The 140,819-nt window shown below is 39.4% G+C and overlaps 11 protein-coding genes and 2 long non-coding RNA genes across 15 annotated transcripts in view; 7 read left to right on the top strand and 6 right to left on the bottom strand.

The window, feature by feature from the left end:
* LOC103468068 (rhamnose-binding lectin-like) overlaps positions 1-16,995 on the bottom strand; it is a 24,236-nt gene extending 7,241 nt beyond the window's left edge. The window contains exons 1-13 of the mRNA XM_081608528.1: positions 16,986-16,995; positions 15,807-15,868; positions 5,727-5,780; positions 5,491-5,518; positions 5,286-5,354; positions 5,067-5,196; positions 4,851-4,955; positions 1,801-1,882; positions 1,511-1,564; positions 1,262-1,280; positions 1,004-1,066; positions 784-916; positions 566-679 (exon numbers count right to left, since the gene is read on the bottom strand). Of these exons, the coding sequence (XP_081464654.1) occupies positions 566-679; positions 784-916; positions 1,004-1,066; positions 1,262-1,280; positions 1,511-1,564; positions 1,801-1,882; positions 4,851-4,955; positions 5,067-5,196; positions 5,286-5,354; positions 5,491-5,518; positions 5,727-5,780; positions 15,807-15,868; positions 16,986-16,995 (923 nt within the window). The remainder of the gene's footprint in view (positions 1-565; positions 680-783; positions 917-1,003; positions 1,067-1,261; positions 1,281-1,510; positions 1,565-1,800; positions 1,883-4,850; positions 4,956-5,066; positions 5,197-5,285; positions 5,355-5,490; positions 5,519-5,726; positions 5,781-15,806; positions 15,869-16,985) is intronic.
* On the bottom strand, positions 9,632-12,437 carry LOC145552327 (uncharacterized). The gene is made up of 5 exons (XR_014088336.1): positions 12,410-12,437; positions 11,620-11,682; positions 11,400-11,532; positions 11,192-11,295; positions 9,632-9,968 (listed from the first exon to the last, which is right to left on the bottom strand). It is a non-coding gene; the product is annotated as an uncharacterized LOC145552327 (long non-coding RNA).
* Positions 16,996-19,963: 2,968 nt separating the features above from the next.
* Positions 19,964-21,969, bottom strand: LOC103468109 (L-rhamnose-binding lectin SML-like). The gene is made up of 7 exons (XM_081609428.1): positions 21,858-21,969; positions 21,575-21,628; positions 21,337-21,364; positions 21,132-21,200; positions 20,917-21,046; positions 20,701-20,805; positions 19,964-20,188 (listed from the first exon to the last, which is right to left on the bottom strand). The coding sequence occupies exons 1-7, from the start codon at positions 21,873-21,875 to the stop codon at positions 20,179-20,181; spliced, it is 414 nt and encodes a 137-aa protein (XP_081465554.1). The 5' UTR covers positions 21,876-21,969; the 3' UTR covers positions 19,964-20,178.
* Positions 21,970-26,459: 4,490 nt separating this feature from the next.
* LOC145552326 (L-rhamnose-binding lectin SML-like) lies at positions 26,460-28,478 on the bottom strand. The gene is made up of 7 exons (XM_081609430.1): positions 28,371-28,478; positions 28,081-28,134; positions 27,825-27,849; positions 27,556-27,618; positions 27,336-27,468; positions 27,128-27,231; positions 26,460-26,684 (listed from the first exon to the last, which is right to left on the bottom strand). Exons 2-7 carry the CDS (start codon positions 28,132-28,134, stop codon positions 26,677-26,679), a joined length of 387 nt encoding a protein of 128 aa, XP_081465556.1. The 5' UTR covers positions 28,371-28,478; the 3' UTR covers positions 26,460-26,676.
* Positions 28,479-37,132: 8,654 nt separating this feature from the next.
* Positions 37,133-39,632, top strand: LOC103468067 (D-galactoside-specific lectin-like). Of its 2 annotated transcripts, none has more exons than XM_081609429.1 (7): positions 37,133-37,584; positions 37,802-37,855; positions 38,060-38,087; positions 38,225-38,293; positions 38,383-38,512; positions 38,624-38,727; positions 39,408-39,632. In XM_081609429.1, the coding sequence occupies exons 1-7, from the start codon at positions 37,570-37,572 to the stop codon at positions 39,416-39,418; spliced, it is 411 nt and encodes a 136-aa protein (XP_081465555.1). In that variant the 5' UTR covers positions 37,133-37,569; the 3' UTR covers positions 39,419-39,632. The 2 variants fall into 2 exon arrangements, with proteins under 2 accessions (XP_081465555.1, XP_008413130.1); XM_008414908.2 differs by having other exon boundaries at positions 38,380-38,512.
* Positions 39,633-44,827: 5,195 nt separating this feature from the next.
* On the top strand, positions 44,828-47,363 carry LOC103468066 (L-rhamnose-binding lectin SML-like). The gene is made up of 7 exons (XM_008414907.2): positions 44,828-44,932; positions 45,169-45,222; positions 45,453-45,471; positions 45,667-45,729; positions 45,817-45,949; positions 46,051-46,154; positions 47,157-47,363. Exons 2-7 carry the CDS (start codon positions 45,169-45,171, stop codon positions 47,180-47,182), a joined length of 399 nt encoding a protein of 132 aa, XP_008413129.2. The 5' UTR covers positions 44,828-44,932; the 3' UTR covers positions 47,183-47,363.
* Positions 47,364-58,801: 11,438 nt separating this feature from the next.
* On the bottom strand, positions 58,802-59,599 carry LOC145552328 (uncharacterized). Its single transcript, XR_014088337.1, has 2 exons — positions 58,947-59,599; positions 58,802-58,873 (listed from the first exon to the last, which is right to left on the bottom strand). It is a non-coding gene; the product is annotated as an uncharacterized LOC145552328 (long non-coding RNA).
* Positions 59,600-61,974: 2,375 nt separating this feature from the next.
* On the bottom strand, positions 61,975-64,641 carry LOC103468069 (galactose-specific lectin nattectin-like). The gene is made up of 6 exons (XM_008414913.3): positions 64,471-64,641; positions 63,992-64,013; positions 63,437-63,516; positions 62,814-62,948; positions 62,443-62,554; positions 61,975-62,276 (listed from the first exon to the last, which is right to left on the bottom strand). The coding sequence occupies exons 1-6, from the start codon at positions 64,528-64,530 to the stop codon at positions 62,212-62,214; spliced, it is 474 nt and encodes a 157-aa protein (XP_008413135.1). The 5' UTR covers positions 64,531-64,641; the 3' UTR covers positions 61,975-62,211.
* Positions 64,642-69,798: 5,157 nt separating this feature from the next.
* Positions 69,799-75,199, top strand: LOC103468070 (L-rhamnose-binding lectin CSL2-like). Its single transcript, XM_008414914.2, has 10 exons — positions 69,799-69,916; positions 70,071-70,136; positions 70,331-70,346; positions 71,767-71,838; positions 72,831-72,966; positions 74,020-74,129; positions 74,210-74,254; positions 74,341-74,473; positions 74,555-74,658; positions 74,955-75,199. The coding sequence occupies exons 2-10, from the start codon at positions 70,071-70,073 to the stop codon at positions 74,978-74,980; spliced, it is 708 nt and encodes a 235-aa protein (XP_008413136.1). The 5' UTR covers positions 69,799-69,916; the 3' UTR covers positions 74,981-75,199.
* A 1,427-nt stretch (positions 75,200-76,626) lies between these two features.
* On the top strand, positions 76,627-91,291 carry clcn6 (chloride channel 6). Of its 2 annotated transcripts, XM_008414915.3 has the most exons (22): positions 76,627-76,744; positions 77,137-77,196; positions 77,712-77,777; positions 77,900-78,032; positions 78,109-78,215; positions 78,394-78,520; positions 79,226-79,293; positions 79,529-79,587; positions 79,658-79,790; positions 80,449-80,562; positions 81,224-81,390; positions 81,463-81,574; positions 81,673-81,802; positions 82,079-82,232; positions 82,735-82,891; positions 84,325-84,431; positions 84,596-84,782; positions 85,335-85,495; positions 86,543-86,699; positions 86,773-86,880; positions 86,952-87,077; positions 87,160-91,291. In XM_008414915.3, the coding sequence occupies exons 1-22, from the start codon at positions 76,670-76,672 to the stop codon at positions 87,238-87,240; spliced, it is 2,589 nt and encodes an 862-aa protein (XP_008413137.1). In that variant the 5' UTR covers positions 76,627-76,669; the 3' UTR covers positions 87,241-91,291. The 2 variants fall into 2 exon arrangements, with proteins under 2 accessions (XP_008413137.1, XP_008413138.1); XM_008414916.3 differs by lacking the exon at positions 76,627-76,744 and having other exon boundaries at positions 77,178-77,196; positions 77,904-78,032.
* A 2,031-nt stretch (positions 91,292-93,322) lies between these two features.
* LOC103468110 (lectin-like) lies at positions 93,323-102,370 on the top strand. Its single transcript, XM_008414960.2, has 5 exons — positions 93,323-93,522; positions 96,434-96,644; positions 98,030-98,365; positions 99,164-99,264; positions 99,394-102,370. The coding sequence occupies exons 1-5, from the start codon at positions 93,505-93,507 to the stop codon at positions 99,505-99,507; spliced, it is 780 nt and encodes a 259-aa protein (XP_008413182.2). The 5' UTR covers positions 93,323-93,504; the 3' UTR covers positions 99,508-102,370.
* Positions 102,371-102,960: 590 nt separating this feature from the next.
* LOC103468072 (lithostathine-1-like) lies at positions 102,961-106,747 on the top strand. Its single transcript, XM_008414917.3, has 4 exons — positions 102,961-103,222; positions 104,016-104,348; positions 104,451-104,551; positions 106,331-106,747. The coding sequence occupies exons 1-4, from the start codon at positions 103,150-103,152 to the stop codon at positions 106,430-106,432; spliced, it is 609 nt and encodes a 202-aa protein (XP_008413139.2). The 5' UTR covers positions 102,961-103,149; the 3' UTR covers positions 106,433-106,747.
* Positions 106,748-114,073: 7,326 nt separating this feature from the next.
* On the top strand, positions 114,074-119,225 carry LOC103468111 (ladderlectin-like). The gene is made up of 6 exons (XM_081608526.1): positions 114,074-114,090; positions 115,130-115,139; positions 115,375-115,500; positions 117,368-117,502; positions 118,213-118,324; positions 119,006-119,225. Exons 1-6 carry the CDS (start codon positions 114,074-114,076, stop codon positions 119,074-119,076), a joined length of 471 nt encoding a protein of 156 aa, XP_081464652.1. The 3' UTR covers positions 119,077-119,225.
* The last annotated feature ends 21,594 nt before the right edge of the window (positions 119,226-140,819 follow it).

Raw genomic sequence — 140,819 nt, 5'->3', positions numbered from 1 at the left:
TGTACTTCTATGTACTTGTTTTGTTAAGTGCAGTTGGTTTACATGCTTTTTGAAGTATTGATAACTAATTAGATTTTAAAGTGTAGATGCTGATGGCTATTGGAAGAAGAGATCTCTTGTAGCAGTCTGTATTTCAGTGAGTCAGGAGAAGCCTCTGACCAAGACAGTCTCATGAAGAGGACAGTCAGGGTTGTCCAAACCTGAAGAAATAATGTGTTTTATTCTGTTATGATGAATTTTTATCTTTTAAACAAAAAATGAAACAAAGGAAGCAAAAGCACAATAAACAAATATGTAAATAAAAATAAAAACAGAATTTAGTACAGAGTACTTTTTAAAGTTTAAAGAAAAAAATAATTATTTTATATTTAATTAATTTTCCAATTTAATATCCTGCATTTGTTAATCAGGCTAAATAATGAATAAAACTGCTACTGATGGCTTTTTGCTTAGAAAAGGCAAAACATTAAAATAAGCAGAAAAACATCCATAAAGTTGCTGTTTGTGCTGCACCAAGTTTTTAAAGCTGTTCCTGTTTGTAGACAGATTTTAGTGAAGTGAGAGCCTGAACTCACCGTAACAAAGATATTCCACCGCCAGGTACTTGAAGGTTCCATAGCAGGGATTTCCAAACACATAGTTACTGGCTCTGACTTTACACCACTGTTTCCCGTTGCATCTGTGGATTCAGACCAAAGTCGGTCATTTTCCTTTCTTAGACCTCCTCATTCACTCATTCACAACCAGTTTGATAAACTTTCAGGAAACACTGAAGCTCTGTACCTCTCACCAACTTCCTCTCTGTCTGTGTAGCATTCAGTGTTCTCTAGCTGGTAGGCAGGTCTCCCAGCGCTGCAGGTCTTCCAGTCCCAGCGTCCGTATGTAGCACTGGTCACATAGATGGCCTGACCTTTTGCTGCCAGAGCGAGGAGGAAATGTTGGAAACCTGAATGTATTCATGGTGTAATGCTCCAGAACCGACCAGTGAAACCAGTGACCTTACCACAGTGGAGTCGAGCCACTGCTCCCTCACATGCCACAAGGGATTTTCCCTCTGGGAGGTCTGCTGCACATGAGACATTCAGATCATATTAATATCAAGTCCAGGCACCATGATCTAAAGATATATTCATGTTTAACAGTTTTAGATCCAATAAATGATGAACGTTCAGCATCAGCCTTCATGCCCAGCTTGTCTTCATACTAAAACCTGCAGCGCCACCTTGTGAACTCAAAACACCAGAAAGATTAGAGCACAAACCTTCTGATGAACTTTTTCCCTGTTAATCAAAAGAAACAGACATAAACAATAATTACATACAAAAAACGTTTTTGTCTTAAAAGATTTTAGAGCTGATTGAAAATAAAGTTATCGTTTATCTGCTGTTCACACAGACACATATCAGTGTTTCACTGCCTGTTTCACAAAATAAAGAGATAAAAACACTAAAAGTAGATTTTTAACAACTGATTTTCTAAACAGCAAACAGAAGAGAAGGATTTCACTCACATTTACTTTAAGGACGAATCCACAAAGGAGCAAAGTAAAAAGAACAAATTTCATCTGTATGAAGATAAGAAACATTCAGTTACTCTGAGATATGACTGAAAATATTACATGATTTTCTAGATTTTCAACAAGCTGCTGAACCAAATAATACATTTCATCCTTCAATGTGAACATGATGGAAACAAGTTTTCATGTTTCAGAGAATCAGGACCAGATTTGATCATAAAATATATTAGAAGAACAGAATTGTAGGCAGGTTTTCCTTTTGGGTTTGTTGAGTCAAATCTTACCTTGTTGTGATGAAGAATCAAAGCAGCAGCAGAAACCAGATTGACTGGAAGCAGTATGCCTTCAACCAGGGAATGGAGGGTTTATATCCTTTCACTGATGATCTGACAGAGGAATAAAATGTGTTTATCCAGGCAACAATTCATCCTGTTGAGGTTTTCAGACCAGAAGTCCAGGCTGGTGATGGTGAGGCAAGGATGTGTCAGATTTTATCAGATTATGGAAATATTTCAGTGCTGTGCTTGGATGACTCAAGTAATTGTAAAAATGTGCTTTAAAATGGTATAAATTCAACAGTATGAATTTAGTTTTAATGCCCATGTTTTTGATTCAGTTTCACTAGCAACACTCAGGATAAAGTGCAGCCAAACTTAGATGCAGATCACTGGTAGGGTCCAGATGCATTCTGGGAAACAACAAGCATAGAGCTAGTTTGGTCTCTTCACATGTCAGAGGTCAGATATCCAGCTAGAAGCTGGTTATCTATTGTGCAGCAATGTGCAGTTATTGTTATCCAGTTGGTTCCATGGTTATCAGCCGTTGTGATGATGTAGAGAACTCTCTGTTTGGATCAGTTGTTCCTGAACGTCTGTTTTCTCCATCAGGACAGTTCGAGATGAGGAACGAGGATGAAGAGGGAGAGTAATTGAACAAGTAGTTGATGGATGAGATGTAGCACCGCAGAGACTGCAAGAAAGATAGTTGCTGTTGAAACATTGCAAATTGTGTGTAATACAAAAAAACAAAATTTTATTTCAATTGTTGACTGTTTTCTAGGACTGCATTTTTTTTAAAAAACGTAATGCAAGCGCTCTAGAACTATTTTGTTTTCTGAAATGTGCTGGAACTTGACGAAATGACTTGATGATTACGCAAATGAAGGTTCTTAATAAATCGAGAAAATTATGAACAACATCTTATTCATGAGACCGGGTCGAGAAAGCAGAGCATCTTTGGTCAGAGGTTTCTTCTGATTCTGTGTAGAACAAATTGCTGCGGAAGATTTTTTTTTTCCTGGCAACAGTCATCCACATTATGGCAAAATGAAGGTTAAACGGAAGAAGGATGCTATGTTGTGTTATTGCATAAAAGGGACAGAAAGGGGAGCTCTGATTGTGTAAATTAAATAGATGTTTGTGAAGCTTGGGAGGGTAGGGTACAATGGTACAGACAAGATCTTAAGGCTTAAGCTCAAACAGAGAGGATGCGGGCAGGTATTGTAAAACAACCTGGCTCCCAATAGGGGAGCTGTCGGTACGAGTGGAAGTCCGGAATCGGTGCAAGTGGAGGTGAAAATGACATCACTAGAGACACCGGAGGAGGAAGCGGAGGCCCGGGATGTTTGAACTTCAGTGGTGTTGCCGTTAATCGTTGAGTTTCTCAGGAGGAACGCTGAGATGTGGATATGTCGGTGGCAGTTGGCTGAGAGACTCTGGAAGTACGCAGTGATCCGGGGGGAGCCTGACGCCCCGATGGAGGTCTATGAGCCGTCGTTGGGATGACGTCACCAGAGATGTTTGAGGAGGAAACAGACGTTGTTGTCTGAGCGGCTGAGAGGGATTCTTTCTCGTGTAGAGAGCGTTGAAAGGAAAGCGACAAACCGGAAGCTGAGGCCTTGACGAGTTGAGACGCCTGCGGCGGATGTGTTGGTGTCGTTTGGCTGAGGACCGGGAGGCGGCAGTGGCCTGAAAGAACGAGCCTGAAAGCTGACGCCTCTAAGCGGTCTATGGCCATGGGATTGGAATATTGTTGGAGGTGGAGGATGAACCTCGGATGGACGCCAATGAGGTGCGAGATGACGTTCGAGAATCAAAGACGACAGAGCGGTGTTTGTGACTAGGAGCTTGACTAATCACTGGAAGGGGCAGCAGATGGAGTGTTGAAAATCATCGTCTGAATCCGAATGGTAGGGCTGAATAGGCACGTCGCATTCTGTGGCGAGTTGAATTTAAAGATTTGTAATCGTAGCAAGAATCACTGATCTGACGGTTGACAAAAACATAACAGATTGAGATGAGTGGGTGAGCAGAGTATTAATAGGTCGGCTGGAAAATTAGAGGTGTGGTTTGGGCGTGGCCCAGTTCCCAAACTAAAGTTAACACATTAACTCCACTTGAGAAAGTTTTCATCCCCATCAGGCTGTTTGTAGTGAACAAAGGCAAACTGAGCAAAATGTAAATGCAAGTCAAGTTTATTGAGGAAAAGTTGAAATAAAATCAAAAAGGATGAAGATTGGAGAAACTGAAAGACACTGAAAAGAGATGAAGCTGCACATCAGTGGATCACAACGTCTGTAGATGTTACTGATTATGATGCATTTCATCCTCACACAGCAGATCTGATGGTCGCTTCAGACAGTTTCAAATAAAACTGAAACCATGGAAATATTAACAATATAATTTCAGTAGAATGCATTTTAGACATCAAATATCACCAGTTCTAAACCTGCAACAAGGCCTCTCAAGAGTCGGTGCTGGTTTACTGACTTTGGTTAAAAATTAAATGTATTCTTTCTAAATAAATGCAGAAAGACCCAGGCTACGATTCCAACCCAGGACCTTGTTGCTGCAAGGCATTAGTGCTACTGACTGTGTTACTGAGCTGGACTGGAACATTAAAGCTGATGAGGGAAAAGTTTTAACCAGACTAGACAAAACCTGCTCCACAGGATCGCCATGGCAACCAAATTCCAAGTCCTGATATATTATTATGTGATGCTAACTTTGACAAAAAAGAACTGGAGGAAGCAAAAAATGAATAAACAAATAAATAAGTAAATAATATAAATAATACACAAGAAATGAGTGAATACAAAAAAAAAACGGAATCTGACGTATGAAAAAACAGTAAATTATTTCAGTCAATTAATTTGCCAATTGAATATCTGGGTTTGTTAATCAGGTTAAAAACATTGCAAATTAAGCAGCTACTGATTAAGTTTACTTAACAAAAAGGAAATTAAAATCACCTGAATAAAACAAATGTGACAATAATGCTTTTCAATGTTCTTGAATTTTAAAAAGATTTTAGGGAAGTTAGACCATAAACTCACTTTTGACAACGATAAAACAAGTCCAGGTACTTGTAGGTCCCGACACAGGGATCTTCGAACACAGAGCTACTGACTAAGACAGAGCACTCTGATTTCCCATGGCAGCTGTAGATTTACAACAAAGTCAGTTTCCTAGAAATTGTGATTTGACATTTCTTAGATTTATTAATTCATGTCGGGTTTGAAAAACCTTTAGGAAAGACTGAAGCTCTGTACCTCTCATACACCGACTCTGTATTCATAGCACAATCAGTATTCTTTGTATGGCTGTCAGGTATCCCATCGGAGCAAGTCGTCTGGTCGCTGCGTCCATATGTAGCACTGATCATAAATATTACCCCTTTTTCTATTGGAAGACAGAAGAGGAAATGTTAGAAATCTGAATGTATGCCTGGTGTAATGGTCCAGAACAACCAGTAAAACCAGTGACCTTACCACACTGGATGTGACTGACTGATCCCTCACATGTCACAAGGAATGAGAAACCTGGGAATGACCTGTGTTCTGTCATATGAGAGATTCAGATCATATTAATATCAAGACACGGAAAAGTTCAGCTATCCATGATCTAAAGCTAAATGTATGTTTCATTATTGTAGATTCAATAATCTTGTCTCCATGCTAAAACCTGCAACTCTACCTATTGGTTTTTGTAAAACACGTCCTGCCTGTTAAAAACAAACAAGAAACAAAATTAATCACAAATGGAAACGACAGAGGATTTTTACTTCAAGCTTCTTGGAGCTGAAAGCATCAAATTAAAATCTGGTTAACAACTGAATTACAAGAAAACTATAATTGCTAAATAAAACCAATAAAATAATGTTTTAACAACAGATATTCAAACCACAAAGAGAAGAGAAGGTTTTCACTCACATTGATTTCCAGGATGAATCCACAAAAGAACAAAGTAAAAAGGACGAATTTCATCTGTAAGAAAATAGGAAACATTCAGTTACTCTGAGATATGACTGAGAAAAACTCAATGATTTTCTGAAATATTTTCAACAATCTGCTGAACTAAATGGCACATTTTAATGAATAAATATGAACATAAAAGCTTTCAGTAAGATACTATTCCTTTTTGTAAGTTTAAACCTTACTAAATCAAAAAATTTAACTTTAGGTTGACATTTTCCAGTTTTAAGTCAAATCTTACCTTGTGATGAAGAATAAAAGCAGCAGCAGCAGCAGCAGCAGGACTCACTGGAAGCAGTGTGCCTTCAACCAGGGAATGGAGGCTTTATAAACCTTCACTGATGATCTGACAGAGGAACAAAATATCTTTAGTCCTTCAACAATTCAGCCTGTGGAGATTTTCTGACCAGAAGTTCAGGTTGGTGATGGGTGTGTCACACCTGAAGCCATTTCTCCTCATTCCTGGTGATAAATCACTGATCATCCCTTCATAGCCATCAGCCAAGCTAGCAGGTCACTCCAGATTGAAATATTGGGATGGAAAAACCTAGTTAGGTTTTAGATACTGACTGCAGCAGCCAGGTGGGATTTTCTGTTAACGAAGATTCTTAGCCTTGATGTGGACCGTGATTCTGTCAGCCGTCTCCATCTGCTCTCTAGTTTTATACAGGAATCATAAACCATTAATGTCTTTATCTGCTCTATGAAATCCCAGTTATTTTACTCTTGGTTTAATTCAATATTTAAAACCTTACTAATATCTCAGGAAACATGATGGAGCTAACGATTGCTTCTGAATTTGCTTTCTCTGTTTTGTCAGACTGTGGACAAATTTAGTATCATGCAAAGGTTATCCCAGTAAATACAAATTACTGTTTTAAATGATGAATTAATTTCAATCCTATCTATTCATTTTGTTGAAATATAGCTTTATTTATCATACCTTGATGTAAATACATTTAGGAAGAGAGAAGAAATAAATCTTTGATATTTCAGTCTGGAAATGGTCACCAAGTTGTTTCTCATACCTTGGGATTCTGGAAAAGCACAGAGAGAATAGTTATCTGTAAATGTGATGTGGATGTTTCTGCACCAGAGTCTGTGCTGCTTTGTCTGGGACTGGACTTTCATCTTTATATTTATGATTATTTATGTTGAGTGAGATCCCCATAAGCAATATGGGTACAGTTTGGAGGGGGGGGAGTGATGACATGCTACTGATCCCCACAAGCATAAGAAGCAGGCTATAAACTACAAAAGGATTAATATTTAGGCATAAATATCTTTATGTGGATGGTGTGATTTCTAATGATAAAAGCTCCTTCTCAAAGACAAAATGTTTAATACAAACCTTTTAGAAAAATACATCATGAGTTTTGTTTAGCAACATCAAAAAATCCATCCAAAAATAGGATACATTATGTTACTCTGCGATATGACTGAGAAAATCTCAATGATCTGCTAAACTAAATGGCACATTTTAATGAATAAATATGAACATAAAAGCTTTTAGTAAAGTTTAAACATACTAATTCTTTTTTTGCATGTTTTATTCTTACTATATCAAAAACGGCAACTATAGTTTGCAACTAACAAGACTCACTCACAACAGAGTCTTTTCTTGACTTCAGAAAATAGATTGAAATACCCAGATTAGTTTGTCCTCTGGAATTTTTCTTATCTTAATCATGCAACAGCCCAGGAGCAAACTGTGGAGAAAAAGAGGCCTGGGAGTTCCTGACAGACAGGCCAGTGTGTGTTTGTGTTTTCAGTGTACTTGTTTTTATGACATCATGGGGACTTCAATCTGTTTACACAGTCACGTCATGGGGACCTCCTCCCTCATGGGGACCTAAAAGTTGGTCCGCATAAGGACGGTGGATTTAAATGACTGTATAAGCCATTTTAAAGGTACTGGTGAAGTTTCAGCAATGGCCAATATCACATATTTTTCAACCACTTTTGTGTTATGGTGTGTGACCCGATACTGCCCACTTAAATTTTCAGATTGGTACTGCACCTCATTGTAATTCCCACATTTTTCCAAGTATGGTTGGGTACCACCCACTTCCTGGTTCCCAAAAAGAAGGTTATGGCAAGAACTTGAAATTATTTGGTTTAAAAGACAATGTCAACTTAAAAGATAAAATCCACAATGCAAACTGAAAACACAAAAAGCACAATCCTGAGTTATTGCCTTTAGCAAAACTAACAAGTGAGTCTTTTCTTGACTTTTCAGAAATAACATTTAAGTAGCCAGATTAGTTTGTCCTGTGGAGTTTTTCTTATCTTAATCATGCAACAGCCCAGGAGCGAACTGTGGAGAAAAAGAGGCCTGGGAGTTCCTGATAGACAGGCCAGTGTGTGTTTGTGTTTTCAGTGTACTTGTTTTTATGACATCATGGGGACTTCAATCTGTTTACACAGTCACGTCATGGGGACCTCCTCCCTCATGGGGACCTAAAAGTTGGTCCGCATGAGGACGGTGGATTTAAATGACTGTATAAGCCATTTTAAAGGTACTGGTGAAGTTTCAGCAATGGCCAATATCACATATTTTTCAGTCACTTTTGTGTTATGGTGTGTGACCCGATACTGCCCACTTAAATTTTCAGATTGGTACTGCACCTCATTGTAATTCCCACATTTTTCCAAGTATGGTTGGGTACCACCCACTTCCTGGTTCCCAAAAAGAAGGTTATGGCAAGAACTTGAAATTATTTGGTTTAAAAGACAATGTCAACTTAAAAGATAAAATCCACAATGCAAACTGAAAACACAAAAAGCACAATCCTGAGTTATTGCCTTTAGCAAAACTAACAAGTGAGTATTCTCTTGACTTTTCAGAAATAACATTTAAATAGCCAGATTAGTTTGTCCTGTAGAGTTTTTCTTATCTTAATCATGCAACAGCCCAGGAGCGAACTGTGGAGAGAAAGAGTTCTGGAAGTTCCTGACAAACCGGCCTGTGTGTGTGTGTGGGTGTGCGTGTGTGAGTGTGTTTTATGTTATATGGGAATTTAAATATAAAACTACTATCAGAGTTTTTGGGCCTTCTGGTGGTCTGTTCCCAATCAATCAATCAATCAATCAATCAATCAATCAATCAATCAATCAATCAATCAATCAATCAATCAAAGTTTATTTGTAAAACCTATTTTTAAAATAGCTGTCCAAAGTGCTTTATATCATAAAAACAGCTGTTTTGCAATATTCTGGAAGTTTGTTCCAAATTTGTGGTGCATAGAAGCTGAATGCTTCTCCATGTTTGCTTCTGGTTCTGGATGTAGAGCAGAACCAGAACCAGAACCTGAGAGGTCTGGAAGGTTGATCCATCAGCAGCAGATCTTTGATCCGTTCAGTAATTTATAAACAATCAACAGTAGATGAAAGTCTGTTCTCTCAGTGAAGGAATGTAGAGCTGGGTGGTGTAGAACTGGGTGACGTAGAGCTGGGTGATGTAGAACTGGGTTAGGTAGAGTTGGAAGATGTAGAACTGGCTGGTGTAGAACTAGTCATTAATATCCCCTTCTAGATGTGATGGCCATATTGTATTTCTCCCAGTTCCACTTGATCGTGGCCCCAGTGACCTCTACATAATCTGCTTGGTAAATTCTCATTTGACCATCTAAGAGCCACTCAGCTATGGGAACATTCAGTTTGTATTTACCAGAGTCTCATTGAAGGTGAAATAACAAAATGGAATTCACGGATGTATTTGTTACTAACTACAAACACTGACAAGGGTTGCTTGCTAACAGTTTGGGGTTTGCCAGCAGAGTTCAGTTACCAGCCCAGCTCCTGTGAACTGAGAGGAATACATTGATAATCTTAAAAACTAGATTATTTAATGTAAGGCCATGTACATGTTCTTCTTTGTGCTTTTTGTTTTATTTTGAGTGAAGCAGTTTATAAAGAGAAGCAGTTGGAGATAAAGGCTATCTTTAAGGTTGATATAACAGGAAGGAAAATAAAGACATTTTCAAACTATAATCTGAGTTATTACTTTATTTATCACTTTTAATTGTAATTCAAGTTATTTTCTGCTAGATTCTTGAGGAAGCTAAGATCCTTCCAGGTTTGCAGCAAGATGCTGCAGAACTTCTCTCAGTCTGTTGGAGCAGCAGCATCAGAGCCTTCATCAGCCTTCTGATGAAGAAGGAGACGTCTGCTTCTATTTTGGGCGTGACTGGGGAACCTCTGGACATGATGATGATGATGATGATGATGATGCAGATAATGATAAAAATGATGATGCACAAAGAATTATTCATAAAATCAAGAAAACTATGGACGACCCTGACATCCTTTTCAGACTATCTTAGGAAGAGTGTCTTCAGTCAGAGGCTTCTTCAGATTTGCTGTAATACAGACTGCTACAAGAGATCGTTCTGGTCAACAGCCATCAGGATCAACAAGAACTGAAGAATTTGAATTAATGACTTTCAGCAACATTTCATTTCCCCTTGAGAACAATAAAGTATTTTTGGATTTGAAGTCAGAAGATTGGAACCTGTTGTTGATTCATTCATAGATATGTGAGGCATGTGGCTCTTGATTAAATGCTTGATGGGTTGAGCTGCTTTCACTCATCTATAAGTGTTCTCTACAAAGGATGCACCAATTGGTGCATCTTAAAATACACTGCTCAAAAAAATAAAGGGAACACTTGACACAATATAACTCCAAGTAAATCAAACTTCTGTGAAATCAAATTGTCCACTTAGGAAGCAACACTAATTGACCCAACGAGGGTCCCCGTTGTCAATCAGTGTTGCTTGATTGTGTTTGATTTCACAGAAGTTTGATTTACTTGGAGTTATATTGTGTTGTTTAAGTGTTCCCTTTATTTCTTTGAGCAGAATATATTCTTCTATGTACTTGTATTGTTAAGTGCAGTCGGTTTACATGCTTTTTGAAGTATTGATAACTAATTAGATTTTACAGTGTAGATGCTGATGGCTTTTGGAAGAAGAGATCTCTTGTAGCAGTCTGTATTTCAGCGAGTCTGGAGAAGCCTCTGACCAAGACAGTCTCATGAATAGGACAGTCAGGGTTTTCCAAACCTGAAGAAATTATATTATTTTTGTTGTGATGATTTTTATCTTTAAAACAATCAAAGGAAGCAAAAGCACAATAAACAAATAAATAAATAAAAATAAAAACTGAATTTAGTACAGAGTACTTTTAAAAGTTTAAAGAAAACCCTTTTTTTATATTTAATTTTCCAGTTTAATATCCTGGGTTTGTTAATCAGGGTAAATAATGAATAAAGCTGCTACTGATGGCTTTTTGCTTAGAAAAGGCAAAACATTAAAATAAGCAGAAAAAACATCCATAAAGTTGCTGTTTGTGCTCCACCAAGTTTTTAAAGCTGTTCCTGTTTGTAGACAGATTTTAGTGAAGTGAGAGTCTGAACTCACCGTAACAAAGATATTCCACCGCCAGGTACTTGAAGGTTCCATAGCAGGGATTTCCAAACACATAGTTACTGGCTCTGACTTTACACCACTGTTTCCCGTTGCATCTGTGGATTCAGATCAAAGTCGATCATTTTCCTTTCTTAGACCTCCTCATTCACTCATTCTCATTCAGTTTGATAAACCTTCAGGAAATACTGAAGCTCTGTACCTCTCACCAACTTCCTCTCTGTCTGTGTAGCATTCAGTGTTCTCTAGCTGGTAGGCAGGTCTCCCAGCGCTGCAGGTCTTCCAGTCCCAGCGTCCGTATGTAGCACTGGTCACATAGATGGCCTGACCTTTTGCTGCCAGAGCGAGGAGGAAATGTTGGAAACCTGAATGTATTCATGGTGTAATGCTCCAGAACCGACCAGTGAAACCAGTGACCTTACCACAGTGGAGTCGAGCCACTGCTCCCTCACATGCCACGAGGGATTTTTTTACTGGGAGGTTTGCTGCATATGAAACATTCAGATCATATTAATCTCAAGACACAGAAAAGTCCAGACACCATGATCTAAAGATATATTCATGTTTAACAGTTTTAGATCCAATAAATAATGAACGTTCAGCATCAGCCTTCATGCCGAGCTTGTCTTTATACTAAAACCTGCAGCGCCACCTTGTGAACTCAAAACACCAGAAAGATTAGAGCACAAACTTTCTGATTAACTTTTTCCCTGTTAATCAAAAGAAACAGATATAAACAGTAATTGCATACAAAAAACTTTTTTAGAACTGATTGAAAATAAAGTTATCGTTTATCTGCTGTTCACACAGACACATTTCAGTGTTTCACTGCCTGTTTCACAAAATAAAGAGATAAAAACACTAAAAGTAGATTTTTAACAACTGATTTTCTAAACAGCAAACAGAAGAGGATTTCACTCACATTTACTTTAAGGATGAATCCACAAAGAAACAAAGAAAAAAGAACACATTTCATATGTATGAAGATAAGAAGCATTCAGTTACACTGAGATATGACTGAAAATATTACATGATTTTCTAGATTTTCAACAAGCTGCTGAACCAAATAATACATTTCATCCATCAATGTGAACATGATGGAAACAAGTTTTCATGTTTCAGAGAATCAGGACCAGATTTGATCATAAAATATATTAGAAGAACAGAATTGTAGGCAGGTTTTCCTTTTGGGTTTGTTGAGTCAAATCTTACCTTGTTGTGATGAACAATCAAAGCAGCAGCAGAAACCAGATTGACTGGAAGCAGTGTGCCTTCAACCAGGGAATGGAGGGTTTATATCCCTTCACTGGTGATCTGACAGAGGAACAAAATGTGTTTATCCAGGCAACAATTCATCCTGTTGAGGTTTTCAGACCAGAAGTCCAGGCTGGTGATGGTGAGGCAGGGATGTGTCAGGTTTTATCAGATTATGGAAATATTTCAGTGCTGTGCTTGGATGACTCAAGTAATTGTAAAAATGTGCTTTAAAATTGTATAAATTCAACAGTATGAATTTAGTTTTAGTGCCCATGTTTTTAATTCAGTTTCACTAGCAACACTCAGGATAAAGTGCAGCCAAACTTAGAAGCAGATCACTGGTAGTGGCCAGATGCATTCTGGGAAACAACAAGCATAGAGCTAGTTTGGTCTCTTCACATGTCAGAGGTCAGATATCCAGCTAGAAACTGGTTATCAATTGTGCAGCAATGTGCAGTTATTGTTGTCCAGTTGGTTCCATGGTTATCAGCCGTTGTGATGATGTGGAGAACTCTCTGTTTGGATCAGTTGTTCTTGAACGTCTCCTGTTTTCTCCATCAGGACAGTGCCAATGTGCGACAGTGTTCTGGGTGCAATGTACTGTTGAAATGTACATCAGTACTTTATTGATGTTCTCAGTCAGCTAAACTGTCTTGCATTACTTCCTTCAAGGAACAGGCCACTTCTGAATTTGAAGAGAATTTCATGCAGAAAAGTGTGAAAATTAAATGAGACAAATTTTCCAAATACAAATCATACTATGGTCAAATAAATAATATAGTTTATATGGTTCATTTAAACTTGGAATTCCCCTTAGATAAAGTTAGATAAGGCTGAAATATGGTTATGTTCAGACATGTTGCTGGACAAGATAAATGTGAATTTGACTCTTGCCAAACTTTGCAGAATGATTAAGGCTGACATGTCCCACTATTGGGAGCAATTTAGTCAGGATTGTCAAAAGATTGAGAAAGATACAGGTAATTGTGTTACGTACAAACTTGTGAAAAAACCCAGAGTGAGGCAGATGAAGATATGGCCATTCATGATGTGTATGAAATGTTGAGAACAATTCAAAGAAGCATTCAAAAAAAATCACAGCTCATTTGAATGAGAGTGTGATGTTTTAGGAATTTTTTAAAGTTTGGATGTCAGATGAAGCATTTTTCCATTTTTGTAAATAAGCCCCACAAACGTCAGCCAACCATGACCATATTAAATATGGAAGGTAAAACTTATGGGGTGAAAGGAGTTTGTCAAAGTTTTGTTCCCATCAGGCTGTTTATAGCGACCAAAGGCAAACTGAGCAAAATGTAAATGCAAGTCAAGTTTATTCAAGAAAAGTTGAAATAAAAGCAAAAAGGATAAAGATTGGAGACAAAAACAAAGAAAATGCTAAGAAAACTGAAAGACACTGAAGAGAGATGAAGCTGGATCACAACGTCTGTAGATGTTACTGATTATGATGCATTCCATCCTCAGTACATCTGATCTGATGGTCGCTTCAGGGCCGAATATGTGGAGATGGATCTGGAAAATATTAACATAATTTCAGCAGAATGCATTTTAGACATCAGAAAGTAAAATATAACCAGTTGTGAACCTGCAACAAGGCCTCTGGAGAGTCAGTGCTGGTTTTCTGACTTTGGTTAAAAAATTAAATGTATTCTTTCTAAATAAATGCAGAAAGACCCAGGCTAGGATTCCAACCCAGGACCTTGTTGCTGCAAGGCATTAGTGCTACTGACTGTGTTACTGAGCTGGACTGGAACATTAAAGCTGATGAGGGAAAAGTTTTAACCAGACTGCAGAGTTTGGACAAAACCTGCTCCACAGGATTGCCTTGGCAACCAAACTCCAAGTCCTGATATTTTATTATGTGATGTTAACTTTGACAAAAAGAACTAGAGGAATTTAAAAAAACAATAAATAAATAAATAAATAAAATGAGTGAATACATAAAAAACAGAATCTAAAGCATGAAAAAACAGTAAATTATTTCAGTCAATTAATTTGCCAGTTGAATATCTGGGTTTGTTAATCAGATTAAAAACATGGTAAATTAAGCTGCTACTGATTAAGTTTCCTTAAAATAAAGGAAATTAAATTCACCTGAATAAAATCAATGTGACATTAATGCTTTTCAATGTTCTTGAATTTTAGAAAGATTTTAGGGAAGTTGTACCATAAACTCACTTTTGACAACGATAATTCACGTCCAGGTACTTGTAGATCCCGACACAGGGATCTCCGAACACAGAGCTACTGGCTAAGACAGAGCACGCCGATTTGCCATGGCAGCTGTAAATTTACATCAAAGTCAGTTTCCTCAAAATTGTGATTTGGCATTTCTTGGATTTATTAATTCATGTCCGGTTTGAAAAGTCTTTAATAAAGACTGAAGCTCTATACCTCCGAAACACCAAATTTGCCCTCGTAGCACAATTAGTTTTCCTTCTCTCATTGTAAGGTACCCCATCAGAGCAAGTCTTCCGGTCGCTGCGACCATATTTAGCACTGATCACATATATTACCCCTCTTTCTGTTGGAAGAAGAATAAATGTTAGAAATCTGAATGTATGCCTGGTGTAATGGTCCAGACAGACCAGTAAAACCAGTGACCTTACCACACTGGATGTGACTGACTGACCCCTCACATGTCACAAGGAATGAGTAACCTGGGAATGACCTAGGTTCTGTCATATGAGAGATTCAGATCATATTAATATCAAGACACGGAAAAGTTCAGCTATCCATGATCTAAAGCTAAATGTATGTTTCATTATTGTAGATTCAATAATCTTGTCTTCATGCTAAAACCAGCAACTCTACCTATTGGTTGTTGTAAACCACGTCCTGCCTGTTAAAAAACAAACAAGAAAATTTTTTTTATCACAATTGGAAACGACAGAGGAATTTTACTTCAATCTTCTTGGAGCTGAAAGCATCAAATTAAAATCTGGTTAACAACTGAATGACAAGAATACTATAATTGCTAAATAAAACCAGTAAAATAATGTTTTTAACAACAGATATTCAAACCACAAAAAGAGAAGGTTTTCACTCACATTGATTTCCAGGATGAATCCACAAAGGAACAAAGTAAAAAGGATGAATGTCATCTGTATGAAAATAGGAAACATTCAGTTATTCTGAGATATGACTGAGAAAAACTCAATGATTTTCTGAAATATTTTCAACAATCTGCTGAACTAAATGGCACATTTTAATGAATAAATATGAACATAAACGCTTTCAGTAAGATACTATTTTGTTTTTGTAAGTTTAAATCTTAGTAAATCAGAAAATGTAACTATAGGTTGACATTTTCCAGTTTTCAGTCAAATCTTACCTTGTTGTGATGAAGCATCAAAGCAGCAGCAGCAGCAGCAGGACTCACTGGAAGCAGTGTGCCTTCAACCAGGGAATGGAGGCGTTATAAACCTTCACTGATGATCTGACAGAGGAACAAAATGTCTTTAGTCCTTCAACAATTCAGCCTGTGGAGATTTTCTGACCAGAAGTTCAGGTTGGTGATGGTGTGTCACACCTGAAGCCATTTCTCCTCCTTTCTGGTGATAAATCACTGATCATCCCTTCATAGCCATCAGCCAAGCTAGCAGGTCACTCCAGATTGAAATATTGGGATGGAAAAACCTGGTTGGGTTTTAGATACTGACTGCAGCAGCCAGGTGGGATTTTCTGTTAACAAAGATTCTTGGCCTTGATGTGGACCGTGATTCTGTCAGCCGTCTCCATCTGCTCTCTGGTTTTATACAGGAATCATAAACCATTAATGTCTTTATCTGCTCTATGAAATCCCAGTTATTTTACTCTTGGATTAGTTCAATATTTAAAACCTTACTAATATCTCTGGAAACACGATGGAGCTAACGATTCTTTCTGAATTTGCGTTTTCTCTGTTCTGTCAGATTGTGGATAAATTTTGGTGTCATGCAAAGTTGATCCCAGTAAATACAAAATGCTGTTTTAAATGATGAATTAATTTCAACATATCTATACATTTTGTTGAAATATAGGTTTATTTATCAATCCTTGATGTAAATACATTTAGGAAGAGAGAAGAAATAAATCTTTGATATTTAAGTCTGGAAATTATCACCAAGTCGTTTCTCAGGCCTTGGGATTCTGGAAAAGTACAGAGAGAATAGTTATCTGTAAATGTGTTGTGGATGTTTCTGCACCAGAGTTTGTGCTGCTTTGTCTGGAATTGAAGGTTCATGTTTATGATAATTTATGTTGAGTGAGATTCCCATAAGCATCAGCAATATGCAATAAACTGCCAAAAGGATGAAGATTTAGGCATAAATATCTGGTGTAGATGGTGTGATATCTAATGATAAGAGCTCCATCTCAAAGATGAAATGTTTAAAGCAAGCTTTAGAAAAATAAAGCATCAGTTTTGTTTAGCAACAGGATAAGGAAACAGCAAAAGGTTAAATAAGCTCCAATCATCAGAAATGTGAAGAAGTATCTTCAGGATTGACCTCCTTCTGACCCTGACCCTTACCTTTACTCATTGTGGTCACAAATAAAGTGGAACTGGCCGTTCTGCACGTTATTTTAAAGATTCCTTGGAGTTTTTCTTCAACTACTTGACCTCCTCAGTGAAGGAGCTCAAATAGTCTTGAACAATGCAAAGCCATTTACGCATTCCTCCATCAACACAAGAAGCACAATCCTGAGTTATTGCCTTTAGCAAAAATAACAAGTGTCTTTTCTTGACTTTTCAGAAATAAGATTGAAATACCCAGATTAGTTTGTCCTCTGCAGTTTTTCTTATATTAGTCATGCAACAGCCCAGGAGCGAAATGTGGAGAGAAAGAGGCCTGGGAGTCCCTGACAGACCGACCTGTGTGTGTGTGTGTGTGTGTACGTATATATATATATCCATCCATCCATTTTCTTTCACCCTTGTCCCTCAGTGGGGTCGGGAGGGTTGCTGGTGCCCATCTCCAGCTAACGTTCCGGGCGATGTGTGTGTGGGTGTGTGTGTGTGTGTTTGTTTGTAATAACTAGTGGGGACGGTTTTCATGACACATACTACGTTGTGGGGACAAATTGCTCCTTGTGGGGACCGAAGCCTGGACCCCACAAGGGGAAACCCTCTTTTTGGGTCAGGGGTCAGATTTAGGGCTAAGGTATGAATTGAGTTTTGGGTAGGGTTAGGTATGTGATGGTTAGGGTCAGGAAAAGGGTAAAGGTAAAATTTAGGCTGTAGAAATGAATGAAAGTCAAAGGAAAGTGCCCACTAAGATAGCCACGCAAACACGTGTGTGTGTGTGTGTTTTATGTTATATAGGAATCTAAATATAGAATGACTATCAACGTTTTGGGCCTTCTGGTGGGCTATTGTCAATCAATCAATCAATCAATCAGTGGTGGCTTGTGGTGATATCTGAAGTTTATTTATTTATTTTACTGTTTACGTGTATTATAGAGATAGCTTGGACACACACATGGACATATTTAATGATTGTTGCCTGTGATGTTATATCACCCGAAGTGAGGGACCGTTGAGAATAAATAATTCTGTGTTTTCCTGCTATCTCTTTTAGCTAGATGCAAAGCTAAAGCTAAAGAAAATTACATGTCAGGAAACGTCCTCAAAGCTAGGGTTAAACAGTAAGACATACTAGGGATCACCCTCTTTAGGGCGTAGCTTAGAAGAAGCTAAAAAAGGAGTGGAAAAATTTTGTTTGATGCCATTTTGTCCTGCTAACTCCTAAAGGTAGCATAAGAAATGGACCAGCTGTATATTGGTGTTATAAATGGAATTCATAAATTCAACTCACTGACTCTTCTTCGAACTCATACATCAAGAACTTAGCATGGAGAAGGATAAATTATCCACAACACAAGCATTGCCTTGTTATTCACACTGCAATGCATTCTGGTTAAATGACATCTAAATGTTCAACTGTGCCAGCTCCATCCAGCCAAAACAGTAACGTCTTTAAGCCTCTTCAAATTGAAATCGATAGGAAAGCAGAAATCACAAGAGGTGATGAAGATGAGGAGAACCAAACAGAGGAAGAGGACCGAGTTGGCTGTAGGAGCTGCTGGTGTTTTGATGCTGCTGCTGCTTATTTTAGATTCATAAATGTAATCTAAAATAAGCAGACTGTGCAATCCAATAACCAGTTCTGTAGCTCTGTGACCGGTAACATCTGTAAAGATCCGGTCTTTGGTCCGGTGTCAGACAGGAGGTTTCAGATTCAGCACCTGTGGAAGTAGCAATAGTGCAGCTATCATTTGAAAAGAGCTTCCAATGTTCCCAGCGTTTTTCTGTCTCTCGCCGGTGGCAGCGGGGTTTGGGTGCTTTGTGGATAAAAACTGTCAGCACAAAAGTTATTTTTAGCTAGTTAAGGTAACAGTCATCTGTTGAAACCTTAGTCAGTTTTGCTCATACAAATGACTCAGAGTCTTCTGGAGAGAAATGCACAAGTATGTAGGTCCTTCGGAAATTGTCCTGTGGTTCTTTTTCACTACGCTCTTTTTTTCATGTGGGAAGCAATCAACACTCACCACAGGCAACAGTGACACAGTGTGACATTATCTAGAATTACACCAGTCAAATGCAATTTGATAACTCAGGTAAAGTTAGCCTTCCAATGTTTACTATGTAGATTCAGTACATAATGGACAATTAAGTGTCATGAACCCATCAGGTGAAAAAACGGCGACCTCCATGGGTCAAAAATATAACAGAAGATGTACATTTTTGAACCACTTCAAAAATTTGCTTAATTTTTTAAGTAGTTGTGAGTTTTGGTGCATCACAAACAGCATTTATTTTAGTTAATAGGAAATTAAGAATATATTTAGGCCAACATGTTCAGCTAGTCTTGGATTCCTTTAAACCTGGATCCAGCGTCTCAGTCGGACTTCCCAAGGCAAATGACAGATAAGCGGTGGTTAATTTAACGGTAGCAAACAACGTCAGATGTCTTTAATTTTAGGAAGCTTATACGTTTTCAGGCTTTGTGACACTGTAGATTTCTGTCAGTGTTGTAGCCAGAGAGGATGCATGTGTCCAAGTCAACAAGAGTGAAACAAACACTGAGTGCTGAGTTTAAATGACTTTCATGTTGTGCTGAAAACAGACAGCAACATATTTTTACTTTGTTTCTGCTTTCAGCTGCAGAGAGTATCTGGCAGTGAACAACTGAATGAACACCAGTCTTCAACCCTTGACTTGGATGACCATGATCATGTTCATGACTTTCCATTTTTTGTGATGTAACATTGCTGTGACTCCAATAAAACTCCCTAAAGGTATCGCTTCTGGTTGGTGGCCAACTTGGTCTGATCCAGATGACAGCAGGCAGAGTTCTCACAGACATTCAACCAACTTCCTCCACCAGTTCCTTCCTGTTCAGACTGAAAACAGTTTCTAAACTGCATTCATAGTTTGGAAGGAGTTTGTCAAAGTTGTCGTCCCCATCAGGCAGTTTATAGCAAACAAAGGCAAACTGAGCAAAATGTAAATGCAAGTCAGGTTTATTCAAGAAAAGTTGAAATAAAAGCAAAAAGGATGAAGATTGGAGACAAAAAACAAAGAAAATTCTCAGAAAACTGAAGACACTGAAGAGAGATGAAGCTGCACATGAGTGGATCACAACGTCTGTAGATGTTACTGATTATGATGCATTTCATCCTCAGTGCAGCAGATCTGATGGTCGCTTCAGGGCCGATTATTTTCAAAGGCGTCTGGAAAATATTAACATAATTTCAGCAGAATGCATTTTAGACATCAGAAAGCAAAATATTACCAGTTCTAAACCTGCAACAAGGCCTCTGGAGAGTCAAGTCTGGTTTTCTGAATTTGGTTAAAAATTTTAATGTATTCCTTCTAAATAAATGCAGAAAGTCCAAGGCTAGGATTCCAACCCAGGACTTTGTTGCCGCAAGGCATTAGTGCTACTGACTGTGTTACTGAGCTGGACTGGAACATTAAAGCTGATGAGGGGAAAGTTTTAACCAGACTAGACAAAACCTGCTCCATAGGATCGCCATGGCAACCAAACTCCAAGTCCTGATATTTATTATGTGATGCTAACTTTGACAAAAAAGAACTAGAGGAAGCAAAAAATGAACAAACAAATAAGCAAACAAACAAATAAATAAATAAATAAATAATAAACAAAAAAACAAGAACAACATGTGACAATGTTGTTCTTGAATTTTAGAAAGATTTTAGGAAAGTTAGACCATAAACTCACCTTTGACAACGATAATTCACCTCCAGGTACTTGTAAGTCCCGATACAGGGATCTCCGAACACAGAGCTACTGACTAAGATAGAGCACTCTGATTTGCCATGGCAGCTGTAGATTTACAACAAAGTCAATTTCCTAGAAATTGCGATTTGTCAATTCTTGGATTTATTAATTCATGTCCAGTTTGAGAAACCTTTAGGAAAGACGGAAAGTCTGTACCTCCGAAAAACATAATTTGCCCTCGTAGAACAATTAGTTCTCCTTCTCTGGTCGTCAGTTATCCCAGTGGAGCAAGTCCTCCGGTCTCTGCGTCCATATTTAGCACTGCTCACATATATTACCCCGTTTTCTGTTGGAAGAGGTAGAAATGTTGGAAATCTGAATGTATTTATGGTGTAATGGTCCAGAACAACCAGTAAAACCAGTGACCTTACCACACTGGATGTGACTGATTGATCCCTCACATGTCACAAGGGATGAGTAACCTGGGAACCACCTAGGTTCTGTCATATGAGAGATTCAGATCATATTAATATCAAGACACGGAAAAGTTCAGCTATCCATGATCTAAAGCTAAATTTATGTTTCATTATTGTAGATTCAATAATCTTGTCTTCATGCTAAAACCAGCAACTCTACCTATTGGTTGCTGTAAACCACGCCCTGCCTGTTAAAAAACAAACAAGAAAAAAAAATTAAACACAAATGGAAACGACAGAGGATTTTTACTTCAAGCTTCTTGGAGCTGAAAGCATCAAATTAAAATCTGGTTAACAACTGAATGACAGGAAAACTATAATTGCTCAATAAAACCAGTAAAATAATGTTTTAACAACAGATATTCAAACCACAAAGAGAAGAGAAGGTTTTCACTCACATTGATTTCCAGGATGAATCCACAAAGGAACAAAGTAAAAAGGATGAATTTCATCTGTAAGAAAATAGGAAACGTTCAGTTGTTCTGAGATATGACTGAGAAAAACTCAATGATTTTCTGAAATATTTTCAACAATCTGCTGAACTAAATGGCACATTTTAATGAATAAATATGAACATAAATGGTTTCAGTAAGATACTATTCCATTTTGAAAGTTTAAACCTTACTAAATCAAAAAATTTAACTATAGGTTGACATTTTCCAGTTTTCAGTCAAATCTTACCTTGTTGTGATGAAGCATCAAAGCAGCAGCAGCAGCAGCAGGACTCACTGGAAGCAGTGTGCCTTCAACCAGGGAATGGAGGCTTTATAAACCTTCACTGATGATCTGACAGAGGAACAAAATATCTTTAGTCCTTCAACAATTCAGCCTGTGGAGTTTTTCTGACCAGAAGTTCAGGTTGGTGATGGTGTGTCACACCTGAAGCCATTTCTCCTCATTCCTGGTGATAAATCACTGATCATCCCTTCATAGCCATCAGCCAAGCTAGCAGGTCACTCCAGATTGAAATATTGGGATGGAAAAACCTGGTTGGGTTTTAGATACTGACTGCAGCAGCCAGGTGGGATTTTCTGTTAACGAAGATTCTTGGCCTTGATGTGGACCGTGATTCTGTCAGCCGTCTCCATCTGCTCTCTGGTTTTATACAGGAATCATAAACCATTAATGTCTTTATCTGCTCTATGAAATCCCAGTTATTTTACTCTTGGATTAGTTCAATATTTAAAACCTTACTAATATCTCTGGAAACATATGGAGCTAACGATTTCTTCTGAATTTGCTTTTTCTCTGTTCTGTCAGATTGTGGATAAATTTTAGTGTCATGCAAAGGTTATCCCAGTAAATACAAAATGCTGTTTTAAATGATGAATTAATTTCAATCCTATCTATACATTTTGTTGAAATATATGTTTATTTATCATTCCTTGATATAAATATATTTAGGAAGAGAGAAGAATTAAATCTTTGATATTTCAGTCTGGAAATTATCACCAAGTCGTTTCTCAGGCCTTGGGATTCTGGAAAAGTACAGAGAGAATAGTTATCTGTAAATGTGATGTGGATGTTTCTGCACCAGAGTTTGTGCTGCTTTGTCTGGAATTGAAGGATCATGTTTATGATCATTTATGTTGAGTAAGGTCCCCATAAGCATCAGCAGTATGCAATAAACTGCCAAAAGGATGAAGATTTAGGCATAAATATCTGGTGTAGATGGTGTGATATCTAATGATAAGAGCTCCTTCTCAAAGATGAAATGTTTAAAGCAAACTTTAGAAAAATAAAGCATCAGTCTTATTTAGCAACAGGATAAGGAAACAGCAAAAGGTTAAATAAGCTCTAATCATCAGAAATGTGAAGAAGTATCTTCAGGATTGACCTCCTTCTGACCCTGACCCTTACCTTTACTCATTGTGGTCACAAGTAAAGTGGAACTGGCCGTTCTGCATGTTATTTTAAAGATTCCTTGGAGTTTTTCTTCAACTACTTGAGCTCCTCAGTGAAGGAGCTCAAATAGTCTTGAACAATGCAAAGCCATTTACACATTCCTCAATCAACACAAGAAGCACAATCCTGAGTTATTGCCTTTAGCAAAAATAACAAGTGTCTTTTCTTGACTTTTCAGAAATAAGATTGAAATACCCAGATTAGTTTGTCCTCTGCAGTTTTTCTTATATTAGTCATGCAACAGCCCAGGAGCGAAATGTGGAGAGAAAGAGGCCTGGGAGTCCCTGACAGACCGACCTGTGTGTGTACGTATATATATATATATACACACACATGTATGTGTGTGTGTGTGTGTTTGTTTGTAATAACTAGTGGGGACAATTTTCCTGACACATACTACGTTGTGGGGACGAATTGCTCCTTGTGGGGACCGAAGCCTGGACCCCACAAGGGGAAACCCTGTTTTTGGGTCAGGGGTCAGATTTAGGGCTAAGGTATGAATTGAGTTTTGGATAGGGTTATGTATGTGATGGTTAGGGTCAGGAAAATGGTAAAGGTAAAATTTAGGCTGTAGAAATGAATGAAAGTCAAAGGAAAGTGCCCACTAAGATAGCCACGCAAACACGTGTGTGTGTGTGTGTGTTTTATGTTATATAGGAATCTAAATATAGAATGACTATCAACGTTTTGGGCCTTCTGGTGGGCTATTGTCAGTCAATCAATCAATCAATCAATCAATCAATCAATCAATCAATCAATCAATCAGTGGTGGCTTGTGGTGATATCTGAAGTTTATTTATTTATTTTACTGTTTACGTGTATTATAGAGATAGCTTGGACACACACATGGACATATTTAATGATTGTTGCCTGTGATGTTATATCACCCGAAGTGAGGGACCGTTGAGAATAAATAATTCTGTGTTTTCCTGCTATCTCTTTTTGCTAGATGCAAAGCTAAAGCTAAAGAAAATGACATGTTAGGAAACGTCCTCAAAGCTAGGGTTAAACAGTAAGACATACTAGGGATCACCCTCTTTAGGGCGTAGCTTAGATAGAAGCTAAAAAAGGAGTGGAAAAGTGTGTGTGTATGTGTGTGTGCGCACCTGTTCTTGTTTTTATCACATCATGGGGACTTTAATCTGTTTACACAGTCATGTCATGGGGACCTCCTCCCTTATGGGTAACTAAAAGTTGGTGCCCATAAGGATGATGGTTTTAAATGACAGTATAAGCTATTTTAAAGGTGCTGGGTAAGTTTCAGCAATGGCCCATATCACATTTTTTTCTGTCACTTTTGTGTTAGGGTGTGTGATCCGGGTGTGTTTGGAGAAGTCTGATTTTCATGAAATTGGCTTCCAGCTACAATGCCAGCTACATGTCCGCCTCATCTCAGTCTTCATGCAATTGCTGTAGAAGATGGTTTGGGAACATTTGAGCCTCCAGCAGACAACCCCGGGGGTCATCAAGGCCAGTCAAGTGACCAGTGAGTTGGTGATGATCAGCCTGGATCTGGTGAAGACCTGGCTGTTGGTGTTGAGCATGGAGATGACGAAGAACTTTATCCAGTCCATCCTCACGTCTGTGATAGAGGATGCAGAGGATCAAGGACCAGCAGCCGGTCTGTGGGTCCAAAGCCCTGACATGTGATGAAATTACATGTTAGGAAATGCCCTCAAAGCTAGGGTTAGACTGTAAGACATACTAGGGATCGCCCTCTTTAGGGTGTAGCTTAGATAGAGGCTAAAAAATGGAAAACTTTTGTTTGATGCCATTTTGTCCTGCTAACTCCTAAAGGAAGCATGAGAAATGGACCAGCTGTTAATAAATGGAATTCATAAATTAAACTCACTGACTCTTCTTCGAACTCATACATCAAGAACTTAGCATGGAGAAGGATAAATTTTCCACAGCACAAGCATTGCCTTGTTATTCACACTGCAATGCATTCTGGGTAAATGACATCTAAATGTTCAACTGTGCCAGCTACATCCAGCCAAAACAGTAACGTCTTTAAGCCTCTTCAAATTGAAATCGATAGGAAAGCAGAAATCACAAGAGGTGATGAAGATGAGGAGAACCAAACAGAGGAAGAGGACCGAGTTGGCTGTAGGAGCTGCTGGTGTTTTGATGCTGCTGCTGCTTATTTTAGATTCACAAATGTAATCTAAAATAAGCAGACTGTGCAATCCAATAACCAGTTCTGTAGCTCTGTGACCGGTAACATCTGTAAAGATCCGGTCTTTGGTCCGGTGTCAGACAGGAGGTTTCACAATCAGCACCTGTGGAAGTAGCAATAGTGCTGTTATCATTTGAAAAGAGCTTCCAACGTTCCTAGCGTTTTTCTGTCTCTCGCCAGTGGCAGTGGGGTTTGGGTGCTTTGTGGATAAAAACTGTCAGCACAAAATTTATTTTTAGCTAGTTAAGGTAACAGTCATCTGTTGAAACCTTAGTCAGTTTTGCTCATACAAATGACTCAGTCTTCTGGAGACAAATGCACAAGTAGGTCCTTTGGAAATTGTCCTGTGGTTCTTTTTCACTACGCTCTTTTTTCATGTTGGAAGCAATCAACACTCACCACAGGCAACAGTGACACAGTGTGACATTATCTAGAATTACACCAGTCAAACGCAATATGATAACTCAGGTAAAGTTAGCCTTCCAATGTTTACTCTGTAGATTCGGTACGTAATAGACCGAATCTACAGTCCAATCTGCAGGTGGGTTCATGACACCTGCTGTCATGAACCCAGCAGGTGAAAAACGGCGACCTCCATGGGTCAAAAATATAACAGAAGATGTAGATTTTTGAATAACTTAAAACATTTGCTTTATTTTTTAAGTAGTTATGAGTTTTGGTGTATCACAAACAGCATTTGTTTTAGTTAATAGGAAATTAAGAATATATTTAGGCCAACATGTTCAGCTAGTCCTGGATTCTTTTATACCTGGATCTGCTGAGTTTATATGACTTTCATGTTGTGCTGAAAACAGACAACAACATATTCTTGCTTTGTTTCTGCTTTGAGCTGCAGAGAGGATCTGGCATTGAACAACTGAATGAACACCAGTCTTCAACTGGTGACTTGGAAGACCATGATCATGTTCATGACTTTCCATTTTTTGTGATGTAACATTGCTGTGACTCCAATAAAACTCCCTGAAGGTATCTCGTCTGGTTGGCGGCCATCTTGGTCTGATCCAGATGAGTGCAGGCAGCATTCTCACAGACATTCAACCAACTTCTTCCACCAGTTCCTTCCTGTTCAAATTGGAAACAGTTTTTAAACTGCATGCCTTCATAGTTTGGATAATTTTTTTTATCCTGATCAGTGTTTGTAGTGAACAAATCCAGAAAAAGTCAGATGGAGCAACATGTAGATGCAAGTCAAGTTTATTCAGGAAAACATGACATGAAAGCAACACGAATGAAGATTTAAAAAAAAAATAAAGAAAAAAAAACAAACTAAATCAATGGTTGAGAAAGTGAAAGAAACTGAAGAGGAATTGTATGTAAATCGGAGGACCACAGTGTCTGTGGATGTTACTGATTATGATGCATTTCAACCACAGCACAGGAGATTTGATGGTCGTTTCATTGAACTGCATAAAGAAAACAACAATGAAAATATTAATAATATATTTTAGCTGAATAAATTGAAGACACCTTGAAGAAAAATATCATCAGTTCTAATCATGAAATAAGTATTCTGTAGGAACAGAAACAAAGAAAGAAGTAAAAAATACAATAAAATAAAAATAAATACAAATAAAAACATCTAGCACATCTGACAGATTACTACATCTTAAGAAATTACTATTTTGTTTATATTTAATTAATTAGCCAATCAGATATTCTGAGTTTGTTAATTAAGTTAAAAAAACAGAATAAATAAGCTTCTTCTCAATGCTTTTTGTTTAGATTTGTTCAGTTAAAGTAGATCATTAGAGAAAACATCCATAAAGTTGCTGTTTGTGCTGCACCAAGTTTTTAAAGCTGTTCCTGTTTGTAGACAGATTTTAGTGAAGTGAGAGCCTGAACTCACCGTAACAAAGATATTCCACCGCCAGGTACTTGTGGGTTCCATAGCAGGGATTTCCAAACACATAGTTACTGGCTCTGACTTTACACCACTGTTTCCCGTTGCATCTGTGGATTCAGACCAAAGTCGATCATTTTCCTTTCTTAGACCTCCTCATTCACTCATTCACATCCAGTTCGATAAACTTTCAGGAAACACTGAAGCTCTGTACCTCTCACCAACTTCCTCTCTGTCTGTGTAGCATTCAGTGTTCTCTAGCTGGTAGGCAGGTCTCCCAGCGCTGCAGGTCTTCCAGTCCCAGCGTCCGTATGTAGCACTGATCACATAGATGGCCTGACCTTTTGCTGCCAGAGCGAGGAGGAAATGTTGGAAACCTGAATGTATTCATGGTGTAATGCTCCAGAACCGACCAGTGAAACCAGTGACCTTACCACAGTGGAGTCGAGCCACTGCTCCCTCACATGCCACGAGGGATTTTTCCACTGGGAGGTCTGCTGCATATGAGACATTCAGATCATATTAATATCAGGACACAGAAAAGTCCAGACACCATGATCTAAAGATACATTCATGTTTAACAGTTTTAGATCCAATAAATAATGAACGTTCAGCATCAGCCTTCATGCCCAGCTTGTCTTCACACTAAAACCTGCAGCGCCACCTTGTGAACTCAAAACACCAGAAAGATTAGAGCACAAACCTTCTGATTCTGATGAACTTTTTCCCTGTTAATCAAAAGAAACAGACATAAACAATAATTACTTACAAAAAACTTTTTTGTCTTCAAAGATTTTAGAGCTGATTGAAAAATAAAGTTATTGTTTATCTGCTGTTCACACAGACACATTTCAGTGTTTCACTGCCTGTTTCACAAAATAAAGAGATAAAAACACTAAAAGTAGATTTTTAACAACTGATTTTCTAAACAGCAAACAGAAGAGAAGGATTTCACTCACATTTACTTTTAGGACGAATCCACAAAGGAACAAAGTAAAAAGAACAAATTTCATCTGTATGAAGATAAGAAACATTCAGTTACTCTGAGATATGACTGAAAATATTACATAATTTTCTAGATTTTCAACAAGCTGCTGAACCAAATAATACATTTCATCCATCAATGTGAACATGATGGAAACAAGTTTTCATGTTTCAGAGAATCAGGACCAGATTTGATCATAAAATATATTAGAAGAACAGAATTGTAGGCAGGTTTTCCTTTTGGGTTTGTTGAGTCAAATCTTACCTTGTTGTGATGAAGAATCAAAGCAGCAGCAGAAACCAGATTGACTGGAAGCAGTGTGCTTTCAACCAGGGAAAGGAGGGTTTATATCCCTTCACTGATGATCTGACAGAGGAACAAAATGTGTTTATCCAGGCAACAATTCATCCTGTTGAGGTTTTCAGACCAGAAGTCCAGGCTGGTGATGGTGAGGCAGAGATGTGTCAGGTTTTATCAGATTATGGAAATATTTCAGTGCTGTGCTTAGATGATTCAAGTAACTGTAAAAATGTGCTTTAAAACTTTAAAATGATATAAATGTTATGCCCTATATGCATGGTGTGCAAATATAAAAGTATTATTTTAATTTCTCTTGTTTTTGATTCAGTTTCACTCGCAACACTCAGGGTTTAGTGCAGCCAAACTGAAGAAGAGAGAATATTATCCACATAGAAACTGTTTGACAACATGAAGTAGGCTAAGGGTGTCATAAAGCTACAGATCATGGTTATTTGGTGGGGTGTCGTTTGGATCCGCACCAGTGTTGGGCTCCAGGAGGAATTCGAAATAAATCAATACTGGATGTGATGGTTAGTAAATAAACTTTAGTTGACGTAATGGTGCATAAATATTCAACTGGATGTTGCTATAGACAGGAAAACATTTCAGTATTGATTTCATTTTTCAGTTCTGCCATACTTTTTAATTATCGGCAGAGGCATTTTAACGTTGGGGCCAGATGCATTCTGGGATACGACAAATGTAAAACTAGTCTGGTCTCTTTCCATGTCAGATTTCAGATATCCAGGCAGGAGTTTATCTGTTTGTTGTGCAGCAGTGTGCAGTTGTTGTTGTCCAGTTGGTTCCATGGTTGTCAGCCGTTGTGATGATGTAGAGAACTCTCTGTTTGGATCAGCTGTTCTTGAACGTCTCCTTTTTTCTCCATCCGGACAGTGCTGAGTGTGTTCTGTTGGTCCTGCTGACTGTGGCCTGGTTTGAAGAGATGATTACTCTGCAGTACATGTTGTTTTAAGCCATTCATTAATCAAAAGCAGTCTTTATATCTATTCTCCATATTGAACAGAAGCAGTCCATCGATAATTAGATTTTGAGTTTCATGATTTTGTTCAGTCTTGTTCAAAATTTATGACTGTTTTCATCCCCGTCAGACTGTTCAGACTGTTTGTAGTGAACAAAGGCAAACTGAGCAAAATGGAAAGGCAAGTCAAGTTTATTGAGGAAAGTTTAAATAAAAGAAAAAAGGATGAAGATTGGAGAAGAAAAACAAATAAAATGATAAGAAAACTGAAAGACACTGAAGAGAGATGAAGCTGCACATGAGTGGATCACAACGTCTGTAGATGTTACTGATTATGATGCATTTCATCCTCACACAGCAGATCTGATGGTTGCATCAGTCAGCTGCAATAACAATGAAAATATTAATATAATTTCAGCAGAATGCATTTTAGACATCAGAAAGTATCACCAGTTCTAAACCTGCAACAGGCGTCTGAAGAGTCAGTGCTTGTTTTCTAACTTTGGTTAAAAAATTAAATGTATTCTTTCTAAATAAATGCAGAAAGACCCAGTGTAGGATTCCAACCCAGAACCTTGTTGCTGCAAGGCATTAGTGCTACTGACTGTGTTACTGAGCTGGACTGGAACATTAAAGCTGATGAGGGAAAAGTTTTAACCAGACTACAGAGTTTGGACAAAACCTGCTCCACAGGATTGCCATGGCAACCAAACTCCAAGTCCTGATATTTTATTATATGATGCTAACTTTAACAAAAAAGAACTAGAGGAAGCAAAAAACGAATAAACAAATAAATCAGTAAATAAATAAATCTGTAAATAATGTAAATAAAAAAGAAAATATGACTGAAAAAAAATAAAATTGAAATCTGACACATGGTGGATTTTTCAACCCTTGAAAAAAACACTAAATTTTTTCAGTTCATTAATTTGCCAATATAATAGCTGAGTTTTTTAATCAGGTTACAAACCTGGTAAATAAAGCTGCTACTGATGGTGTTTTCTTAAGATAACAGTAATTAAAATCACCTGAATGAAACAAATATGACATTAATGCTTTTCAATGTTCTTAAATTTTAGAAAGATTTTAGTGAACTTAAACCATAAACTCACATTGGCAAACATATTTCACCTCCAGGTACTTGAAGGTCCCGACACAGGGATCTCCTAACACAGAGCTACTGACGAAGAATGGGCACTCTGATTCCCCGTCGCATCTGTGGATTCAGATCCAGGTCAGTTTCCTAGAAATTGTGACTTGACATTTTTGGGATTTATTAATTTATATACAGTTTGAAAAGCCTTTAGGAAAGGCTGAAGCTCTGTACCTCAGAAACACTAAATCTGCACTCATAGCACAATCAGTATTCTTTGTCTGGTAGTCGGGTATCCCTTCGGAGCAAGTCGTCCGGTCGCTGCGTCCATATTTAGCACTGATCACGGATATATACTATATACTGACCTAGGTTCTGTTTTATGATAAATTTACATCATGTTACTATTAAGACCTTATTCCATTGGCTATTCATGATCTAATGCAAAATGTATATTTCATATTTTTATATTCAATAATCTGGTCTTCATACTAAAACCTGCAACACTAACTTTTCAGTTTTTGTAAACCACGTCCTGCCTGTTAAAAAACAAACCAGAAACAAAATTAATCACACACAATCACAATGAAATGACACATTGCGAAATGTGTCATTTCACAAATGGAAATGACAGAGTATTTTTACTTCAAGCTTCTTGGAGCTGAAAACATCAAATTAAAATCTGGTTAACAACTGAATGACAGGAAAACTATAATTGCTCAATAAAACCAGTAAAATAATGCTTTTAACAACAGATATTCAAACCACAAAGAGAAGAGAAGGTTTTCACTCACATTGATTTCCAGGATGAATCCACAAAGGAACAAAGTAAAAAGGATGAATTTCATCTGTAAGAAAATAGGAAACATTCAGTTACTCTGAGATATGACTGAGAAAAACTCAATGATTTTCTGAAATATTTTCAACAATCTGCTGAACTAAACGGCACATTCTAATTGATAAATATGAACATAAAAGCTTTCAGTAAGATACTATTCCATTTTTGAAGGTTTAAATCTTACTATATCAAACAATGTAACTATAGGTTGACATTTTCCAGTTTTCAGTCAAATCTTACCTTGTTGTGATAAAGAATCAAAGCAGCAGCAGATGCAGGACTCACTGGAAGCAGTGTGCCTTCAACAAGTGAATGGAGGCTTTATAAACCTTCACTGATGATCTGACAGAGGAACAAAATGTCTTTAGTCCTTCAACAATTCAGCCTGTGGAGTTTTTCTGACCTGAAGTTCAGGTTGGTGATGGTGTGTCACACCTGAAGCCATTTCTCCTCATTCCTGGTGATAAATCACTGATCATCTCTTCATGGCCCCCAGCCCAGTGTTGGAAATATTAATTTAATTATGCTAGATTTAATGATGTTTACCCTTAGCGCATGTTGAAATATTAGACTGATCCTGATTATTTTGAGTAGGCCTCAGTTTAGGTAAGTTTTTGACTCATGAGAAAAATAAAGCATCACTTTTGCTTAGCAGCAGTATAAAATCCAACTGGTTTTTCCAAACTAACACTTTAAACCTGACATTAACATTCTGACTTCTGGAAAACAGAAAAAAGGTTAAATAAGCTCTAATAATCAGAAATGTGAAGAAGTATCTTCAGGATTGACCTCCTTCTGACCCCGACCCTTCCCCTTACTCATCCTGGTCACAAGTAAAGTGGACCTGGCTGTTCTGCACGTTATTTTAAAGATTCCTTGGAGTTTTTCTTCAACTACTTGAGCTCCTCAGTGGAGGAAAGGCTCTTGAACAATGCAAAGCCATTTACACATTCCTCCATCAACACAAGAAACACAATCCCGAGTTATTGCCTTTAGCAAAAATAACAAGTGTCTTTTCTTGACTTTTCAGAAATAAGATTGAAATACCCAGATTAGTTTGTCATCTGGAGTTTTTATCTTAATCATGCAACAACCCAGGAGCAAAATGTGGAGAGAAAAAGGCCTGGGAGTTTCTGACGGACCGGCCTGTGAGTGTGTGTGTGCGCACCTGTTCTTGTTTTTATCACATCTTGGGGACTTTAATCTGTTTACACAGTCACGTCATGGGGACCTCCTCCCTTATGGGTAACTAAAAGTTGGTGCCCATAAGGATGATGGTTTTAAATGACAGTATAAGCTATTTTAAAGGTGCTGGGTAAGTTTCAGCAATGGCCCATATCACATTTTTTTCTGTCACTTTTGTGTTAGGGTGTGTGATCCGGGTGTGTGTTTGGAAGTCTGATTTTCATGAAATTGGCTTCCAGCTACAATGCCAGCTACATGTCTGCCTCATCTCAGTCTTCATGCAATTGCTGTAGAAGATGGTTTGGGAACATTTGAGCCTCAAGCAGGCCACCCCGGGGGTCATCAAGGCCAGTCAAGTGACCAGTGTGTTGGTGATGATCAGCCTGGATCTGGTGAAGACCTGGCTGTCGGTGTTGAGCATGGAGATGACGAAGAACTTTATCCAGTCCATCCTCACGTCTGTGATAGAGGATGCAGAGGATCAAGGACCAGCAGCCGGTCTGTGGGTCCGAAGCCCTGACATGTGATGAAATTACATGTTAGGAAATGCCCTCAAAGCTAGGGTTAGACTGTAAGACATACTAGGGATCGCCCTCTTTAGGGTGTAGCTTAGATAGAGGCTAAAAAATGGAAAACTTTTGTTTGATGCCATTTTGTCCTGCTAACTCCTAAAGGAAGCATGAGAAATGGACCAGCTGTTAATAAATGGAATTCATAAATTCAACTCACTGACTCTTCTTCGATCTCATACATCAAAAACTTAGCATGGAGAAGGATAAATTATCCACAACACAAACATTGCCTTGTTATTCACACTGCAATGCATTCTGGGTAAATGATATCTAAATGTTCAACTGCGCCAGCTCCGTCCAGCCAAAACAGCAATGAGTAACGTCTTTAAGCCTCTTCAAATTGAAATCGATAGGAAAGCAGAAATTACCATAGGTGATGAAGATGAGGATAACCAAACAGAGGAAGAGGACCAAGTTGACTGTAGGAGCTGCTGGTGTTTTGCAGCTGCTGCCTATTTTAGATTCATATAAAACAATGAATGACATTGTTTTATCTGGTTGGACTGTGCATTCCAATAAGCAGTTCTGTAGCTCTGTGACCAATAACATCTGTTAAGATCTGTTAAGATCCGGTCTTCTGTCTGGTTTCAGAGAGGAGGTTTCACATTCAGTACCTGCGGCAGCAGCAATAGTGCTGTTATCATTTGAAAAGAGCTTCCAATGCTCTCAGCGTTTGTTGCTCTCTCGCCAGTGCTATAGATTAATTGGTGGCTAAATTAACTGGTGGCGGCATCAGGGAGAAACAAATGTTTCTGTGGGCGTGGCTTTTTAGGGCCCCTTTACCGGACCAGAAAATAAACAATGCGGTGAGCTTAAAGAACTTCAAATCTTTACAAAAATGCTTCCTGATTCCATAAGACAACCATTAAGATCTCGGGAAGAACTCATTAGAAAGACTTTTATTGGTCTAAATATATCTAATATGTTGCCCTTTTTAAAAAAAATCATCTTCAAAACATGTAAATTACACAGAACTTGTCCTGACTTATGTGTTGCTTCAGAGGTTGAAACTCGTCAAAGGAAGATTGAAATAGATCATGACCAGATCTCACAGCAAAGATTACTCCATGAAAGCCGACATAAATGTTGAAGAGCAATTGGATTAAAAATAAAATGTTTAAAAAGATCGACTGGCTGTGCGGTTTTTACATCTCCCTCATATTGTATATTTCAAATAGATATCCACAGAAACAATAGTGAAAACTTTTTAAATACTGCTTCTGTAACATACTTTATTTCTTAATGTAACTGGGTCTATATTAATAATTGTATATTTACACAAAATGTGTTCTTTCATCTATTTCTCTGCCTCTACTTGACTGTTCTTGTGTTCCTCTGTCTCTACTATAAGGGGTTTTGTCCTCCAACTCCACCTTACTTTCTTCTTCTTTTGTTCAGGGTCCTCCAGGATTATTATAACTACTTAATTAATTATTAATAATTAATATTAAGTTATTAATTTCCTCTTCCCTTTTGTTATTTGTTCCACTGGGGAGAGGCAAGTTTTATAATCCATTGCAATTCTTTCAATTATATTGTTCAAATGTATATTTTTCCTTCTGTATTAAATAAGTGTTTGGATATTTTCATTTGAGTTACTATTGCACCTTCATAATATCTGATGCATGCTAACACTGTCATTTTGTATGGATCAAGTTGGAGAAAAGGAGCACATGCCAGGTGCTAATGCTAATATCTCCTGATTGACAGATTAAATAAACGGAGACCACCTCCAAACCCAGACTCGGTGTCTTGTGGTTTGTCTGATCACCATATAACACACACAAAGCAGAAGTCTACCGGTCACACTAGCTCATTTACATAAGACCTGGCTACCACAGATTCATGTGGCAGTGTCATTTCTTCATTATTGTTGATATTTTTCTCATAATTTAACCATCTTTATTCTTTTCATCAAGTGACCCTAATACTCAACCATAAGAGGCATCGCTGAAAAAACAATTGTCTTATAAACTTTTACATCAGAAACGGGTTAAAATCTTCACTCAAACTGAGATTCTGAAAGTGTCACCAGTTAATCCACGTCTGCTTCTTTAAGAGCAAGGTGTCTCTCAGCTCTTGTCATAGTTTAGTGGTGAAAACAGCGCTCTCGGAACTCAGCAACCGCTGGTACGAGTTCACATTATTGTCTGTTTCAGTTTTTGGACCAGTTTATATTATTGTCTACAAAATAAATAATAATATTCACTTGCTGCCAACATTTTGGAGGTAATATTGTTTACCAGGTTTTCCAGACAAACTTTAACTGTAAGAATATTGTCAGATTACCAAGTTGCACAGCTTTACTTCTGCAGCCGAGTGAAGTCTTAAAGTGCAAACGAAATAATGTGGCTTCCATTAAATGAGCAATGAATTAGTTTGCATGATATCACAACTGTTTACATTTATTGATATGTTTGCAGAGCATGACAGTCAACATAAGACTGAAAAGACATAAAATAATCATCATTACTCCAACAATGCTGTACAATGTAGTACAAATTCGGACTGTTTAATACAGTCTCCTCCTGAAGTGGGGTATATTTTAGTGATCTTTCAATATATTCTTAAATATTCCTTTATATAGAAGGAATTGTGTTTTGAATAGCTCTTAGAGAATTTAGAGACATTTTTATATCCATTTATTTATGTTTGTCACATTTTGATCAGGAAACAACAAAGCCACCCAATTTTTTACAAACATCTTCGTTGAGGACTCCATTTGGCTGTCACTAGTTAATCTTAATGCGGCTCGTTCTGTTTTTAAGTTTATTTTCCCTCGTCAATAGTCTGCAAACTGTTCCCCAGTAGAGAACACCCAGACAAATATTGTAGATGTGGCTCATAATCTGTTGGTGGTATCTGACAGTAATGTAGGAACGTTTATTATTATAATTTTGGCTTGTCAGTTTGGATATCACCACCAACAACAACATTGGCTGTTAATGTTGTGTAATATCATTTAGATGAGATTTTATTGTAGTACAACTTAACGACATTATTTAACATTCCTCTCTTTTTGGACACGTAAACACCACAAGCAACACCATCAGGTATGTGATTTAAATGTTATTAAATATGATGACACCAACCTCATTGTTTAGCAACACTCTCTGTGATTAGTGTCGCCAAAAAAGAAAAAAGCTCAGAAACAGTGCAGTTGCATTGCGGGATCTGAGCCACAAATACATGCTAGGCTAGATTTGAAGAGTTCACACGATTCTTGTCACAGATTCTTACCTCCTAAAACTTCTAGATTTGGTAGTTTCAAACTGTGCAGTTAATATACAAAACTAGAAACAAACTATTCCCAGAAAATATTCAAAAATTGTGTACTGATAGAGAGGGGGGCTATGACTATAGAGAAAACTTCACATGTTCCAACATCGATGAAAAGAATGTGCATCTCGGTCATTGGAGGGAAATTTTGGAATAAACTCACCAAAGAGTTGAAGCAAACTCCAAGCATGAAGTATTTTAAGAAAGGCCTCAAAATAGTTGTTCAAATGTACAGGGATGATGAGTCTGACTGGGAATTACAGCTCTGTTTATGACTTGGGCAATTGGGTGTAAGTTTATGTGTTTGTATAAATGGGTATACATTATGTACATAACCACATAGATGTGTGTATATATGTATATGTACAGTATGTGCGTATGTATTATTTTCATCTGGTTGAGGAAATATATTTTTTCTTTTAGAAGGTGAAATGGGAATTTATGTTATGAAATAAAGAATGGTAAAGGGGATTGATTATATAAGTTAAACTTCATCATACTCCTTCTCAGACTCAGTCAACAAACAAGTGGTGTATTTACATGTATATTTTGTAGCAAGGTATTGTATTTAAAACCTTGCTACCTTGCTATAAAAGTCTTTGTTATTATGTTTTGCTAGTGAAATGTCTGTCTGAAATAAACATTATCATATATTAGGATCTCATATTTTGCAAATTCAGAAGGAATCGTTAGCTCCAACATGTTTCCTGAGATATTAGTCAGGTTTTAAATATTGAACTAATCCAACAGTAAAATAACTGGGATTTCTTAGAACAGATAAAGACATTAATGGTTTATGATTCCTGTATAAAACCAGAGAGCAGATGGAGACGGCTGACAGAATCACGGTCCACATCAAGGCCAAGAATCTTTGTTAACAGAAAATCCCACCTGGCTGCTGCAGTCAGTATCTAAAACCCAACTAGGTTTTTCCATCCCAACATTTCAGTCTGGTGTGACCTGCTAGCTTGGCTGATGGCTATGAAGGGATGATCAGTGATTTATCACCAGGAATGAGGAGAAATGGCTTCAGGTGTGACACACCCATCACCAACCTGAACTTCTGGTCAGAAAAACTCCACAGGCTGCATTGTTGAAGGACTAAAGACATTTTGATCCTTTGTCAGATCATCAGTGAAGGTATATAAAGCTTCCATTCCCTGGTTGAAGGCACACTGCTTCCAGTGAGTCCGGCTGCTGCTGCTGCTGCTGCTTTGATGCTTCATCACAAGGTAAGATTTGACTGAAAACTGGAAAATATCAACCTATAGTATACATATAGTTATAGTAAGGTTTAAACTTAAAAAAACAAAATAGTATCTTACTGAAAGCTTTTATATTCATATTTATTAATTAAAAAGTGCCAGATTGTTGAAAATATTTCAGAAAATCATTGAGTTTTTCTTAGTCATATCACAGAATAACTGAATGTTTCCTATTTTCATACAGATGAAATTAATCCTTTTTACTTTGTTCCTTTGTGGATTCATCCTGGAAATCAATGTGAGTGAAAACCTTCTCTTCTCTTTGTGGTTTGAATATCTGTTGTTAAAACATTATTTTATTGGTTTTATTTAGCAATTATAGTTTTCTTGTCATTCAGTTGTTAACCAGATTTTAATTTGATGCTTTCAGCTCCAAGAAACTTAAAAATTCTTTGTCGTTTCCATTTGTGATTAATTTTGTTTCTTGTTTGTTTTTTAACAGGCAGGACGTGGTTTACAAAAACTGAAAGGTTAGTGTTCCAGGTTTTAGCATGAAGAGAAGATTATTGAATCTAATATTATGAAATATACATTTAGCTTTAGATCATGGATAGTTGAACTTTTCAGTGTCTTTATATTAATATGATCTGAATCTCTCATATGACAGAACCTTGGCAGTTCCCAATAAAATCTCTTCGGGTGGCATGTGAGGAATCAGTGGTTCAAATAGAGTGTGGTAAAGTCACTGGTTTTACTGGTTGTACTGGACCATTACACCATAAATACATTCAGTTTTCCAATATTTCTTCTTCTGTCTTCCAGAAGAAAATGAGATTATATTTGTGATCAATGCTAAATATGGACGCAGCGATCAGACGACGTGCTCCGATGGGATACCTGAGGACCAGACGACAAATTCTGCTTGTGTTTCAAGGGCAGATTTAGTGTTTCAGAGGTACAGAGCTTCAATCTTTCCTAAAGGCTTTTCAAACCGGATATGAATTAATAAATCCAAGAATTGCCAAATCACTGTTTCTAGAAAACTCACTTTGATCTGAGTCCACAGATGCAACGGCAAATCGGAGTGCTCTGTCTTAGCCAGTAGCTCTGTGTTCGGAGATCCCTGTGCAGGGACCTACAAGTACCTGGAGGTGCTATATCTTTGCTTCAGTGAGTTTATAGTCTAACTTCACTAAAATATTTTTAAAATTCAAGACCAACATTGAAAACCATTAATGTCACATTTGTTTTATTCAGGTGAATTTAATTTTCTTTATCTTAAGGAAACTTAATCAGTAGCAGCTTAATTTACCAGATTTTTAACCTGATTAACAAACCCAGATATTCAACTGGCAAATTAATTGACTGAAATAATTTACTGTTTTTTCATGCTTCAGATTCCGTTTTTTTGTGTGTTTTCAGTCATTTTTTATTTTTTTATTTATTTATTTATTGTTTTTTAAATTCCTCTAGTTCTTTTTGTCAAAGTTAACATCACATAATAAAATATCAGGACCTGGAGTTTGGTTACCATGGCGATCCTGTGGAGCAGGTTTTGTCCCAACTCTGCAGTCTGGTTAAAACTTTTCCCTCATCAGCTTTAATGTTCCAGTCCAGCTCAGTAACACAGTCAGTAGCACTAATGCCTTGCAGCAACAAGGTCCTGGGTTGGAATCCTAGACTGGGACTTTCTGTATTTATTTAGAAAGAAAACATTTAATTTTTTAACCAAAATCAGAAAACCAGACTTGACTCTCCAGAGGCCTTGTTGCAGGTTTAGAACTGGTGATATTTTACTTTCTGATGTATAAAATGCATTCTACTGAAATTATATTGTTAATATTTTCCAGAGCCGTTTTAAAATAATTGACCCTGAAGCGACCATCAGATCTGCTGTGTGAGGATGAAATGCATCATAATCAGTAACATCTCCAGACGTTGTGATCCACTCATGTGCAGCTTCATCTCTCTTCAGTGTCTTTCAGTTTTCTTATCATTTTATTTGTTTTTCTTTTCCAATTTTCATCCTTTTTTCTTTAATTTCAACTTTCCTCAATAAACTTGACTTGCCTTTACATTTTGCTCAGTTTGCCTTTGTTCACTACAAACAGCCTGATGGGGATGAAAACTTTGACAAACTCCTTCCAAACTGTGAAGACAGTTAAACTGTTTCCAGTCTGAACAGGAAGGAACTGGTGGAGGAAGTTGGTTGAATGTCTGTGAGAACTCTGCCTGCTGTCATCTGGATCAGTTCAAGATGGCCGCCAACTAGGGTTGCCATCCGTCCTGTAAAATGCGGACTTGTCCCGCAACTTGTGGATTTTTTTTTACCTTCACAATTTTATTTTAACAATGAATTAAAAATTATACAGAAGCACTTTTAGCTGCCTTATTGAGATAGGATCACACTTTCCATCTGCTAGATCAGGATCTGCAACATGGATCACTGGAAACACAAGTGGCCCTTTGGCTCACTGATGAAATATTGCTCAAATGATGAAATATTGCTCTGTTTTTTTGTTTCATTATTTTTTAAGTGTTGCCAAGGAAAAACACTGACTATTCTGGCCTTTGTGGTAAATTTAGTCTAGAACCAGCCTCCAAACCAAACTCCTCACTTGTATAATAAATATTTTAGTAATATTCTTTACAATTCCAGAATTTTCACATAACTTTTATCCTTTTGGAGCCCTGCCTTAGGACACATTTTGATTATTAAACTAGGTGTTATGATCAGTTACTCAGTACTTGAGCAGTTTACCAAATATATTTTACACTTGCTTAATTAAACATGTTTAAGGTCGCATATGACCCAGAGAGCATGAATGATTGCTCTCTGGGTCACATTTTTAAAGGTTTTGTTGGTTATAGTTGCCTTTATTTGGAAGTAGTTTGACAGGAAAGTGGGTAATGAGAGAGGGGGAAGACATGCGGCCTACGACCACCGCCACGATGACGAAGGCCGCAATATGTAGGTTGTGCTTTGCGCCTGCGCCATAACAGCGCCCCCTCTGGATCATTTTTAAACACTTAAAACACTGCCATAAATATTCCCACCCCATGAGAGCAGGGTGACACGCAGTGGTGGGCAGAGGTCGCGTTAACGGAATATTTTCGGTATTTGACCGATTATTTTTTTAAACGACGGAAAAATGTAAAGCCCGTCGGTCATTTGACAGATTACAATACACACCATTGACTGGTGCACATCCGCACATATTACAGACTTTACGCAAAGAGTTCATGCAGAGGGAACTAAAATCAATTAATAAAAATAATCCTTTATGAATATAATCTCACGGACTCTGAACTAAATGGGTCTTTCTGACCGGGAGCTGAAGAGTTACGGACCAGACGCCTTGGAGCGTCTGGTTCTGAAGCGCATTACAAACCTTTGGTAGAAATGGCGCGTTAAATTTCAGTCTCCATTACATACAGAACAGAGAAAACTAAAGAGAACTCAATGTTGTGTTAATCCATTTATAGTCTAAACAGAGGAGCCAGCAGTTTATTTTGAGAAAATAAATAAAAGTGCAGACATTAATTAGACCGTAACATGCGCAGTCCGCTGCACAACCAGTGCGGACGCGTCTCCGCTGCAAAGAATTAAACTTAACTCACCCTGTGGTTTTAACCCTCCTGAGAGAGAGAAACGCTCAGACGCGCGGCAGACATAACATCTGTCCATTTCGGGGAAGTGAAACCACGCAAAAAAATAAATAATTAAAATAAATAATAATAATAAAGACAGATCCAACTGACCGATGAACAGGGCCGGTCCAAGGCATAAGCAAACTAAGCAGCCGCTTAGGGCCCCAAGGCCACCAAGGGGCCCTCTCAGTGGAGCTAATTTATTTATTTATTTATAGCAATAATATATGTCATTATAATATCAAAAACACACAATTTCACTATGAAGTGTTTTGTTTTCCCAATAATATATATTTGAAAATGTATGTAGAAATTATTATTTTATTGATAAAAATAAAGATAATTGCTCTAGGGGACCCCTGGTGGCCGCGGTAGGTACCGCAGCTTCGCCAGTAACATGAGCTGCTGTGCAAATGTGCAGAGCATCCAAACGTCCGAAGCTCCGGTAAGAAGTTAAGTTAGCAAAACAACATCTCAAAAAAGGACTTATCCTTCAGGGAGGGAGAAAAGAAAGAGGAAGAATAAAAAAAGCCAAGATAAAGGTTTGTTTTAATGTGCGTTGGTAATGTAATGTAAAGATTAGTGAAGCTGCTAATAGAAAATTAGCTTGATAGCAATCTGGAACGATCCTAGGGTCTTTGTGTTTGTGTGAAACTGAGTTTAAACTTTAAATGAGTTGATTCTCATGGTGGCTCTGTATAATTCTGAGGTATTTTTGGCTTCATAACGCCGAGTTTAATAAAGTTTGATAACAATAATTACAACTTCTCAATGTTTGACATTGTCTAGCAAAATGCTTCTACATCAGGCTACATGGCTGCTACATCGATGAGCTGCTCTGTGCTGTAATTGGGGTTTGTTGTTTGCTGCTGAGCAGAAGCATTTTGTGTCTAAACCAAACATTTTTCTAAGTTATGTGAAACTTCTGTTAAAATCATTTGAAGAATCAGAATCAGTCCAGTACCTGTACCGGTCCACATTCTCAGGGGAGAAAGACTCACCTGGTATAAATAAAATGTTTAGCTATTGGAGTAACTCTAAAGAGAAATTAATTTAATCAAAGAATGTCATGAATATGTGTGTATGGCTGCACCGATTGCAGTTTTCTGGCCGATTCCTGGTTACCAATCTTTAAAAAAACCTGACCTGCCGATTTAGATTTTTACTGATATGCTTTTTTTTTGTCTGAAATGTTGCTAAATATAGCAAGAAAGTCATTGAGTTGGTAACAGTGGGGTGAATATTATTAACTGTAAACGTTCAGACCTGACCTGGTGGGTCGGTCTGTCAGTCAAGCCTCTCACTGCAGAGCAGAAGAAAACAGAGGCTGATTTATAAACCTTTGCTGAGGAAGATAAGATTAGGGGGCTTCATGTGTAAATATCGGCCAATCACGATCCCCAAAAATTAAGGAAATCGGCGCCCAGAATTCAACCGGTTGATAAATCAGTTGGCCAATAAATGTATCCTACATTATACATGCATATAATGTAAATAGCCAGAAATGCAATAAGTTTATAGCAGGTGTGTGAAGGATCTAATGATCGGACTGCTGATTGCATACAGTCCACATTGTTAGCAGAAATTGAGGGCCCAGAAACTAAATTTCGCTTAGGGCCCCATGGAGATTTGGGCCGGCCCAATTTCTCTGATGGGAACCAGGAGGAATTTTTTTGAGGCTGTGAGTTTAGACATCAGCAGGTGAAGTGATGTAATTTAAGTGGAGTCGTTTAATTTAATAAATTTAATAAGTAATTGGGACTACAGTCAGTGATTTTTGTCACTACGGAAAAAAAAAGTTAGATCCGTTCATCTGCTTTATGTGTGATGGGATCTAGATTCACGGTTCAACTAGGTGAACATGAACTAAACCACATAAAAATGCGGCTAAATAGCCGATGTTAATGTGATTATAATTTGAAAGGTAAAAATAGAACATGACCAATTTTTTTTTAATCCTGTCGATCAAAATGACGGAAAACCAAAAAGTCTAGCGCCACCCATGGTGGTGGGCGACCCTTATTTTTATTTCTGAAAGGTGGCATACCGCCAACCAGAAGTGACACCTTTTTATTGTTTACACACCAAAACTGCCAATTTTAGTTTTGCCAAACTTTCCATATATTTTCACGCCATAAGTTTTACCTTCCATATTTAATATGGTCATGGCTGGCTGAGGTTTGTGGGGCTTATTTACAAAAATGGAAAAATGCTTCATCTGACATCCAAACTTTAAAAAATTCCTAAAACATAAACTCTCTTTCAAATAAGCTGTGATTTTTATAATGCTTCTTTGAATTATTCTCAATATTTCATACACATCATGAATGGTCATATCTTCCCCTGCCTCTCTCTGGGTTTTTTCACAAGTTTATACGTAACACAATTACCTGTATCTTTCTCAATCCTTTGACAATCCTGACTAAATTGCTCCCAATTGTGGGACATGTCAGCCTTAATCATTCTGCAAAGTTTGGCAAGAGTCAAATTCACATTTATCTTGTCCAGCAACATGTCTGAACATGACCATATTTCAGCCTTATCTAACTTTATCTAAGGAGTTAAATGAACCATATAAACTATATTATTTATTTGACCATAGTATGATTTGTATTTGGAGAATTTTTCTCATTTCATTTTCATACTTTTCTGCATTAAATTCTCTTCAAATTCAGAAGTGGCCTGTTCTTTGAAGGAAGTAATGCAAGACAGTTTAGCTGACTGAGAACATCAATAAAGTACTGATGTACATTTCAACAGTACATTGCACCCAGTACACTGTCGCACATTGGCACTGTCCTGATGGAGAAAACAGGAAACGTTCAAGAACAGCTGATCCAAACAGAGAGTTCTCTACATCATCACAACGGCTGATAACCATGGAACCAACTGGACAACAACAACTGCACACTGCTGCACAACAAACAGATAAACTCCTGCCTGGATATCTGAAATCTGACATGGAAAGAGACCAGACTAGTTCTACATTTGTCGTATCCCAGAATGCATCTGGTCCCAACGTTAAAATGCCTCTGCCGATAATTAAAAAGTATGGCAGAACTGAAAAATGAAATCAATACTGAAATGTTTTCCTGTCTATAGCAACATCCAGTTGAATATTTATGCACCATTACGTCAACTAAAGTTTATTTACTAACCATCACATCCAGTATTGATTTATTTCGAATTCCTCCTGGAGCCCAACACTGGTGCGGATCCAAACGACACCCCACCAAATAACCATGATCTGTAGCTTTATGACACCCTTAGCCTACTTCATGTTGTCAAACAGTTTCTATGTGGATAATATTCTCTCTTCTTCAGTTTGGCTGCACTAAACCCTGAGTGTTGCGAGGGAAACTGAATCCAAAACAAGAGAAATTAAAATAATACTTTTATATTTGCACACCATGCATATAGGGCATAACATTTATATCATTTTAAAGTTTTAAAGCACATTTTTACAGTTACTTGAATCATCTAAGCACAGCACTGAAATATTTCCATAATCTGATAAAACCTGACACATCTCTGCCTCACCATCACCAGCCTGGACTTCTGGTCTGAAAACCTCAACAGGATGAATTGTTGCCTGGATAAACACATTTTATTCCTCTGTCAGATCATCAGTGAAGGGATATAAACCCTCCTTTCCCTGGTTGAAGGCACACTGCTTCCAGTCAATCTGGTTTCTGCTGCTGCTTTGATTCTTCATCACAACAAGGTAAGATTTGACTCAACAAACCCAAAAGGAAAACCTGCCTACAATTCTGTTCTTCTAATATATTTTATGATCAAATCTGGTCCTGATTCTCTGAAACATGAAAACATGTTTCCATCATGTTCACATTGAAGGATGAAATGTATTATTTGGTTCAGCAGCTTGTTGAAAATCTAGAAAATTATGTAATATTTTCAGTCATATCTCAGAGTAACTGAATGTTTCTTATCTTCATACAGATGAAATTTGTTCTTTTTACTTTGTTCCTTTGTGGATTCGTCCTAAAAGTAAATGTGAGTGAAATCCTTCTCTTCTGTTTGCTGTTTAGAAAATCAGTTGTTAAAAATCTACTTTTAGTGTTTTTATCTCTTTATTTTGTGAAACAGGCAGTGAAACACTGAAATGTGTCTGTGTGAACAGCAGATAAACGATGATAACTTTATTTTCAATCAGCTCTAAAATCTTTGAAGACAAAGTTTTTTGTATGTAATTATTGTTTATGTCTGTTTCTTTTGATTAACAGGGAAAAAGTTCATCAGAAGGTTTGTGCTTTAATCTTTCTGGTGTTTTGAGTTCACAAGGTGGCGCTGCAGGTTTTAGTATGAAGACAAGCTGGGCATGAAGGCTGATGCTGAACGTTCATCATTTATTGGATCTAAAACTGTTAAACATGAATGTATCTTTAGATCATGGTGTCTGGACTTGATATTAATATGATCTGAATGTCTCATATGCAGCAGACCTCCCAGAGGGAAAATCCCTTGTGGCATGTGAGGGAGCAGTGGCTCGACTCCACTGTGGTAAGGTCACTGGTTTCACTGGTCGGTTCTGGAGCATTACACCATGAATACATTCAGGTTTCCAACATTTCCTCCTCGCTCTGGCAGCAAAAGGTCAGGCCATCTATGTGATCAGTGCTACATACGGACGCTGGGACTGGAAGACCTGCAGCGCTGGGAGACCTGCCTACCAGCTAGAGAACACTGAATGCTACACAGACAGAGAGGAAGTTGGTGAGAGGTACAGAGCTTCAGTATTTCCTGAAAGTTTATCAAACTGGTTGTGAATGAGTGAATGAGGTCTAAGAAAGGAAAATGACCGACTTTGGTCTGAATCCACAGATGCAACGGGAAACAGTGGTGTAAAGTCAGAGCCAGTAACTATGTGTTTGGAAATCCCTGCTATGGAACCTACAAGTACCTGGAGGTGGAATATCTTTGTTACGGTGAGTTCAGGCTCTCACTTCACTAAAATCTGTCTACAAACAGGAACAGCTTTAAAAACTTGGTGCAGCACAAACAGCAACTTTATGGATGTTTTTCTGCTTATTTTAATGTTTTGCCTTTTCTAAACAAAAAGCCATCAGTAGCAGCTTTATTCATTATTTAGCCTGATTAACAAATGCAGGATATTAAATTGGAAAATTAATTAAATATAAAATAATTATTTTTTTCCTTAAACTTTAAAAAGTACTCTGTACTAAATTCTGTTTTTATTTTTATTTACATATTTGTTTATTGTGCTTTTGCTTCCTTTGTTTCATTTTTTGTTTAAAAGATAAAATTCATCATAACAGAATAAAACACATTATTTCTTCAGGTTTGGACAACCCTGACTGTCCTCTTCATGAGACTGTCTTGGTCAGAGGCTTCTCCTGACTCGCTGAAATACAGACTGCTACAAGAGATCTCTTCTTCCAATAGCCATCAGCATCTACACTGTAAAATCTAATTAGCTATCAATACTTCAAAAAGCATGTAAACCGACTGCACTTAACAAAACAAGTACATAGAAGTACATATTTTAAGATGCACCAACTGGTGCATCCTTTGTAGAGAACACTTACAGATGAGTGAAAGCAGCTCAACCCATCAAGCATTTAATCTAGAGCCACATGCCTCAAATATCTATGAATGAATCAACAGCAGGTTCCAATCTTCTGAGTTCAAATCCAAAAATACTTTATTGATCCCAAGGGGAAATGAATTGTTGCTGAAAGTCATTAATTCAAATTGATGCTGATGGCTGTTGACCGGAACGATCTCCTGTAGCAGTCTGTATTACAGCAAATCTGAAGAAGCATCTGACTGAATACACTCTTCCCAAGACAGTCTGAAGGGGATGTCAGGGTCGTCCATAGTTTTCTTGATTTTATGAATAATTCTTTGTGCATCATCATTTTCATCATCATCTGCATCATCATCATCATCATCATTATCTTGTCCAGAGGTTCCCCAGTCACGCCCAAAATAGAAGCAGACGTCTCCTTCTTCATCAGGAGGCTGATGAAGGCTCTGATGCTGCTGCTCCAACAGACTGAGAGAAGATCTGCAGCATCTTGCTGCAAACCTGGGAGGATCTTAGCTTCCTCAAGAATCTACCAGAAAATAACCTGAATTACAATTAAACATGATAAATAAAGTAATAACTCAGATTATAGTTTGAAAATCTCTTTATTTTCCTTCCTGTTATATCAGCCTTAAAGATAGCCCTTCTCTCCAACTGCTTCTCTTTGTAAAATGCTTCACTCAAAATAAAACAAAAAGCACAAAGAAGAACATGTACATGGCCTTACATTAAATAATTTAGTTTTTAAGATTATTAAAAATAAGACTATTTTTAAGATTAAAAATAGGAATAAAAGCAAAAGGGATGAAGATTGGAGAAGAAAAACAAATAAAATGACAAGAAAACTGAAAGACACTGAAGAGAGATGAAGCTGCACATCAGTGGATCACAATGTCTGTAGATGTTACTGATTATGATGCATTTCATCCTCACACAGCAGATCTGATGGTCGCTTCAGACAGTTCTAATTGGAACTGAAACCATGGAAATAATATCATTTCAGCAGAATGCATTTTAGACATCAGAAAGTAAAATATCACCAGTTCTAAACCTGCAGCAAGACCTCTGGAGAGTCAAGTCTGGTTTTCTGAGTTTGGTTAAAAAATAAAATGTATTCTTTCTAAATAAATGCAAAAAGACCCATTCTAGGATTCCAACCCAGAACCTTGTTGCTGCAAGGCATTAGTGCTACTGACTGTGTTACTGAGCTGGACTCGAACATTAAAGCTGATGAGGGAAAAGTTTTAACCAGACTACAGAGTTTGGACAAAACCTGCTCCACAGGATCACCATGGCAACCAAAGTCCAAGTCCTGATATTTGGGGCCTGCCATAGCATTACATAAGAGAAGCATTGCAAAGTAAGGCATGTCAATGCCTCCATGTAATGCATGGACGGCACCTATTGTTCTACACCTAAAGGAATGTCTCTTCATTTATTTATTTTTCTCCCATCACATGTGGCTCGTACTGCTTCTTGCGCCCCCCCCAAAAATGGTATCAAAACATTTGGCTCGATGCCGAGAATGGAATATTATTTTATTGGGGATCATAGTTATGATGGCAACGTAAAAAGCGTAAAAAAGAGGAAAATTTCCAACTGCCGAAACGCATAGTGTAACTGACACCAACTGTTAGAGTGAGAAACAGAGTGGATTTTTGACCCCCAATATAATTTTGAAATCGCCCTCACGCCTGCAAAAATCGATCTATTGGTATGAATGTTGGACGTGATATCGCACCGAATGCCTGCTCCCGTAAAATGTTTTAAAAATTTCTCTAGGGCTCATGGTTTTCTGTTAACTGCCAACTCAGCCCTCCTCTGTAGTAAGTGACAGTTCCACCATGTCTGTAGTTCTAACCTTCAGCCATCAATATAGTTCTAAAGAGGAGCTGAGCCCTCAGCCAACTGTGTGTGTGAGAAAGAGAGGTGTAGAATGAATGCTATCTTTGTGAGACACCCAGTCAGTTTTTCTAAAAAAAGCAGTCCGAACAACTCCTTCCCGTTCAGGAACCGTGAGACGTATTTGAAAACCATTTGAAGCGTATGAGAGGGCTATTTGTTGTCTCCAATAGTACTGAGATTCATATCTGCACCTCACTCACATTAAAGCAGCGATGAGAGAGAGAGATGGTGTGCTGAGCTCTGAAATGTTTGAGAAAAGCATGAAAATGAATGGCTGAGAGCCTGATTTTATCCTGTCACGTTTTCGCTCTGAAGCACCTTAATATAAAACTACAAATTAGACTAGTTCAAGTCGTGTTAATTTTAACTAAATGGTATTCTACTAATTAAATTGTAATTATTAAAAGTATTATGTGTTGTAAGTCTGTTTGTCCTTAGGTTTTAGTGTTTCTCTGAGGGAGATGACTTGAGATGTCTCCTCACTGCCTGCTCATTGAAGACAGGCCTGTGTGCCAGAGTTAATTCATGGCGCGGTTCCTCCCTGATAACAGACTTTCTATTCTGCAGGCCCTCCAAGATGTTATCCAAAGGAATCCTGCTCAATCCACTATTTTCACGTCATAAGATTAACTGTATTAAACACTAAGAATATAAAAAATTTTCAACAGAACTCTAGTTCTGTTGGTCAGAATACACCCTAAAAGCCTCTATTCCTCTCAGGTTAGTGCACCACCTTAGTCGGTGCAATATTAGTCTTTTACTATCCTTTTCTCTCAGGTTAGTGCACTGTCTTGCCATTAGCACAAACATTAGCATTTCACTGCCCCCCACTAGTGAAAAGCTTTAACTAATTTTTCTTAATTATTAGATATGTTTAGTATACTGAATGGAGTAAGTCCATGTTAGTCAACATGCTTGTGATTTTAAACATGCTGTTAACTACATGTTAGCTAAGATTAACCTTGATGCTAATTTGCAGCATTAGAACGCTGGGTTCCAACCGACTGGCACGCTTTGGCAGACCCCCTTTAAAATTCTTCAGACATTTTCTAGTTTATTCTGTGATGCAAAAATTTTTATTTTAAAAAAGAAACAAAGAAAAACTAGAATAAGCAAAAAAGGAATAAGTATAAATAATAAATATAGAATAAATATAAGTGATAAATATAAATTAATATAATAAATATAAATGATTAAAAAATGACTGAAAACGAAAAATAAAAATGGAATCTGATATATAAAAAAAACGCTAAATTATTTCAGTTAATTAAAGTGCCAGTTGAATATCTGGGTTTGTTAATCAGGCTAAAAACCTGGTAAATTAAGTTGCTACTGATTAAGTTTTCTTAAGATAAATATAATTAAAATCACCTGAATAAAACCAATGTGACAATAATGCTTTTCAATATTGTTCTTAAATTTTAGAAAGATTTTAGTAAAGTTAGATCATAAACTCACATTCACAAATATATTTCACCTCCAGGTACTTGTAGGTCCCGGCACAGGGATCTCCAAACACAGAGCTACTGGCTAAGACAGGGCACAGAAATTGCCCCTCACATCTGTGGATTCAGATCAAAGTCAGTTTTCTAGAAATTGTGACTTGATGTTTCTTGGATTTATTAATTTATGTCCAGTTTGAAAAGCCTTTAGGAAAGACTGAAGTTCTGTACCTCTGAAACACTAAATTTGCCCTCGTAGCACAATCAGTATTCTTTGTCTGGTCCTCAGGTATCCCATTGGAGCAAGTCGTCTGATCACTGCGTCCATATTTAGCACTGATCACAGTTATAGGCTCATTTTCTGTTGGAAGACAGAAGAAGAAATTTTGAAAAACTGAATGTATTCATGGTGTAATGCTCCAGAACCACCAGTAAAACCAGTGAGTGACCTTACCACACACTAATCCAGCCATTGATTCCTCACATGCCACAACGGACCTTATTTTTGAGAATGATCTAGATTCTGTCATATGAGAAATGAAGATCATATTAATATTAAGGCACCTAAAAGTTCAGCTATCCATGATCTAAAGCTAAATGTATGTTTCATTATTGTAGATTCAATAATCTTGTCTCCATGCTAAAACCAGCAACTCTACCTATTGGTTTTTGTAAACCACGCCCTGCCTGTTAAAAAACAAACAAGAAATAAAAATTAATCACAAATGGAAACGACAGAGGATTTTTACTTCAATCTTCTTGGAGCTGAAAGCATCAAATTAAAATCTGCTTAACAACTGAATGACAAGAAAACTATAAGTAGGAAAGGGGTAGGACATTATAAGATATTATATCTTCTACCTGCTCCTTTTCGAACAGAATGTAATATTTGCATGTCACATGGGCAGAATAATTTGTTTTACATTTTCATTTCTTACGTTGTTTCATGCTATTTTATTTTTGTTTTTCTTGATTGTCTTTTCTGTCTGTTCAAAATAAATAAATTAATAATAAAAAAAAATAATTGCTCAATAAAACCAGTAAAATAATGTTTTAACAACAGATATTCAAACCACAAAGAGAAGAGAAGGTTTTCACTCACATTGATTTCCAGGATGAATCCACAAAGGAACAAAGTAAAAAGGATGAATTTCATCTGTATGAAAATAGGAAACATTCAGTTACTCTGAGATATGACTAAGAAAAACTCAATGATTTTCTGAAATATTTTCAACAATCTGCTGAACTATATGGCACATTTTAATTAATAAATATGAACATAAAAGTTTTAAGTAAGATACTTTACCTTTTTTGTAAGTTTAAATCTTACTAAATCAAACAATGTAACTATAGGTTTACATTTCCCATATTTCAGTCAAATCTTACCTTGTGATGAAGAATAAAAGCAGCAGCAGCAGGACTCACTGGAAGCAGTGTGCCTTCAACCAGGGAATGGAGGCTTTATAAACCTTCACTGATGATCTGACAGAGGAACAAAATGTCTTTAGTCCTTCAACAATTCAGCCTGTGGAGTTTTTCTGACCAGAAGTTCAGGTTGGTGATGGGTGTGTCACACCTGAAGCCATTTCTCCTCATTCCTGGTGATAAATCACTGATCATCCCTTCATAGCCATCAGCCAAGCTAGCAGGTCACACCAGATTGAAATATTGGGATGGAAAAACCTGGTTGGGTTTTAGATACTGACTGCAGCAGCCAGGTGGGATTTTCTGTTAACAAAGATTCTTGGCCTTGATGTGGACCGTGATTCTGTCAGCCGTCTCCATCTGCTCTCTGGTTTTATACATTTATACAGGAATCATAAACCATCAATGTCTTTATCTGCTCTATGAAATCCCAGTTATTTTACTCTTGGATGAGTTCAATATTTAAAACCTTACTAATATCTCTCAAAACATGTTGGAGCTAACGATTTCTTCTGAATTAGCTTTTTCTCTGTTCTGTCAGATTGTGGATAAATTTTAGTGTCATGCAAAGTTGATCCCAGTAAATACAAAATGCTGTTTTAAATGATGAATTAATTTCAACATATCTATACATTTTGTTGAAATATAGGTTTATTTATCATTCCTTGATGTAAATACATTTAGGAAGAGAGAAGAAATAAATCTTTGATATTCCAGTCATAGGCGTAAATCCAAGAGGGTTTGGGGGGGTTCTGACCCCCTCAATCTCAGAAAAGTCTAGAGGGACTCTGGGCCTCCCTTCTGAAGCTGCTGCTGCCGCGACCCAACCCCGGATAAACGGAAGAAAATGGATGGATGGATGGAGTTTGAAACAAAAGAGAGGAGCTGAAGAGTTTCCAACAGCTCTGTGTGGGAGCCGAGAACAGAAGAGAGAACATATATTGATAAAAACTTATGCCTTTATTTCTCACCGTCTTCAATGTAGAGCCTCTAAAACCACAAAATAAAATCTGAATATTTTTCTATATAAACCCTGGTGCTTTAAATTATGATACTCCCAAGATATTCATTTATATCTACTTCTTGGTTCTCAGTCATCCACAACATGACAAAACTAATAAAAACGCTTAAAAATAACGTCACTTAAGTTATAATTTAAATAGGCTATCACTTGTATTGGGAGCAATTTCAATAAATCTATGTTTATGATGAATTTTTCTAAGAGCAGTTACTCATTTAAGCTTTTGGATTTGTAACCTAACATTTTTATAAAGGTGTAGCAGAGATAGATCAGTCAGACTGAACAAAACTTGTATCTAAGCAACATTTAAATTTTAGTTTTATTTCTCTGCATGCTGATAACTTTTTGATGTGCATTACTTGTCATTTTTGGTCCTGCAGCTTGAATGTGGTTTAAAAACTTTTTAAATCGCATTTTCCATTACATTTCAGTGGAACTTTGCTGACCTCCCAAAATTGCTCTCAAGAAATGTTCCTGTTTTGTCAGGATCGGTGTGGTTGAGGTGAGGAGAGGGTGCCGAGACCCAGGTAAGATGATGAATATCATGGTTTTAATGAATAATAATGCTCAAAAACAGTCCAGGACAGGCAGCACGGGAGAAAACTATAGCACACGGCTAGTTACCAGTAGCACTGACACGAAGACTGAACATAGAGCTGAGTTAACCAGGACTTAACAGTACAGCTGGAAAACTGGAACGACTACTCATACGACTGACAAACTGAGACAGAAACAGACTTACGTAAAACAAGGATCTGATGAAGAACACAGACAACAGGTGAGACTAAATACACACGGGTAATAAAGGGAACGAGACACACGGAGACAATCAACGGGGAAGACGCAGAGACGGGACACAGGAAGCAACCTGAACACAAAGAAACTCTAAAAGTAAATACACAAAAACATGATCATGACATGTTTATGTTCACCCCCAATAATGAGATGGGATTTATGCCCATGATTTCAGTCGGGAAATTATCACCAAGTCATTTCTCAGGCCTTGGGATTCTGGAAATGCACAGAAAGAACAGTTATCTGTAAATGTGATGTGGATGTTTCTGCACCAGAGCCTGTGCTGCTTTGTCTGGGACATTAGGTTCATATTTAGGAGATTCATGTTTATGTTTATTTATGATCCCCATAAGCATCAGCAACAAGCTATAAACTACAAAAGGATTAAGATTTAGGCATAAATATCTGGTGTGGATGGTGTGATATCTAATCATAAGAGCTCCTCAAAGATTAAATGTTTAAAGCAAACCTTTTGGAAAAATAAAGCATCAGTTTTGTTGAGCAACAGTATAAAATCCAACTGGTTTTTCCAAACTAACACCATAAGCCTGATGTTAACATTCTGATAGGAAACAGCAAAGGGTTAAATAAGCTCTAATAATCAGAAATGTGAAGAAGTATCTTCAGGATTGACCTCATTCTGACCCCAACCCTTCCCCTTACACATCCTGGTCACAAGTAAAGTGGACCTGGCAGTTCTGTACGTTATTTTAAAGATTCCTTGGAGTTTTCCTTCATCTACTTGAGCTCCTCAGTGAAGAAAAAGCTCTTGAACAATGCAAAGCCATTTACACATTCCTCCATCATCACAAGAAACACAATCCTGAGTGATTGCCTTTAGCAAAAATAACCAGTGACTTTTGACTTTTCAGAAATAAGATTGAAATACCCAGATTAGTTTGTCCTCTGCAGTTTTTCTTATATTAGTCATGCAACAGCCCAGGAGCGAAATGTGGAGAGAAAGAGGCCTGGGAGTTCATGACGGACCAGCCTGTGAGTGTGTGTATATGTGTGTGGGCGCACCTGTTCTTGTTTTTATCACATCATGGGGACTTTAATCTGTTTACACAGTCACATCATGGGGACCTCCTCCCTCATGGGTAACTAAAAGTTGGTGCCCATAAGGATGATGCGTTTAAATGACTGTATAAGCTATTTTAAAGGTGCTGGTTAAGTTTCAGCAATGGCCCATATCACTTAAGGTTTCCACTTAAGGTTTCAGATTGGTACTGCACCTCATTGTAATTCGTACACTTTTCCAAATTTTATTGGGTACCACCTTCTACCTGGTCCACAAAAAGAAGGTTATTACAAAAACTTGAAATTATTTGGTTTGAAAGACAATATCAACTTAAAGGATAAAATCCACAATGCCAACTGAAAACACAAGAACCACTGAGTTATTGCCTTTAACAAAACTTCCAAGTTAGTCTTCTTGACTTTTTAGGAATAAGATTGAAATACCCAGATTAGTTTGTCCTCTGGAGTTTTTCTTATCTTAATCATTCAACAGCCCAAGAGTGAAATGTGGAGAGAAAAAGGCCTGGGAGTCCCTGACAGTCCAGCCTGTGTTTGTTTGTGTGTGCGTGCGTGATGGGTTGAGCTGCTTTAACTCATCTTTAAGTGGACCGTTCACTCCTTGCTGACCTGAGCAACCAGCCACACCAACCCCACCCAGCTGTTTGGAAGTCTGATTTTCATGAAATTGGCCTCCAGCTACAATGCCAGCTACATGTCTGCCTCATCTCAGTCTTCATGCAATTGCTGCAGAAGATGGTTTGGGAACATTTGAGCCTCCAGCAGGCCACCCCGGGGGTCATCAAGGCCAGTCAAGTGACCAGTGAGTTGGGTGATGATGAGCCTGGATCTGGTGAAGACCTGGCTGTCGGTGTTGAGCATGGAGATGGTGAAGAACTTTATCCAGTCCATCCTCATGTCTCTGATAGAGGATGCAGAGGATCAAGGGCCAGCAGCCGGTCTCTGGGTCCAAAGCCCTGACATGTGATGAAATTACATGTTAGGAAATGCCCTCAAAGCTAGGGTTAGACTGTAAGACATACTAGGGATCGGCCTCTTTAGGGTGTAGCTTAGATAGAGGATAAAAAAGGAGTGGAAAACTTTTGTTTGATGCCATTTGTTGTGCTAACTCCAAAAAGAAGCATGAGAAATGGACCAGCTGTTAATAAATGGAATTCATGAATTCAACTCACTGACTCTTCTTCGAACTCATACATGAAAAACTTAGCATGGAGAAGGATAAATTATCCACAACACAAACATTGCCTTGTTATTTACACTGCAATGCATTCTGGGTAAATGACATTCTGGGTAAATGACATCTAAATGTTCAACTGTGCCAGCTCTGTCCAGTCAAAACAGCAATGAGGTTTTAAGCCTCTTCAAATTGAAATCGATAGAAAAGCAGAAATCACAAGAGGTGATGAAGATGAGGAGAACCAAACAGAGGAAGAGGACAGAGTTACCTGTAGGAGCTGCTGCTGCTGCCTATTTTAGATTCATAAATGAAACAATGAATGACATGTACCTCTGGTTGGACTGTGCAATCCAATAACCAGTTCTGTAGCTCTGTGACCGGTAACATCTGTTAAGATCCGGTCTTCTGTCTGGTGTCAGACAGGAGGTTTCACATTCAGCACCTGCGGCAGCAGCAATAGTGCTGTTATCATTTGAAAAGAGCTTCCAATGCTCTCAGCGTTTGTCGCTCTCTCGCCAGTGTTATAGATTAATTGGTGGCTAAATTAACTGGTGGTAACTGGTAAATTAACATCAGGGAGAAACAAATGTTTCTGTGGGCGTGGCTTTTTTAGGACCCCTTTACCGAACCAGGAAATAAACAATGCGATAAGCTTAAAGAACTAGATTACTTATTACTTAAGAACAGAATTACTTATTCTCAACAAAACATTTCTGTTTTTGACACAACCAGAGTTTTGTTTGTGTTTTAAACAAACTAAACCTGGTAACAGACTTTAAATTGACATGAAGTTAGTTCCAAACTGCAGATCCTCTCACAGACAGAGCACTCTGAGCTAAACTGGTTCTCCAGTTAATGCCCTGACATCCTGTAGCCATGTCGAATGGGAACCGTAATATCAGCTGGAAGCTGTAGATTAGAAAATGAACAAACATTATGATGTCACACAACCATTGCTGCTGTAAAAAAAGTCAGCAAAACAGCAATCACTTTTTGAATTCATCTTACTATTAGAAAAGACAACAAAGGAAGATTTTCATAGACTTACCTCTTTATTAGTTTGTTGCACCAACTCTGTCTGGATCTATCAACACTTCCTTCTTTGCCCTGAAGATCTTGATAAAGCATTTTCTGTAGCCGCCCACTATAGGGCTTCCACAAAATCCTCCTGTAGGTTGTTGGCAACTGTTGCAACAAACAGCAAAACACTTGGTGACAAAACCAAATTGGGTCTGTATGGAAAATATATTTACCGCCAATAGTTTATTTTACAATGCAACTTAGTATTTAGTCACCAGGCTGAATAGAAGATTGGAGGAGTATTTGGCCCACTGAAGAAAAAAAAGACACTAATTTTTTTTTTTTATAAAAATGATGAACTTATATTGCCCCTTACATTTTCTTTTTCTGTAGCTCTAATACTTGTCTGGACCTAACAGTTGAGGTCCAGTATTAGCAAACAAACATTCAGTGGTAAACAGAGGCAGGCAGGTTTCCCTCTGTCTGCTGAACTCAAGCAATCGAGCTGCTCACTTCTTCTTCTTTGAATGTGCAGTGAAAGATATGTTGATAACTTACTATTTGCAAGTGAGCTTATCTCTAAATAATGCAATGTAATTCTAGACATTAAGTCTTTTGTGTGTTTTTTTTACCATGTAAGTAATTGTTACTTCATAAATATAAGTCTAAGGTTTATTTTGTTGATTGCTTAGTAAAGTTAACTAATTTCTCTAAGTCATGGTAGCTGTTGGATTTCAACGGCTGTATACAATAACGAAATAATTTTCCTTTGGGATCAATAAAGTACTTTTGAAATTGAAATTGTTGTGTAGGAGTCTGGTTGCTATGGTGATCCTGGGGAGCAGATGGTGACTGGCAGGGAAACAAACTGTATCTGTCCCATACCTGAAACTGACTTGATATTAGTAACTGATATTCATCTATGACCCTGGAGATGCCTGCCGCTAGCAGGAATCAGCAGGCTGTTTATTTCCATCTTGCTGCCTTTGTGCTTCTGGGCTGATGAGGTTGGTCATGTGGTATTTATTTGTTATTTGGTCATGTGATGGTGATGCAGTGCATTGTGGGACGCCTGACTGGAGCCATGTCAGTGGGAGGTTGAGTTGTCATGGAGTTGTTATGGTAGGAAAATATTAATGAGATATGATGTAGACTAATGATTATAGCAGCAATTTTAACATTTGAGATTAATATCAACCCATATTTTCAAATTGATGCAACCATATCATATTCTGTATGTGAGCATTCAGTGTGTGATACACCCATATTTATATATTATATGTGGTTTATACATGCATGTAAACATGTTGTTACTGGGATTAAGTATATTATCTGGAGAGAAGGCCTCTGATAGGTGAGGCTAAACAGGAAGTAGAAAAATAATTATTAAATCGGCATATAGAGATGGAGTTGGATTAAAGTTAATTCAGCAGTTTTCATCACTTGTTAAATAATAAAACTAAAAAAATACATTAACAAACTCAATTGTTTGATGAAAACAAACTGTCCTTGAAATTAAACCAAGCATAAATAATGTTATTTGGGGAACTATCAATCAAATACAGAAATTCTAATACAAAAAGTTGGTGTGAAAATTGAAATAGATCATAAAAACTCATTTCTAAGAATCATTTCTAAAGATAAACTTGACTGGAAACTGAACATCAGATATGTTAAAGAAACGTGGAGCTAAAAGCTTTGCATGCTCTCTGCTGTTCACTAATCTGACCTGTTTAAGTTGTGCAGAAATCTGGACTGGTAAATACAAAACTACACCACAGGCATTAACAATAATACGAAAATAGCAATAAAATTAAACCACAAGGTGGAACAGTTTTTTCTCATAAAATGTAAAAAAGTTCAAAGCCATCCAGACCTTCATGTTATCAAGAGATGTGAAAAAACACTTCTCTTCTGAAGAGGAAGATGAATCTGCATGGCATCAGAAAGAAACTCCACATCCAGGAATAGAACCAAAGGGTCACAGATAAAGAAAGAATGTGAAGCTCAACATTGTGGGACCCCAGACTGAAAAAGCCACAAAGTTTGACACATTAAGTTTGTTCTACCAAATAAGATTTGGACCTAAAGCTGCGTTATTCCTGTAATTAAAACTTGACAATGCCACTGTGTCAAAGACAGTGTCATGTTGGCTTTAAGGTTGCGAACCCACATGCAAGAACACAATCAGACAGAGCGAGTCAGAAACAATGATGTTTATTGAAGAGTCAGGGAGCTGGTGGCGAAGCCGAATCGGCGGACCGGTTCTTCTACTGCCAACGGGAGAAAGCAGGGTTAGCGGGAACTCAGCGGAGTTTCTCCAGGAAATGACTGAGGTGAGCTTACTTTGGGTGGAGGTATATGGGGCGAAGCGGAGCGCGAGCCAAGAGTCCGTTGACGAGCGATAGTAGCTCTGATGTCGGGCACGGCCTGGAGCCTGATCCGTCCAGGCGGTCCTCCGGGAAGTTCGGGCGTGGGCCTCCTGGCCCGTAGCGTCCCGAAGGGGAAATCCCGGAGAGGGATCGACGAGGGGGGATAACGCTCACACACACAGGGAGTGGCCTCTGACCGGGAACACCGGCAGGGTCGGGAAATCACACAGGAGGGAGGTGATCCACAGCGGGGAGACAGACTTACACGAACGCGGGGCAGCTGGTTTCCGGGAAACAACTAGGAGACGGCGGGAGAATCTGGCGAGGGAGACAACAAGGGTTAGACGAGAGTAATCACAGAAGGCCTCTTTCTGGAACGCTGGTTACCGTAGTAGGCAAACACTCAGGCGGTGAGACGGAGTGTAGCTGTTGCTTATATCGCCGGTCCACGCCCTCTTAACCAGCTGCAGGTGTGTGTCCGGGTTGAACCAGGACACTTCTCAGGGGTGGAGCATGGGTGACATCTGCTGGATGTCTTGAGAAGTGGTGGTTCCAGGGACAGGTGGAAATAAAACTAACTAAAGGAAAACAAACTAAGAAACTAGGACGAGGGGAGGACAAACAGACCCTGACAGACAGCAATTAAATCTAAAACCACAAAACCTCTGTCAGCTGAGACAGTTGCTAAAACCACATTGTTAAAAACTTCTAAAATATAATGTTGTAAAAAGAAATATCACTAATTACTTGAAAGCAAATTTCTCATGAATTCGGTTTAAAAAATGCAATTTGAAAACAGAAATATGATTTGCAAATAGGTTGGAATCAAGAAACAGTTGCTTAGTTTGAGGCAACCTGTTGCACATTTATTATAAGAACAAGACTAGAGGACAAAATACTCTGGGTATTTAAATGTTATTTCTGGAAAGTCAAGAAAAGACTCACTTGTTGGTTTTGCTAAAGGCAATAAGTGAGGATTGTGCTTTCGTGCGGACAGAGGGTCTGGAAATACCTCTGCATTGTTTAAGAGCCTTTAAAATATGACTAATGGGGTTTTCTTGACTAATGAACTCATTAGGCAAAGAAAAACTCCAGGCACTATTTTAAAAAATGTGCAGAATAACACGGCGCAGCTTTTCTTCTTTTCTGATTATTAAAGCTTATTTAACCTTTTGATGTTTCTTAAGTGTTTGCTTTAAACATTTTGTCTTTGAGAAGGAGCTGTTATCATTAGATATCACACAATCCACACCAGATATTTATGTCTAAATCTTAATCCTTTTGTAATTATATAGCATGATGCTGATGCTTATGTGGATCTGAATAAACCAGGGGACCCCCAGTCCAGTCCTCAAGGGCTACCATCCTGCAACGTGTAGCTGCATCTCTGCTCCAACATGTCTGAATTCCCTCACCAGCATTTATTCAGCTCTGCATTAGGCTGGTGACAAATTGTTTATTTGATCAAGGTGTGTTTGAGCAGAGATGCATCTAAAGTTGCATGATGGTAGCCCTTGAGGACTGGACTAGGAAACCTCTGCAGTTATAATTTAAATAGGCTATCAACCTCCAGTCCCAGACAAAGCAGCACAGACTCTGGTGCAGAAACATCCACATCACATTTACAGATAATGGTTCTCTCTGCTTTTCCAGAATCCCAAGGCCTGAGAAACAACTTGGTGATAATTTCCAGACTGAAATATCAAAGATTTACACACAGCTGAACTCTATTTAGGCATTTACAGTCATCATTCAACTTCTGAAGGCAGTTGGTTGCATTTGGAGAAAAGGGGGCTGAATACTTTTGCCCACAATATTTTCAGCGTTTTACTTGTAAAAAATTTTTTGATTCATGTACAATTATCTTTCTATTCCACACTTGTATCACACATCATGTTGGTTTTTCACATTTCATTCCCATAAAATATGTTAATGTTTGTGGTTGTAATGTGACAAAATATGGAAAATTACAAGGGGTATGAATACTTTGGGGTCGGTGATGCATTTCTGTTAATTATGATATTTGTTTTGTTACAGCTGATAAAAAGACAACATTTATTGTTAGATGCATCAAATCAATAGAATAAATATTTTTAATCCAGAAATACAGGCTTCATGAAAAATATATTTAATTCTTGTTTAAAGTAGCTTATCTTTTGAATGACATTTTAAAAATCACTTTAGTGAATCACCTCATCTAACCTGATGTGCTATTCAAACCCTTGTCTGGTTTTGCTTTCTACATTTTTGCTTAGATGATTTGATATTAACTTGATAAAAATCTGCCAACAGTAATGCTCTAATAATTTATGTTTTAATTCAGTATTTTATTCTGGTTCAGTCATCCGATTACAGAGGAGTCAAAACGCTTCAGGTTTTTATATGAATCTCCTAATTCTAACTCCTTTTCCCACCATGGTTTAAAAATGTTATTAAATTGTCACATTTAAAATGTTCGGTCTTATTAACCGATCATTTAACACCCACAGCTCAGTAAATGTTCTCCAGCCAACCAGTTAGTCTATTTTAGAATTGATTTTTTAATCCAGATTAAAAGATATTTCAGGAGTTAAAATCAGCTCCCCAACTAAATGATCAATGTTTTTACCAGAGACTCATAGATCAGTGCTTATAGTGGAACTAATCCCTAACATTTTTGCTAATAAACTCTCTAAATAAGTTATTTAAGGTTCCATCTCTTTATTTCTGTGGAAAATCGGACATTTTTGTGGAAATTTGTTCAGTTGTCAGGGTCGGGTTTCACTTTCACAAGGTTGTAGGTTACACTTTAAACTCATTTTAACTTCCTGTTTGGTTCCAGTAGATCAAAAAATTCATGTTTTTATTGTGTTTTTACTCAATTTTTATCCTGAAAAACTTTGACTGATTTTTATTCATAATTTTCATGGCATATTGAAAACAATGTTACATTTCAGCTCTTTTCAAAGTATAGAAAATAAACTTGATACTGAATTTGAAAATGAGGCTAAAATAATCATGTGCAGGTTTTCACACCATTTAATGAAGTAAAAATATTTGACAGCATAAAGATCATTAAATCAAGTTTGTGTTTATAATGTTATTTTTTGTTTCAAAAGATTAAAAACCTATTATTCCCAAAAGAAATCATATCAAACACAGAACTGCTATCAGAGCAGCTCAGCTGCATGTTAATCTGAAAAATATTAAAACTGAGCAGAGATGAAGCTGAGAAGATTTTCAGCAGATGGTTGGAGGCTTCAGACTTTTTTGGCACAAATAAATGGCCATGGCTGGTTACATACTCTGTCGTTCCACTTGTTCCCTGTTAGGAGAGAAAAGCACAAGCATGAGGAAACATCTGATTCTTCTACATTTCCATCTTAGTTCATGTTTTATTTAATTACGTGTAACTTTTAAGTCAGGTTCAGGTTCCAGCCTCCCTTCATTCAAAAACTAAATAAACAAATCAAAAATTGGTTTATCTTTACCACTGTAGTTAATTTCCAGACAGTTTTCTGATTGTGCGAAGTTATCAGGCTGACCCAGAGCAAAGGAAGAATAGTCAAACTTTGATCCGTCGCTCCACATCCACTGTCCCTCCTAACAGAAATGAAATGTTAGAACAAAAACCTGCCAGGCAGCTTGTAGTTAACTAACAGTGCAGTTAATTAAATATCATTTATTGCAAGAGAGAGTACGACGATTATACAAGGCCACACACACTCTTAGATGAGTGTTTGTGTTTTTTAAATATTGGTAAACATTCTGTGTTTATCAACACACAGTACAAGTTGAATGTGTGTGAACATGCAGCTCATCCCCCTGGAGCGCGTCACCTGGTCTGTTTTCATGAACCTACTGTGATGGCGTCATGGCCGCCGACCCATGTGATCGAAGGGTTCCCTGTGTCCCGGGTGATCATTTCACTCAGGAAGTCGTTTTCTTCATTGTTGTGGATTGAGGCCAAATTCCCACCAATAGAAATGCAGAAGGCCTAATGCAGAACAGACACAGCAGAAAAAGTTACAGTTGTAAAATAAATATCTTAAAATGAAGAATCAAATGTGTCTGAAACTTAAGTTAAAATGTTGGTACACAAATGGTAATTTTCCTGAAATTTTGTTGAAAGATAAATTCAGATAAATACAATAATTAACAAATTAAAACAGAAAATGAAAAGCTTTGGTTATTTCCTGCAGTGTTTTTAAATTCTATTCAACATTATTTTTATGAAAGTATGAGCCATTCAACAGCAGTGAGTTTATTTTTTTTATCAGTTCAGGAAGTGAGACTGATGGTACAAAAGGGTCTGAATGACTGGGATGAAACAAAGTCTGATGGTTCACCATGATGATTTAATGAACATGACAGAAGATCTATGTGCCTGTTGTGTTATTTTAAAGCTGAAAACAGAGCAGAGCAGCTTTATGTTGGTGTGCAGCTGAGGAGGAAGCAGTGAGTTGTGTTTGTGTGCCTCTGTACCTCGGCATCGCTCCATATTCTCGGGGTGAAGTAGAAAATGAAGCAGCGACTTCCAAGCTGGGTCCAGCCAGGAGGACAGGCTGGGGTCATTTAATATGTAGGAAGGAAAAAATTTCAAAAGATATTTTAATTTGAATAAATTATAATGAATTCATAGATAGATAAGTTAGCCCTTCGATAGTTAAATTCACTTCCAGATGCTTATTTAGGATGACAGAACTTTAGATCGATTAATGACTGAGTTTGGCTGCACAAGGGGGACGGTAACTCTAACTACCGGTGTGAAAAATGGAACAGAAAAACTTAATTCTGCAGGGGTTTATTTAACCATGGATCAACAACACGTAGAGGAAACGCTGCACTGTGCACCACAGCGACGCTACAAGACTGGTTGTCAAATCTTCTTTAAATCAGAAAAAAAACAAATAGCTTCAAAAGCTGTCACACAACTAATACATAAAAACTATATGACACAGATGGTTTAATTCATAGCATGTGTAATATCATCTGCCCCCTGTAATAAACCTCTAAAGTTTTATAGAAATAATTACCAACCTGGTGAGTTTGGAATTGGACCCTGTGAACACAAAGACACACTGATGACAACGGTGTCCTCAGATTCTGGTGACAAACTGAAAAAACTTTGTGCATTTGGACATTTTGACATTATTAATCTATTACAGATCTTATAATCAGTAGCAAACAGATGAAAACTGATGTATTTACACCCAACAGTATCTGCTGTCACTGGTTGGTTTTACTGTGAGCTTCAGCTTTCTGAGCTTTTTGGAAGTTTTCTGGAAGCTCTTTAGGAATCCTGCTTACTTGTTTTCACTTTTTGTTCTGTATTTCAGTTTTTATCTGATAAAACAGACTAAGATCAGACGGAGCAGTGGAATATGAACGTTAGATTCACTTGATTTCTGCCATCTAGTTTCACATAAGCACAGTTTTTGGCTTGCTACATTTTAAGACTTAGCTCATGAAGCAGGTTATGGAGAAACAAAAATATCAATTAGCATTAAATAACTTACAGCTTCAGCAGTCATCGCTATGAAGCCGAGGATCAACACCAGCTGGAAACCAGAAGCCATCTGTGAAGAAACAATGAATTACAGCTTTTCAGATAAACTCAGAGTTGAAACAACAGACAGTGATGAAAAGCTGGATGCTTCCTTTGCTGCATGCACAGAGAATAATACCAGATAGAAGGACGGCTCTTATATAGTTTTAGGAATGTTGAGCACTTAATCTTTCCGTCTCGTAAAGACAAAATATAATTAGTCTTTACAAGAAAGACAGAATTTCCAGGAACGATGTTTCCTGGATTTTAATTTTTTTGTCTTTAGCTTCGTGGAATTGTTTTCTAGCAAAGGAATTTGACATTGTGTAATCGTTTCTGCATTGCGGCTTTCATTGGCTGATTCGGCCGTGACGGGTTTTCTTTGAAATGGATGGTGTTGCTTTTTATTCTGATGAGAACAAACAGAAAACAACTAGGTTATCATTAAACAAACTGTGATCAATGTGATCAATTAACATCTCAACGTGTTAATTCAAGAAGGAAAAGGTTTTACTCAGGTGTTCAAGGAAAAAATCAATAAAATTTTTCATTAGTTAATTTGAGCTGGCATATCGAGGATCTGCTTGTTTCTGTGGTTCTAATATTTGACCCACTTTTAGGATTTTAGATAAACAGCAAATTTGGAAGTGTTCCATCATCTCCTACAGAGTTAAATTCAACACTTTGAATGTGTCTATATTGGTCCACTCTGGATGGTTTAGAAATTACACTTTTGAAAGTGTTATTTGTGATATAGTTGAATCAACACTCACAGTAGTTGAAATTACACACACATCAGTGTTGACTAACCCAACACTAGTGTATTTTGTCAAAAATTAACACTATGAATGTGTTAATGCAACACCGAACAGTGTAAAGTATATATCAACATAGAAATCAGATTTTTGAAATACTACTGACAGGGGGTGCTGTGGTGGTGCAGGAGTTAAGCACAACTCACATATGGAGGCTCTAGTGTTCAATGTGGCTGTCATGGGTTTGCTTCCCGGTCTTCCCCTTTTCTCATTACCCACTTTTTTTGTCAATTTACTTCCAAATAAAAGCCAATAGAGCAATTTAAACCTTTTTTCCATAAGCTACTGGCCATCAATAATCCCCAAATTCATTTCAAAAGACATTAAATGCCACTTAAATCTACAGAAACACCAGCACCAGTTGCGGAATATAATTTATTTTTATTTCTAAACATCAAACAGCACTGACAGCAATGTACAACAAAGGTCATACATTCATGGTACTTTGTACTGAAGGTGAAGCTTTGAAAGTTCATTGGAAGCAGCCATGGATCGTCTTGTGATCACTGATGGTGAAGTGTCTTTGGTGCTGCTTTTGTTATCGCCAACATGAAGGAGGAAAACTTCCAGCCTGGAAGGAACAACAAGAAATATAGCAGAAACATTAGGATAATAAATTAATATTTTAAAAAGAAGTATGAGCAAAACTAATCAGACTCACCTCTGTGTGTGTCACCATCATATTCATTCAAATTACTCTGCCCACCTGGTTTACAAGATAAAGCTAAAAGAAGTCAGAAATAATTACTAAAGAAATTAGTCAGCTTATAGAAAAAATTTTGGCCAACCTGCCAACCTGTCTGAAGAAATGTGTTGGAGTCATCATAATAGGCTTCAATCAACAACATGACACACTGACAAAGAAAAAACAGATGTGCCACAGGTACAAAACAGCAGAGTCAAATGGCTCAATTGCCTCCTCATTGTGTAGATAGGTTCTCCAGAGTCCTGCTAATCACCTAATTATTGTATTCAGGTGTGGTGCAGCAGCGGCACATCTAAATGTTGCAGGACAGTGGTCTTCCAGGACTGGAGTTTGACACCTGTGGCTTAGATCAGGCCAACGGTCCAGCACAGCCGCTCCCCCGTTTTGTAGTCTACACAGCCAAAAACTTAAAGAAAATGACCCCCGCAGCTAAATAATGCAAATTGAAATGGCCTCCAGATTTTCCTGACAGTTTTAATGTTTGGTTAAGATAATAAACAGTCATATATACCGTGATATCCAAACAAATAAACGTACATTAAGCAAACTATGTATATGAATTGATACACTTTTGTAAACGGAAAAATAATGCATCCATATAAAATAGTCAAAAACATTTTAACATGAAACTTATCTTGTTATAATAAGCTCCAGACAAGGCGCCATACTGCTGCCTCCGCTCCTCAGGCACTCATGTGACGCAGTAGCAGAACAAGACGGCATGGGCAAACAACTAATGAAAGTGACAGAACTGAATAAAACCAGCAATATTTACCTCACACGACAGACATCCACACACACGACGAAACATTACGGGGAAGCATTTCACCGCTACGCATGCTTCCTCGGAGGCCGCGTCACAAGGGGACCCACGGAGCGATCTGAGGCTAAGTTCTGGGTTGGCTACTTTTATAGAGAGGGCGTGTTTTCCTTCTACGCTGTATTCAAATTAGGGGAGTGTCCTTAGCGAGTTTCATTTTAAATCTAGTTAACTTCTAAGAACAAAGAAGTATTTTCTTTTGAATGAAGACAGATGTTTTTTATGACCCTGCCCCAAGAGGAAGCTCTACCCTGCTTCACTGGACCGGATGGTTTTACACCAGCTGTTAAATCGTATCAAAATGGTCAAAAGGTTAAACAGACACACAGAGAAACTAGCTGTGTTCTAAATTATAGAGAACCACAAGCTAAGTTATTTTACTTCAACTTAGTGTATAATGTTTCAATAGAAATGTACTAGATAAGAGATTACGCTAATTGGATCATGGATATAATTTGAAGTGAATTTCCTTATTTTAAATACCATTAATTTTCCCTATTTATTGAACATATGGTTAAGTTTTCACAACTAGCTTATTTTAAATTTATTTCTTAACACTAGTTTGTCCATTTGTTGCCAAGTGACTGATGATGACGTTGGTGACAAGCTTTACCCAGAATGCACCTGGAGACAATAAGGACAATTCATTTGTAGTTTTGTGTGTCATAAAGTTAAATATAAGAGTGAAAATAAAGCCAGTCATGTAGCACAACATTTTATTCAATATTTTACACCCACTATGTCACTAAAATCAGTCAGTCTGGTAAGTTTTTTCAGCAACCATGAGTCAACAATGGGGCACCCTACTATATAACCTACTGGGGTGTGGTGCACAGGTTTTAACAAAAGAGGGCTCTTCTTTACAGTTCTCATGTTACAAAAAATTGGATCCCTAAAGGCATGTTTTGCCTCCCATTAGAGCCCCTCTGCTGCAACTCCCAGCCTACCTATAGCTCCTTCCCTGAAGTGATGTCACAAATATGAGACAATGGTGGGAAGAACTGTTTGATGTTGATTTTATCTTAACACCAGACTGAGTGTTGATTTAGAAATGAACACTGGACTGGATTGCTTTTTGTTTAACTTTTTGGAACTCTATAGTGAACAACAACATAAGCTGTTGAATTAACACTATATTTTTAACATACAACACTTACACTGGAAATCTAACACTTTTGAATTTGCTGTGTATAGATATTGATATGCAATTTATTGAATTATTGACAATTATTTAGATGTGAAGTTTGTGATCCTCTTCATCATGTGTTGTGTTTTTATATGAATGGAAAATTTTATGCAATGCAGAAGAAGGAAGTAAAATCTGAAATGATCACTGTCTTCTCTTTTCTCAGAAAAGATTATGCCTTTGTTTAAAAGCAACAAAGCTTCAATCAACCTTATAAACATTTCTAAAACAAAATCTGGTCTAACTGCATCAACCGGGTGCCACAGACTGAGGAACATAATGAACACCTGTCAGTCTGCTGCGCTGAGGTCAGACATTTCCATTTCTTCTTCTATAAAGTTTATAAATCTATAGTTAACATCTGTTCACTGAGTGTAAAATCAGTCAAATTCCTTGTTTCTGAACACCAGCTTTGCAAACAAAGTATTCTGATTCACTTTTTCTATATCAGATAAAATAATCTGCATATCTGTTTTACATAAACAAAATCCTCACAACTCCACTTTGATATTTAGATGGTTTAAAACATTTTTAAATGGAACATTAAATTAATATAAAAACCAATGTAAAAACATGACTGAGAACAAAGTTTTGTTTTTATACAGTCAGTCATAGTGAGGATATTTAATCATTGCTGTTTCCGCCCTGTGGGGGGAGGATGGACGACATTCTGCCTCGTGATGAGGCCAAATGTTTCTGGCATTAACAACCGTTCCAGGAACTGTTTCAGTTCCAGTAACTTGTCTTGAATAAATCTATAAATATTTCTAATACATGCTTGGAAATGTTTGCTGAGTATAATGAAAGCACATCATTTGAAACGTGTTTACCAGTTGAGCGTGTCTGTGTACCTGGTCAGGTGAGCAGAGATACACGGAAACAGACAGCAGGGGATTTTTCTTCAGGTTATTTTCATGCTACAATCTGAAGTTACAATATTTAGACAGTTGCATCAGTCAGAAGTGGAGATGTTTTATTGTTTGACTTCAGCGTCTGTAGCAGCCGGTTTGGACCCGTTCTTGTTTTATTAAACCGACTATTTGAGAGAAAAGGCAGATAATTTCAGATTTTACTTCCTTTAAAGTTACTTTTTCATTCATATTAATATGTTATATGTTCATCTTAAACTGAAAATGAAATACGTAAATTAAAAATGTAAATTGCAAAGTAAGTCTCCTGTGTATTGATGAGTTTAAGCTCCAGGTGGTTCTGATTGCGCCAGTGGACCAGTTGATTTAAAACGTTCAGAGTTGGGTAGAAATGTTTTAGTATGTTGAAGTAAAACATCAGATTCTAACAACCAATAAGGATGAACGTAGATTTTCATGACTGATTTCATTAAAGATAAAGAAAGAGTTCCATATTTCACATATTCTATATCTATTTCAGTGTTTTACGCTGATCAGCAAATGGTTTTTACAATTTGTTCATATTCAGATAAAATATTTTGTGACTTATTGAAGTTTATTATTAAAGGGTTTTTAATGTAAAATAAAATTGACAGATCAAATTGATTTCAAAACATTGATCTGCATACCTCCCATCTTTTATCAAATAATTTGACTAAATTAAATACTCAAAAACATTTTTGTTTTGCATGAATTACATCTTTAAATATTAGCTCAGATACAATATTTACACAATTATTTAAACAATCTGCTTTCAGCCTTCAGCCAATATTGACTAAAAGAATATAGCATAACTGTCTCCTGCAGGCTACAATGTTGCCACCAAATTAAATATTATGACAATATTGTCCGTGTTGTTTGTAGACGTGACATTTAGCGACACGCTGCAGCTACTTAATGTCTGCGATCTCATCTCCGAGACATCTTGGTTCCAGAAACGGCTGCTGGAAGAAGAAACTCTGCGACCGAAAATCTCAACAAGGTGAAGCTGAACTTGTTTTTGCTCATGTTGTGTTTATGCCACCACTGCTTCCTAATTATTAGAAGTTATCAGATTTTAGTTTAATGTGTTTTTTATTCCAGTTCATGTTCTAAGAAAACTATGAGATAAACATTTTGAATAATTTTTGCCACAGATGGCTTCAGGTCTGCACTTGACTTTGCTGCTTTGTCTGAGCTCAGGTCTCTGGATCAGAAAAAGTGTAAGTTTTTCATGTTTCTGTTCATTTTACGTGTCACAGCTTATGTTTATTTGATCAAACTGCATGATTGCAACAATCCAGTCTGTTTTATGTAAATATCAAGCAACTAGTGTGTTGCTAAATGTGCAATCCATTAAATGTGCAATTCAGCTCATTCACTGTTACTAAGTTCTAATATTTTGTCTCTTTTCCAGCACCAGGCAGAATCAGGTGAGTTCGTCTCATATTTACATATTTACATATTTCCAAGGAATGAAGATCCAGAGTTTAAATATTAGAGTGTTTGAATACAATAATTAGAGTGTTCTGAGCAGGATTGATCTGTTCAGAAAGTTTGCACCTGGAGAAACCTCCAGGTGCGTGCGTGTGTGTGAACAGTGAGGAAGATACCAGTGTTTTTTGATGTGCCATCTTTTTTTATTCAGTGTAGATGCTTCATTTTTTCAGAAATTAAAAAATGAAATCGTTTTATTGTAATTTAGAGGTCGGTATCATTTCTTTTACAAACCAAATTTGAATAAAAACACTTTAAAGTAGTGGCATTATGTATTTTTTAGACACAATCAAGTGATATATATATTACCTTCAGTTGTTATAAAATGCTGTACATATCAAACAAGTTGATTTCATTTTCTGATGCCTTGAAATTGGCGTCTGTCTCTTTAAGAAGCTCCTGCCCCTTACAACGTCCTGCATTCAGCACATCATCACAACAAAACGTTTCATTATGCTGTGTACAACCATTCTTAGGAGAGAAGCCTAGTAGGTTGCATTTCTATCAGGTGTTGGCTGATTGCTGCTGCTAGTTTAGAGGAGCTGAGCAGCGCTTTGTGAGACGAAGCCTTGAATGATTGCATCAGGAGATTCAAGGATTTCTCAAACATTATGAAAGAATGAAGGCAACACTCCAGTTTTTTTTAATGACATTATAACATGATGCAAAGCTCAAAACGGTTAATATAGTGCTGCCTCTTTAAATATAAGATACAGTAGAAAGATGGAACTGCACTGTGTCACGATGGCATCTGGTTAAATTGAAGGCCACAGGTCAATTTTTGTTTATAAGACAAACAAATATTTTTCAGCTTGAATCATAATCATAAGGAAAAAACCCAAGATATTGCTGAATTCATCTCCACCGTTGAACTAAACTGGATCAGGCGTCTTCTGCACGGCTGTAATTCAGTCTCACAACAGGACCAGCCTGCAGCGAACAATCAGGTATGCAGAGAGCGTCACCTTTCATCCATAAAGGGTCAAGGGTCAGGAAAACGACAGCTAACATCTCTGCAGATCCCACACAACCTGCTTAGATTTTCACCTTCCAGTCAGCTTCACACTGACTACAGAGTTTCTCCCCCAGACTGTCTCTCTGCGGTCAGATAATTCTACCTGGTCTTCCTCTTTTTGGGAAAAAAATCTTTTAGGAGTAGATTTTTCCCACAGTATTTTCATATGTATTTATATTTAATATGTTTAAACACTGAGAATGTACTGTTTGTAATTTATGGTAATGCCAAAAGTTTAATCTCAAACATTTAGAATAAACTTATTCAATTTCTCAGCTTCTGAACTAGTATAAATCACTCCTGTTTGAAACATATTTCTCCTCCCTCATGATTCCACAAAGCTCAGAACAGCGTCTTCAGCCAGAGAGTGATCACCTGTGATGACAGCGATAACGTCCAACACCTCAGCTGTGGTGAGTTAGAAATGGTTTCTGTTTGTTTCTGTTCTTTTAAAGAAGAAAAATAGTGTTTTACTGACAGACGTTGTGTTGACTGAACACTGCCACCCAGTGGTTGAAGGTGGTATGACGTTGTGTTGACTGAACACTGCCACCCAGTGGTTGAACAGGTGGTATGACGTCGTGTTGACTGAACACCGCCACCCAGTGGTTGAAGGTGGTATGACGTTGTGTTGACTGAACACTGCCACCCAGTGGTTGAAGGTGGTATGACGTCGTGTTGACTGAACACCGCCACCCAGTGGTTGAAGGTGGTATGACGTCGTGTTGACTGAACACCGCCACCCAGTGGTTGAAGGTGGTATGACGTCGTGTTGACTGAACACTGCCACCCAGTGGTTGAAGGTGGTATGACGTCGTGTTGACTGAACACCGCCACCCAGTGGTTGAAGGTGGTATGACGTCGTGTTGACTGAACACTGCCACCCAGTGGTTGAAGGTGGTATGACGTCGTGTTGACTGAACACCGCCACCCAGTGGTTGAAGGTGGTATGACGTCGTGTTGACTGAACACTGCCACCCAGTGGTTGAAGGTGGTATGACGTCGTGTTGACTGAACACTGCCACACTGCCAACCATAGTTTATTAAAAAGTACAAGATATATCTTGGAGATATATATTAATAGCCAAATAATTAGCTAAACTGTAAGAAATTAATTAGTTAATTTTAACCAAGAAACAGGAAGACCTTCTCTTTAGCTGATATCTGAGTTATGTCAGAAATGGGACAAAACTTTCACCAGCTAAAGAGCCAAAAACTGTTAAATGTTTTCTAAGAAAGGGAAGGTTTTTAATCCGATACAATACGGTGGTGAAAACAAAACAAAAATAAAAACATTCACAACTAATCAGACCTTCTCTGCAGTTTGTCCAGTTCAGCGTGACGTTGTCAAAGTGATTTTTCATCTCTGCCGCTGCGTTTGTCTCCCATCCTCACTGTGTAACAGAAACAGGAGTGATCGCTGTGCAGTCGGTTCTGTACGGACGGGAAGACAGAGAGACCTGCAGTGAGTTCAGACCCGACAACCAGCTCACCAACACCAAATGCTCCCAGAAGGGCTCCCTGGACACGCTGAAGGCCAGGTACCAGACCCCAGTGTTCCCACTTAATGCCATTTAAAGTTCCAACAGCTGAAAACTTTGTGGTTTTAATGGAGACAAACGGTGTTGTCTCATCCAAAGGCAGCGCTGCGTTTTTTAAAATATTGACATAAATTCATGCAAATCTGTCTCCATTCGGCTGGAGGTAAAAAAATGAGCACATTTATTAAAGCAGTGATGTCCAAACCTTTGAGCTCCTGATCTGATTCTGTGTGGCCCTGAACCTCCTGTTAACGATGCTACACATCTGAGCTTCACACATTTGACTTTGATGGGTGCATTTGTAAAGAGTTTACCCCAAAAAAATGTAAAAAAAATTGTTACATACAGCAGAGTATTTTCAATAAGCATTTTTTAATTTTACTTTTGATTCAAAGGAAACAGGGACCACACAATCTACAGCCAGATTTCAGGCCTGAAATAATTAATTCATAGTAATTAAGATTACTACAAACGCAGAGAAACTGTCTGTTAATTTAAAGTAGCATTTAAAGCTTTATGATGGAACATTTAATTGTGAGGGTTTGGATTTGTGTGTGTTTGTAGTTCAGTTGTTCGCTGTCGTCTTGTTTGGCCCCTGACTGCCCCGGCCGGCCGTCCTGTTCCCTGATTGCTCCCATATTTAACCCCTCCTGTGCCACCGGCTCCCTGCCGACTCGTGTGCCAGTTGTCGTACGTTGTGTCCCGTCTGCCCTGCCTTTGTCGTGTAGCGTCTGTTCTCTTTGCGATCTTCAGTAAAAGCAACATTTCTGCCCTGCCACCCGGTCCCATCACGGCCATCCTCATCTACAAACAACCACATTTCATGACAGAAATATTGATAGCACTGCAGCTTTTTCTTGGCCGACTGAAGCTTTGCTTTTTAAAATATTTATTTAATGTAATGTTTATGCTGTGTTTATTGTGTCTTCTTCCCCTTCTCTTCCTCCTGAGGCCCGGCCGCTAACTAGGGCAGAAACGGCCTAAACAAAGGTTCAAATAGCCAGAGCCATTATCCCTGCAGCAGCAGACTGATGGGAAACTTCTTTTTTTTAGATGTGATGGGAAGAAAGTGTGTGAAGTAAACGCCGGCGTGTTTCATACTTCTGATCCGTGTTACGGCATCTATAAATACGTGGACACCACATATTCCTGTTTCCCTGCAGGTTCGTATGTTTAATCGCAGAGATCTTCTAAAAGCTGGACAGAATGTGATTTATTCGTGTGATTTCTGTTTCTCCAACAGTCCGAACTGTGGCCTGCGAACAGTCGCTGTTGAACCTTCAGTGTGGTCTGATCACAGATTCCTTGTTTCTCTCAGTTTTGTTTAATTTTCTGCATTCACTGCCCGACTGACCTCATGTTTCTTCCTTCCAGATGAGGGGCAGATCATATCTGTGATTGGGGCTTTTTACGGACGCTCTGACCCGACCACCTGCTCTTTCCAGCGTCCTGCCGCTCAGGTCCAGAAGACCGACTGCTTGAGGCCTTCAGGCGAAGTCGCTGCCAGGTACTGATGGTCTGTCTGCTCTCAGCGTCGACCTTCCTGCTTCCTGCAGCTAACTGCTGTTGCATTAATGTGGATCCACAGCTGCAATGGAAAAACGAGCTGCTCTGTCAAAGCAAGCAACTCTGTGTTTGGAGACCCTTGTGTTGGAACGTACAAGTACCTGGAGGTGGCCCACACCTGTGAGAGTGAGTGGGACAAAACTACAGGCTTTTACTGTGACGGAGACAAGGAAGTTGCATTTCCCTTTATCTGATCATCAAAAGCTGTTTGTCACAACATAAAACAACCAGATTTGTTTTCTTGTTTTGCTTTAAGAACACTTTTCTATACCATCATATCTGCATCTCATAGTAAAGTTAAAGGCCATGAAGGTGTTTTCTCCATAATCTCAATGTTTTCTACCAGTAAAGTTTTTCATTCAGTGTGTTTTTGTAACACTTTTTGAAGCATCTCAGACTTTTTTCTTTTTGTTCTTTTGCAGATCCTGTGATTGAACCAGGAGCCTAAAATCAAGATAACACTTCAGACATCCCTAAGCTTCTTACATTTAATCACAAATGAATTGAATATATAGTTCAAGAGCTTCTGCATGTTTTCATCTCATCACCCAGTTCAGTCTGAGCTGCTCTGTGTTTGACCACAGTTTGGACAGAACATGATTTAAGATCTTTGCTTTTCTTTCCTTCCTTTATCTGCATAAATGAATAAATCTACTCCAGCATCGTGCTCAGTCTCCTGTAGTTTTATTAAAATACCTCAGAGTTTAAACAAGCAATCAGAAAACAATGTTGCCTCTGGCTGTTTTGAAGAGAAACTGGTTTACTACTTGTGCTACAATAAAAATGATTTTTGTGGTTTAAAACCAGCAGCAGGAACTGTGAAGTCAGACTGTATAAACGATAAGGCTGATGAAAAAATAGCTGCTGCTTTTACATAAAAAGGGAAACATTTGAACCATTATAAATATAATACGATTAAAAAAAATACTAAAACATAATGTATAAATACTAGTTATTTATATACATTCAGTCAAATCCCTAAACCAGGATATTTTGTTGGTTATTATGTTTTTTTTAATCTTTTATATGATTATTATGCATATTGTTTTTAGATGTAAAAACTATATTGCACAGTTTTGCACATTGTCACCATAACAGAGCAGAGAAAGGCTGAAGCCACCCGGCTTCCAGCAGAGCCAGATGCTGCTCTGCTCCATGCATCGCTGCATCGATGCAGGAATTCATGCAGCACCGCATGCACAGCATATCTCTGCTTCAAAAATCTGTATTTAATTGGGCTTAGTTAAAATAAAATGTAGAAAAAGCTGAGTAGATTAATTCTCAGCAGTAGGCCATAATCATCAAAATTATGACACATTAACAGAAGATGCTTGATGTCCATCTATGCTTGTAATGAATCAGTCAGGACTGTATGAGGAACATTTTACAGAAGTTAAGTTTTCAGCCTGTTTGGCTCATCTAACAGGGCAGATGTTCTGTTTTTCTGGTCCAGACTGGAGGGAGCACTCATCATCAGGGCTGATCGTCCCTCCATGTAGGAGGTGTTCAGGTTAAAGGTCAGGGAAAGTGCAGCTAGCATTTCTGCAGACCCCACACATCCTGAACACAAGCGGATGAATAGTCAGAGAGCCCAATTCGACACCATGCATATTTGCACTAATTCAACCTTTTTAATATGCAAAAGCACTCTAAATACACTTATTTACAAAAAATATGTAATTTACCATTTATTTATATGTCAAATGTTTGTGAAATTATTATTTTTTATTTTTTATTCGACTTGGTGAAATAATATGAATATATTCAGTTCAGTTTATTTCTATAGCGAAACTTATATTTAAAACTATCCAGTTTTTTTAATCCAGTATTTTTGTTGTTAACGGAAAGTTGTTAAATAAAGCTTTCAAACAAAAAACTGTCACGTGAAAGGAGCTCTGCTGCATTCACTTGTCTCGGGAAATATGCGCTTCCGAAACAAAGCATGCATTTATTAAATGATTCCGAATAGTAAAAAGTCCGATTATGAAGCCTTTGAAGCAAATTACTATATATTTATTTATTATTTCAAACATATCTTTTGGTTTTCCCTTCGGTAAATGTTCGTTTCTTAGCTTTTAGCTCGGCTGACTCTGTTTTTTACCACAGTTCCTGAAAGCAGCATGACACAACAGCAAAGATGGCGTGCTGCAGAGGCTGTTTTTGTTGCCAGTGTTGCTGCAGGGAGGGAGAGACGCGGACGCCGGAGGAGCTGGTGAGGGCAGCGGGGGTTCAGGCGGTGAAGGCGGGGTTCGGTGGGGCATCCCCGGGTTCTGGTCCGGTTCCTCCAGGAGTCTCTGCTCCACCCTGCTGCTGCTGCATCTCCTGCCAGCCTCAAGTGTTCAGCTTCTCCCCAGAGAGAATCTGTGTTTCTTCCCGTTTATTGGTTTAATTTCAGCTTCGTTCTGTTTGTCAGTAACTCCTGCTCCCAGCTGTAAACTCATTTTAATATTTTGTGCATCCGTCCGGATCGTCCATCCGAAGTTCTCACCACAGTAGCAGCTGATTTCAGTCCCTGCTGTTGAGATTTCATCTTGTTTGTTTCCTAACTGATTCAATCTGCTTGTGCATCATTTTTTTTACATATATTTTTTCATATTTTCTCAGACAATTCTTGGGGAGCTCCGAGATGAGGAAGATGAGATCCTGCCCAGGAAAGACTACGAGGTGAGAAACCTTTGGGAAGTTTTCAGAGAGTTTAAAGCGGTTCTGATCAGCAGAAGTTTGTTACTTTGAGTCCAAATCGCTTTGACCCTGAGGGACCCAGTTCTATGGCCGCCTTGTACATCATCAGCTTTTTCTCAGTGTTTTTCACGTCCATTGGTGTTAGCGGATGTGGCTTGTGCGTCATATTTACAGGTGTACCAGAAACGCATACCGGAACCTTTGTATGTCTTAAAAAATGCACTTAATTGTGTTAAAATCTAATTAATTATTCAAGTTTAACCCATTAAAGTCCTGGCCCTACTTTTGATCCCCGTCAGCTGATGTGGTGTCATAACCAGGACCTTCCTCTGTCCACTGTGGGGGATTTTATACATGAACTATTGACCAGAACCGCTTTAAAAAGGATAAGAATGTTGGTTCCACTGGAAGGAAAGTATGTCCAGAACCACAGGGTTGGTCTTTATGAAGTTATTCCCAGATGAATTGGTGAATATTTGCCTCTTTGGCCTTGTTAGAGTCTGGATTATGACCGCTGCATCAACGAGCCGTATGTGGAGGTTCTGGAGGGCCTGGACAACAAGGTGAGGAAATGCATAAAACTTTAGTGTCATTTCAGAAAAACAAAAACATAAATATAACAACATTTAGGTTTCTGAAGATGGTTGATGTGAAAAGTCTGAATGCATCTTTAATTTTCCCTCAGAAAGCCAGGAAGTACGAGGCGGTGCGGTGGGTGATGGTGTTCGTGATCGGGGTCACGGTCGGACTGCTTGGGCTGTTTGTGGACTTCTTCGTTCATCTCTTCACTAAAATCAAATTCTCCGTGGTCGCTGATTGTATCCTTTAGCGTTTCGACACACAGGAAGCTCCATCACGTAAAACAGGAAGTGCTCCTTAACTGCAGACCTCCAGCTATAGAGAAATGCACAGACAGAGGCTGTCTGTCTCTGTCTCTGCTGGAGCTGCTCACCTTCAACATGCTGTTCGTCTTCATCGCCAGCCTGCTCGTCCTCATCGAGGTTTGTTCTCCTCATGTTGGTGGGAACATCCAGCAGGTGACCATCACTGCTTCCCCTGACCTGCTGGGATGTGTTTCCAGTTGAAGTGTGTGTGTGTGTGTGTGTGTGTGTGGCAGCAGGCCAATCCGCTGACCTTCACCTCGTAAACGTGTTGCTATCGTTGCGTCTCGTCCTCCAGCCGGTGGCCGCAGGATCCGGGATCCCAGAGATCAAAAGTTACCTGAACGGAGTGAAGATCCCAGGAATCGTGCGACTGCGAACGTTTCTCTGCAAAGCTGCTGGGGTTCTGTTCAGCGTGGCTGGAGGTAGGGCTGCAGTAAACCACTGTTCTGACGATTAATCAAAGGAAAGTGACACAATCTGCAGGTTTCTCAACACGTAAGCCTTTTTTATGCAATATTAGCAATTTATAGAAAAATCCAGATAAACAAATTCGATTCCTTTTTTAAATAATAAAATAAAGATTATGCAATGACAGCTTTTGTTTATCGCTGGATGGTTTGTCCTACAGGATGAAGCTAAGAAAAGCCTCAGCTTGTGGAAGTTCAGCTCTTCCTGCTGGACGGAACATGTAGAGATGATCTGGTCATTTATTTTCTGTTTTCTCATCAGTGGGGCCTGAACAGGACATTTATTTTCACAGAATTTGAAGCTAAAACTGCATCTGGAGCAGAACATAATTACTGACAGAGAAAGTTTATTTTTTTAATGTAAAATGTTTATATTTTTCTACAGTTTTTTTCTTAATTATTGCTCTGATTTTGTTCTTTCAGCAAATGACCAGAATGAACTGATTTACTAAATTATTTCATTATTTCAACATATTTATCAAAATTAACTTTCTGACTGTTTAACTGGATTAACTTAATCCTATTATAGCTCAGTTTCTTTTCTCACATCTTGGTTTTGGGTCGATGTGACATTATGGGAGGATCTGACTGGAAGGAGACGTTCAGCAGGCATGGAGCCAAACAGACATGATGACTCAGATCAGCTGTTTGTCCCCTCAGGTCTGTTTGTGGGAAAGGAAGGTCCGATGATCCACAGTGGAGCCATAGTGGGAGCTGGGCTTCCTCAGGTGCGGCGCCGCCACACGGATCAGCTGATGATCCTCTAAACCGGTTTACCATGAGAGGATGGCTAACCTGAGGGCGTTACTGCAGGCTCTCTGCTCTGACTGCTCACACACACACACACACACACACACACACACACACACACACACACACACACACACACACACACACACACACACACACACACGACCTGCCCAGGTGAAACACTCCTAATTTTCTGCGTTTTCCCTCCATCAGTTTCAGAGCATCACCTTCAGGAGGATCAAATTTGATTTTCCGTATTTCCGCAGCGACAGGTACGACCAGCTAATCTCACTTATCTAACATTGGAAATGTGGCTGATTTTCTTACTGATCTGCTCCGCAGAGACAAGCGGGACTTTGTGTCGGCTGGTGCCGCCGCTGGAGTTGCTGCTGCCTTCGGTGCGCCAATAGGGGGCACTCTCTTCAGTCTGGAGGAGGGCTCCTCCTTCTGGAACCAGGCCCTCACCTGGAAAGTGGTGTGTTGTCTTTTCCTAAAGCAGCGCCGATCCGTCCTTTAGAAAACTTCACCACAACCATAACTTTAGATAAAAACGCTGTTTTTTTAAATAACTGTGTAATAAATGGAGGTTTTAGAAGATTTTTATTTTGTGGAGGAATGATTGCTTTTCACTTTCACAACAAAATGACATTAAAAGTACATTTAATAATTTTTCCTGCATAATATTCCCTAAATATAAAAAAATGACAACAAATTTCCTGAAATAGATATTTATAAAAACGTAAAAGTTGCTTTTTTTTGTAACATTTTCAGCTCTAAATTGTATTTAGATGGACTGAGAGCAAAAATTAATCTGGATTGTAAAGTTGGCACCATTTATGGATGGTGATGCTGCAGTAGCAGTCAGTGCTACAGCTACTCTGAAGAAGCTTCTGACTGAAGAATGTGGCTGTATGACATAGCAGCTCAACATCCAGAGCAGAGAAACGCCGAGTTGTGGGTTTGATCCTGCAGCCATGTTGCTTTGAATGCCATGGATGGAAGAGACGTTTAAACTTTCTCCTCTTTCTCATTTTAAGATTTTTTTTCAACATGTAGCTCATAGCAGGATTTACAGAAACTAAATGAGATGAATGAAGATTGTTGGCCTTCTCTGATCTGATCTCTGTTTTCAGCTCTTCTGCTCGATGTCGGCCACTTTCACGCTGAACTTCTTCCGCTCTGGGATCAACTTTAATAAATGGGGCTCCTTCCAGCTGCCTGGGCTCCTCAACTTTGGAGAGTTCAAGGTGAGGATCCATCGTCAGTTGGTTTTGTCTGCAGAGATCCGAGCGCCAAGCAGCTGCAGCAGCTGCAGCAGCTGCAGCAGCTGAACGGTGAATGATTCTCAGTCAGATCAAATGATGTCATTCTGCCTTTAGACTTTAATCTCTCATGTCTGTTTCCTCTGATTCCACCTTTTCTTTCATAAACACGTAAAAGCTGCAGGTTTTTCAGATAAATCGGTGAAACACGTTAAAACGTGGAAACCTGCATCTGAAGATGGTTTTTCTTTAAGTTAAAATGGTTCAAACAGTTTAAAAGTTAAATTGCAACGATGTGAGTGATTCCAGTTCTCCTGTTGGTTATTTTCCAGTTGTAAACTGACACAAATGGAAATTATGATCTTAATTTATGTCAATCACTGATGTAAATTACTTTTATAGCACGTTTCAGCAACACGGAGGTCAAAGGTCATAAAAACATCACAAACACGTCAGACGGTGAAAACCAGCATCATCATAACACATCAAATATTTTGGCCAGAATCTGTTATGGTTCTGACCAGCTGCTGGGTTTTAGTCCAGATTAAATGCGACTTTATTGATATAAAATCTTTTCCTGAATAAATCAGTTAAAATATCTAAACAAACTGTTTGAATCCTTAATAAGTTCATCTTTGTCCTTCAGTGTTCAGACGGGGACAAGAAATGCCACCTGTGGACAGCAGTGGACCTGGGCTTCTTCGTCCTGATGGGCGTGGTGGGCGGCCTGCTGGGGGCGCTCTTCAACTGCATGAACAAGTGCCTGGCCAAGTACCGGATGAGGCACATTCACCCCAAAGCCCGGTTCATCAGGTCCGCCCCGCCGGCAGCCGGACGGCCGCGTCGCTCCGCGTAACAAACAGGCTGACGCCGTTTTGTTCCCAGGGTCCTGGAGAGTCTGCTGGTTGCCATGGTGACCACGTTGGTGATATTTCTGGCCTCGGTTCTGTTGGGCGAATGCCGGGACCTGTCCTCCCCGACGACCCACAACTCCACAGTGAGCTTTAAATGTTTTCGCCGGTTTTCCGTGACGGACGAAGAGAAAATTGTTCGCCTTCAGCCTCTCCAGCCTCACAGACGGCGTTTTGTTGGCAGGTTTCTGGCAGTGAAGACATCAACTCAACCATCCGGCAGTTTTTCTGCTCCAATAAATCCTACAACGACATGGCGACGTTGTTGTTCAACCCTCAGGAGGCGGCCATCCACCAGCTCTTCCACCAGGACGGTGAGGCTTCAGCCTGTTGCATAGAGCTGATATTCTACGCAAATATTCTGCACACTGATTCATCATGAGGCCTTTTTGAGGCCTATGCATATTTTCAATGCACATATAAAAGTCTTGAGTTATAATTATTGCATGAATAATTAATAGGTTCTCTGTGGAGTTAAATAAACATGTAAAAACAAGATGGCGGCCGCCACTGATGTAAAAGTTTATTACATTCAGTGATTTATGGTTTTTATTTCAACACAGTCATAAACTGATGATCTCTTCTGACAGGAACCTTCAGCCCGGCCACTCTGTCCATCTTCTTCCTGTTGTACTTCCTGTTGGCGTGTTGGACGTACGGCGTCTCGGTCCCCAGCGGTCTCTTCGTCCCGTCTCTCCTGTGTGGCGCTGCGTTCGGACGTCTGGTCGCAAACATCCTCAAAGTGTAAAAAAAAATTAAAAAAATTCTCGTTTCCTTTAAAATGTTCTACAGAAGAAGATTAAAACCAACATTAAATATTATACAAAGACATTTATTTACATGTATTTAACTAACATTAGAGGATAAATCATCTAAATACCAAAGTGATGATAGAAAATGGCTCCAACTATGGAATAAATATATCAACTTGCTCTTTTCATGGTGACGAATTATTGAGCCAAAAACAGAGGAGAGGAGAAAATATGCAGATTTTACAACCAAAATCATTTTTGCAGTGTTTCCCAATATTATCACCATCACTAGATTTTCAGCTGTAGAAAATGTCAAAGACCCAGTAGGTGTTTTCAGACGTCGTCCTGCTGGCCATCAGAGAGCCGATTAGAAACGATTCACCTGTTTGGACCTGGAGCTTCGTCTCAACAGTCTGACTGCAGCTTCAGATCCGGCCTCAGCGTCTGGTTTCAAGATCACTGTTACTGGTTCTAACTGGGATCTGTTCTCTCAGGGAACTGGGACTCCACATCTACTCGGGGACCTTTGCCCTGATCGGAGCGGCGGCCTTCCTCGGGGGCGTGGTCAGGATGACCATCAGCCTCACCGTCATCCTCATCGAGTCCACCAATGAGATCACATACGGGCTGCCCATCATGATCACGCTAATGGTGCCGACGCTGCTTCCTCTCTGTCACATGTCAAGGTTTCAGTCTGTGGAGTTTGCAGTTAGGAGTTCATGTTTCTGACGTTTTGCTTAAAACACCTGAGATGTTCATGACTAGAAAACACGAAGCAAGTTTGTTTTAAAGGACTAAAGAGCCTCTGAAAACATCAAGACTTCACAACTTCAGTCTGCAAAGCTGCATCTGAATTAAACCGCAGACGTCTGGACACACTGGACATGTTTGGTCTTAATGCGCCTTGGTCAGAGAGAACCGACCGGAAAGTTTCTTGGAGACGGATGAGGCCTGGCAGCTGAAGCCGGGCCCAAGCTGGGCCCAAATTGGGCCCAAGTTGGGCCCAAATTGGGCTTAAGCTGGGCCTAAACTGGGCTCAAGCTGGGCTCAAACTGGGCCTAAGCTGGGCTCAAGCTGGGCCTAAGCTGGGCTCAAGATGGGCCTAAGCTGGGCTCAAGATGGGCCTAAAATGGGCTCAAGATGGGCCTAAAATGGGCTCAAGCTGGGCTCAAACTGGGCCTAAGCTGGGCTCAAGATGGGCCTAAACTGGGCCCAAGCTGAGCCCAAACTGGGCTCAAGTTGGGCCTAAACGGGCTCAAGCTAGGCTTAAGATGGGCTCAAACTGGGCTCAAGTTGGGCCTAAACTGGGCTCAAGCTGGGCCTAAACTGGGCTCAAGATGGGCCTAAACTGGGCTCAAGATGGGCCTAAAATGGGCTCAAGATGGGCCTAAAATGGGCTCAAGCTGGGCTCAAACTGGGCCTAAGATGGGCTCAAACTGGGCCTAAGCTGGGCTCAAGATGGGCCTAAACTGGGCCCAAGCTGAGCCCAAACTGGGCTCAAGTTGGGCCTAAACGGGCTCAAGCTAGGCTTAAGATGGGCTCAAGCTGGGCTCAAACTGGGCTCAAGTTGGGCCTAAACTGGGCTCAAGCTGGGCCTAAACTGGGCTCAAGATGGGCCTAAAATGGGCTCAAGATGGGCCTAAAATGGGCTCAAGCTGGGCTCAAACTGGGCCTAAGCTGGGCTCAAGATGGGCCTAAACTGGGCCCAAGCTGAGCCCAAACTGGGCTCAAGTTGGGCCTAAACGGGCTCAAGCTAGGCTTAAGATGGGCTCAAACTGGGCTCAAGTTGGGCCTAAACTGGGCTCAAGTTGGGCCTAAACTGGGCTCAAGCTGGGCTTAAGATGGGCTCAAACTGGGCTCAAGTTGGGCCTAAACTGGGCTCAAGTTGGGCCTAAACTGGGCTCAAGTTGGGCCTAAACTGGGCTCAAGCTGGGCTTAAGATGGGCTCAAGCTGGGCTCAAACTGTCAAATGGGTCAAAAGGAAAAGAGTCAATTGTTGCTAAAATAATGTGTGAGATTTAAAAAAAGACTTCATTTGCATGATTCCTGGTAAAGATGAAGTTAAATCTGTGTCTGACCTTTAGGTTGCTAAATGGACTGGAGATTTCTTCAACAAAGGCATCTATGACATCCACATCCAGCTGAAAGGCGTCCCTCTGCTGGAGTGGGAGACAGAGGTGGAGATGGACAAGTGAGATCAGACCGGACGACGTTCGGTGACCTTTCCACGTGTAGTTTGTGGCAGATAAATTTGATCCTTAAAGTGAAACGTCCAGCTCAGCCACGTTTCTGTTTTCCACCTTGATTTTTCGCTCAGCTGGTGTTCAGTTGTCGTCTCCTCCTTCGTCCCTCCAGGCTGACGGCCAGCGACATCATGGAGCCCAACCTGACCTACGTTTATCCCCACACTCGGGTCCAGTCTCTGGTCAGCATCCTGCGGACCACCGTCTACCACGCCTTTCCCGTGGTCACGGAAAACCGGCAGAACGAGCGGGACTTCATGAAGGGCAACATCCTGATCAGCAACAACATTCGTTTCAAGGTACGGAGTGCTGACCCTGTCAACGTTCAGCAGTGAGACCCGCCTCCTGGCTCTGATTGGTCGGGAGCATTTCTTCACGCAGCAGCTCAGGAAGCAGCAGCAGCTCCATCTCCTCACAGATTCTCACATCACAACATATGGAAGAAACATATTTTTGTAAAAGTTTCTAACTGCAGCTTTAAGCACCAAAGTTACATTTCAATGTTTCACCAGCTGTGATTAATTAGTAATGTTTTTTTTGTTTTTTTTCCTGAGTAAATACAAAAACCAGTTTTAAATAATGATTTAATTCATTAAAGGTAAAACCTGAGTGACAAAGTAATCATACAAACTATAATATCTGGTTTCTCACATCGTTTTATGTCCATGAGTTTGTTAAAGGTTTTATGGGTGATGTGCTGTTTAAGCATAGAGGAATTTACTTCTATGGAAAAGAAAAGTTTTATGAATCTCTCACATAGTTCGTCTTTTAATTCCAGGATTTGCTGATTGAAGATATTTTTCTGTCTGCATGTCCAGAAAAGCATCTGACTCTTTTCTTGTCCCTGGCAGAAATCCAACATTGTGTCTCGCGCGGCGGAGCAGCGGCGGCGCTGCCAGTCGATGAAGTCGTACCCGTCCAGCGAGCTGAGGAACGTTTGTGACGATCAGAGCGCGGCGGCGGAGCCGGCGGAGGAGGGAGAGGACCTGCTGCAGCAGATGCTGGAGAGACGGTAGCAGGAAATCAAGCGAAACGTCACTCTGTCCTGTGGCTGTGAACTCAGAAATCACAGGAAACTCTAAACTAAACTAATAGCTTTTATTTAAAACATAAAATTACATTTAGGTCCTGTTTACACAGCAGCATTTCCAAAAATGTTTTCTGATGTGTAGAAAAACTACAGCATTTTCACCAAAACTTTCTGCATGGAGACGAAATCACAGCTGAATAACAAAATATATTTAATCTCATTAAAGTTGTCTGGAATCAAAAGACAAAGGGAAAATCATTTTCTCTTATTTTCAGCTGGTTGCATCCGATTGTCATGCAAACTTTATAAATAAGGAAAAGTTCATTAGTTTTTAAATCCTCTGATTTGCAGCAAAGCATCACAGAAAAATGCAGAGAAGTTTTCAGGATGTGTTGCTGTTGGGGAATTTGGTAACATTTTATTTGAAGGGGTGTGAATAAGACTGACATGACATCTGTCATGAACATGAACGAGTCTTTATGAATGTTTATGACTGTTGTCATGAAGCGTCATTCAGTAAATTATGACACTTTTAATGCAAAGTTGCTCTAAATGTTGCATTAAAAGTTCCAACTGCATGATTTAGTAAATTATGACAATTTAATGCAAAATTAGCATTTTTAATGGACTTTAATGCAAAATTTAGAGCAACTTTGCATTAAAAGTGTCATTATTTACCGAATGACGCTTCATGATAACAGTCATAAACATTCATAAAGACTTCTTTATGTTATGTCAGTCTTATTCACACCCCTTCAAATAAAGTGTTACCAGAAATGGTAATTTTTTGTCAAGTTGACTAAAGTTGGTGATGTTTTATGCTGCCTGCCTTTTTTATTTGTATTAATCTGGAGATTTTTGTTGGACCTCACAGTTGGCCAAACCTTACGCCATAAAACCGACGCCAGTCTGATGTTTCTGCATCGATCAGTCAGACCTGGTTATGGGACAGAACCAATGAACCGTTTGACAAAATGTTTTTGTTCTCAGGTTCCAGCAGGATAATGTTGGTTCTGGTTCTGTCTCCAGCCACGCTCCCTACCCCAACCTGTACCCGGACCAGTCCCCCAGTGAGGAGTGGACCCTGGAGGAGCGGTTCCGACCGCTCACCTTCCACGGCCTCATCCTGCGCTCCCAGCTGGTCAACCTGCTCATCCGAGGCGTCTGCTACTCCGAGAACCAGTCGGTCAGTCAGACGTCCGGCTGCTTTCGTTTTCCGCGTTTCATCCCGTTAGTGACAGGAGTCTCCGTCTGGGCAGAGCGCCGCTCAGCCCAGGCTGTCGTTCACAGAAATGACTGAAGATTACCCGCGGTACCCGGACATCCACGAAGTGGACCTGGCCCTGCTCAATCCCCGGATGATAGTGGTACGACCCGATCCGCTGCTGAATACGTTTGATTTAAAACCGAGTTAAAAACTGCGACCCCTGCGTTCCAGGACGTGACGCCCTACATGAACTCGTGCCCCTACGCGGTTTCACCAAACACCCGGATCTCCCAGGTGTTCAACCTGTTCAGAACCATGGGCCTGCGACACCTTCCAGTGGTCAACGCCGTGGGGGAGGTAAGTTCTCCTCCAACGTCGGTGCCTTCTGAACCGACAGCTGCAGAGACTTAGTCGTGTCTGAGCAAAATCTCTCTTTCAGATTGTTGGAATAATCACAAGACATAATTTAACCCACGAGTTCCTGGTGGCCAAACTGCGACAGCACTACATCACCATCTGAGCCGCCGCCGTGGCGCCGCAGCCCCGCTCTGCCTGGCTTTGGTTCGTCTCTAACTTTATTCCCAAAACCAACGAGATGCGTCTGAGAGCCGCAGAGGAGAAGCTGTCAGACTGCAGCAGGGAGACCTTCAGCATCAGCAGCCTTCAGACTCGTTCAGAGATTTTCTGTTAAGTTTCTTTATTTTTTGCACTGAGCTCAGATGCTTGACAGAGACCATCTGAGACGTGGTGAAGTGTCTCTATAAGCACGTGGTGAACGTGTGTGTAGGTTTGCAGGAGTTTTTAGAAAAACATGAAATAATTTGTGAAAGCATCCACAACATTCCTTAAAGGGGATCCACGACTAGTCGGACATGTTGGAATAAATATGTTTTAATTTTCCTATCAACCTGAAAGTTGTTGCTTTTGATGTAAAACTCAGTTATTTAATTTTTTGATATTTTTATGACATTTTTCACTTATGGAGGTCGCTGGTTTTTAAAAAATATTTGTTTTTAAATGCACAATGCATCCTGGGCCGATGAGATAAACTGGACTGGAGTCTAAAACCAGATGATGGAGGATGATGGTGGCAGCAAACAGGGTTTCATGTGAAATTAAACAGATTTGTTGGATCAAGCTAACGTGATCAGCTTCTAATCTACTCTTTACACCGTTATCAGGAGCTAACAGAGTTAGCAGGAGCTAAAGCAAAAACAGACAACATGAATGGTGGTTTAAAGTGATGATGAAGCATCTTTAAGTCGTTGTAACACACCATTCAGATGTATTTGAGAAAAGCTTTTGCCCCCAGTGCTTGAATTAGGACGTCTCTGCAGGATTCACTCTCCAGATTTTTCGTCCGATTTTTTTCCTCTTCATTTTCATTTCCTGTCATCATTTCTGTCTTTGCTTCCATTTCAATGAGTTCAGGTTAAAAGGGCTGAACACAAAAATGTTCTGCCTGGAAGGAGCTAATGCTACATCACATACCATTCTTCATTTACCCAGGATGCATTGCAGCACAAACAACATGACAAGTCTTTCATTTAAATTTAGAACTAAACCTTCCGTAGTTTTACCGAGTTGTTTTTACTTCTAAAATAAATGTTACAACTAATCGTGGATCCCTCTAAAACCCTGAAGAAAACCAATCAGAAAAGAGGCTGAAGTTTATTTTCCTCATCACGATGTTCCTCTGTGTCTGTGAGATGTTTTAAAAAGAGCGTAACCGTTTGTTCAAAGGCAGAAATGTATTCTGTTTTACGGTAGGTGGCGCCGTGTAGAACCGCCCAGTTCATCTGCAGCGATGCTCCAGCCGGTGGCGCTGCAGCTCCATCGCAGCTCCAGCCGGTGGCGCTGCAGCTCCATCGCAGCTCCAGCCGGTGGCGCTGCAGCTCCAGCCGGTGGCGCTGCAGCTCCATCGCAGCTCCAGCCGGTGGCGCTGCAGCTCCATCGCAGCTCCAGCCGGTGGCGCTGCAGCTCCAGCCGGTGGCGCTGCAGCTCCAGCCGGTGGCGCTGCAGCTCCATCGCAGCTCCAGCCGGTGGCGCTGCAGCTCCATCGCAGCTCCAGCTGGTGGCGCTGCAGCTCCAGCCGGTGGCGCTGCAGCTCCATCGCAGCTCAAGCCGGTGGAGCTGCAGCTCCAGCCGGTGGCGCTGCAGCTCCATCGCAGCTCCAGCCGGTGGCGCTGCAGCTCCAGCAGAACCAGGATGAACGACCAAAGAATAAACATGTAGAAATGGTCCAGTTTTAACGTAGATGGGCAACATGCAGACTGTTTTCATGGATATAGTCCGAAGTTGTCGCACTATAAGTCGCACTAGTTTCCATGAAGCTTGGCTTCATTATGAGTTCATACTGACGGATACGAACCAAGGATCAAACTTTACCGTCTGCAGCTGTGAGGAAAGGACAGATTCTGCTGACAGGAAGGTGTCCAGAGCTGGAGGAACAGTTTGAACATGAAGAATGAGCCGCTGAGGATCTGCTTCCAACCGCTGTGCGTCTAGACAGCCATGTCTGTCGGTCGCTGCTCCCGGTTCAGTAGGCCGGCCTTCTTGGTTCTACGGCTTCTCACCCGTCTACTACATGCGTCTCCGCTCCGCCTCGCTGCGCTTCACTGTCGGAGCGAAGCCAATCCCGATCGTCCAGATTTAGAGCACAGACAGAAACGGCCAAACCAAAGCCGACCGTTTCTGTGAGTTTGTTAAAAAACAGCTGAACACAAAGTGTCACCAGATCTAATCATTAATCACTTTTAACAATTTCTAAATGAATGTGATTTGTCCTCCAGCGTGTCTTATAATCTGGATTGTATATGGTTGTGGACTAAACCAGCAGCCACTGACCTGAGGAGACGCTCAGATCTGCTTCCTGATGTTTCTCTGCTGCTGGAGGATTTAAATGATTCAACGCTTCAGTGAAACTATTTAAATAAGATTTGTTTTGGCACAAATTACCTGGGATTATAGAGATGTGTGTGAGTTTTCTCTGTTTGCTTTGACTGCTCGGTTCATCGTTATCTGGAATTCATCACGACAACAAGATCTAATTTATTTAGTTTTGAACCACAGCAGCAAAGCATGATCGGCTGTTTCCATTTCTAATGTCATTATTTAGGATTTCTGACTCATTTCATAACTGCTTCACTTTTTAAAGCAGCTGCTGTGTTCATGCATTAACAAACAAGTATTGGTTTTACTGCAGTAAAACCAATACTGAGGCAGTGATACTGAATATTTTTTACTTTATATCATCACTTTCCTCACTTATTGCCATAAATAACTGATTACAGTGAACATCTCGGTCCTAACCCATCCCTACCGTTTGAAGCCGACGGACCAATTTAGATTATGATGCCACCAAATATGAATCAGTTAAAATCTTTTGTGTCCTTCTGTAATATTTTCTGTTCAGGTAAACAACTGGACTGTATGTGAAATAATGAATACGCTGAATAATGAAGTTTATCTGCATCAAGTCTCATCGTCCCGATGTGATCAGTCTGGTTTCCGCCTGATTCAACCAGCATGGCGTCTGATAAAAGTTAGATGTGACGTTTCATCTGATGCATTTATTTACAAGTTTGTTAAAATAACAGGAAGACATAAAAATAATAAATAAAAGTAGGTTTTGAACAGCAGTCGTAGTATCTGACATTAAATCTTGGTTTATCAGATCTAATTGGAAATAGATCTTTAATTAAGTGAGATTTTGGACGGTTTTTTCCTGTCAGATCTGGGCCAGCAGACCGGTCAGCGCCGCTCCGACCGACGGGTTCATTCCATTTTGATTTTATTTTATTTTGAATTATCGTCGTCACTGTTGCACTTTTCTTCTGTTGTCTTTATGTTTTAGTTTACTGTGACTGGAAAACATGCACTAGAAGCAGACAGGACGGGTCTGTCGGGTTCTGCAGCGTAACCGGACCTCATGAACCTGTTGATTGGTTCTGAGCTGCAGGTTCTGTAGTTCTGTCAGTCGGTGGGCTTTGTTTTGCACTAATTTAATGTCCGATTCTCACCACGGTCAGTGTTAGAGGAGCGAAGAGAACCACGTGTTTGAAAACCAAGGCTTCAGTCTGTTTTAGGGAAATTTGTGAAGTTCTGGTGTTCATGTTGGATCTGCTGATCTCAGTGTTTCCGTACATTTTGCTCCAGAACAAAACGAAAAATAAGAACAAGCTGAAACTACGTAGATTTTTAATCGGGTCAGTTTAGTGGATTATTTGTGACTTAAAGGGAAAAATCTGGATATAAACTCAAATGTTGGTCTTTGAAGTTTTATTATAGAATATTTTATATTATACATTTATTTTGTGTTTTGTTGCCTGAGCTTGTAGAAATCCTACAGTTTGATATTATTTTGGGGCATATTTATGATCTGGGACCTGCAAAGGAAGTTATTTTACATTTTGTCAAATATTCCAACTGGTTTTCTGCATATTTGCTTTGCAGGTTGTTTCCTGCATAACTGTCAGAAAAAAGGAAGATACAAACTCGTCTCTCTGGAGGGAAAGACTGTTCTGAGCCTTCAATGTTATCAAAATAAAGCTCCTTTTTTGTTCACCACAGACGCTGTCAGTGTTTTGTGTTCCCATTTCTGCTTTAGTTTTTTTTTTTTTTCCTTTCGTAATGACATTGTCAACAAATTACCGTATTTTTTGGACTATAAGCCCATGTTTTGAACCTAGCGGCTTGTAGCCCGGTGCGGCTTTTCTGTGGATTTTTCTTCAACCACCAGGGGGCTCTTTAGCAGGAAGTGAATCATTAGAAGTCAAAATTCAAGAAACTAATTTTCATTTAGAACAAGCACATGCTAGCAGCAGCTCATAGGGCTTTACAGGAATTAAAAGGAAACACAAAATAACAAACCACAGGAAAAAGCAAAAGAAGAAAAAGAATCTAATGTTGATCTAAAGTAAATAAACTGGATTTTCCTGTTGAGGGTTGGTAGAGAGGTTTAAGTAAGTATCATCTGGTCTAATTCATTTTCTGGTTTGGAAGAATAGCAGTCTAACGTAGTTGCTAAGGTCGTTTTTCTGGATTCTAAGTTCTAATTCCTGTTCTGTTTGCTAGATAACTAAGTAAGTAGGTAGGTAATCTCTGGATATTCATGGTTGGTAGCTAAGTATAAGTATTCTCTGGACTTTCTAAGTAATAATAAAACTAAATGTTCCTGTTTAGAAGATTTTTTTCTGGATTCTAGGTTTGTTCGAATTCCTTTTCTGGGTTGCAATAATAGGAGTCTCTGTATAATAATCAAAAAATTAATGAAAGAAGTGTAATCTAAATAGTGAGCAGTCTACCGTTTCTAAAATATAAACTAAAGAGTGACTAATAAACTAGAGTTTCTGGATTCCATGTTTGTTCTAATTACATTTATTCTAACTATGTTAAAATGATTCTTTGTGGTTCTGAATAAAAAGACGTTTTGATTAATAGATCAATAAAAAGCTCATATTCAAATCAAATTGTTGCTGTTTTCTTTCTTCAGGAACAAAATGCATAAAATGTGACATATTAAAGGTAATCTACATTAGATTTAAGCACCTGTCACCTGGTGTCACCAGTCACCTGTTTAAATAAATCCCCATTTACTCAATAATTGAACCTGCATGTATACAGCTGTCCACCAGGGGGAGCCACATTCCTGCTCTTATAGGGTTGAAGAAATAAAAGGAGAAAAGAAATAAAATAAAATAAAAGGCGATTTGCAAAAAATAAATAATGACCAGAAATATCATTTAAACTCATCTACGTGTGTTTTATAGCAGGTCACATTTCACTTCAGATAAAAATACAAATTAGATGGATTTTTTAAATGGTATTTTATTGATTATTTTTATGGATTTTTAATTTACCCTTGATGATCACTTAATTGTTATTTTTTAATTCTGATTTCCATTACCTTTGACTGTTTTCTTACAAAAGACATTTGGCCAAACTGTGTTTTTTGGAACAGATTCCACTTTTCATGATTTATCTGTGAAAATATTCAGTTCCGTTTTAGACGAAGTCCAGCAGAGTTCAGTAGAGTTTGAGTCACTTTCGTCCTCTTGTCTCCCATCCAGACTCGCTGCTGCATCTTCACAAAGGTTTTTTTTTGTAACCTTTCCATTTTCAATAAAATAATATTTAATGGCAATTTTGCATCCAGCATTTTGTGCCCAGATTGAGGGCAGGAACAGGTTTAAATCCTACAGAACATCTGGCTGCAGGATGTTTTCCGGGTCAGTAAGTGGTTCTGCGGGCCGCAGCTGCCTGACCGACTCTCAGGTGAAGACGCCCCTTAGGAGGACGGCAGGTGTGAAGCCTCTGGAGTCAAATGAGAGATTTGGGATGTAAAATGTCTTTGATCCGGTTAGATATTAGGGAAAGCATCGTTATAAATGTCTGTCGTCTGAAATGCAAATAGTTTGTCCTAGATTTTGCATTTTCAGCTTAAAAGTAGGAATCTGGATTTCTGCAGTCAGACTGGAAACCAGCGACTGCAGAGATGGAGAAAGTTCTGTGGCTGTTCGCTGCTGCATCAGGCAAGTGCAAATAGCAACATTTAAGTTTTATTTCTGTGATTTATGGTTTTACAGGAGAAATGTTGATGTGAAAATGTTTCTCCCCTGCAGCTCTGAGTGCCGTGGCCTCTGGACGTCACTACCATTTCATTTACGAGCCAAAGAACTGGACCGACGCTCAGAGCTACTGCAGAGAAAACTACACCGACCTGGTTACCGTGGCCAACCAAGACGTGGTGACGATCCTGAACAACAAGGCCGACCTGGAGCAGATGGGTCCCATGCCTGCTGTAAAGTTACTTTTTCTTTGCAAAGCTGAAATCAGGCACTTTTTTACAGTATCTTGTTCTTGTGGGGGGTTTTCACCAAATTTCAATATTTATTACCTTATAATAAATTTGTTATATTTGGCTTTACACACATCCTGTATGATATTTTCATTCTTAACAGATTGACTTTAATCAATCAGTTTTATTTCTAAAGTCCCTTCAGCAGCTCAGTGCTGCACAGATCAATACAAACAAAAACAAGCAGCTGCATGGAAAACACACAGACTGAGCAGAAATGATTCAGTTCAGCAAATACAGTTAAAAGTCGGGTCTTGACCTCTTAAAGACAAACATTTTCTGCGACCCGTTTGTTCCACAAACTGGGCCATAATACTGGAAAGAAGCCTCACCATGACTTCTGACTCTGGGAACAGTTATCAGTCTGGTGCCAGAGGACCTGAGGGTCCGCAGGGGTCATAAGGTCATAGCAGCTCTGCCAGGTAAAATGGTGCAACACCAGTGAGACATTTAAAAACCAGTGAAAGAGTCTTAAAATCAATCCTGAGACATACTGGGAGCCAGTGCAGTGATTTTAGAGCAGGTGTGATGTGAGCCGGCCTTAGAGATTAGTAACAGCTGAAGGCTGTCAGGGTTTTTTAAGGAGACCAGAAAGCAGCATTACAGCATCTATACGGCTGGAAACAAAAGCATCAGCGTCTCAGTGTGAGTGAGGGAGAGAACAGGCCGAACTCTGGCCGTGTTTTTAAAAGATAAAATCCTGTTTTAACTATTTGCTTAATATGAGGAGTCAAAGTGAGCTCAGAGTCGAGAAGAACGCCCAGGTTTGGTTTGAAGGTTTAAAAGAATCAGTTTGTAATTTTTGAATAATAACTTCCTTCTGGTCTTCTGGGTCCAAAGACTGAAACTTGTTTTTGTCCTGGTGGAGCTGGAGAAAGTTCTGTATCATCCAGGTCTTTATGTCTGAACTGCAGTTAAGCAGAACTGTGGAAGCTGATTCCTGATGACTCCACCAAGCAGCAACACCTAGAATAGAGCCTTGTGGGACGCCATAGTTAACGCCATGGATCTGTGAGGAACATGTAACCATACTGACCAGAAAAGTTGTATCTGTGAGATAGAACCACTGAAGAACAGAACCAGAGAGCCCAACCAGATGCTGTCATCTATTTAACAGGACTTGGTGATCTACTGGATCACAGGCGGTAATCCAGGTTACTCCTAAAATCATTTTTAAAAGGGCTGTCTCTGTACTGGTTCACCCTAAAACCACATTGATACTTTTCTAAAATACCAGTTAGTTAAAAAAGTTTAATTGAATGAAAACAAGCTTAGTGTGATGTTTGTCCATCTTATAACTGCTTCAGAGGTTTTCCAGAAGGTTTAGGAGCAAATATTAGGTTGTTCTTCTAGAGGACCATTTGTGAGGTCAGACACTGATGTTGGACAAGAAGGTCTGGCTGTCAGTCTGCGCTTTAATTCACCATACAGTTGAAGTCAACACTCTGTGTTCTTCCACACCAAACCAGACTCCTCCATTGGGGACGGGTCCAGGATAATTTGACCCGTGTTCAGTGGAGTTGCATCACTCCATCCAGTTGTCTGCACTGCAGTTGGTGATGTTAGACTTGAATGCAGCTACTGAGCCGTGTGGACCGATCCCATGAAGGACTACACTTAACCTGCAACCTGTTCTCTCACAAATGTTTGTAGAAACAGTTTGATCGTGTCAACATTGTATCGATTTCCATCCATCCATCCATTTTCTTTACACCCTTGTCCCATAGTGGGGTCGGGAGGGTTGCTGCTGCCTCTCCAGCTAACGTTCTGGCCCACTTAATGTGCGAGGCAGGCCATGTCAGCAGCTCCAGGTCAAAATGCAAAGTAACACTGAAGAACTGCCAGAAAGTCCCAGAAAGTCACATTAAATCCTCTGATCCCTGGATTTAGATTTGTCTCATTGTGCCAGTTTTTAGATTTATTTACATCAGGTTTGCAATGGTAATGACGCCATGGACTCTGCCACACAGTAGCAGGAGCTCCTGATAACTAAATGTATTCACTCTGCGTCCCAGGAGCAGAATAAGGACCGACTGAAGCTAAAACCGCTAGACAGAAGCTAAAACCAGACTCTGGATGCAAGTATTACAAAAGTGGGAAGCAGAGGAATAAATGAAGCATCTTTTTCAAAATTTCTGTCATAATTGTACTCATTTCTGTGAGTCTTCTTGGTGTCTGTCTCCACCAGATTTGAAGGTGTAGAAACGTTTCTGTTTACAAACTCAGTGGGATCTACGGAAGACCATTAGGTCCACAAAACAAAACAAAAATACAGACTTTTTATGATGAACTTTTTACTTTTACTTGAGTAAAATTCACTGAATTAAAACAAAGACGTTTTAACCAAAAATTCCCCAGACGCACACACCTGCAGGTTTGTTAGATTTTTATTGAAAGAACTGATTTGGAAGAATTTTTTTCTTTTGCATAATTTCGTTATTTTGTTACTTATTTGAATTATTGTCACTTTGGTCCTTAAAATACCAAAAATTCCACTTAACTTTATATTGTGGTCCTTCTGATGATGTAATTTTTAAATCTTAAATGACTGATCAGTTACTCAGTACTCTAGAAGATTTTTACCAGATAAGTCTTTACTATTGAGTAAATCCTTAGATGGCTAGTTTTTACTTTTACTTTAGTAAAAACATGTAGCAGTAGAGCTGCTCTTCATATCGGTTTTTGGGAATCTGCCCTCCTCTGCTCTCAGGTGTCTAGTTTACCAGAGTCTGATGTGTTCAGTAACTCTGTTGAATTGACGGACTGAGTTCGCAGTAGAGTTTGCTGACACTGCAACATGTCAGCGAAAGGATCGTGATGCTGAATGTAACTGAACTGGTCTGGTCTCCAACAGGCCTGGATCGGTTTGTACCATGATGAGATCATATGGAAATGGCTGTCTGGAGGTTTTACCCAAAGCGATGAGCTGAACTTCCAGAACTGGTATCCAGGAGAGCCGAACATCCTCTGGTACTTACCGGCATGTGGGATTATGGACAGCTCTGGGAGGTGGTACGATGCGTCGTGCGAAGAGAACAATTACCCGGTCTGCTCCAATGTGTCAGGTAAGAATTTGGTTTAATTTTGTCTTCCTGCTTCTTGATTACAGGTTAGCCACTTTTTATAAATACGTTTTAACATGTGGTGGCCAACAGGCATGAAGCTCAGCAGAAAGTAATTATGGCAGAATGTATTGATAAAACCCATTAATAAACTCTTTTAATACTATAGTTTCTCTGCTCAATGACTGCTTCTCAAAATGGAATAATTATCATATTTTTGCACTGATAAACATCTGATTTCATGAAATGTACAGAAAACATTGGAGAAAGAAAATATGTTATACTTTATGTCTTTTTCAAACACGCAGTCTTTTCCAGTGGTTATACAACAGAACCATATTTATGTTTTCTGTAGAAAATATTACCTGCTCCAGACTCCCCCTAGTGGTCTGGAGCAGGTTTGCAGCATTTCAGATGTGTTGTTGTTTCAGCATTTTTTTGTTTGCATTTGTTTTGTTTACTGTAGGTTTTTGCTGCTGTTTTCTGTGATTGTGTAGTAGGATTAAAGAGTCTTTTATTAGGACTGAAATTTAGCCAGTAAAATTGGGCCCCTGGTTTTAAAAAATGTTCTTAGCAAAGACCCAACAAGTCACATCAGTGGTTGGCAGACTTCCACTAATCTGCTGTATTAATATAAAGATCATGTTTTTTGTCTTATCATGCACATTTCCTGTTTCGTGTTTAATAATGTGTCTATATCACATGTGTCAAACTCAAGGCCCGTGGGCCAAATCTGGCCCACCATAGCTTTCTATGTGGCCCTCTGGATTCTAGACCAAACACTGAGTGTGCTTAAATATTATGTTTTCAGTAAAATCAATGCAGTTTTAATCTGTTTACTGCCAAATTATATCACTCAGTCCCTCCAGTTTCTTGAGAATGATCATGGAAATTCACACAAAAATCAACAAATCCCTGAAATATTTTGAGCTAATAAATAATTGGGAGTTTATTGCAAATGTTTCTCAAAAATGGTCAAAATCTTTCTTACTTGCCCTAACCAGCTGCCCCAGTCTCCACTAATGTCAGGTTATGGTCCATGATCTGTACAGCGACTCATAAAAAGTCGCATTTACCGTCATAAATAAGCACAAATATCGCAAATATTTCCAAGTTAGTACCACAAACACTTTAATTTTTATTGCAAAAAAACAAAAAAAGCATTAATTTACCTGGCTGCTTTGCAAACTTCCAGTTGAATAAATTTTGACATGCTGAAGTTTTGTTTGTTGACAGAAAAAAAGTCTTCAGGTTGTCAGGCCTTTATATTCATGCTCTTATTTTGAATTTAGATGTTAGAAAATCCTTTCATGGGTTCAGTAAGCAGCTGTTAGTAAACATGTAAGTCAGATAGAAACCAAAGTAATTCTAGTTTGTGTTGTTTTCAGATGAGGGGACGAGCTATGTCTTCGTCGACACTAAGATGAGCTGGGAGGAGGCTCAGAGCTACTGCAGGGAAGACTACACAGACCTGGCCTTTCCCAGAAGCCAGCTTGAGAACTCACTCATAAAAGCTGAGATCCCAGCGGGGGGCGTGTATGGCTGGATCGGCCTTTACCTAGACACCTGGAAGTGGTCAGACGGCCCCATGTATGGGTTTGTAAACTGGGCAGTGGGCAAACCTGAGAGTAGGATGGAGCATTGCGGCGCTGCGACCTTTTACAGCCCTGGCCTCTGGGATGACTGGCCTTGTGATGAAATGAAGCCGTTTATCTGCCACCATGGTAAGCTGCTCATCAGTCTGAATGAAAACATGAAGGTTTGTTTGCTTTGCTAGAAAATAAAAACTGTCCAGAGCCAGAACGCCTCTTTCTGGTTGGAGTTCATATTGTGGCGGCTGATAGAGCTCAGAGCAGAAGAAGAATCACGTGATGCATTCATTCTCCTGATGTGGTGCAGGCGCCAGGATCGATGATGTCACTCACACTGGGAGGAGGTCGAGAATGGAAACTTTAAAGGAGTGTTGTTATGCTAAATTTACATTTACATCATGTTATAATGTTATTTCCTCGCCAAAAACACACCTGGATTGTTACCTTGATTCTTTCATGCATGTTTGAGAAATCTTTGACTCTCCATGGCAACCGTTGCTCACACAAAGTGCCGCCAGTCTCCACACAGCTCCACCTCACAGAGCTCTCCTCCCTCAGCCTCCCCCACTCAGCTCCTTCAGACTAGCAGCAGCAATCTGCAAACACTGCATCTCTGCTGAACTCATACAAACTGTTTTTCAGACCAACGCTCCTAAGAATGGATGTAAACGGCTTAATGGAGTAGCATTGTTGTGATAACGTTCTGAAACGAGCGAGTCAGGAAGAGTAGGAGGTTCTTAAAGAGACAGAGGCCAATTTCAAGACGTCATATATGACTGTGATGAAGTCAAATTTAAGTTGAAGGAAACATAGTTACTTGATTGTGTAAAAACCCAACACTGCAAATGTCACTCACATCCAGAATATTTTTTCTAAAATACTTTTTTCCTCCTTAACTCTAATAAAATGTTGTAAATATTTGTTTTAAAGACTCTCCGCCCTTCACAACACAAGTGGTGAAACTGAAGCTGGTAGGAAGTGCGACTCTGGATCTGAACGACCCTGCGGTCCTGCAAAACATGAAGGAGGAGGTAAAAGATCCCAGAATTTTGAGTTTTAGCATTTAAGCCCAAATATCATTTAAATCCAGACAAACTTAGAAGAGTCTCAGTGAAACGTTGGAATGGGTCTGGCCAGGCTCAGTAACTGCTGTGTTTCAGCTCCAGCTGCAGCTGAAGCAGCAGGGCGAGGCTGCAGACGTCAAGCTGAGCTGGAAGAAACAGCAGGATGGAAAAATCTTCCACCGGGAGGAGGAAGAGGAGGAGCTGCAGTGAGGCGACGACATGCTGATGAGAAAACCTTCTCAGTTTTTCTTATATCTTTTAAAATGACAAATATGTAAAACCCATATTAACAAAACAACAAAATGATGTGTTGATGTGAAACAGCAGATTTTCTTTTAGTCACAGTTCTTCAACATGTTTGAATCGTTATTCAAACCTGATCTGTTTAAAGAGCTTGTAGCTGAGTTTCAGTTTGATTCCTTTTTTTAAAATTCCTGCAACCTTATTGAATTCATGCATTTCTGCCTTCGGTTTCAGTTGTTTTGATTTACTTTTGTTTCCTCTATGATGACTTCTTGGTTTATTATTGTCATTTAGGTCTTGTTGCCATATTCAGATTATTTTCCCTTTTGGCTTGTTGATCATTTTAGTTTAGCTCAGTTTATGTTAAATATCCTCCCACCGTCTGTTTCCCTGCTCTTTCTGCCACAGCTGTTCCACTCCTCCTCTGATTAGCTCACCTGGTTCTGATCTCATTAGCCATTAGCCGTTAGCCATTAGCCTGCCTCCCTATTGAAGCTCTCTGGTTTGTATTGTTCATCGCATGCCCTGTTCCATTCATAACAACATTGTATGTCTTAATTTTTTAATTATTAAAATCTTCTGGCTTCATCTCTCTGGTTCTGTCCAACTAAAAACCAAACAGGAAACTGACACTGCAACAGGAAGCCATGTTTATTCCTGATCCATGATCACCACTGCTGCAGAGGAAATACACCTGTTTCAGCAGTAGTGCAATATTCTGCTGCATGTATCAATAAAGGTTTCCTCACATCAGCATGCTGGATGCTTGAAACAGAGAGTGAAACTGACAGCTGGACCTACATATTGACTGATTTGGTTAATAATTATCAGGTCACTCAGAGTTTTGAAATTTCATCCCACAGTCAGTGGTTCCCAATGGGAAATTAAATGTTGTTGTAGCCCATTAATTCAGATTCTTCAAAGACTTATTGCATCACAGGATTTGATAATCCAAAGATCCCCTCACATTTAGACCCACGTGTTTTATTACACTGGCAGGAAACAAAGTTTTTGAAGGTACAAAATGAAGATGAAATGCAAAAACACCTGACATCAGCCTATGAGTTTAATATAAAAATACACATTATCTTCAAACAAAACAACGTTTGGGCGCCCCAGGACTCAGCGCCCTGGGCTACTGCTGTGTGAGCCCTTTCCAGAGAACTGGAAGGATCTCTGTAGGAAAAGCCTCAGGAGTCAAATGAGTCATTTGTGATTTAAAACCTGCTTTATTTGGTTTGATATTACAGCATCTGTCAGAGTAAACACTTGTCGTCTCAAACGCAAATGATTCAACTTGATCATTTTGCATGACATGTTCAAACCCAGAGTAATAAACGTCTGTAGCCACAAACTGAACCACACGACTCTTACAAGGATGGAAAACGTTCTTCTGTGGCTCCTCGGTGCATCAGGCAAGTGGACTTAATTTTATACTCCCAGTATAAAGTTATACAATCACACATAATGTTTTGTGTGTGTTCAGTGTGTGCGTCCTTTTTAAAAACACCTGAGCTAATTTGAGCCTCATTTGGAAACCGTTAAGAATCGATTTTTAAGGTTTGTTCTACTGATTAAAACATCTCTGTCATGAAAATGTTTTGTTCTTATTTTAATCCTCCTGCTTTCGTTCCGGCAGCTCTGGGCTCCATCTGCTCTCTCCCTGTACGTCAGTACCACTTCATCTATGACCCAAAGAACTGGACCGAGGCGCAGAGTTACTGCAGGCAGCGCTACACGGACCTGGTCACTGTGGACAGTCTGAACATGGTGACCATGCTGAACGGCATGGCAGACGTGAGCAGAATGGGATCAACTGCAGACGTAAACTCCATATTTTCCTCTGTTTGCTTTTAAAATATTCAGCCAGCTGAAATAACCAGGATTGCACTGATTTATTGACACCAATTTTCTTGATTTTGTGAGATTGGTGATCAACTGATGCTTTGATGTGAAGCTGATCTTATCCTCAGATCTTGCAGCAAGCACTTCGACTGATGAACCGCCCCACCAGCTCATGCCTGCATGTTTACTGTTACAAAAATCACTTCACTGTTGCCAACTCAGCAAATGTGTTGCTATATTTAGCAACATTTCTGACAAAAAACAACATCAACCAATATTGTAATCATCAGGTAAGGTCAGGCTTTCTAACGATGAGTAATGAACGATTGGTCAGAAAAATGCAATCGGTTCATCTCTGAAAGTAACATGAAGCGTCTGTTTTCCCCTTTTTCCTGCTTTTGTCCTTCGTTTCACTGGAACCAAGTTTGAAGACGATAAATTAGTTTAAATCTCTGTTGTTTCAAACTGCTGCTCACCAAACTCATTCACATCTTTGTGAGAGGAAACCTTTTGTTTTCCAGAACTAATTCCAACATTTTGTTAATCTAATGCTGCAAAGACTTTTTAAATGACCAGAGTTCACTTTTCTTCTCTCTCCACATTGAAGTTTTTAAAATCCATTTGCATGATGTTTGCGATTTGAATGCCTCCAAACCCCGAGCCTCAGGACGCAGGTTTGTCTTGAACAGAGTAAACACCTCCTGACAAGTCATGCAAATTTCCAGTTTCTCTGCAAGGTGAGAACGGCACCTCAAACGTAGATCTACAGATTCTAGTTCCCTCTGCTCTGCCTGATCACCAGACAGATTCACTGTCTCCTCTCTGACAGGAATTGGTGAATTTGTTCAAATAGTAAAAGTGCAGTAAAGACCAAAGTTATTTATTGGTTTAAGGTTGTTTTTTATTTAACCAACATATCTCCTGATTGTTTTTGACGCTCTCGCCAACAGGAAGACTTGAAAACTCTTTCAAGTCTTTCCCGGACTCATGAAAACTCAGTCATTCATGATTTCATAAAGGTTGGAATCCAAACCTGCTGCACAGATGTGTCAGGTCTGACTCTGCAGTATTTGGTGCTTTAAATATTTAAATTACCCTTTGAAGGCTTTTTGTGAAACTCACCAATAGGATCACATCATCTGCAGAAGAAGCAACCAAGAAGGCCTCCCTGTTTCAGCGTCTTTGAAACTGATCTTAATTAATGAACATATTGTAAATGTCATCTTATTTCTGAGTATTTGCACCTAAACATGAACTCTATAATGAGAAACTGCCATCAAAGATGAAACCTATGGATTCGAATTGGGTCAGTTTTATGAAAGCCCAACTTTATCAGCACAGCATAATTAAAAACTATCAATGAGAAGATTATCTCAGATTATTTTTCAAGTTTGTAGCGTAGAAATATTTCAGCTAAGCTTCCAGTGGTAGAGAACATCAAGACTCTGACTCCAGGTAATGGTTTCATGAGACGCAGGCTGAATTTACGCTGATTCAACCAGGAGTTAATGGTGGAACCACGTGCAGCCATGTTGCCCCACAGCAGGACCAGGAAGTGACGCAGAACAATATTCAAACGCAGGCAGGTGGTTGGATGTGGCAGTAAGTGGTTCTGTCCCGCAGGCCTGGATCGGGCTGTACTTTGATGTGGTCAGCTGGAGGTGGTCGCTGTCAGACCAAGGTTTCTACGCAGCGGACGGGAGCTACAGAGTCTGGTCGGCCGGTGAGCCGAACAGCGCCTGGTACACGGCGGACTGTACCCACATGTATGACAACGGATACTGGAACGACGCTCCCTGCCAGTGGCTTTACGGATTCATCTGCGCCAAAACCAGCGGTAAGGATTTAGAACAAATCCAGATTTACTAACAGGCAAATTTGAATTTCATTTTTAACGTTTGTTTATGAATAAATATATAGAAATAGATATAGTATTGGTAAATATCAGTAAATACAAGCAGCATTAATATTAATCTGCATTTTCATATCGTTGCATCCTCAACAGTTACACAGCTGTAGCTTAGAAAAGTAACCTGTAACAGTAATAAGTCATGATTTCACAAAATCTGAAATATTTTATGTAAAAATAAAAATAAAATTGATTATCCTTGTTAGTTTAAGAGATGAATTCTCATTTTGCACAATCTTTGTATGCGTTTTGTGTCCATACTGACCTACAGGAGGCCAGCAGGGACACACTGCACGGCGCCGCTCAGTCTGTTGTGAAGAAAATGTATTTTCCACTTCATCCATACAGCTACTCTCATGTTTAGTGAACATTGGCAGCAGAGCGGCTCTGTCTGCTCAGACGGCTGAAAGAAAAGCTGCCATGTTTCTGCATCACATAAACATTCCTTCTGGTCTCTGAAAAATGACACAAACCAGGACAATCAGTGAAGACAATGTCCAGGGGAAAGAGGACATTTGGTCACCCTATAAATGATTTTAAACCAATTTTTAAATGTAATGACCAATCAAACTGGTAAAGACTGATTGCATGGAGGTGTGTCATAAATTAAATGTCAACAAATTAAAACCTGGAACTGGAGCCGTTTCCACCCGTGTCTCCATGCAGTCTCTCTGGCCGACCGTCCAGCTGACCATCTGGTTCTCTTCTGGTCTGTTTCCAGGAAAAGCCGCAACATTTTTCTACATCAGCACATTAATGAACTGGACCGACGCTCAGAGCTACTGCAGACTGCACTACACAGACCTGGCCAGCATCAGGAGCCTGCAGGAGAACGAGCAGATCAGGACGATGAGGCCTGCAGGTCTGACGGTCTGGATCGGCCTCTACAAAGACACCTGGAAGTGGTCCAACGGAAACCTGTTCCTGTTTTCCTACTGGGCATCAGGACAGCCTCAGGGCGGTGTGGAAAACTGCACCGTGGCAGACTTCAGCCTGTCCGGGCTCTGGGAGGACTGGCCGTGCGGCATAGAGAAGGCCTCCGTCTGTTACCATGGTGAGACGCCATCAGTGGTCGGTTGGACCAAAGGACAAAAGAGGACGACAAACCAGAAATGACCAAGTATCTGATAAAACCTTTGCTTTGTTTGTCTTAAAGACGCTGAACCTTTCACACGACTCACAGTGAAGCTGAAGCTGGTGGGAAACTCTGGTCTGGACCTGAACGACCCGGCAGTCCTGGAAGACCTGCTGAAGGAGGTGAGTCTCAACATGCAGCTTCTAGCTGTCAACAAACAGTGAAGTGGCAAAAACGTTTTGTTTTACCTGTTTGATAAACTCAGCGTGCAATAATTAAAACCATGTAACAATATTTTAATTGACCAGTAAAAATATTATTATATATTAAAATGTTCCAACCTGAATCGACCGTCTGTGGAAACAGCTTTGTGTGTTTGGTGTGTGATCGGTGTGTGTTCAGTGTGTGTTTGTCTTTGCTGCATAGAGGGGACCAAAGCAAGACAGCACACTCGCAGTGTGGGGACCAAATTTTTTGTGGGGACCAATAACCTGGTCCCCACAAAATTAGCATTGAATTCAATGAAAAGAAGGCCAGGAGGATGCTCTGTCAAATTTTCAGACAAGTCCTTATAATTCACAAAAACCAACAGTTTGTGTAAAATGTATGATTTTTTTACTCTTAAAAACTGGTATTTAACTCAACCTTTTGAAGTATTTCTTGAGGTCATTGCTCTGTCCAGACTTTCGTTTATTCATTCCTCCTGCTTGTGATTTTTTTTTTCATTTCTGATTTATTGTTCTGCTGGACCTTGGTGTCAAGTGTGCTCCTTTATGCCTTCTTTAAGTCTTTAATCTTGACTTTGAGTTCTGACAATCTTGACAAATTTCTTGTCCTCACTAAAGACTCTGGAGGAGCATGTATCTCAGTGCTCTGTTGAGGTTCTATTTAAGCAAAAATGTATTTAGTCTTTGCCATTCTGAGGAACGCACTCTGAGAAGGTGGCAAGATAGACGTTCTCAGAGTGCATTCCTGTCGACGGCCTGAAAACAATTACACAAGGCTTCTTCAGCTGCCTGTGACCCATCTTCTCACAGTTCTTGTCATCACAGGTTGTTCCTGGATAAGAGGTTTACAGTCAAACAGAAGAACACAAAATTGTGATCCAATTTGCAAGAAAAAATGTTTTTCTGTAGAAATGTATGCATTTTTTTAATCCCTTTATGTAACTTCTATAAAAGAATTAATTAAACTTAACAAAGCGGTTCCAATATACTGCTCAATACTAGATTTTAACATATTTTGAATGCCCACTCAGTTTATTTTTTGCTTGAATCCCAAGTGTAGATTTCATTGTGCATTGAGGCATAGTGGCTCTCTAAGCATTTTGAACCTGAAACTGTGCTACAGGTACTCAGAATGTAATAAAATCCATCCATCCATTCATTTTCTTCCGCTTATCCGGGGTTGGGTCGCGGGGGCAGCAGCTTCAGAAGGTAGGCCCAGACTTCCCTCCCCAGCCACTTCTTCCAGCTCCTCCGGGGGAATCCCAAGGCGTTCCCAGGCCAGCCGAGAGACATAATCCCTCCAGCGTGTCCTGGGTCTTCCCCGAGGCCTCCTCCCGGTGGGACGTGCCTGGAACACCTCACCAGGGAGGCATCCAGGAGGCATCCTGGACACTAATAAAAACTAATTAGTGTGTATTTATTTCCCCACACATTACTAAAAACCTGACAAGTCCCCAAAAGCCACCTTCTTATCATGTTGAGAACTCTAGTTAGTCTTATTGCGAATTTAAAGTGATATGTTTGTTCACTGCCCTTCTAGCATACTACTTGATTTTTTGCAGAGCTGTGCTACTTTAAGAAAAGGAGGTTCCCAGAAAGCATCGTCTTGTCTTTAGTCCCCAGTTGTGCCTACAGACAAGGCTGTGTGTGTTTGGTGTGTTCGGCGTGTGTTTGGTGTGTGTTTGGTCTGTGTTCGGTGTGTGTTCCTGACATTGTCTGCTTGTTGGGTTTCAGCTCCAGCTGAAGGTTCAGCACCAGGCAGTAAAGGCTGAGATCAGACTGAGCTGGAAGAAATGGCCTGATGGAAAGATCTTCTACACCGAGAAGCAAAATTAACCCAAATTTTCTCCACATGAGAAATTTGAGTTTTATTTTGATTACAAGAGGCAAAAGTAATAAACAAATGGTATAGTATGAGGGTTTAGAGGTGAAATCAAAGATCTTGTTTTAGGAGCTGTAGTTAAAAGGCCTTTTGAGTTAAAGTCACTGGATAAATGTTGGTTTATCTGCTATGAAATAAAATTTAATGCTAAAGATCTTAAAAGATTAACACTGTATTATTCCTAACCATTTACATCATAATAAGATGTTCCTCCTTTTATTCTCTTTCTTTTTCTCTTCAAAACTAAACATTTGTTGTCAAGCACAGTATTTCGGTCATTTTTACTGTCTGTTTATGAACGGAAACTTAATTCAGTCGAATCTAAACGGGGACACCTCCCCCTGCTGGACTTTAGTTAATCTGCACCACATATTGATGCGATAAACGTAATGACTGTTTGTAATCTAAAAGTAAAAAACATATCTGCCCTCAAAATTTCTGTTTCCAAGGTTTTAAAATTTAAATCTACTATTTTTGTTTACAATGTACTTTTTGGCACTTAATGTTTTATATCATTCAACTAACTATAATATTGTACAAAAATTATTTGAGTTAATATAACAAGCAGTTTTTAAATGATTTTATTCAGTCAGGAAACAAAAAGCCTTTCTGTTGGATTAAACTCCATGTTTTCAGCTCGGTTTCAGACCCGAACCTGGTTATTCCCTAACCTGCAGATATAATAATAATTCATACTGCACCTCTCTGTTGGTGGACAGATCTACAAAAGGAACATCTTCATATCAGAACCGTCCAGTGTGACTGAACTAAAGCAGTTCTGCTCTGGCTCAGAGGGATTGTTGAGTTTTCACAAAATGTTGTCTCTGATGATTTTTAAAATCATTTGAAAACTGCTTTTGGGATTCACCCTTTATTAAAAATTAAAAATAAATGATTTCAAACATTAAAATGTGACAAAAAAATGAAAAACAGAAGAAATGTATAATGGAGCAAATACTTTTCACAGCATGACGCCAAATAAATGTGGAACTGAAGTGGCAATAAAACATAATCACACAATTTTAAGTCTTTAAAAGAAGCTCAGATAAAATAATAAATTTTAACTCTTCAATTTCCCTTTTGGGTCAATAAAGTATTATTTTTAATTGAATTTGAAGAAGGATGTCAGTTTTTATAGTGTAGAGCTTTTGCAAAGGCATTCATGTTTTTATTTGTCATTTCTAAATATTAATGTTAATATTTGTAGTGTGTCAGTGAAGTTGTGACGGGACGGATTGTTTGTTGACAGAAGCAGTGGATCTGAAATCTGATATTCAGACACACCCTGATGTGCGGAGACCGGCCTAGCCAAAGTAAACAGGTTCTGATGATTCAGCAGTTTGCTCAAATTAAGAATCATGATCAGGTCGATTAGTTTGACTCTTGAAAAGCTACAAATCAAACAGCTTAAAGTCATTAAAGTGGTTCAACTGGAGATGCTCCAGTTATGTCTGATCCAGGGTTGTTGGTTCAATTCCTCTGAAGATTCCTGATTTATTGAGTTAGTAAATATTTTTATTCATCTACTTTAATTTATTCACATCTAAAACTTCAGGTCAGCAGATTATTGACCTGAACCAAAACATTGTTAAAAGGAATTTATTAATGAGCAAAAACTTTGAATATGCACAAAACACATTAAATGTAAAAAAAAAAAACAATTATTAAAAAATACAATTATAAAAAAATACTTTGGGTGTATTTACATGTTGAAATACACCCAACATGTCTGCAGGTCTGATTGGGCTCAATGGTTCTCTGCTTTGTTGAAGCTCAGCTTGCATTAATTATATATTATAATTACAAAGAATGAAACTATTATTAAATATGACAGTTTAACCCTGAAGCTTCTGGAGCTTTTGGAAACATGATGGCTGCTGTTCATGTGACGAGGATCCAATGACTGTTTGCTGTTTCCACCTCTGTTGTCAAAAGGATCAAATGATCGAAGATCAACAGAAACAGGAAGGCAAACCCTGACAGCAGCTTCCTGGATGGGAACCAGATCTAGTTAAAACAACTCTACTGTAAATAAACGAAATAAAATAATTCAGTTTATGAGCCTAAATGGTCTTAAATCCAAATTAATTATAATAAAGAGTGTATTCTATTACATTCCATATATTTATGGATCTCAGAAATGACAGGGACAAAGTTTCCAGAAGTTTATTAAACAATTTATCATCTTCTCTAAAAACAACCCATATACCCAGCAACATGCAGAGAACGGCAGCAGAACTAAAAGGTTTTAGTTCTTTAAACGTTTTAGCTGCCAGGTTCTGGCTGAGTTCACACAACAACCCTTAAATATGAACAGGTCACGTTTGAGTAAAACATTTCACCAACAAAGCATTCAGAGTGCTTTACATCATAAAACACAATACAGTCAGCAGTAGTGAAAATCAGAAATAAACATATTTTGTCTAATTTCATTATCAGAACCATCATCAAATATATTGATCAATGTTCCTTTACTAATAAAAGCAGCTCTGCACTGGTCAGTTTTAGCCTTGATTTAAAGGATCTCAGTGTTTCAGCTGTTAGAAAGTTTTTTCCTGGTTTGTGGTGCGTTGAAGCCGAATGCTGGTTCTGGTTCTGGTTCTGCAGAGCAGACTAGAGCCAGAAGACCTGAGAGGTCTGGAGGTTGATCCAACAGCAGCAGATCTTTGTTCATTCACAGTAAATTCACCAGAGTTAAAATTTCAATGTTGGCACATATTAGAGTGTAGTGACTGCAGCGTTGCCTTCACCATAACTAACTATGATAACATAACACTGATGGGTGTTAAACGTCAGAGTTCATTCTTTTCAACACCAGTAATGACATGTTGAGCCTCCTGGTACTGGACCAAGTTCTGGAAGAATCTCGCCGACTCCATTTTGTTTTTGCTCTTTCTACATTTGATAAACGCACATCTGTAGATTCTTACACAATGCACCAGATGCAATATTCCAACATCTTATTTTTTCATGTTATATCTAAGCAAATAAAATATATAATTTTTCCAGATTTTGTCAGTGAGCTTAATGACGGCAAACTGCAGCTCACACTGTGATCAAACTGATGATGGCCAGTTAATCCAGAGATAATTTTAACACTGATTCTTATGGTTTTAGCTAAACTCTTGGGTCCATTGAAGACCCATTTGATGGATGAAAACTTTGGACTTGGTTTTCCCTCACCCTGAAGCGGGTCACCGGGGCCCCACTCTGGAGCCAGGCCTGGAGGTGGGGCACGATGGCGAGCGCCTGGTGGCCGGACTTTTACCCATGGAGCCCAGCCGGATCAGCCCGAAGAGGAGACGTGGGTCCCCCTTCCGATGGGCTCACCACCTGTCGGAGGGGCCAAAGGGGTCGGGTGCATTATGCTACGAGCGGCAACCGAGGGAGGGGACCCTGGCGGTCTGATCCTCGGCTGCAGAAGCTGGCTCTTGGGACGTGGAACGTCACCTCTCTAGTAGGGAAGGAGCCGGAGCTAGTGTGCGAGGCTGAGAGGATCCGGCTAGAAATAGTAGGCCTCACCTCGACTCATGGCTCTGGTTCTGGAACCAGTCTCCTTGAGAGGGGCTGGACGTACTTCCACTCTGGAGTTGCCCACGGTGAGAGGCGCCGGGCTGGAGTGGGCATACTTGTTGCCCCCCATCTGGGCGCCTGTACGTTGGGGTTCACCCCGGTGAATGAGAGGGTAGCCTCCCTCCGCCTACGGGTGGGGAGACGGGTTCTGACTGTTGTTTGTGCTTACGGGCAGAACAACAGTTCAGATTACCCACCCTTCTTGGAGTCCTTAGAGGGGGTACTGGAGAGTGCCCCTCCTGGGGACTCCCTTGTTTTACGTGAGCACAGTGCCCAGTGCTCACGTGGGCACTGTCATTGCCCACGTGAGCCCATGCTCACGTGGGCAATGACAGTGAGACCTGGAGAGGCGTGGTTGGGAGGAACGGCCCCCCCGATCTGAACCCAAGTGGTGTTCTGTTGTTGGACTTCTGTGCTCGTCACGGATTGTCCATCACGAACACCATGTTCAGGCATAAGGGCGTCCATATGTGCACTTGGCACCAGGACGCCCTAGGCCACAGTTCAATGATTGACTTTGTCATCGTCTCATCGGATTTGCGTGTCTTGGACACTCAGGTGAAGAGAGGTGCGGAGCTGTCCACTGACCACTTCCTGGTGGTGAGTTGGCTCCGGTGGTGGGGGAGGAAGCCGGTCAGACAGGACAACCCAGGACAGAACTGGATTTCCTTATTGTCATCCAACTGACATCAATATTAGGCTCTGATAGGTATTTTCCTAGAACCTACATAAAAGAACCACAGACAACGTATATGAATTTCATGACAAAGCTTCTGCAGAAGGAGAAAAAACTCTGTCAGCTCCTCCGAGCCGTTCACAGAGCGTTCTGAAGATCTTTGGGTAGAGCTTGTCTTTTATTTTCAAAATTCAAAGAGGGAGGATAGGCAAGATAGACAGCAGAGGAAAAACAGCAAAGGTCGTAAAACATTTTACCTAAACAACTAGCAAAGGTCGTAAAACAATTTAACATCTGGCCCATGATCTCAGCCCAGTTCAAATCTCGGTCAAACTGTTTCACATGAAGATAACAGGCAGCTGTGACATCCAGGTCAGTTCACACATACAGTTTAAAGAAGAGAACACTTTAAACTGAATATGAACTAAAGTAACAATAAAATGATAATACCAAAAAATCCCTATCAGGCTCAGTGATTAAGTCATTAACTAATAGTCACTTTGCTGATGGTGACATTAAATTTACCAGAGCCTGTTGAAGTGACTAATATGTAAACTTATTGTTGTTGCAATTCCTGTTAAATTTTGTAAATTGTAATTTCTGTCAATTTAGTTTCTTCTTTGTTCAGTTAGAACAGGGGTGTCCAAAGTCGGTCCTCAAGGGCCGGCATCCTGCATGTTTTGGTTCTTTCTCTAGTGCAGTGTTTCTCAACCCTGGTCCTCACTGCCCCCCTGTCCTGCATGTTTTAGGTATTTCCCTTCAGCCACACACCTGAATTGTATCTCTGGGTGATTAACAGGCTTCTGCAGTACTTGATGGTCATGCAATCATTTGAATCAGCTGTTCTAGAACAGAGGCACATCTAAAACATGCAGAGCAGGGGGCAGTGAGGACCCGGGTTGAGAAACACTGATCTAGTGGTTGCAACAACCTCCTCATCAAGTTAGTGTTCTGCTTAGGCCTCTAATGAGCCATCATTTGATGCAGGTGTGTAAAACCAGGGAGAGAACTAAAACATGCAGGATGCCGGTCCTTAAGGTCCGACTTTGGGCTCCCCCGAGTTAGAATATAGTTGGAATAAAATCTGTAATATATATTTATGTCTTCAAAATGATCTGTGGTTGGTGTCAGCTGACATGATCTTTGCTCTATTTTATAAATGTTTCTTGCTCATCTTATGTCTGCAGCACTTTGGTTAAACTTGTGTTTTAAATGTTGTATAAATAAACTGGACTTGAAGAAAACAGGAAGCTGGCTGTAGACACAGAGTCGGTTCTGGAGAAACGGTTCAGGATGAAACCTGATACCTGGATGTCAGATGATCTGTTGTTCACACCCAGGTTCCTGTGAGGATCGGCTCGCCTCAGGCAAACAGAAATATGATCTGATGACATCAGCATATTACACCGCATATTAATCAGCTGGATAAAATAGATCATATATACTCCAAATAACCATTTCACAATGCACAAGATGATGTTTTTGGAAAACAATGTTTTATTCATGTTGGACTAAATTAGAAATCAATAATCATTGATTAGCTGATTTCCTGTTTTCATCAGTTACAGCATTGACAGATCATTTTATAATTACCAACAGCAAAATGGTGAGTTTCCACCCACAGAAAGGCTTCCTAAACAGACCAAAATAATCTAATGCTTTACTTTTTAAACAAACAATGATTGGAAAGACTCGACTTCTTATAAAGAGAGAAGGCCTCCAGCTCTGCAGTCATCTGCCTGTTGAACCTTTTCCTGATCTGTTGATCTGGTCTGGGTGAAACAGGTGGACAAACCTCACATTCTGACTCTAAACACTGACAGTAATTCTTATAGATGGAGACATTTCACAGAAATCTCTGCAGATACATCAGAACATAAAGGGCCTGGAGACGCCATCAAACCTGGTCAGTCAGTGGTTGGCATGTCTCATGAATTTATATGATTATGAAGCCTGCAGTGGCCATGCATTAATTCATCTTTAACACCAGACCAATCATTTCTGTCTGTGTGTAAAACAGAAGTTACATCAGACGTCCATCAGCAGCAGCTTGTGTACTGAAGGAGTTTCATCATGTTAGCTGATACCTTTGTATTTGTTCATGAAATGCAGACTGTGGAAATATAAATTTTTTGACCTGAAGGTGTTGACACCTGATGGTCACACCACCCAGTGAGGGTATTTAAAGGCTGCGCTCCCATCCCTGAACATCCTGGTACCAGGTACTGCTGCTGAGACACACTTCACTGCTAACAACCCAAAGAACGGTAACGTTGGAGCTCTTCTTCTTTATCTCAATGATTTATGTATTTTAAAATTCAAATAGGTCCTTTGTCATTTCATCAGATACTGAATATGAACAACAATCTCTAAGGGGCTCACGCTCATCTTTCGCAGCGATGCAGCGATTTGTCAGTCAGGGAGTTTCTTCATTTGTCTCAAAGGAAAGACACAAAAAATCTGAGCAAACATAAAAATATGAGACTTTTCTATAGATGTGAGGACTTTTTTCAGAGTGGTTGATACGGCATCCTAATGGGGTTATAGACCTCATTTACCTAGATATGTAGGTAGGCTTTATCTTCTGCTTCCTGTTAAATAAATGCCACTTGGACCAAAAACAGCCTGTTTGCTTTTATGTTAAATGTTTTTATACCCAGACATTTTTCCAAAATGATTTAATATCTGGAGTTTTGACTCCAGCAGGTCAGAAACAGAAAAGCAAGGCATCAGCATAATTTGTGATCAAAAATAAACTTCTACCAAAGTCCAGCATCTCCCTGCTGCTGTGGTTCACAGCAACAAGAGTTTCAGTTGCTAAGGCAAAGAGGAGGTCACCTAAAAGTCAGCTCTGCCTCGTTCCACTGTACAGCCTCAGATATTCTGAGTATACAGCACAGAAAACAGTCAGCTGAGGACCTTCAGCTTACTCAGTTTGTTTGTTTCGGCGTCTATTTCTCCTCTTGTTGTCAGGAAGTTTCAGCTCCAGCCACCTGTATTCCTCCTGTAGCTCTGAACTTGTAGCTTCAAGCTACTCAAAGAGTTGGCTAACAACGTTAGCACTGGACTCAAGGTCACTGACGCTTTGTTCTTGCCCTGACACAGTCAGGTCAAGTGTCTAAGGTCATAAAATAATACTTCAAGTTGACTGAAAGATGTTCCAGAAATTCTCAAAATATCTCAGGTAAATTCGCAGCATGCATTACAGTCAGTGTTCCACCTGCCTCATTAGCATCGTTAGCTGTGCCATTGCCCGCTCTGCTGGCTGGTCCTTTCCGCTGCACTTGGTGGATTTGGACGTAACTCATCAAACCTTAGTGCTTCCTCAGGTTTGAGAGAGTTCAAAATGAGAAGGGAGATGCTGTAAACCGGGATACTGAAAGTTAAAGAATGATAACTTAGAAGGAGCAGGAAACTTGCTACCAGCTCCATCGCTTGTCACTGGAAGTCATCTGTGTTGGAAACTATTTAAAAATGTTCCTCCACTTCAATATTTAATCTACTTTCTGTTTGTCTATCACATTAACGTCAAAGATGTTTGAGGTCGTAAAATAACAAAACCTAAAAATGCTTTGTGGTCAGGGCCAGACGCTCAACTGAGGAGAACTCAAAGATTGTGAATTTCTGGTTGTTCTTTTTGTTTCTTGTTTTTTTATAAATACATAATTTGCAAACATTGTATATTTGTATTTTATTTATTTATTTATTTGAACAGGACAAGTATAAACCATGGCTAGTTAACAATGCTGGATGTGAATATATGTGACAGGCTTTGTAATTTTATTTTTCTGAAAATCTGACTATTTGTGATGATTCTCCCTCAGATGGCCTCAGTTCATTACTTGGCTTTGCTCCTCTCTCTGAGCTGCGTACTCTGGAACGGAGCAGATGTGAGTCAGCCATCTTCTTTTCCTCTGAAGTGAAAAACAGATTATAAAGTTTTATTGAGGAAATGTTTACAGAGTGAGGAGTTTTTAGATGAGGCAGCTGAAGGTGTTCAGACTTAAAGCTGTTTGAGACACAGAATGAAGAGACTTTTGCCTCCTTGTGGAGGGACGTCCGTCCAGTCAGCTGTCGTCCCCATGATTGTGCAGATCATGTTATGACTGTAAAATTGATGTGATGTAATAAAAGTTTCTGAGACGTTTGGGTTCTGATGCTCTGTGAGCCTCACACATTAACACTGCAGCAAATACAGGTTTACATGTTTACTTTGTGTGATGATATAAATAAGAGAAGTTTAAAGTTTGATATGCAGGAAAATATATTAGTTTTATTTATTTTTTTACGTATGTGCATCCAGTTTAACTTTCAAGATAAATATGTTGATGATCCTCATGTAGATTAGCAGCTTTTTAGTGACATATGGTTTTATTAATCTCTGTTTTCTCTCTATCCACAGGCTGCATGTGGTAAGTATTTCAACCTGACAGAAAGAAAGCTGAGAGTTTTGCTACATTTTGATTGAATGATGTTGATGAAAAACACAGAAGTCCAAATGTGATGCAAATACTTGTGAACCTGAATTGAGGCAGCTTTACCTCAATACATTGTCATTTATTTATGAAGAACTATCATTTTGCTGCTAGTCTTCTGTTCCATTTAATAAGACATATAATTTCTTCAAATTCATTTTGAGAATAAAAGTCATTATTTAGGATCCGCTGCACTTCTTTGCATTTCCCAGGTTGTTCATGCCCGGCTGGTTGGTCTCTGTATGGAAGTCGGTGTTTCCTCTTCCAGAACACTTTGAAGGACTGGGCTTCTGCTGAGGTACAGTCACAAAAACCAGTTGATGTTTTGTGTGTTGTAAATCTGTCACTTTATTTATTTCACTTTTTGTCATCTTTGCCCCGTCTGACCAGACGTTTGTTTCATAAATAATCTGTTTGTCATTTCATTCATGTTTTTTAGGACTCAATCTAGAATTTCCATCTGGATGCTTTTATATAATTCAGTTTAATTATTGTCACTTCACAACAACTGTCACTTTAAGACACTAAGAACAGTTAATTCAGTTAAAGTCACTCATGCATTTCAATAAATCCTAGTTAGGCATCAGTGAATCAAGTTCACTTTTTATGCGTTTTGTCGTTTACTTTATAGTAATTAGTGATGGTCCGGCAAAACCGATGCGTCGGCGCATGCATCAAGCCCACAGACCAAAATGTGTCGCTGTGCGTATTGGTTTCAGCAAGTCACGTCACCGATACAGGAACTGTTTCTAAATGACATTGACGCGCCAAACTGTGTTTATAAGGAAGGAATCTGTCAATCTGTCAAATGCTTTTGCCAAATTAATTATTGATCTTTTACGGCATCAACTATGGAGCAGTTTCAAAGGAAAGGTTTCCAGTGTGGGACCATTTTGATCTTACATTGGAAAATAATGTTTTTACTTTTGTTGTTTCATCTGGTTCTTGTCAGTTTCTACTTAATCTATCTGAATCCAAATTCAGCTGAAACTGACATTTAGTTTACTCTCATATCATGTTCTGCAGGTTAAGTGTCGCATATGTTTAACTAAACTGTCTTATTTAAATAAATCCACCTTTTCAATGTTGAGGCATCATGAGGCCATGAGAATGAAGTCCCAGATAAACTCAGATATGCAGCCATTCTACAAATTACTCAGTTGCTTTTCATAAATTTCTTCATATATATGTAATGATTACTTAATTTTTTTCTACAGCAGAAGAGGATTTTTCCAAACACGTTCATTTAAACTTTCACTTTATGGTTCATGTTCACATTATTTATTGACTGTATATCAAATATATTTTAAATTTAACTGAAGATATGACATAATACAATATATAATATATAACAAAAAAGAAAGACTTAAATCTCATTGTTTAGGTCATTTAATCACAATGTTGCCTGTTGGGACTTTTAATGTCCAGCAGGTGTCAGTATTCAGTCACACAGAATCAATACAGTTTTGCTTTGGGTCGAAACGATACAAGACGCCTCATCTACCTACCACTATTAATAATCTCTTTATATCTAACATGCATGCAGTGACAATGGAGAGGAAAACTTTCCTTTAACAGGAAGAAACCTCCAGCAGAACCAGAACCAGGCTCAGTCCAAACGTCCGTCTGGAGGTTTGAGAAGAAAAACAGAGAAACAAAACAGAAGGACTGATCTAGGAGTAATTTCTATGTTCATGAAAAGTAAAAAGTTAATATCAGGAGAGGCAGAATGAATGGATGATGGCAGCTTCATCTGCTGACTCCCTCCAGGAAGGAAGCACATCCAGACATCAGACCAGGTGGAGCTTCTGTGGAGAGAACTGGAGAGTTGTAGCAGAGTGAGGAAGTGTTCAGTTTGTCCCCAGCAGCTCTACGTCTATAGCAGCTTAACTACAGAGACCGTTCAGGATAACCTCGGCCCTAATAGGCCTGAAGAGACAAAGACCAGTAGAAACATCTGGACTGGATCTCTGGATCAAAGAAACGACTTTCAGAGCAACAAAATGTGCTGCTGGTCATCAAATGTTGCTACAAGTTTGTCTTCAGAAGAGTCAAACTAAACTCAGAGCTCCATCTTCTCTTTTAGTTGGACTTTTCTTAGTTTTGCAGTCCGTTGATTTCAAGCCTTTTTTGCTTGATTTTAATGTTGGTTTGTTTTCTCCCAGCGTGATTGCATTGCATTAGGTGCAAATCTGGCCTCCATCCACAGCAGCGATGAGCACACCTTCGTCAAGAACCTGGTCAACAGTAAGAAAGGATCGTACGAGAGAACCTGGGTCGGATGCCACGATGGTGTGAAGGTCAGTTATCTTTACAGAGACTGCAGGGCAACAGCAGATCTACCAGAGCAGTTTTAGAGGGAAATTGTAGGGTCCCCTTTCAAAGAACCACTTTTGCCCAAAGTGCTCTGCCTGTGAGAGGATCTGCAGTTTGGACTCACTTCCTGTTCATTTAAAGTCTGTAACCAGTTTTAATATGTTCCAAAAACTCCGGTTATGTCAAAAACAGAACTATATCCATTTTTGATGTTTTATGTTTCAGTTTGTAGATGTTGTCAACATTGTGCTATTTTAAATGATTATCACGTAATTATTTAGAGCTACTGTTTAAAAGCCCATCTAGGGGCAAGTGCTGCAAATTAGCTGTTGCTGTTGCACTATGATGCAAACATGGGACTGCTGTTTTGTTCAGTTTGTCTATGTCGATGTGTGTTTGATATTTATATCTTGTGTAATGATGGTACATGACAAAATGTAATGCTTCAAGTAATGAGTGTGTGTTCAATGACTTTATGTTTTAATGTTTTTATGACTAAAGCAGTTTTAACTGTTGCTGAAATATGGAAATAAACTTGCCTGACTGGTCAGGATCGGGAATCAAGGGGCCTTGTCAAATCATCTAGGACCCATAAATGGCCCCGGAGCCACAGTTTGGACACCAGTCCTCAGTGTACTGGAAATAATAAAATATATGTATAGTAAAATGTGTGATTAAAAACACTTGGTTTCAGGAGGGTGTGTGGCAGTGGAGTGACGGGTCAAAGTTCGACTACGTCAAGTGGGGCAGCATGGAGCCAAACAACTATGGTGGAAACGAAGACTGCATGGAGATCAACATTGCTGGTGAACATCACCAATCAGCCTCTGGGTTTTTAAACATGTCTTAAATAGATGAAGCTACGCAGCAAATATACTGAACAAGAATATAAATACCGCATGTCAGATATTGTTGCCATGGAGAGTTAACAACTGTAAATGAGCATTTGCTGACATTTTGTTGTACAAAAGTAATATTTCTGTGATTTGTGTATAATTTTTAATCCATCTTGCTGTCAGTGAGCATTACTCAGGGTCCACTGGGTGACCAGACAAAATGAGCAACAACTGGACAATGAAAGGCCCCAAAATGCCACATTTTGTCACAAGTCATGAAGCCTCAGCTATGCAGCAGACGCATCACAACTCAGACTGTCCGCAACCGCCTACGGGAAGCCAACTTGGTCAAAATCAAATTTCTCAACCCGACCCCTTATCATGTTCAAAGGACTGTTGATCTGCTACAAATGGCCGAACCACGATGTTATCAATGCTGATATGAAGATCAGTTATTACTGAAAATATAGTTTGAGTTTCTCGACATATTGTTTAAATATGTTCATAAAACTCATATTTGACATGGGGTTTTATATTTTTTAGTATATTTAATAATTACAGTTCAGTTGATTTTAATAAATCTTAGGATCTGAAACAGATTCACCTGCTGCTAAAATATTTTCCCGATATTATTTTTTTATTTCTTTTCAGGATCAATTCAGCACATGAACGATGAAAACTGCGACACTAACAGATACTCCATCTGTGCCAAAAATGCCTAACTCCTCCCTCCTCTTCCTGAGAAACCCAACATGACCATGTGACCTTCTCAATGGTGATGTCACTTCCTCCAGGATGTCAGGCCTCGATGGCGTCGCTGCTGGAAGATACAAGGATAAAATCTAATTTCCAATAAATCTATTGCATGAAACATTTTTTGTCATGTCGTTTTATTTCTTTGGGAAAAGATGATAAACTTTAGATTAAAAGACCATTTATGGAGTGTATATGTCTCTGCATTTCCATGGTAACGTCAAAGCAGTGAAAACATGAAACGAAAGTTACGGCTGTAACTACGGTTCTATGAATCCCACCAGAGGCGGCGCTTAAAGCTCTGAATGGTCACTTTTGCACATTCACAGGTCGAGTGTCTAATACCATCATGGTCACCTGTGACACTGATAAGTCTGAACAATGACAGTTCAGTCCATAAATCTTCTCGCGAAACACTATGACTGGCATCAGTCATTGTATGTCCAATGTCTCCGTCATACTGAGAAGGAAAAGCCGGGCCCTGTAGTGGCCAAACCCAGAGCTGGAGCTGACCCCCCCACCTCCCCACACAGCTGCAAGAGAGCCTGTGCAGCAGTGGAAACCAGGTTCTCACTGGTCACAGGGAAGCCTCTAGAACAGTGGTCCCCAATCCCCGGGCCGTGGACCAATTGGTACCAGGCCGTGAAAGAAATAATTAAATATTTCCGTTTTATGCATTATTTGAGTTTGGAGGATCTTTTATTTTGAAAATTATTTAACCGGATTCTCTCGGTTATTTGAGCGCCAACATTGAGCCACAAGCAGCAAAATGAGTAAGAAACAGATCAGATGTCTGTGGAAAGTTTCTTTGCAAAGGGGGAAAGGCCCAGAGAAGATCAGGAGAATGGATTTATCCTGGACCGGTAGGTGAGTCCCATTACAAGCCGCTCTGCGTAACATGCGGCGACCGGCCACTAATGAGGCAATAAAGCTTCAAACTGCTTTGTCATGTAGAGACCAAGGATCCTGTGCACACAAGCAACACTTAGGGTGTTATTGTCTCTCATCACTCCAAGATGGGACCGTCTCAATGCTGAGAGACAAGCTCAGGGCTCCCATTAGTCATTATCGTGAGTTACAATTTTCCATCCATCCATCCATTGAGGAAGCTGATGAATGGAGGCCATCAATGGATGACTTCCATCCATTGATGGCCTCCATCCCGCAGCATGCTTTCAACCAGGAGCTCCCCTGAGAAACAGCCCCGCTGTCGTGGCGGCAACCAATGGGTTCGAGGGTTGCCACCGCGACAGGCACCAACAACCTTGCGGCCGCAGCTCCAATAAGCCGCCTCGGCAAAGGCACGGAACATGGTCCACTCAGACTCAATGTCCCCCACCTCCCACCCAGGAAAAGGTCCTCCTAACCGCCAGTATGTCCCAACCTCCATCTGAGCTCGTGCCATCCAGTGGGCACACTCATCAGGTTTCTCTGGCCATCCTGGTATAGGCGGTACTATCGGCTTTCTTCGTCAATACTTCTGGTGGCCTTCACTTAATAAAGATGTCATTGAATATGTGTCTGTCTGTTTCACTTGTGCTAGAAACAAGACCTCACACCGCCCACCTTCTGGTCTTTTACAACCACTGTCCATTCCTGGCTGTCCCTGGTCCCACATTTCTCTAGATTTTGTCACTGGTCTCCCCACATCCAAACAGAAGAGTGTCATCCTCACTATTATAGATCGTTTTTCTAAGGCTTGTCATCTGGTTGCCCTCACCAAACTCCCATCGGCCGCCGAGACCACCAAACTTCTTTTCCGCCATGTCTTTCGCCTTCATGGCATCCCCACAATCTCCTTGGGGATGCCATGAAGGCAAAAGACATGGCAGGGGCCTTAGTTCTCCGTTCTGGCGGGACTTCTGTTCTGTGCTCAGTGCTCAGCCTTGTTTGTCTTCAGGGTTCCATTCACAAAGCAATGGACAGTGCGAACGTCTTAACCAAGAACTAGAGAACAGATTGCGCTGTTTATGTGCCTCCAATCCCACCTCATGGAATGTCCACTTACCATGGGTGGAGCACACTGTTCAGGAAGATTTTAAGAATTAGTTAATTTTGGAAATGTCTGGCTCTATCTTCCTCTTTGGCTCCCAGGTCCTCCCGGTGGGCCGCGTGTAGCCACAGCGAAAAACAACAATGAGTGTTGACGTCACAGAATTACCGAGTTTAATCCAATAAGAAACAATGTATGAAATTACAACAGAAACTGCAGAACAACAGAGACATACATTCATTTACCTGAGACAAAGAGAATAGAGAAAAAAGGGCAAAGACGCATCTTTGGAGAGTGCTGATTGCAAAAGCAAAAATACGGCAGCAATCTGAATTGTTACACCTGCACACAAACTTTTATTAGTAAAGGCGTGTTTTTCCTCTTTAATATATTAAAATAAGGCATACCTCTGCTTGACTAACTGGAAACTATCTTGAACTCTCTGATAAAGTTAGAACTTCCTACAACTTGCTTCCTAGATCAAAAGCCATTTGCCCCTTTGTTTAACAAAGGGAGAGCAGAGCTTCTCCTGAACTCCTGCTGTTTTAAGGCTATCTGGGCAAAGAGAAACAGAGAAAGGTATTTCACAGATAGTTGTGAAATCTCTCCCGCTTTTCTCCCCACACAGATTCCTCAGAAACAAACTTAAATCCCGTAATTAGTTCAAGGAAAGGTTATCTCCACAAATCCAATTTTGTTCTTCTGCACTCAGCACTTCAAAAGATTGAGTCCTGCCGTAAACCAAAAGTAAAACATAAAATCAACAGAACAGAATGAGGTAAAATTCCTTTTTCTAACCTATCAAATATAATATTCAATCCTAAGTATAAAAATTAACACAATCTTTTTCCAAAAACCCCTTCACCATAAACCTGAGCAATTTTCTAATACTAAAACAAAACATTTTCATACACACAATTTCCATTTGATTCTAATATAGTAACAGATAATACAATTTCTAATACATTAATCATTGACTAAATTAGTAATTCTAAAACTACATAATACAATTTTCAGTCAGAGCCTGCTATTAATAACTAAGAAAAATGTCTTACAAATTAAATGGTAGTGGTTTTAAACATTCTATGTTGTATTCAGTTTTACACCCTCCCAGATGTTAGTTTTGGAAGACTTTTGATCTTCCGTGAACCGAGCAAACTTCTCTGTACCACGCTCATCCAAGTGACACTGCCTTCCTGCAGATGCTAATTTTATAGCCTCCTGTCCTCTCTGATAACACAATCAGGAGTCTCAGTGAGAGTTCCCTTCTCTAACCATTTCGTAAGTTGAATATGTCATGATCGTGTTTCTGTGTGTTTATTTTTAGAGTTTTTTGTGTTCAGTTTGCTTCCTGTGTCCTCGTCTCTGCGTCTTCCCCGCTGATTGTCACCCAGGTGTGTCTCGTTCCCTTGATTACCCCGTGTGTATTTAGTCTCATCTGTTGTCTGTGTTCTTCATCGGATCCTTGCCATGCGTTGCTTGTTTCTCTGTGCCGTCAGTTCTACCTCGTGCTGTTCTCCGTTGTCCTGTTCTGGGTAAATTATCAATAAATTCATCATTTTTCACCTACATCCTGGGTCTGTCTGTGTCCTTGTCCTCACCACAACACACCAATCCTAACAGAATATTTACCCATCAATAGTTTAGTTTTAAATCATTAACACAAACCTGTTCTAAATTAAGAAATTTGTTCAAAATGACCATGCTCAATATACCTTTTACACATGCTGTAATATTAACTGTATAAAACACTAAAAATAATTGTTTTTCCTCAACAGTGCCCCTTTTGAGGTCTGAGACACACAGACCTCACAAATAAATGTATTAAGCCTCCCAATAGAGGAACAAAACATTTTCAGTACATCAAAAAATAAAATTGTACAAAAACTATTAATAATCAATTATTTTTTCACAGCAACTGCAGGTTTATTGATAGTTTGTAGGTCTTTTATTTGCAGTGTATTGTGTCTAACTTTCATGTTACCGTTTTTCCCCGATAGTAAGACACCCCCGATTGTAAGACGTATTGGGGGTTTCGGGGGGGTCAGCTAATATAAGCCGTACCCATCTTACTTTTGGGGAAACACGGGGGTATTGCCGCCTCCCTCTCATCTAGCTGCACGCCGCCTCCTGCCCACGTCCGCACCGTCCCCCTCTCCATACGTCACTGTTAATGTTAATTTTATGGTTAAAACAAAAAATTCGACAATTTTTTTCCAATATAAGACATACCCCGAAAGTAAGACATAGTGGGGCTTTTGGGGATAAAAAGAAAGTAAGACACTGTCTTACTTTCGGGGAAACACGGTAGACACAATAAGCATTCATAAGTTATTGTGTCTAACATGCAAAACATGAGTTTTTGTTTGATAAGCATAACTTTTCGGTGCAGCCGCCACAAACTCTTGAATTGAATCACACCGTGAGCTCATCAGTAAGGTCACCCAGGTAATTTCCGGTCTGCAGAGGGGTCTGACCTTCTTTCACCACATAGATGAGACTGTCTGTATCTACGTACAAAACCCTTTCCTGTAATGGCTCCATAGAACTTATAAGCTTCAATCGTGCGTAAGCAGTGGTGAATGCAGCTACAAAAATGTTATTAACCTTCTTCAGATGAAAGACGCAGTGTTTGTTGTAGCTTCACTGTAACATGCAAGCATCAGCGCTCAGAAAGTGGAAGTACTTGATGCTGTATTTACCCGAGAACAAAAACTTGAAAAACTCATCAGGGTCACTCACAATACTGGTTTGTGTCAGGTTATGTCTTTGTCCTAACTTTCCCCAGAAGCTATTAAGAGCAATCTTCATTATCTGTCCTTTTGCAGGATTAAATGCAATTTTGTCCGGATCCAGCTGGATACCTTGATGCAGTTTGTACTCTCTCACATACCTCTCTCTACTCTCCTGATCAACTGCATCAGCCGGGTACCCTGACGCTTCCTGCTTGCCCTTCAAAAAGGTGAAGGGCACAACAGCTCTAATGAACCCAAAGTATGTGTTAGAGTGATCAAAATCTCGGTATATTATTGTAGGATGTCCCAGGGGATATGGGCAGCTGCAGTTGTCATAGGGATACAGTGAAGTGAAATCCACATAGTGTAGTTTCATTAGGACCCGCTGTGTGTCCCAACTTGAAAGCAGAAGTCCTCCCACCAAAATGAACCTGTCGCGGTACCAGAGGTTCTGGCGGATTAAATTTTTTAAGAAAGTTAATAACCCCTCAGATCGCTTCATTTCAGTCCATTCATGCTCCCACAGAATCACGAGACGAACGGAATACTCGGACTGCAGGATCCTGTCTTTCTCAACAGTTGCGGCATGAATCTGTTCAAATGTGACATTTCTCAAAGGACATTTATCGTGAAGAGCATAACACCGACAACAAGCATGGAAGAAACAGCTGGGAAAGAAATATGCCATCTGGACACCCCCTACAACAGCAAAGCCGTCCGCAAAGTAAGGTCCAATTTTCTTTTCAACCATGTTTAAAGCATGTTCTATATGCATGCTTTTATCAGACATAATCGATTCCAGCCACTTAATGGATGCATTTGAGAAAGTCTTTGAGCTACGTCTGTAGTCGGTTGGTGATGGATTGCTAATGTTTTAGGTGGAAGGAAATTGGTTACAAATGCATTCATACATGCCGAGGTGATGGTGATGTATTTAAAGGGGTCTACATGGGTCTCCTTAAAAAATTCCTCTCTGAATTTAACGCAAGCTTGATAAAGAATATGGACATCTGTTTTACAGTAATGAAGCGCTTCTTTTGCAAAGTCAAAGACCTCTTTGGATGCTTCTCTGTACCACTCAAAAAACTCCTGCTGTTCAGAAGGATTCATGAAAGCCACAGAGTAGCTGTCTGGTGGAGGGAACTGTCCTAAATACTGCAGATGCTCTGTTAAGGAGAATAAGTGGGGAAAATAACCTTTGGTATGGTCAGTGAAACCTAACGCTTTTGGCATCACGCTCAACTTTATAGTAAGAAATGAAAGCTGTCGATGAATTTCAAACTGTAATCAGGGTCAGTAAAACAAAGAATCTTGTAACCCATGATGAGATGGGTCTTTATACCTAATTGTATTATGGCATTCAAAACAAGGTAGCCATCGTAACCCTTTGAGTTGTGCGCAATAAAGATACAACCTCTGTACATCAGCTTTATGAAATGGAGAAGAAGTTTCCGGGTACAATAAAGACCGTATGAAAACCACTGGTCACCTTTCAAAGTTTTAGTACAGACTAGAAAGGGAACATGGACACCGCTTTCATCAAAGAGTGATTCAAAGTCATAGAATATTAGTTTGTCATCTAATTCATCACTTTTAGTTACAGGTTGGATATAACACAGGTGCTCACCGAGTGTTACATCCAAGCCCGGAGGTATTTTTTCTCTACATATAACACATTTTGTTCCACAGACATGTGGTGTTTTCTACTTGTTTATAGGGACATGGTATACTCTTTTACAGAGTGTACGAAATTTGGTTGCCTCACATTCATTTATAAAACTGTCAGCATGAGGTTTGAAATGGGGCTCCTTATGTTTATCAAAGCATGAAGCGTTACGACAAGTCCTGTTACAATCACGGCAGTGTACAGGATTGTATTCCTTACTAACACAAGGGGATTTCCGACAGATATAACAATGCCCCCTACATTGATGTGTACCGGGATTCTCATAACCTTTAAAGCAGTAAACACAGAAATGCCTCACCCCCATGAAACCCTTCATGTTTTTAATTCCGTAATAATTATTATCATGCAGAAGGAGGTAGCAGGTGTTTCATTCAAATATAGACAGAACAGAATTGAGTTTTTGTAAAAGACTACAATTTTTTTTTTTGTAAAACGTTTTCAAATTTAGCAATATCACTGAATGTAACAGCAGTCTGTTTACCAAGACTGGCTTGTCTCTGAAATTCTCTCCCTTGTTCTAGAGCCTGTCTATCTGAAAAGTTGTGATTATAGACACATGCCAGGCTGATGGCAAAACAAAGTTGGTTGTCTACAATATACAAATGGCATCTCTTCTTATTAGCCTTTTTACGCCTGAGTTTTGAGCGTCTGCCTAAATAAATCTTCCTTATTTTAATTGTAAGTAGTTCTTTAAATGTCCTGAGAGATGATATACTTACCCATGTCTCCATAACAACCGGAACTTTCAATATCCAGCAAGTTATTTTCGCAATATACCGTCTATTAAATGAGTGCCCCCCCACCCCCCCATTAATTACACTCTTTGCAGCTGCAGCTGTGAAGTTTCAGTATTAACTCAATACTTGCTGGAAAGTGCAACGTCTTCCCTTTCAGAAACCATTGGAATTTTTCAGATAGTGCTACGTGAGGTGGAATTATGGTACTGCAAATTTAGATGCGTCGGCGCCAACACGTTCGGGTCAAGAAGGATTAGTCAGTTCACAATCTAAGGTTTGCACCGCTTTACACCACCAGAAGGATCCCTCATAACCTGAAGAACAAATTCAATGTTTCCAAATGAAGGCAAGTCAGCATTTGATTGCACGAGTTCATCCAAAAGCTCAATAAATGCTGGTTCTATTACATCATCTCCAGTAACATGAATATTTACATGCCACGCAACATTATCCCCGACTAGTTCTAACTGGACAACGTCATTACGCCTGGCTAACAAACCTGCAACATCTGCTAGATTAATAAGAACATGCATAACGTCTGTATAAAATGAAGCAAGGTCTGGTACAGATCCCGGGCACGGTGGTGGATCTCTAAAGGGCCGTCTTATTTCTATGTTTTTAAAACGCTAGCGCTCAACTGGTGGTGGTTATGTGTGATCTGAGCCATTCTGAGCATGGTTAGGTAAAAGTTTATCACTCAGATTACCACCCTGCTGATCAATGTGATCACCAGTACCTGCTGCAGGAACAGCAGCTGATGCAGAATGTGCTGCTTCAGCTGATGTGGACGGGAAAGCGTCATCTGATGCAAAGGGAAGCGCAGGTAAAGTCTGAAAACTATCAGCCAATGTGGATGGGTTAGCATCCTCTGATGTAGAGGAAGGCGTGGTATTTGACCCGTTTTGCAGAGTATTTCTTGGAGACTGCGGTACATTTAATCGTTTTATTAACTCATCAATTTGTCTGAACGGGTCCGGGGGCTCGGACTTGTTTGAAACAGGTGACCTTAAGGGACTGTGAGGCGGGCTATGCACAGGGCTGTTTGTATTTTGTAGAGGTTGTAATGCAGACGTAAGTCTGTTCAAAACACTGATTTCTGAATTAGTGTAGCGTAATTTGATGATGACCATGTTAATTCTTATACAGAGTTTATTCCCTGGGGATCATCCCTACCTGCTCATTCACCCATATTTATCCAGATAGTGTGCACAGAAAACACCGGGAGAAATACAGTACTCTTTAACAATCACAGGAAATAGCCGTATCAGAATCTGGCTTGCTTCAAGAAGAGTTGTGGCTTGCGCTTTATTAATCCAAGGGTGGTTTTTCATCTCCAGTCAAATACTTCAATGTCCAGTTGGTTGATCGGTAGATTTTTTAGTTTTGTACATGTTCATACTTTTCTTTAAGAGCTACTTGGTGAAAACTATAAAGTACAGAGCTGGAAACAGCACACCCTCCTACTCTATTTCAATTGGCTAATTCATGAATGTCCCCAGACGAAAATTACAATAGGCGCCAACTCAGCAGTCAGAGGTGTTAAATTCATCAACATTTAAAATCCCGCTTGCCCCCTCCCTGCGCACATCTGGACATCCCATTTACCCCCACCCGACCCTAAAACCGGTAGTCCCGCCTCCAAAACCGGAAGTACCACCTCAAAAACCGGAAGTCCCGTCTCCAAAATCGAAAGTCCTGCCCACCTGTCAGTTTGACAAAAGGGTGTACCTAGCTTCTCTAATATAACAGATAAAAGCTCATTAAAGTCAATTAAGAAAGTTTCCACATATTTGAAGAGTTTTTTATAAGAGTCAAAGCTCGTTTATGGGTTTTTACTTTAATTCTTAGATATTCAAGAGTCAAATTTTCCCTGAAAACTTTCTTTCAGTTCAGTGACTCTTGAATTATTGTAGCAGAGCCTCCTCCTCTTTCATGATTTTAGTCTCACTTAAAAATTTTTAATTGTCAGGAGGATGGTTGGAGACGCTTGGAACGAATGCTCAGGGAGGCGACGGCGTGTTGTTTTGTGTTTATTCTTCATCGTACACACAGATGACAGAGGTCAAATTCGGAGGTACAATTTGCGGAGTCTTCCTCAAAAAACTAAACTAAACTCGGAGGTACCTTTCCTCAACTCTCTCGAACACAGGAACAATCAGACAATGATCTGACAACAATCCGACGACATTCCGACGACATTCCGACGACATTCCGACGACGATCCAGCGCCACACAATGGTGCACGCCGACTTAAATAACCAGGGGAACAGGTGAACGAGATTACTAATCAACAGAGGGTAAATGACCAGAATAAACATAGAAACACAGAATAAACCCATAAACATAGAATGAGAATACAGAAATAAACCCAAAAGAACTGACATCATGACAGTAATTAGGTGATTCAATCAGTACAGATAATTATTGTCATACAACTAAGCTCAATATTAGGCTCAGTGATGAAGTCATTAACTAATAGTTACTTTGCTGATGGTGACATCATATTTACCAGAGCCTGTTAAAGTGACTAATTTGTAAACTCATTGTCGTTGCAATTCCTGTAAAATTTTGTAAATTGTAATTTCTGTCAATTCAGTTTCTTCTTTGTTCAGTTAGAATATATTTGGAATAAAATCTGTAATATATATTTATGTCTTCAAAATGATCTGTGGTTGGTGTCAGCTGACATGATCTTTGCTCTATTTTATAAATGTTTCTTGCTCATCTTATGTCTGCAGCACTTTGGTTAAACTTGTGTTTTAAATGTTGTATAAATAAACTGGACTTGAAGAAAACAGGAAGCTGGCTGTAGACACAGAGTCGGTTCTGGAGAAACGGTTCTGGATGAAACCTGATACCTGGATGTCAGATGATCTGTTGCTCACACCCAGGTTCCTGTGAGGATCGGCTCGCCTCAGGCAAACAGAAATATGATCTGATGACATCAGCATATTTCACCGCACTAATCAGCTGGATAAAATAGATCATATATATTCCAAATAACCATTTCACAATGCACAAGATGATGTTTTTGGAAAACAATGTTTTATTCATGTTGGACTAAATTAGAAATCAATAATCATTGATTAGCTGATTTTCTGTTTTCATCAGTTACAGCATTGACAGATCATTTTAGAATTACCAACAGTAAAATGGTGAGTTTCCACCCACAGAAAGGCTTCCTAAACAGACCAAAATAATCTAATGCTTTACTTTTTAAACAAACAATGATTGGAAAGACTCGACTTCTTATAAAGAGAGAAGGCCTGCTGCTCTGCAGTCATCTGCCTGTTGAACCTTTTCCTGATCTGTTGATCTGGTCTGGGTGAAACAGGTGGACAAACCTCACATTCTGACTCTAAACACTGACAGTAATTCTTATAGATGGAGACATTTCACAGAAATATCTGCAGATACATCAGAACCTAAAGGGCCTGGAGACGCCAACAAACCTGGTCAGTCAGTGGTTGGCATGTCTCATGAATTTATATGATTATGAAGCCTGCAGTGGCCATGCATTAATTCATCTTTAACACCAGACCAATCATTTCTGTCTGTGTGTAAAACAGAAGTTACATCAGACGTCCATCAGCAGCAGCTTGTGTACTGAGGGAGTTTCATCATGTTAGCTGATACCTTTGTATTTGTTCATGAAATGCAGAATGTGGAAACTTTTTTGTCATGTTGTTTTATTTCTTTGAAGATGATAAATTTTAGTATAATAGAGCAAGTAAATCTCCATGGTAACCTCCAGCCACTGAAAACATGAAGCCATCAGTTTTACACACGTTGCATGTTTTTGTTTACGTCCAGAAATTTCACTCATGTAGCTGGAGAGCAAAAAGACTTTTCTTCTACTTACCATCCATATCCACACTGCTGCAGCAGAACAGTATGGTAACTACATGACACCTGGAAATGTTGGTATTTTTAATTTAGTGCAGTTCGCCACAGCAAAGGGAAAAGTTTAATGAACTCACAACAAACCAACAGCATGTTTGGATTGATGATTATGAAGAACTGAAGCACATCAAGAACAAAAACTGTCACTACGAGAGCAGATAATAGTGGATTGATTGAATGCAGAATTAGCCCAGAATATACAATTGAAACTATTCTTGACTATAAATGTCATTTACTTAAACAAACAACTTTAAACTTAGCAATAACAGTGGAAGTCAATAACATGATGTGTTAATCTGGCAGCAGCTTCATTTGTGTTACTTATTGTTGTAACACATTTTATTGAAATTTATTCAGAACAAACATGACAGGTCAAAATTAAGTGTTGAACATTTTGCAGTAACTGTGCGTGTAAAACAGTAATTACATGAGGCTTTCATCAGCAGCAGCTTGTGTACTGAGGGAGTTTCATCTTGTTAGCTGATACCTTTGTATTTGTTCATGAAATGTAGACTGTGGAAATATTAATTATTTGACCTGATGGTGTTGACACCTGATGGTCACACCACCCAGTGAGGGTATTTAAAGGCTGCGCTCCCATCCCTGAACATCCTGGTACCAGGTACTGCTACTGAGACGCACTTCACTGCTAACAACCCAAAGAACGGTAACGTTGGAGCTCTTCTTCTTTATCTCAATGCTTTATGTATTTTAAAATTCAAATAGGTTCACAGCAACAAGTGTTTCAGTTGCTAAGGCAAATAGGAGGTCACCTAATACATATGACAGGTTTTGTAATTTTATTTTTCTGAAATTCTAACTATTTGTGATGATTCTCCCTCAGATGGCCTCAGTTCATTACTTGGCTTTGCTCCTCTCTCTGAGCTGCGTACTCTGGAACGGAGCCGATGTGAGTCGGCCATCTTCTTTTCCTCTGAAGTGAAAAACAGATTATAAAGTTTTATTGAGGAAATGTTTACAGAGTGAGGAGTTTTTAGATGAGGCAGCTGAAGGTGTTCAGACTTAAAGCTGTTTGAGACACAGAATGAAGAGACTTTTGCCTCCTTGTGGAGGGACGTCCGTCCAGTCAGCTGTCGTCCCCATGATTGTGCAGATCATGTTATGACTGTAAAATTGATGTGATGTAATAAAAGTTTCTGAGACGTTTGGGTTCTGATGCTCTGTGAGCCTCACACATTAACACTGCAGCAAATACAGGTTTACATGTTTACTTTGTGTGATGATATAAATAAGAGAAGTTTAATGTTTGATATGGAGGAAAATATATTAGTTTTATTTATTTTTTTATGTATGTGCATCCAGTTTAACTTGCAGGATAAATATGTTGATGATCCTCATGTAGATTAGCAGCTTTTTAGTGACATATGGTTTTATTAATCTCTGTTTTCTCTCTATCCACAGGCTGCATGTGGTAAGTATTTCAACCTGACGGAAAGAAAGCTGAGAGTTTTGCTACATTTTGATTGAATGATGTTCATGAAAAACACAGAAGTCCAAATGTGATGCAAATACTTGTGAACCTGAATTGAGGCAGCTTTACCTCAATACATTGTCATTTATTTATGAAGAACAATCATTTTGCTGTTAGTCTTCTGTTCCATTTAATAAGACATATAATTTCTTCAAATTCATTTTGAGAATAAAAGTCATTATTTAGGATCCGCTGCACTTCTTTGCATTTCCCAGATTGTTCATGCCCGACTGGTTGGTCTCAGTATGGAAAGCGGTGTTTCCTCTTCCAGAATACTCAGAAGGACTGGGCTTCTGCTGAGGTACAGTCACAAAAATCAACAAAAACCAGTTGATGTTTTGTGTGTTGTAAATCTGTCACTTTATTTATCTCACTTTTTGTCATCTTTGCCCCGTCTGACCAGACGTTTGTTTCATAAATAATCAGTTTGTCATTTCATTCATGTTTTTAGGACTCAATCTAGAATTTCCATCTGGATGCTTTTATTTAATTCAGTTTAAGTATCGTCATTTCACAACAACTGTCGCTTCAAGACACCAAGAACTGTTAATTCAGTTCAAGTCACTCGAAGTTAATTTGACAGAGAAAGTTTATTATTTTAACGGCAATTTACACTCAATAGTTGCCATTTTAACTACAGTAAATAGTAAATATCGTGATACATCGAATATACTCGATACATCACCCAGACCTACCTCCAGTAAGTAAATACTAAAAATCAGACTGCAGTTTGTTATTTTATTAGTTTGACTGAATCTTGATAAACTGCCTTGTTATGCCTTGGAAATCAAAACTAGCAAAACTGTTGCATTGCTTTTATATACTTAAGCTTTTTTGTCAAAGGTAACAAATATCTCATTGATATTAAGCCCTTTAACTCTTATGTTAATTAGAGGAGTTTGAAACAGGAAGGAGGGGCTGAGGGGGGCAGACAGCTTGATGTGGGAGCCGAGAACAGATAGAAAAAAACAGAAAGTTATGCCTGGTTATGATCCAGCAGCATGAAAAGTCAGGACTATAAATTCAATACAACCATCAATCACCAAAGTGTCCAGAGAAAAGAAACGACTCATTTTCCAAATGTTGTTCAATGAAACGACTTTCAGAGCAACAAAATGTGTTGCTAGTCATCAGGTGTCACTACGAGTTTGTCTTCAGAAGAGTCAAAAATAACAAAAAAAATTCAATCTGATTTTTTTTTATTAATTTAATTATGCAGTTTGTTGCTTTAAGCTTCTTTGGTTTGTATTTTCATTTTTGTTTATTTTTCCCAGCGTACCTGCAATGATTTTGGTGCAAATCTGGCCTCCATCCATGACAATAATGAGCACGACTTCCTAAAGAAACTGGTCAAAACTGAGACAGGGTCGTTCCAGAGAACCTGGGTCGGAGGCCACGATGCTGAGAAGGTCAGTTTTTTCATTTAATTTTATGTTTTGGTAGTCAGGGATGGTTTAGAGCAAATGTTTTGCTTTGTACCCAGAGGAGCTGGGAAAAGGGGCAGAGAGGGAAGTCTGGGTCTCCTACCTCTGACCAGATAAGCAAAGGATCGATGGACGGATGAATGGATCTTGCAGTTAGATATTAAAAACTGTTTTTGTATCAACCACCTGGGCTGGTGGATTATAGTTATATGATGATCTTTGGGTCTTGTAAAATCATTTCTGGGCCCAAAATGTCTCCTGGGCCACATTTTGGACAACCCTGCTCTGCCCCTCAGGGATGGACGGCTTCAGTCCTCATTGTGCTGGAACTTAATAGTAAAATGTGTGAATAAAAAACACTTGGTTTCAGGAGGGTGTGTGGCTGTGGAGTGACGGGTCAAAGTTCGATTACAACAAGTGGAGCAGCGGACAACCAGACAACACTGGTTCAAATGAACACTGCTTGGCGATCAACTATGAAGGTGACTATTCTGAAAGTGTCTCTGAGAACAGAGCAAATGATGCTGTGCAGCAAATAGTTAATAATTACAGTTCATTTGATGATTTTAATAAATCTTAGGACCTGCTGGGTTTGTATCCCAAACAGATGAACCTGCTGCTGAAAAATGTTCTTTATATTATTTCTGTTCTTTAGATCCTACTTATTTATGGAATGATGCACCATGCACCTTCAAATATGTCTCCATCTGTGCCAAAAACGCCTAACTCCTCCCTCCTTTTCCTGAGAAACCCAACATGACCATGTGACCTTCTCTGATGTCACTTCCTCCAGGATGTCAGGCCTCGATGGCGTCTCTGCTGGAAGATACAAGGATAAAATCTAATTTCAAATAAATCTATAGCATGAAACATTTTTTGTCATGTCGTTTTATTTCTTTGAGAAAAGATGATAAACTTTAGATTAAAAGACCATTTATGGAGTGAATCTGTCTCTGCATTTCCATGGTAACGTCAAAGCAGTGAAAACATGAAACGAAAGTTACGGCTGTAACTACGGTTCTATGAATCCCACCAGAGGCGGCGCTTAAAGCTCTGAATGGTCACTTTTGCACATTCACAGGTCGAGTGTCTAATACCATCATGGTCACCTGTGACACTGGTAAGTCTGAACAATGACAGTTCAGTCCATAAATCTTCTCGCAAATCACAATGATTAGTATGGTATCAGTCATTGTATGTCCGATGTCTCCGTCATACTCTGAGTAGGAAAAGCCGGACCCTGTAGCAGCCAAACCCAGAGCTGGAGGTAGGCACGTGCAGAGGGGGGTGCTGGGGGGCTTGAGCACCTGCCCCTTTTGCTCCTTGCCCCCAAGTGCCCTTTTGGTCAATTTTTTTTTTTTGGTATTATTTCCTAAGCCCTCTTCTGACACATAAAAACATGTACTAAAATTATTTGCTTTTTTGTTTCTTTTTTGTATAACATAATAATGTCAATGTCACATTTATTTCTATAGCACTTTAAAACAGGTATAAAACTGCACCAAAGTCCTGTACAAGAACAACACCACAAATGACAAAACAATACATCAATTAAATGCCAAAGAGTAAAAATGAGTTTTAAGAAGTGATTTAAAATGATCCAGGCTGTGGGCAGATCTAATCTGGAAAGGTAATGTGACCAGCAGGTGGTGATCTTTTTAAAAGTAACAAGATGCACCCGAACACAGATTTAGCAGTGCACAATATTTTATTAAACAATCCTTTAAAACATTTCTTCTTTAAAACGAGGCTTCAGGCCTACTACTCAGTCTCTGGAACAAAAGGTACACAAGGAAAAAAGGGGAGACAAGTTCGATTATTCCAAAAATAAATAAAACAAACCATGCAATGCAAAGAAATTAGTCAAACAAAAGAAAACATGCAGCGCAAAAGAAATGAGCAAAGCAAACAAAAGAAAACAAATGAATACTTCAACAAAACGGTAAAAGAAAATACTTCAAACAATGGAACAAGTCGTCGTCATTCCAAGTGCCCTACTATGGGGCCAGAGGAGTAATGCCCCACCCACACAGCCTGCCCAATCCGCAACAGGTTCAGTGGAGAGCAGCCCAAAGACAAGACAAGACAAGACAAGACAGCAGAGTGTCCAAAGCGCTGCACCTCCAAACACAATCAGGTGCCCCGGGGTGGAAACACAGCCTAACCCGGAAGGAAGCGGGTCAGCAGGTGAGGACCAGACGGAAGCCGCACGCCACAGCAACCCCCAGCTGCAGCCGGCACAGCCTTCAGCGCAACAGATTGCAGACGAGTCGACCAAACCCACAAGCCGACATGTAGCCGCCGACCGTAGCAACAGTGGGAGAACAAAGACGCACACACCCTGCAGCGGCCCGCCCAACTATAAAGGTATTCGCCCCGCCCACCAATCAACGGTGCCCGGTGCACGGAGTGGGGGAGGGTGGAAAACCATCCCACCACAGTAAGTTATTCCATAAAACAGGAGCAGCAACAGAAAAAGTTCGATCTCCTTTCCTCTTAAGTCGAGTCTGAGGAACTGTCAGTAATAACTGATTATTAGATCTTAAAGTTCTGGACACAGACCGGAAATTTAAAAGGTCCCAAAGATAAGGGGGGGGCTAACCCATTTAAAACTTTATAAGTTAACAAAGAATCTTAAAATCTATTCGATAAAAAGCAGGCAGCCAGTGTAAAGATGCCAGAGTTGGCCTTATATGGTCATGCTTCCTGGTTCCTGTGAGAAGCAGTGCTGCTGCATTCTGGATCAGTTGAAGTCACTGAATCTGTGATTTATCCATCCCCCTATATAAAGAGTTGCAGTAATCCAGACGAGTTGTTAAGAAGGCATGGATGAGTCCATAATAAGCCGGTCATATTGTTACCTTTGACCTTTTGCCTGTGACGCATGACGCAGTTGCCTCTCGCGCAGTGAGATAAGGCGGCTAACTGGAGCTCAACGTAGCGAACGTTCCAGATCACAGAACAGTTTTTGGTAAATAAAAAAACGTTTTTGGTGAATAAAGTGTAGTAGACTTGCTACTTGTCAGATGACGGAAAACGTTGAAGTATCGTTTCTGCTTCAGCTCGGAGTCGCAGTTTAAGCAGAGAGGTAATGAAATACAACAGACACTGACAGGCCTCTGCGTCTGCCTTTCTCTGAAGAACTACTGAGGGGAGGAGACAGCCAGGTGAGGAGAAACTGTTCTTATCTATCGATTCAGTATTTTTATCATACAGACATTAGGCTGTTGTTGTGCTATTAGCTGATTGCTAACGACTTTGCTAACAAAGCTAGATAACTAAAAAGCGTCTCCCCTGTATCTTTAATGATATCAGTCATTCTTTAGTATTTATTATGCAATAAGGGCACATCGCCCATCCAAAACCGATCATCTAATTTCCATTGCTGCATAATGTTCATTGCATTTATTCTGGCGTTAGGTAAATGTATCTTGAAGGAGAATAGCACTTAAATAAAAGTCCAAGGATATTAATTTAGAATTAAAAATAATTCACCCTGAACTACCATGATAGATACAATGTATGTAATAAAAGTGTCATTAATGAAGGGGAAACAACTCAATCCAGACTGTAAGTCTTTAGGGTCAGTGTAGTGGCGATTGTTTGTCAAACCAAACATCCAACAAAAGTTCCATTAAGCCACTGGGGTCAAATTTCTTTACGCAGGCAAAAGAAGGTTCATTATCCAAACGCGTAAATTGTTCTTGATGATTTATTTTTATATCTTTGGAAAAAAAAAACAATTAGAGTTCAACTTTCCTTTGTTCTTTCTGCTACCTCTCTTGCTCTGGTAAAAACCATCGGCCCCAAACCCAAATGCCTGCTGGTCCTTTACCAGGATCTACACTTATAGAAAGTGGACCAACCCACCTCACTTCCTGTTTGCTTAGAAAATAAATGAGAACAATAATAAAACTAAAGATAAATAAAATCAACAATTATTAACCTACAAATAAGTTCTGTAAATAATACAAAAAATATAAATTTAAGAATAAACACACAAAATTCAAATGGATAAAGAATAAATAGCTCCAACACTCCGGCCCCTAATTGTGAATAATGTCACAATTACTTTAACAAGGAAAAGGAGCTATTCTCTCAAACATGCTCCTGATTCCTCAGGGTGATGCTTCCAGTAGCATCACCCTGAGGTCACAGGTCTTTCCAGGACTCTGGTCTTTGTTTGTAATCGCACAGAACGCACCAAGCCTTTGGCTTCCTGGTTTACACTCAAGACTTTGGCCATCGTCCATATCCATGATCCTCTTGGAGCTGCAATTAAGACAACATCTCCAGGAAGGAGACATCTTTTAGTTCTTGTCCATTTCTGTCTTTCCTGCATCAGAGGTAAGTACTCAGAAAGCCATCGTTTCCAGAACAGCTCTGCCATGTTTTGCACCTGTTTCCACCTTTTCCTGACATAAAGATCCTTTTGGTGGAAAGAGTCCTGGTGGCAAAGCTGGTTTAGTTTTCAGCAACAACAAATGGCTGGGTGTGAGTGCCTCGAGATCATTTGAGTCATCTGAATCTTTGGAAACGGGTCTGTCATTTAATCCATCCATCCATCCATTTTCTTGCACCCTTGTCCCTCAGTGGGGTCGGGAGGGTTGCTGGTGCCCATCTCCAGCTAACGTTCCGGACGAGAGGCGGGGTCACCCTGGACAGGTCGCCAGTCTGTCGCAGGGCAACACAGAGACACACAACCATGCACACACACACTCACACCTAGGGGCAATTTGGAGAGGCCAATTAACCTGACAGTCATGTTTTTGGACTGTGGGAGGAAACCGGAGTACCTGGAGAAAACCCACCATGCACAGGGAGAACATGGAGACTCCATGCAGAAAGACCGGGGCTGGGAATCGAACCCAGAACCTTCTTGCTGCAAGGCAACAGCTCTACCAACTGTGCCACTGTGCAGCCCTCTGTCATTTAATATGGCTTCAAATTCACAAAAGACTGTTTGAAGTCCTTCATCATCTAAAACTTGTTCTTTAAGAACAGAAACTAAAATACTTCTTATCTTCATCTCCACTGCAAACAGGCAGCTCTTTTTTTATGGATTACAGTCACTAAAAGGTTGCATTGTGACCTTGTTTATATTTTTAATTCTGTAAAGACAAAATATGTCTGGTGGTCCTGATTTACATATCTTGCTAAATTGCAGGTTTGAATATTGCAATACTTTCCTGTAACAAAATAGACCTGCAGAAAGAAATTACTAATAAAGTATCTTACATATGCGTAGCTGTATGCTAGAGATTTATTTCCCTTAGCTTTGATTGTATACCTCATAATTTTGTAATTAATCATTGTTTATTAAACTCTGGAAGCTGAGAGGCTTTGTTAATATTCTGTCCTAGAATGCGGTTAGATGGGCCGTTTTTTTGTTGTTGACCACCTGCCCCTTCAGTGGCCTCTGCACGGCCCTGATCATTACTGATGTGTCACTCCTTAAAAACCCTCTTGGCTTCGTGTTAAAACACATTTAATCTGTGAAACTTTGTGTTTAACAGAACAGAAAGAGGAGTTTTCAGTCTGACTCACCTGGTTCTTTGACATTATGTAAAAAGATGTTTTAGTCATTTTAACACAAAGATCTGACAAACATCGTGATGCGTTTCCTCTCTGCTGTTTTCTTTAAACTCCTGAGGAAGAATTAATTTAGTTATCTATTTTATGTTTAGTTTTCATATAATAACTCATCACCACTCTCGCTCTTTGTGGAGAAGAATACAGTCGCATTGATAAACTGCGTTACGTCTGCCCTCTGGTGGCAGATGTAGGCATAGCAGCTTCCGGTGACTCAAACTTCCTTCTTTTTAAGATTTAAACATTTAAACATTTACTGCAAAACGTTGCACCAAGAATTAAATGTACCACATATCAGAAATATTTCTGTGCAGTTATTAAAATAGCAGAGTCAGATCCAAAATGACTTTGTGTGTAAATCTGTGTACAGAACAAAGCAGTTTACTATTTACTGTAATTATTTTTTAAAGAGTGTAATAATGCCAGGGATGTCAACATTTGAGTTTATTGGGAGAAGAAAATGTTGATAAAATAGATTCACTCAGTTCTGGGTTATATTTCCACTGCTGTAATATAATGTTAATTTCTGTTTATTTGTTGTGTTTTAATCGTTTAAACCCTTTGAACTGCCTTTTATCTGAATGATCTTGAACAGCTGGGCGTTTTTCTGCTGAAACCTCAAAAAAACTAAATTCTGTTTGTTTCTGCTGCTAAGCTTCATTTTTATAAAAATCGTTCTAAAAATGTAAGTAGTTTTTAACCAGGAGCTTATTTTAATAATTAAAATAATTTCATATCTTACTGGAAAGTTACTTCTAAGTTAATTTTGTCTTATTTCAAGTGTTCAGAGATATTTGAACTAGAAACTAAACGACTTACAGTGGATTATTAATCACCAAAAACAAATCGCCAAAATGTTTTATTTCATTAATTACTGAGGTGTTTAATAAAATGTAAATAAGATTTAATAAATAATTTATTTCATCCTATTCCTTTCACATTTGTATTATCTTTTTATTTTCTTCTCTGTCTCATCGGTTGAGTAGAAAATACTGAGATCTGAATCATTTTGGGATCAATCGTTTCTTCTCATAACTTAAATAAACTAAATCAATCTGGCACTAATTGAGTCCCAGGCTCAGATGATTTGAGTGAAGTTTGAAGTAAAAAAGTGAAGTGGCGTAGTCAAAGTACAACAGAATAACTGTTTAATGTCCTTAAGCAGGCAGTTTGTGCTGAACTAAAACTATTCATCCAATCAGAGCCGACCAGGTTCTGATGGGAAACGGCGGTTTGATGGCAGCTGCAGCCGTTTCCAGCTTTAGGGTTGAAAACGTTTTACAGTTGGACTCCACCAAGGCTGCCCTTTGTCACCGATTCTGTTCATTACTTTCATGGACAGAATCTCTGACCAGCCGAGGTGTTGAGGGGATCCGTTTTGGTGGCCTTAGGATCGCATCTCTGCTTTTTGCGGATGATGTGGTCCTGTTGGCTTCATCAGATCGTGATCTGCAGCTCTCACTGGAGCGGTTCACAGCCGAGTGTGAAGCGGCCGGGATGAGGCTCAGTGCCTCCAAATCCGAGGCCATGGTCTTGAGCCGGAAAAGGGTAGAGTGCCTTCTCCGGGTCAGGGGGGTCGTCCTGCCTCAAGTGGAGGAGTTTAAGTATCTGGGGATCTTGTTCACGAATGAGGGAAGAAGGGAGATCGACAGGCGGATTGGGGCAGCGTCTGCCGTGAAGCGGGTCTGTACCGGTCCGTCGTGGTGAAGAGAGAGCTGAGCCAAAAAGCGAAGCTCTCGATTTACCGGTCGATCTACGTTCCCACCCTCATCTATGGTCATGAGCTTTGGGTCATGACCGAAACAACGAGATCACGGATACAAGCGGCTGAAATGGGTTTCCTCCTCCGCAGGGTGGCTGGGCTCTCCCTTAGAGAGAGAAGCTCGGTCATCCGGGAGGGACTCAGAGTAGAGCCGCTGCTCCTCCACGTCGAGAGGAGCCAGTTGAGGCTCGGGCATCTGGTCAGGATGCCTCCTGGACGCCTCCCTGGTGAGGTGTTCAGGTCCCACCGGGAGGAGGGGAGACCCAGGACACGCTGGAGGGACGATGTCTCTCTATGGCCTGGGAACGCCTTGGGGTTCCTGGAGGAGCTGGAAGAGGCTGGGGAGGGAAGTCTGGGCCTCCCTTCTGAAGATGCTGCCCCCACGAC

This window comes from Poecilia reticulata, chromosome 7 (assembly GCF_904066995.2).
Source record: "Poecilia reticulata chromosome 7, P_reticulata-male-v2, whole genome shotgun sequence".
Classification (NCBI taxonomy): Eukaryota; Metazoa; Chordata; class Actinopteri; order Cyprinodontiformes; family Poeciliidae; genus Poecilia; species Poecilia reticulata.
Note: the sequence above shows the minus strand (reverse complement) of the source record. Positions and strands in the feature narration are given on the sequence as shown.

What these genes read in the sequence shown, in the direction of transcription:
- LOC103468109 (XM_081609428.1), bottom strand. An exon ending in AATCAGTCACATCCAGTGTG is followed by an intron (nt 21,047 to 21,131) that starts GTAAGGTCACTG and finishes CTCTTCCAACAG; the next exon opens with AAAACGGGGTAATATATGTG. An exon ending in GCAAATTATGTTTTTCGGAG is followed by an intron (nt 20,806 to 20,916) that starts GTACAGACTTTC and finishes GTAAATCTACAG; the next exon opens with CTGCCATGGCAAATCAGAGT.
- LOC145552326 (XM_081609430.1), bottom strand. Translation starts at nt 28,134, where the DNA reads ATGAAATTTGTTCTTTTTACTTTGTTCCTTTGTGGATTCGTCCTAAAA. An exon ending in GATTCGTCCTAAAAGTAAAT is followed by an intron (nt 27,850 to 28,080) that starts GTGAGTGAAATC and finishes TTTGATTAACAG; the next exon opens with GGAAAAAGTTCATCAGAATC. An exon ending in AGTGGCTCGACTCCACTGTG is followed by an intron (nt 27,469 to 27,555) that starts GTAAGGTCACTG and finishes TCGCTCTGGCAG; the next exon opens with CAAAAGGTCAGGCCATCTAT.
- LOC103468067 (XM_008414908.2), top strand. An exon ending in GATTCATCCTGGAAATCAAT is followed by an intron (nt 37,856 to 38,059) that starts GTGAGTGAAAAC and finishes GTTTTTTAACAG; the next exon opens with GCAGGACGTGGTTTACAAAA. An exon ending in AGTGGTTCAAATAGAGTGTG is followed by an intron (nt 38,294 to 38,379) that starts GTAAAGTCACTG and finishes TCTGTCTTCCAG; the next exon opens with AAGAAAATGAGATTATATTT.
- LOC103468066 (XM_008414907.2), top strand. Translation starts at nt 45,169, where the DNA reads ATGAAATTTGTTCTTTTTACTTTGTTCCTTTGTGGATTCGTCCTAAAA. An exon ending in AGTGGCTCGACTCCACTGTG is followed by an intron (nt 45,730 to 45,816) that starts GTAAGGTCACTG and finishes TCGCTCTGGCAG; the next exon opens with CAAAAGGTCAGGCCATCTAT. An exon ending in GGTGGAATATCTTTGTTACG is followed by an intron (nt 46,155 to 47,156) that starts GTGAGTTCAGGC and finishes TATCTTGTCCAG; the next exon opens with AGGTTCCCCAGTCACGCCCA.
- LOC103468069 (XM_008414913.3), bottom strand. Translation starts at nt 64,530, where the DNA reads ATGGCTTCTGGTTTCCAGCTGGTGTTGATCCTCGGCTTCATAGCGATG. An exon ending in TAGCGATGACTGCTGAAGCT is followed by an intron (nt 64,014 to 64,470) that starts GTAAGTTATTTA and finishes TTGTGTTCACAG; the next exon opens with GGTCCAATTCCAAACTCACC. An exon ending in TCCAATTCCAAACTCACCAG is followed by an intron (nt 63,517 to 63,991) that starts GTTGGTAATTAT and finishes AAATGACCCCAG; the next exon opens with CCTGTCCTCCTGGCTGGACC.
- LOC103468070 (XM_008414914.2), top strand. Translation starts at nt 70,071, where the DNA reads ATGGCTTCAGGTCTGCACTTGACTTTGCTGCTTTGTCTGAGCTCAGGT. An exon ending in CGTCCAACACCTCAGCTGTG is followed by an intron (nt 71,839 to 72,830) that starts GTGAGTTAGAAA and finishes ACTGTGTAACAG; the next exon opens with AAACAGGAGTGATCGCTGTG. An exon ending in GCTGTTGAACCTTCAGTGTG is followed by an intron (nt 74,255 to 74,340) that starts GTCTGATCACAG and finishes TCTTCCTTCCAG; the next exon opens with ATGAGGGGCAGATCATATCT.
- clcn6 (XM_008414915.3), top strand. Translation starts at nt 76,670, where the DNA reads ATGGCGTGCTGCAGAGGCTGTTTTTGTTGCCAGTGTTGCTGCAGGGAG. An exon ending in CCCAAAGCCCGGTTCATCAG is followed by an intron (nt 81,391 to 81,462) that starts GTCCGCCCCGCC and finishes TTTTGTTCCCAG; the next exon opens with GGTCCTGGAGAGTCTGCTGG. An exon ending in CCAGCTCTTCCACCAGGACG is followed by an intron (nt 81,803 to 82,078) that starts GTGAGGCTTCAG and finishes CTCTTCTGACAG; the next exon opens with GAACCTTCAGCCCGGCCACT.
- LOC103468110 (XM_008414960.2), top strand. An exon ending in GCCGTTTATCTGCCACCATG is followed by an intron (nt 98,366 to 99,163) that starts GTAAGCTGCTCA and finishes TTTGTTTTAAAG; the next exon opens with ACTCTCCGCCCTTCACAACA. An exon ending in TGCAAAACATGAAGGAGGAG is followed by an intron (nt 99,265 to 99,393) that starts GTAAAAGATCCC and finishes GCTGTGTTTCAG; the next exon opens with CTCCAGCTGCAGCTGAAGCA.
- LOC103468072 (XM_008414917.3), top strand. Translation starts at nt 103,150, where the DNA reads ATGTATGACAACGGATACTGGAACGACGCTCCCTGCCAGTGGCTTTAC. An exon ending in CATCTGCGCCAAAACCAGCG is followed by an intron (nt 103,223 to 104,015) that starts GTAAGGATTTAG and finishes GTCTGTTTCCAG; the next exon opens with GAAAAGCCGCAACATTTTTC. An exon ending in GGCCTCCGTCTGTTACCATG is followed by an intron (nt 104,349 to 104,450) that starts GTGAGACGCCAT and finishes TTTGTCTTAAAG; the next exon opens with ACGCTGAACCTTTCACACGA.
- LOC103468111 (XM_081608526.1), top strand. An exon ending in GATGCCACGATGGTGTGAAG is followed by an intron (nt 117,503 to 118,212) that starts GTCAGTTATCTT and finishes ACTTGGTTTCAG; the next exon opens with GAGGGTGTGTGGCAGTGGAG. An exon ending in CATGGAGATCAACATTGCTG is followed by an intron (nt 118,325 to 119,005) that starts GTGAACATCACC and finishes ATTTCTTTTCAG; the next exon opens with GATCAATTCAGCACATGAAC.